This window comes from Lolium perenne, chromosome 1 (genome assembly GCF_019359855.2).
Source record: "Lolium perenne isolate Kyuss_39 chromosome 1, Kyuss_2.0, whole genome shotgun sequence".
Taxonomy (NCBI): Eukaryota; Viridiplantae; Streptophyta; class Magnoliopsida; order Poales; family Poaceae; genus Lolium; species Lolium perenne.
In genome coordinates this window covers 177,344,785-177,488,963 of record NC_067244.2, presented here as the reverse complement: position 1 = coordinate 177,488,963, position 144,179 = coordinate 177,344,785, and the positions used below count along the sequence as shown (strand labels likewise).

Below are 144,179 nucleotides of genomic sequence, written 5' to 3'. Positions count from 1 at the left end.
TACTGGGGGTTTCTCGACGAAGGCTATTTGTAGGCGGAAGGGCAACGCGGGGGGCCACACGAGGGCCCCACACGCCAGGGCCGCGCGGCCTAGGGCTTGGCCGCACCGCCCTGTTGTGGCGGCGCCTCGTGGCCCCACTTCCTTTCCCCCTCGGTCTTCTGGAAGCTTCGTGCAAAAATAGGACCCTGGGCTTTGATTTCGTCCAATTCCGAGAATATTTCCTTACTAGGATTTCTGAAACCAAAAACAGCAGAAAACAGCAACTGGCTCTTCGGCATCTTGTTAATAGGTTAGTGCCGGAAAATGCATAATAATGACATATAATGTGTATAAAACATGTGAGTATCATCATAAAAGTAGCATGGAACATAAGAAATTATAGATACGTTTGAGACGTATCAAGCATCCCCAAGCTTAGTTCCTACTCGTCCCGAGTAGGTAAACGATAACAAAGATAATTTCTTAAGTGACAATGCTACCAACATAATCTTGATCATACTATTGTAAGCACATGTAATGAATGCAGCGATTTGAAACAATGGTAAATGACATGAGTAAACAATTGAATCATAAAGCAAAGACTTTTCATGAATAGTACTTCAAGACAAGCATCAATAAGTCTTGCATAAGAGTTAACTCATAAAGCAATAATTCAAAGTAAAAAAGCATTGAAGCAACACAAAGGAAGATTAAGTTTCAGCAGTTGCTTTCAACTTGTAACATGTATATCTCATGGATATTGTCAACATAGAGTAATATAACAAGTGCAATATGCAAGTATGTAGGAATCAATGCACAGTTCACACAAGTGTTTGCTTCTTGAGGTAGAGAGAAATAGGTGAACTGACTCAACATAAAAGTAAAAGAATGGTCCTTCAAAGAGGAAAGCATCGATTGCTATATTTGTGCTAGAGCTTTTATTTTGAAAACAAGAAACAATTTTGTCAACGGTAGTAATAAAGCATATGAGTTATGTAAATTATATCTTACAAGTTGCAAGCCTCATGCATAGTATACTAATAGTGCCCGCACCTTGTCCTAATTAGCTTGGACTACCGGATCATTGCAATACACATGTTTTAACCAAGTGTCACAATGGGGTACCTCTATGCCGCCTGTACAAAGGTCTAAGGAGAAAGCTCGCATTGGATTTCTCGCTTTTGATTATTCTCAACTTAGACATCCATACCGGGACAACATAGACAACAGATTATGGACTCTTCTTTAATGCATAAGCATGTAGCAACAGTTAATGTTCTCATATGAGATTGAGGATATATGTCCAAAACTGAAACTTCCACCATGGATCATGGCTTTAGTTAGCGGCCCAATGTTCTTCTCTAACAATATGCATGCTTTAACCATAAAGTGGTAGGTCTCTCTTACTTCAGACAAGACGGACATGCATAGCAACCCACATGATGTTCAACAAAGATAATTGATGGCGTCCCCAGAAACATGGTTATCACACAACAAGCAACTTAATAAGAGATAAAGTGCATAAGTACATATTCAATACCACAATAGTTTTTAAGCTATTTGTCCCATGAGCTATATATTGTAAAGGTAAAGAATGGAAATTTTAAAGGTAGCACTCAAGCAATATACTTTGGAATGGCGGAGAAATACCATGTGGTAGGTAGGTATGGTGGACACAAATGGCATAGTGGTTGGCTCAAGGATTTTGGATGCATGAGAAGTATTCCCTCTTGATACAAGGTTTAGGCTAGCAAGATTATTTGAAACAAACACAAGGATGAAGCGGTACAGCAAAACTCACATAAAAGATATATTGTAAACATTATAAGTCTCTATACCGTCTTCCTTGTTGTTCAAACTCAATACTAGAAATTATCTAGACCTTAGAGAAACCAAACATGCAAATCAGATTTTAGCATGCTCTATGTATTTCTTCATTAATGGGTGCAAAGTATACGATGCAAGAGCTTAAACATGAGCACAACAATTGCCAAGTATCACATTATCCAAGATGTTATACCCATTACCACATATATCATTTTCCAATTCCAACCATATAACAATTTAACGAAGAAGAAACTTTCGCCATGAATACTATGAGTAAAGCTAAGGACATATTTGTCCATATGCAACAGCGGAGCGTGTCTCTCTCCCACACAATGAATGCTAGGATCCATTTTATTCAAACAAAACAAAAACGAAAACAAACATACGCTCCAAGCAAAGTACATAAGATGTGACGGAATAAAAATATAGTTTCAGGGGAGGAACCTGATAATGTTGTCGATGAAGAAGGGGATGCCTTGGGCATCCCCAAGCTTAGACGCTTGAGTCTTCTTGATATATGCAGGGGTGAACCACCGGGGCATCCCCAAGCTTAGAGCTTTCACTCTCCTTGATCATAGTGTATATCATCCTCCTCTCTTGATCCTTGAAAACTTCCTCCACACCAAACTCAAAGCAACTCATTAGAGGGTTAGTGCACAATTAAAATTCACATATTCAGAGGTGACACTATCATTCTTTATACTTCTGGACATTGCACAAAGCTACTGAAAGTCAATGGAACAAAGAAATCCATCAAGCATGGCAAAACAGGCAATGCAAAATAAAAGGCAGAATCTATCAAAACAGAACAGTTCGTAAAAAATAATTTCTAACAGGCACCAGACTTACTCAGATGAAAAAACTTAAAACTAATGAAAGTTGCGTACATATCTGAGGATCACTCACCTAAATTGGCATAATTTTCTGAGTTACCTACAGAGAATTAGACCCAAATTCGTGACACAAAGAAAACTATTTCTGCGCAGTAATCCAAATCTAGTATCATACTTTTATTAGAGACTTTACTTGGCACAACAATGCAATAAAACTAAGATAAGGAGATGTTGCTACAGTAGTAAACAACTTCCAAGACTCAAATATAAAACAAAATACTGTAGTAAAAACATGGGTTGTCTCCCATAAGCGCTTTTCTTTAACGCCTTTCAGCTAGGCGCAGAAAGTGTATATCAAGTATTATCAAGAGATGAAGCATCAACATCAACAGGTACCTTAGATGCTCCATTATCTATAGTGGTATTAAGAGCTTTGTCAATTTTAGGCCTATAATAGTTTTTTGGTTTAGGCACCTTAGAGACATACATGAACTTTTGCTCCTTACCCACATAAGCTTTCTCCCCATAATTAAAAGAAGAAAAAATTGAACCCAAAATTCCCATAGCTTCCTCAAGTTTATTTATCCTATGGGTTTGATTATCATGCGTAACACAAGTTTCTAAGATAGAAATTCTCTCCTTAATTCCTCCTAGAGATTCATCAAGTTTATTAGTGCTACTGAATAGTATTCCCAATTTAGTTTCAATACTTGGAAGATTTTGCTCTATGGTCTCCATCTTTTTCATAATGTCTTCAAAAGAGATTTCAGTTTTAACTTCATTAACAGGTGGTTTTCCAAATAGACTCTCAATAATGCAACTAGCTTCTAAAGCAGGAGTACCTAGGAAATTACCTCCCGCGAGACAATCAAGAACATACCTATTCCAACTAGAGATACCAACATAAAAATTCCTGAGTAGGATAATAGTGGAGTGTTTCTTAGTGCACCTATTATGAGCATCACTAATTCTATACCAAGCATCTTTTAAACATTCTCCCCCTTGCAGCATGTCTTGATCTCCCCGGCAACGGCGCCAGAAAAAGAGCTTGATGGCGTGTAACACACACGTTCGTTGGGAACCCCAAGAGGAAGGTATGTTGCACACAGTAGCAAGTTTTCCCTCAGAAAGAAACCAAGGTTTATCGAACCAGTAGGAGCCAAGAAGCACGTTGAAGGTTGATGGCGGCGAGATGTAGTGCGGCGCAACACCAGGGATTCCGGCGCCAACGTGGAACCTGCACAACACAACCAAAGTACTTTGCCCCAACGAAACAGTGAGGTTGTCAATCTCACCGGCTTGCTGTAACAAAGGATTAGATGTATAGTGTGGATGATGATTGTTTGCAGAAAATAGTAGAAACAAGATTGCAAGAGATTGTATTCGATGTAAAAGAATGGACCGGGGTCCACAGTTCACTAGAGGTGTCTCTCCCATAAGAAATAGCATATTGGGTAAACAAATTACAGTTGGGCAATTGACAAATAGAGAGGGCATGACAATGCACATACATGACATGATGAGTATTGTGAGATTTAATTGGGCATTACGACAAAGTACATAGACCACTATCCAGCATGCATCTATGCCTAAAAAGTCCACTTTCAGGTTATCATCTGAACCCCTTCCGGTATTAAGTTGTAAACAACAGACAATTGCATTAAGTATGGTGCGTAATGTAATCAATAACTACATCCTCGGACATAGCATCAATGTTTTATCCCTAGTGGCAACAGCACATCCACAACCTTAGAACTTTCTGTCACTGTCCCAGATTTAATGGAGGCATGAACCCACTATCGAGCATAAATACTCCCTCTTGGAGTTACAAACAATGACTTGGCCAGAGCCTCTACTAGCAACGAAGAGCATGCAAGATCATAAACAACACATAGATTGATAATCAACATAACATAGTATTCTCTATTCATCGGATCCCAACAAACACACATGTAGCATTACAGATAGATGATCTTGATCATGATAGGCAGCTCACAGGATCAGACAATGATAGCACAATGGGGAGAAGACAACCATCTAGCTACTGCTATGGACCCATAGTCTAGGGGTGAACTACTCACACATCAATCCGGAGGCGACCATGGCGGTGTAGAGTCCTCCGGGAGATGATTCCCCTCTCCGGCAGGGTGCCGGAGGTGATCTCCAGAATCCCCCGATATGGGATTGGCGGCGGCGGCGTCTCAGTATGTTTTCTCGTATCGTGGCTCTCGGTACTGGGGGTTTCTCGACGAAGGCTATTTGTAGGCGGAAGGGCAACACGGGGGGCCACACGAGGGCCCCACACGCCAGGGCCGCGCGGCCTAGGGCTTGGCCGCGCCGCCCTGTTGTGGCGGTGCCTCGTGGCCCCACTTCCTTTCCCCCTCGGTCTTCTGGAAGCTTCGTGCAAAAATAGGACCCTGGGCTTTGATTTCGTCCAATTTCAAGAATATTTCCTTACTAGGATTTCTGAAACCAAAAACAGCAGAAAACAGCAACTGGCTCTTCGGCATCTTGTTAATAGGTTAGTGCCGGAAAATGCATAATAATGACATATAATGTGTATAAAACATGTGAGTATCATCATAAAAGTAGCATGGAACATAAGAAATTATAGATACGTTTGAGACGTATCACTCCTGCACGGTGTAATGGTGACAGTGTGTGCATCCGTGTTAGTACTTGGCGTAGTTTATGATTATGATCTCTTGTGGATTATGAAGTTAACTATTACTATGATGGTATTAATGTGATCTATTCCTCCTCTCATAGTATGAAGGTGACAGTGTGCATGCTATGTTAGTACTTGGTATAATTACAATGATCTATCATGCACTCTAAGGTTAATTAAATATGAATATCGAATGTTGTGGAGCTTGTTAACTCCGGCATTGAGGTGCTCTTGTAGCCCTACACAAATAGCGGTGTTCATCATCCAACAAGAGAGTGTAGAGTATAGCATTTATCTATTCTGTTATGTGATCAATGTTGAGAGTGTCCACTAGTGAAAGTATTATCCCTAGGCCTTGTTCCCAAATACTGCAATCTCCGCTTGTTTACTGTTTTACTGCATGTTTACTTACTACACGCCAACAAGCACTTTGCTGGCGCCGTTGCTACTGCTCATATACATTCATAGCACCTGTATTTCACTATCTCTTCGCCGAACTAGTGCACCTATACACCTGACAAGTGTATTGGGTGTGTTGGGGACACAAGAGACTTCTTTCTTTGTGGTTGCACGGTTGCATGAGAGGGATATCTTTGACCTCTTCCTTCCTAAGTTCGATAAACCTTGGGTGATCCACTTAAGGGAAACTTGCTGCTGTTCTACAAACCTCTGCTCTTGGAGGCCCAACACTATCTACAGGAAAAGGAGGGGGCGTAGACATCAAGCTATTTTCTGGCGCCGTTGCCGGGGAACGAATCAAGACACTCCATCAAGCCCGTCAACCGCCATCAAACCTCCCACGTCAACTACGCGCCAGTTGTGGACAGCAAGCTATTTTCTGGCGCCGTTGCCGGGGAGGAAAGGTAAAAGGCACTCATTCTTCGGTTCCAGGTAACAGTACTTTTCTGGCGCCATTGTGTTTGTGCTCGAAGCTATTTCCTTTAGATCCTGCAATTGCATCTTTTTGTTTCTTGTTTACACTAGTAAGGCGTAATGGAAAACAACAAAAATATGAGAGATCTTTATGAACTTTATCTTGAATTAGGACATGATGTGTTTGAAGAGAGAATTAAAAAACCCATGGAACTTTATATGCATGCTAATGGGAATGTTATTAATATGAATGCTTTGAACACTATTGTTGCTAATGCTATGGAAAATTCTAAGCTTGGGGAAGCTGATTTTGATGAGCATGATCTTTTTAGTCCCCCGGGCATTGAGGAGAAAATTTACTTTGATGATACTCTACCTCCTATTTATGATGATTATAATGATATTGGTCTTTTGGTTCCACCTGTTATGGGGGATAAATTTAATTATGATTACAATATGCCTCCTACATTTGATAGCTACTTTGTTGAATTTGCTCCCACTATTACTAATAAAAATGACTATGCTTATGTTGGGAGTAGTAATTATTTTATGCATGAGACTCATGATAAGAATGCTTTATGTGATAGTTATATTGTCGAGTTTGCTCATGACACTACTGAAAGTTATTATGAGAGAGGAAAATACGGTTGTAGAAATTTTCATGTTACTAAAACACCTCTCTATATGCTGAAAATCTTGAAGCTGCACTTGTTTTATCTTTCTATGCTTGTTGCATTATGCCTACATAACTTGTTTATTTACAAGATTCCTATGCATAGGAAGCATGTTAGACTTAAATGTGTTTTGAATTTGCCTCTTGATGCTCTCTTTTGCTTCAACTACTATTTCTTGCGAGTGCATCATTAAAATTGCTGAGCCCATCTTAATGGCTATAAAGAAAGCACTTCTTGGGAGATAACCCATGTGTTATTTTGCTACAGTACTTTGTTTTATATTTGTGTCTTGGAAGTTGTTTACTACTGTAGCAACCTCTCCTTATCTTAGTTTTGTGATTTGTTGTGCCAAGTGAAGCCTCTAATCGAAGGTTGATACTAGATTTGGATTTCTGCGCAGAAACAGATTTCTATCTGTCACGAATCTGGGCTGTTTTCTCTGTAGGTAACTCAGAAAAATATGCCAATTTACGTGCGTGTTCCTCAGATATGTACGCAACTTTCATTAGTTTTGAGTTTTCTGATTTGAGCAACGGAAGTATTTATTAAAAATTCGTCTTTACGGACTGTTCTGTTTTGACAGATTCTGCCTTTTATTTCGCATTGCTTCTTTCGCTGTGTTGGGTGGATTTCTTTGTTCCATTACCTTCCAGTAGCTTTGAGCAATGTCCAGAAGTGTTAAGAATGATTGTGTCACCTCTGAACATGTGAGTTTTTGATTATGTACTAACCCCTCTAATGAAGTTTATGAGAAGTTTGGTGTGAAGGAAGTTTTCAAGGGTCAAGAGAGGAGGATGATATACTACGATCAAGAAGGGTGAAAAGTCTAAGCTTGGGGATGCCCCGGTGGTTCATCCCTGCATATTTCAAGAAGACTCAAGCATCTAAGCTTGGGGATGCCCAAGGCATCCCCTTCTTCATCGACAAATTATCAGGTTCCTTCTCTTGAAACTATATTTTTATTCGGTCACATCTTATGTGCTTTACTTGGAGTGTCTGTGTGCTTTTATTTTTGTTTGTGTTTGAATAAATTGGATTACATCATGCTTGTGTGGGAGAGAGACACGCTCCGCTGTTGCATATGAACACATGTGTTCTTAGCTTTACTTTTAGTGTTCATGGCGAAGGTTGATTGCTTCGTTCATCATTATATGGTTGGAATCGGAAAATGCTACATGTAGTAATTGGTAAAATGTCTTGGATAATGTGATATTTGGCAATTGTTGTGCTCATGTTTAAACTCTTGCATCATATACTTTGCACCTATTAATGAAGAAATACATAGAGCATGCTAAAATTTGGTTTGCATAATTAGTCTCTCTAAGGTCTAGATAATTTCTAGTATTGAGTTTGAACAACAAGGAAGACGGTGTAAAGTCTTATAATGTTTACAATATGTCTTTTATGTGAGTTTTGTTGTACCGGTTCATCCTTGTGTTTGTTTCAAATAACCTTGCTAGCCTAAACCTTGTATCGAGAGGGAATACTTCTCATGCATCCAAAATCCTTGAGCCAACCACTATGCCATTTGTGTCCACCATACCTACCTACTACATGGTATTTTCTGCCATTCCAAGTAAATACTTCATGTGCTACCTTTAAACCTTCAAAATGCTTCTCAATTTGTGTTAATGTTTTATAGCTCATGAGGAAGTATGTGGTGTTTATCTTTCAACCTTGTCATTTACTCTTGACAGACTTTCATAATGGACTAGTGGCACATCCGCTTATCCAATAATTTTGCAAAAAGAGCTGGCAATGGGGTTCCCAGCCCCGATTAATCAAACTTCATTAATAATTCTCTTCACATGTTTTGCTCTGATTCATCAGTAAGCAACTTAATTTTGCAAATAGACACTCCTTCATGGTATGTGAATGTTGGAAGGCACCCGAGGATTCGGTTAGCCATGGCTTGTGTAAGCAAAAGGTTGGGAGGAGTGTCACCCATAATAAAAACTAAAGTACATGTGTAAACAAAAGAGAAGAGGGATGATCTACCTTGCTGGTAGAGATAACGTCCTTCATGGGAGCCGCTCTTGAAAGTCTGGTTGATAAGGTAGTTAGAGTACCCATTACCATTCGTTGACAACAACAAACACCTCTCAAAATTTTACTTTTATGCTCTCTATATGATTTCAAAACTTGAAAAGCTCTAGCACATGATTTATCCCTGCTTCCCTCTGCGAAGGGCCATTCTTTTACTTTTATTGTTGAGTCAGTTCACCTATCTCTCTCCATCTCAAGAAGCAAACACTTGTGTGAACTGTGCATTGATTCCTACATACTTGCATATTGCACTTGTTATATTACTTTGCATTGACAACTATCCATGAAGATATACATGTTACAAGTTGAATGCAACCGCTGAAACTTAATCTTCCTTTGTGTTGCTTCAATACCTTTACTTTGAATTATTGCTTTATGAGTTAACTCTTATGCAAGACTTATTGATGCTTGTCTTGAAGTACTATTCATGAAAAGTCTTTGTTTTATGATTCATTTGTTTACTCATGTCATTACCATTGTTTTGATCGCTGCATTCATTACATATGCTTACAATATTATGATCAAGGTTATGATGGCATGTCACTTTAGAAATTATCTTTGTTATCGTTTACCTGCTCGGGACGAGCAGGAACTAAGCTTGGGGATGCTGATACGTCTCCGACGTATCGATAATTTCTTATGTTCCATGCTACTTTATTGATGATACCTACATGTTTTATACACTTTATATGTCATTATTATGCATTTTCCGGAACTAACCTATTGACGAGATGCCGAAGGGCCAGTTCCTGTTTTCTGTTGTTTTTGGTTTCAGAAATCCTAGTAAGGAAATATTCTCGGAATTGGACGAAATCAACGCCCAGAGTCTTATAATTGGACGAAGCTTCCAGAACACCCGAGAGCCGCCAGAGGGAAGCCCTGGGGGCCCCACACGCCACCCTGGCGTGGCCAGAGGGGGGGGCGCGCCGCCCTATGGTGTGGTGGCCCCAGGCCCCCTCCGAGGCTGCCCTTCCGCCTATTTAAAGCCTCCGTCGCGAAAACCCTACAACGATCGACGAAACCCGCAAAAACCTTCCAGAGCCGCCGCCATCGCGAAGCCAAGATCTGGGGGACAGGAGTCTCTGTTCCGGCACGCCGCCGGGACGGGGAAGTGCCCCGGAAGGCTCCTCCATCGACACCACCACCATCTTCATCAACTCTGCTGTCTCCCATGAGGAGGGAGTAGTTCTCCATCGAGGCTCGGGGCTGTACCGGTAGCTATGTGGTTCATCTCTCTCCTATGTACTTCAATACAATAATCTCATGAGCTGCCTTACATGATTGAGATTCATATGATGATGCTTGTAATCTAGATGTCATTATGCTAGTCAAGTGGATTTTACTTATGTGATCTCCGGAGACTCCTTGTCCCACGTGTGTAAAGGTGACAGTGTGTGCACCGTGTGGGTCTCTTAGGCTATATTTCACAGAATACTTATTCACTGTTATGAATGGCATAGTGAAGTGCTTATTAATATCTCTTTATGATTGCAATGTGTTTTGTATCACTATTTATCTATGTGCTACTCTAGTGATGTTATTAAAGTAGTTTATTCCTCCTGCACGGTGTAATGGTGACAGTGTGTGCATCCGTGTTAGTACTTGGCGTAGTTTATGATTATGATCTCTTGTAGATTATGAAGTTAACTATTACTATGATGGTATTAATGTGATCTATCCCTCCTCTCATAGTATGAAGGTGACAGTGTGCATGCTATGTTAGTACTTGGTATAATTACAATGATCTATCATGCACTCTAAGGTTAATTAAATATGAATATCGAATGTTGTGGAGCTTGTTAACTCCGGCATTGAGGTGCTCTTGTAGCCCTACACAAATAGCGGTGTTCATCATCCAACAAGAGAGTGTAGAGTATAGCATTTATCTATTCTGTTATGTGATCAATGTTGAGAGTGTCCACTAGTGAAAGTATTATCCCTAGGCCTTGTTCCCAAATACTGCAATCTCCGCTTGTTTACTGTTTTACTGCATGTTTACTTACTACACGCCAACAAGCACTTTGCTGGCGCCATTGCTACTGCTCATATACATTCATACAACCTGTATTTCACTATCTCTTCGCCGCACTAGTGCACCTATACACCTGACAAGTGTATTGGGTGTGTTGGGGACACAAGAGACTTCATGCTTTGTGGTTGCAGGGTTGCATGAGAGGGATATCTTTGACCTCTTCCTCCCTGAGTTCGATAAACCTTGGGTGATCCACTTAAGGGAAACTTGCTGCTGTTCTACAAACCTCTGCTCTTGGAGGCCCAACACTGTCTACAGGAAAAGGAGGGGGCGTAGACATCAGACGCCACCGCCGCCAATCCCATCTCGGGGGATTCAGGAGATCGCCTCCGGCACCCTGCCGGAGAGGGGAATCATCTCCCGGAGGACTCTACACCGCCATGGTCGCCTCCGGATTGATGTGTGAGTAGTTCACCCCTGGACTATGGGTCCATAGCAGTAGCTAGATGGTTGTCTTCTCCTCATTGTGCAATCATTGTCTGATCTTGTGAGCTGCCTATCATGATCAAGATCATCTATCTGTAAAGCTACATGTGCGTTTGTTGGGATCCGATGAATAGAGAATACTATGTTATGTTGATTATCAATCTATTGTCTATGTGTTGTTTATGATCTTGCATGCTCTCTGTTACTAGTAGATGCTTTTGCCAAGTTGATGCTTGTAACTCCAAGAGGGAGTATTTATGCTCGATAGTGGGTTCATGTCTCCGTGAATCTGGGGGAGTGACAAGAACCCCTAAGGTTATGGATGTGTTGTTGCCACTAGGGATAAAACATTGATGCTATGTTCGAGGATATAGTTATTGATTACATTACGCACCATACTTAATGCAATTGTCTGTTGCTTGCAACTTAATACCGGAAGGGGTTCGGATGATAACCTGAAAGTGGACTTTTTAGGCATAGATGCATGCTGGATAGCGGTCTATGTACTTTGTCGTAATGCCCAATTGAATCTCACAATACTCATCATGTCATGTATGTGCATTGTCATGCCCTCTTTATTTGTCAATTGCCCAACTGTAATTTGTTTACCCAATATGCTATATTTCTTATGGGAGAGACACCTCTAGTAAACTGTGGACCCCGGTCCATTCTTTTACATCGAATACAATCTCTTTGCAATACTCGTTTCTTGTTTTTACGCAAACAATCATCATCCACACTATACATCTAATCCTTTGTTACAGCAAGCCGGTGAGATTGACAACCTCACTGTTTCGTTGGGGCAAAGTACTTTGGTTGTGTTGTGCAGGTTCCACGTTGGCGCCGGAATCCCTGGTGTTGCGCCGCACTACACTCCGTCACCAACAACCTTCGACGTGCTTCTTGGCTCCTACTGGTTCGATAACCTTGGTTTCTTTCTGAGGGAAAACTTGCTGCTGTGCGCATCACACCTTCCTCTTGGGGTTCCCAACGAACGTGTGTTTACACGCCATCAGTGTGCATGCTATGTTAGTACTCGGTATAATTGCAATGGTCTATCATGCACTCTAAGGTTACTTAAATATGAACTCCGGATGTTGTGGAGCTTGTTAACTCCGACATTGAGGTGCTCTTGTAGCCCTACACAATGAATGGTGTTTGTCATCCAACAAAAGAGTGTAGAGAAAATAGTATTTATTTATTCAGTTATGTGATCAATGTTGAGAGTGTCCACTAGTGAAAGTATGATCCCTAGGCCTTGTTTCCAAATACTGCAATCATCGCTTATTTACTGTTCTGTTGCATCGTTACTCCCTGCAATATTACCACCATCAACTGCACGCAACCAAGCTATTTTCTGGCGCCTTTGCTACTACTCATATACATCCATATTACTTGTATTTCACTATCTCTTCGCCGAACTAGTGCACATATACATCTGACAAGTGTATTAGGTGTGTTGGGGACACAAGAGACTTCTTGTATCTTAATTGCAGGGTTGCTTGAGAGGGATATCTTTGACCTCTTCCTCCCTGAGTTCGAGAAACCTTGGGTGATTCACTTAAGGGAAACTTGCTGCTGTTCCACAAACCTCTGCTCTTGGAGGCCCAACACTGTCTACAGTAATAGAAGCGTGCGTAGACATCAAGCATCCGTGTCTAGACTTGGGGGGTACTCCCATCGGGAGCGGTGGACGCGCACCCGATAAAAACCATGGACTCGAAGGACTCAGAAGATCCAGGATCATGCCCGGGGACTTGATTATGAAGTAGAGTAACATTGCTTGCCATCGGCGGTTAACCAGAATCGATTTACCGAGTAAAACTAGGCATGTTACTCAAATCGCTTACGTATCATCAATTGGCATGACTTCACCCAAAGATATTGAAGACCCGATATACAAAAGATATCAGATGATTGCCACAACTTGCAAAAACATGTCGGCAGCCGGGAAAGTTCGGGTAGTACAACTTGAGTCTACACACGGTTGCAAGCACCCGTGCCTAGACTCGGGGGGCTACTCCCATCGGGAGCGATGTACGCGCACCCGATAAAAATGAGGTTTTATAGAGATCAAGGTCTTTCGAAGATTATGGACGTTCGAAAGAAGACAACTTTAGTCCCTACCCGAAGCTTTACTTCGGCCAGTCACTCGGTGATGTGGGCATTACCCTTCGGGTAACCCGTATTATGTTACCTCTTACGGCTCAACTAGGGACCCATGAAGATTATCCATTGACCAAGGTGGGCCGCTACGTCGGTTCCGAAGAAATATACTTGATGAACAAGGCAAGAAGACGAAGAACAAGAAAAGTTTAGACGTAGAACTCTTTGTAATCTAGTCGTACCCGGACAGAACTCTCGAGACCTGGCTCACAATATAAGGGTCAGAAGTGGGTCTGCCGAGGGACACACAATCAACTTAGCCAGAACCACCGCAAGTCTAGAGCTAGGTCTTACGAAATCTTAGTCTCTCGACGAGATCTTAGTCTTAGCCTTCGGCTACCCCATTGTAACCCGATAGTTTCAATAATCAAGATCAGACAAGCAGGATGTAAGGGTTTTACCTTATCGAGGGTCCCGAACCTGGGTAAATCTCTCTCCCCGTTTGTTTGGTATCCGATGTCTCGTGTCAGCCTGCATGATTCCTTCAACCCTAAGACCCAAAAGGTGGGCATTGCCGAGGAGTACCCTCGACACCTGAAGTCCAAATTCTCCAAAAACGACGTCTACAAGAAGAAAACATTGCACAAGCGTCGTCGTCGCCCGATCGTAGATCTTAGATTTTCACCCTGAAGAATGTCGATGCTCCCAACAAAATGCGTTCAACGAGGTCATTGTCAGGCATAACCAATTAAGGCGAGATCTTGGATTTTTCACCCTGAAAGGTAAGACTTTGAACTTCTCATGTGTTATTGCCCCCACTTGCATGTCTGTTACGAAGCCCAAATCACCAAGCAAGTTCCTCATCGATGGTGGCATGGGTAGCCGTTCTGGGAGGCTCAAGATCGACACAAGTGGAGAAGGAACTATTTGTGTTTTTCCCATAGTTCTAGGGTCCTTTTTGTATTTCAAAGGACTATGTTGTCATTTCCGCTTTATATAGGGCCCTCTTTGTAATTTGTATTTCTACCGGAAAAAAATAATGTAGCATCTAGGTCCTTCAGAACCCTTGTCTTGTTTAAAGGAACAATGACAGTGGGGAACAATGGTGCACACAATGACAATAGGGGCCATACCACTGCTCATATGAACAGTAATATCCTGAAAACATAGAAGTGGTTGATGCATAATTGCCATACACTGGCTAAGAATTAAGTGCAGCATGGCGTAGTCGCGTTTCGCCTGTCGAGTGTTGACGAGGGCACACCACCATTGACCAGATCGGGAAAAAATCAGACCACCGACGAGGAGATAGTGATCTTGCTGGCTGCTGACGGCACACGTCACAGGCTGTTTATCACTCTTCTTTGGTATTTCCTGTTAAGAAAACTGACTCGTGCAAGAGTGCATCTTCCGGAATTTAATTGCTGTTTCACCTACAGATGTTGATGGAGAGCACACACCGCCGATTATCAAAATCTATTAGGTCTTGTTTGTTTGGTACTAGAGTTTTAGTGAGGATTAGTGAGGATAATCCGTTCCAAATTTTAAATCTCCACTTATCCCCAATACATGTTTGGTGCTAGAGTATGAGAGAGTTTAATACCCATTTTTCCCCACTTTTTCCCAAATTTTTAGTGTAATTTTTTCAATCCCCAATACTCTACCCCTACCTAGTGGACTGGGGATGGGGTTTTGTGAGAATTAGGTAACAGCAGTGATTCACCCAATACTCTAGAGTATTATCCTCATTAATCCCCACTAAAACACTAGTACCAAATAAGACCTTAGTGTACCATCTGGGATATCCTCTGTTTGCTAACTCAATGGTCATGCTATACACCGCACATGGGAAATTCATTACTCGGTCACCACGTACCCAAACAGTCAAGTACACCTCTTGTAGGATAGCTGAGGATATTGAAATTTGGCAATGGCGGGGAACCTTCCACAGACCACAGCTGCCAAAACATGTGCTCATTTTCTTCGAACTCAAGTTCCTTTTGGCTGCATTTATTTTACCAATTTGTCAGATAACTCCAAGATGCGCCCTAAAAAAAATACACAGATCCACATCTCGGCTAGTTGGTTTTGTCAACACTGACGTGGTATTTCAAACAGGCCCCTACCGTAGTGAGATCTAACTAATAATAGAACGGTCAAACCGTCAAGATCTGGCACAATCTAATTCAGTTGGCAAGATCTAATCCGGAATCAATTTACTTTCAGTTTATTATTGATTCAAACTTTGATAGTACACAATGATAGTTCTTATTACCAGATTACATCATCATCGATCGATTCACCACTTTGCTAAGCGGCACGAGTGAAGTTGAAGCTGCTGCACGAAAGCCCTATCGCACCCAGGTACGTGGTGAATCCAAACTGCTTTTTCTCCTCGTCCAGCACCAGCAGGTGGTTCTCCAGCTGAAACCCGCCGATGACCGCCGCCGCCGCCTGGTGGCCGCCCGCCGCCTTCATCCGCACGAACCCGAGGCACGCCGTGTTGGCCTTCACCTGCACCATGGAGTTGGCGCCGAGCACCGAGAAGCTCTGCCCGCCCTCCAGGAGAAGCTCTATCTGCGGCACGGGGTAGCCCAGCCGCGAAAGCCCCACCGATAGCTTCGTCGAGTTGTAGCACCGCTCGAACGGCGCCACCGCGGCCACCCTCGAAACGAACGGGGAGAAATTGGGACTGCCCGCGGCCTGGTCGAACGCCTTGACGAACGCAGCGTACACGTCGGCGCGGAGCGCCGTGTAGGGGATCGTCGAGCTCAGCCCGACAACGAGCGGGCCGGACAGTGGCACTTTCTTCTGGTCCACGGTGATGCCGGTGGCGGAGACGAAGTACCCGGGGGATCCGTTGAACCCGCGAAGCGGAGCCGTGCCGGCCAGCATCGTCGTGAAGTCGCCGCGGTCCGACGGGATGAAGAACAAGGGTCCTCCGCCGAAGATGGCCACGCGCGCCCACGCTGTTGCCGCTCGTCGTCTTGCCGTCGCTCGGGAGGCAGAGCGCCACCTTCTTGGCGACTTTCTGCGTGCGCGCCACCTGCGCCGGGAACGACGACTGGCTCGAGGGCGCGAGCCCCGCGACGCCGACGGCACCGGCCGGCGCCTTGGACGCGCAGGAGGCGGTCGCCGAGAAGGACACCGGGAACAGAGGGTTGGCGCCGTCGGTGGCGCTTGCGGAGAGCCTCGTGACCGTCCCGGTCTTGGAGCTGCATGCCAGCGTGATTGCCGGGCCGGAGAGGTCGACCACGAGCGGGCGGCCGTCCTTGAGGGGCGCCGTGTACAGCAAGGTGTTCGCGTCTTTAGTGATGGCCGTGACCAGGGGCTTGCCGCCGCTGCCTGCGCTCGTGCATTTCGACAACGCAAAGAAGCAGATCGAGATGACGATGAAAAAGGGTTTGAGGTTCCGCATCTCGGCTACTTGGTTTGGGTAGCTACTGGTTTTGTGCTCTACTGGTTTGATGGCTAGTTTATTATATAGGCTGATGAAGAGTGGTGGAGTTTGCATGGATGAACGATATGTCCGTGATGTTGCTTCATACGCCTGCCTTCCTAGCTGTTCTCCACGTCCTCTCGCAAAAACAAAAGAAAAGTCATCGCCAGCAGATTAGACTTGCTTGATACATTTTCAAGTCAAACAAGTCTCCTCATTCTCGCTATGCTTTGTCCCCGGCCCCTACAATCAGTTTTGGTCCCGCTTTATAAATAAAACTAGAAGCGAGGCATTTCGTATTTTATATCCGAAAGAAATACGCACTCTAAAAGAAAGAAACTGACGATGAAACTGGATCAAAAATCTCGATGCTAACATTTTGGATGTTGTATAAATCTACCTAGTACCCTTAAAATATTCTCATACCTGGTAGTCACCGTGGGCTTCTAAACAAACATATATACTGCATGAACAACATGCACTGAGATGAACTTTTAAATTATCTAAAATTAAAAATAAGGACCAGACGGCATGTGGCTATAATCCTTTGTTGAAGACCACCAATTTGTACTCCAACTGCAGACACTCGCACAGACACTCACACGGAAAGTTATGACTTCAGTTTAGCACTGTTAAGAGAATGTAAGATGAATCAAATATATTGTACATAAAAAACAATTTGGCAGTTGCCTAACCTGGTAAAAACTATCGTGTAGTGACACTCGTCGTCTACAAATTGCGCAACTAAGATATCAATGCCCACACGCTTCATCTGTATAGTGACAAGTTGGATTTTACCATAAGAATAACAAAACACAGATGCACAATGTAATTTTCTTCACCCAAAAGATATACTATGTAATTAGATGAACTAGTTGAATGCTCGTGCGTTGCCACGGATGTATAAAACAACTTGTTTTAGAAAATGCATTCTTCTTTAACCTCTGGCATGGCGCTATACGACAATAAATATTTATGCATGAAGTGATAGAGATAATTACATTGTGAGTATGCAAATTCAGAAGGTTACTTGTTTTTTACTCAAAACCCTCTTGTTATCATCCTCGTCATCACACCTCTGCTAATGTATGATGTGCTGTTGTATTCTTCAACTTTCTTAATTCTAGTTTGACAACATATTTCAACCCAGCAATTGTCTTACCTTCGACATCCCTACTTAATTTATTTTAGGAACAAAACATGTCGTCAGGGACGCCACTACGAGAAAGAGAAACAACTCTTGACTATTATAGAGGATCAACATCATTTTTTTTTCATGTACCTACATTTTGCATTATAATTCTTGTGTTGCCGCTTCCCACGGCAATCGTCATGAGCCACAACCTTGAGTTTGTTGTTGTGCTTGTGCAGTCTACTCTCATTGACCACAGTATAGGGATATTGGTTTATTTTTAATGGTAAAGTATGAAGACAATCTAAGAGTTATAAAACTGCTACTCCGCAAGTTATGAAAGTGCTACTCCGCAGACATTCTGTGGCATAACACTTGTACTATACCCTCAATGCTTGTTAATAGGTACAAGACTTAATAACTTTGGCATGGTGCTAATTACTTGAAACTTAAGTGAATAAGTCCCTGACATTATGTCGCAAAGAAGGTCTAGTGATTTCCTGCTCCAAGACCAAGAACCAAGAAAATCAATCAATAATCACACAAAACCCTGATTTTTTATAAGCCAAATTTAGAAGTAATTTATGTTGTCACAGTTGGCAAACCGAGCACGAAAGAATAAATAGCAGAGTACTACAAACTTTAAAAAAATCGAAGAACATTGCACACATTGTGATCTTCCCAACTAACTTGGGCATGATTGGATTTGCATAACAATTTTGTCAAGTACCAGGTGTGCAAAAGTATTGCCACTGGCTGGATATTTTCCTCTTCAATATTTAGCACGGGCGTACGTACTCTTGTAAGCAGGCAATAACATGATTATTTCATCCAATTATAGAAAAATGGTGAGCAAAAGCAACACAAATTAAAATTAAATACTCAGTAATCAACCTTGGTAGTTCATAGCTACACATGAGCATGGGGGAGGGGGGAGGTTAATCACACTGATCTTCATCCAATCGCCATCTGCAATTTCCATATCTCTGACTCCTCCCCCCACTCGCTACTACTTCCCCGAGTTTTTTATTCCCGACACTTCAATGAAAAACATTGTGTCACCTGGATCCTTAGCCGTTTGGCATCTATCAGTTCCAAAATCTCCAGAATACTCACCATGTCCTCATGGTTCAAATTCACTTGGTAGCTGAATTCAGATGGGATTAGTTCTTACCTACAGGCCAAAGCAATAGGTTAATAAGAAGTTAGCTAAGAAACTGAACACCCTGAAAGCCTTTAGCGCTTTAGATTTTTAGAAGTTTCTTGGGTTATCTAAACTCAATAAGAAACCATAAAGTAACTACAAGGCCAAGCATCTGGTCATGACATATATGTGCGAAGAAAGCATCAAAGGCTTAGAACTTATCGATTGTAAATTGTAGTTCTTTCGATCTGTCTGAGAGAAGTACATAATGATCCACCCACCAACAACGACACACAACAGCGAGAAGGACCTGCCACGGCTCGCATGTATGTAGAATGACGCTCCCGGGAGGGTGTTGATGACGACGAGTTTGAAGGCACCACTGCTCCCACATCGTCGCGTCTCTCCCTATGGCGGCACTGGTGAGTTGAGGGTGCGCCCCGTGAGGTTCCACGCTGGTGTCATCAAGGTGATGATCTGTTGGCGACAATCACAAAAGCATATTTTTTATACAAGATGTTCAACTTATGTTTGCATTTATGTTAATCTCAATTTGTACTATTTAGAAAACAATGTTTTTCTCACAGGCTAGGATTCTGAAGTTTTTTTTATTGAAGCATAAGACATGAGAAGAAATTTGAATGCAAAATATGACCGTGTTCCATCTCTGATATCATTTGCAAACTTTCAGCTTGCTTGTGAAATTCTTGTGTGTTTCTAATCGAACCAAATAGAGGTTGTAATTGAGTTTTTGTAAAATCCGAATTGCCAAAAAAGAAACAAGGAAATATGACATGCGATGCTGGTTTCTCTTACGGTAGATATCGGCGACGGCGTCGAGGAAGATCAACCAACATCTTTTATGTTTTTACAGAAATAGTAACAAGCAAAAACTCTAAACGGCTACAGTGATAGAAAAATTCTATATTTTTTTATACCAATGAGTTGGTTCACTTGCATATAATTTGCAATCTTAGGCATGAGGATGGATCACAAATTCTGTTTTTAAGAACGAGCAGGATAAAGACTGACTAAACACATCATAGATGACCTCAAGAATATTCAGTAAGTTGTGCATCGATAAATTATGATTTTGACATTAGAAGATAAGACACTTACCTCCTTACTTATGCTTCCAAAATGCAATGCAACAATATGGCACTCTTCCTTGGTAACGTGTTTGTTCAACTTCTTGAAGGTGTTCGGCAACATTCTCTTAGAGCGGCGTCTCCTGCACATATCCGCACGAAAAAGACATAGAAACATCAAAACTTACAATTCACACCAAATTCCAAATTCACTGAGATTGGGTTGGCTCATAAGTTCGATTGATAGTTGCGGTCAACAATCCAATCGTCTGTACCGTTGATCTGCCAAGTTAATGGTGAACCCACTTGACACACCAATTTGCAGGTAGAAAGAAACTTACCTTCTATCTACCGGCGCGACTGAGGCGGTAGGTGGCGACCGCGGACTCGAGCTGCTAACGGTTCGCGAAATTTCTCGACGGCGTCGGTAGGCTGGGAGAGCTAAGCGTACATCCCCACGATCGATGTGATCTTCCACTCGACGCCAAAATGCTCGAACGGATCCGCTGAAAGCACCGTCTATGGCTCCTCTGGTGGGCCGAAGCCCATGGCCACCGCCGCTACGACGTGTCCTAGGTCGGCACGGTGAAGGCGTCGGCGTCCGGCGTCGTTGGAAGATGGATCCGGTACAAGGAGGGGTCGGTGCTGCTGGGGGCGCATCCCCGTGTGGGCTTGATGACGTCCGAATGGCGGCAGCGAATCAAGGAAGAGTAGAATTGTAGAAGAAAATAGAGCACCCCTGATTGCTTTCCTAAAAACAACCCGTGATTACGCCATCAGGACGATTTGTTGCTTTTTCCGATCGTGAATGAAGAAGATGAGAGAGGAAAGTGCAAATCCAAAAGAGCTAACCATTTTCAATGAAAGTAGACTGTAATAATATAGATTTTCGACCATGTTTATTAAAAAAATTCTCCGATCCATAACTTTCCAATTTGGAGCGAGATTAAAGTATGGATGGATGGAAAGTAGAAACTACTCCATGCAGATTGCTTGTGTGTCATAGAATAAAAGGGTAAGATATTAAAGTTCTTTTATAACGCTAGACATTGTGGGAAGCGTTAAGCGATTTTTGGCAAGTATTTTAATGCTTATGCGAATTAGATCAGACGTGATTGTTTCCTAATTAGATCAGACGAAGGGGAGACCATGAGATTAACTCGACGGACACGATGCTCCGAACCTCCTTCACCAAACGTGTTGTACGACCTACGACCAACTCCAATATAATAGTATAACTATTTGAATGCCCGTGCGTTGCTACGGCTCCTTTGTTTTTTCTCACCATATGTATAAATATAATATATATGAAAATTCAAGTGCATAGAAAGAGAGTCACGCAATATTCTAGAAACAACAAAATTCTATCAAAAGCTATACTTCAAAATCATATCAAAAGCTATATATTTGAACATCATATCCTATTTTGAATGAAACAGGGAAATAGAAAATGTAAAGCAATGCCAGGTAGAGAGAATGTAAGTAACTAAGAGATGACACAAATAATGGCAGCTAAGGATGAGTACAGAACTTGTACTAATTTTGTACTAAATTTCCGACACTTATATGGATCGGAGTCAGTATTATTATATAATTATCTACATGCTACATGCGATTATCTCCTTCATGGAGCCTACCATTGATCGCACAGTATCAAATGTAGTGCCATGACTTTTGATTGCCTCGACTTCCAAGATAGTACACGAAGTACAACAAGATAATATCATAGGAGGCAATCTTCTACAACGACAAGTAAACTTATGTGCAATATCTGAACATCATAAACAAATGTTTTTCCATAATCTCTTGTGATCCTTACACAAGTATGTCTGTACTAATTGGAGCCTTATTTATAAAGAGCATGACCTGTAATTCAACATGACATTCCGATGACTGCAGGCCTAAGCAAAGTCATTATTAACAAGAGCATTTGTGTCCAAATTGCATTTGACAGTCATATTCGTGAAGCATGAGATAGCTTTTAGCTCGATGACATCTATATCCATGAAGCATGGAAACTATGATACTCATAAGGGCAATCTATACCTAATAATAAAGGGAGAAGCGTTTTCGTGGTTTCGTCCGTCGGTTTCCATCGTCCGTTGCTGATTGGTTTCGTCCGTCAACCGCGTTAGAATCCGTTCATCATACGATCGATTGTGTGCCATCTTTTCGATAAAAACTCTACATTGTAGGGAGCAGGTTTTCCTACCGGACGAGATAAAAGGAAAGGAACAACTTTGGCCAAACGCAAAGACTCAGTTTGGCCGTGCATAATATCCGTTCAAACGTGAAGAAATCGTACAATCTTTCCTTGCCTTTTCCGAGTCTTAAAATACCATCAAATCTCGCGACAAGATACCCGATCGCCAATCGCGAAAACGCTTCTCTTTCTTTTACGTCCTGGCTTCCGTCGTCGCGAGAAGAGGCCGATCCAAAATCGTCCTATGAGAGATCAACTGCTCGAGCATCAACCACGGCGGCGACCTGCAACCCGACCGACAGAAATATTGTCAATGAGATGAGGTCGTGAAGTCATGTGAGAGAAGGGGCGCGCGCATGGTGGTGGCATCATCCACATCCATCCAGCACAAAAATCGCACCGATCTGTCATCCGTCCCCCAAAAGGAGGCACCGAGAAGGAAGAAGAGCTTCTGATCAGGCTCGCCCTGCCACCGAACAAATATAGGAAAGCAGCGAGTATACTTACGTACATAGAAGCAGATAGGGCTGTCCAGTGCGCGGCCATCGTTGTCGGTGGTGTCAAAGCGTGGCAAGTCCTGCTTATTTATTCAACGAGGATGAAGAAGGAAGATATCTGCTTACCAACATGAGCACCAGTAAAACCATTGGCGATGCTAGCTTTTGACCTCAACCAGGAGGTAATCTATGCCATTATACAGCTGCCCGACTGCCTATGGGGAGCACGTCCCGTCAATGCTGATGGAGATATAGGGTCACCTTTGCGTCTGCATGTCCCTACGGCTACCGTCTTTGGCCACCAGTGGGAGCAGTTGTGTCATCGCCGACCAGCGAAACTCATCAGCTACATGTGGAATAATGATTTGCACTTGGCACTTAGCGTCGTACTACTTTTAATATTTTGGTAAAGCGACATCTTCATGGTCTAAAAAGTTCAATAAAAATTAACCCGGTGCAACGCGCAGGCTTATTTTCCTATGCCCAAGTATATCAACAATAAACATTATATCTGAAAAGAGGAAAACCATTTAACAGAAACTAATATGTTTATCTTTCCTTTTATCAATATAACCTTACAATAATTGATAACTGTACGGGATAAATAACAAACTAAAAAAATCCTATGGAGATCTATTAAAAATAAAGTTATGTCTTTGATGTATAGGAAGTGAACAGAAAATTTAAGTTTTAGGACTATTTCTCATATTCCCCACACATTAATCTATTAATTGCTGCAATGAATATGCTAGTTCTAGAGATTGAATCCCAGTTCAAATAAGACAAAAGAATAGTATATGAACATTCAATCTATTCTTCCCGCAAGACATATGCAAGGGACACATATACTCAACTCCTGTAGAAATGAAGATTGTATCTTAATAAAGTATAAGAACCATCGTTTGTGATGCAAATAAGTGATATGATATATCTTCGTTACTCATGTGATCATTTCTAGCATAAGACAATGATATCATCCAAGCATATTGAACGCATTTCTCCAAAGATTAAATAAGAAATTAGAGTGATCACGATTTTAATAGTAGAATTTATGTATAAGATGGAACAATATTATTTTTTGGAAAAAGATGAGCATATTGTAACATAAATTTCATACAGAGCAGCAAATATATATTGTTGCTCCTCTCACGTATTACATTAAAAAGTCTAGCGCAAACAGATTTTCAGAAGTTGAAATATTTTATGTCCACTATGAACTGTCAGACTGAAATAAAGCCATGCGGTACCTGCTGGCCTGGAGTGCTTGAGCACGAGACCTTTCAGAGGGACTCCTCGAAGAGTAAATTTGTGGAATGCAAAGAAAAAATAATGCACTTGCTTTATAGAGCCTATTCACCAGTAAAGGAAAAAATGATATTGCATCAGTAATGCACCAAAAACATCAGCAATGAACTGCAGTATATGGCGTCACATTGATTTACTGCTGTGTAGGTGAAGTATAAGCACAAAAAGAACATCCATGAGCTGAATTTCCTCCACCTGCTTGTTTTGGGAGGGACCCGAGGCTTCCTCTGTAAATTTGGAGAGGAGGGCTCTGCGCAACCAGAATTTTAAGATTCTGCAACATCAATGTCATATTAGTACACATGCTTCATCAAATATCTGAAGATCTCATTTTCTCTTCGAAAGAAATTTCATGAGCAAGAAACCTACAAACTGAATAGATACATTCTTTAAATAAGGACGCAATTTTCAGGCAAGAGATTGATGTGTGACCCACCTAAATGTTTCCTCTGCCTGATCTGAAGGGACGATGCAGCCATGCCCATCTGACACCGTCAGCATGCATGAAACTGGCGGCAGACCGACAGTCGAGGCTCATTTGGATCGAACGAAGAACATCATAATCCAGTAGAAAAATGTCCAACCGGTTTTTTAGTATCTAGGATCGGATAAGTACAAGGATGTAAATAGAGAAATGCAGAAAAGTCAGATTTTGGGCAAAAGAAATCAACCATTTACCGGTAGGAGGACTCACATCCCACTGTATCCCTCCGATGTCTCCATGCTCGTGTCCTTGACCTCTCCATCCGATCCGGTGTGCAGCCGTCTTCTCAGCCCTCCAGCAGACGCAGAGATGCCATCCGTCTCATGGAACTGGCAAACCTTGGCCTAGCTCGTCACTGTGCGACCAAGGTAGTGCACCTATTGAGCCTCCCGTCTCCCTACTCGTTCCCCTGCTCTTTGTCTCCCTGCTCATGTCATTCACCTGATGGAGGGACCGATGGAGCGCCCGTATCCTCGTCGTGGCGATCTGTTGGATGGACTCCTCCGACTCCGCTTAACATGCATCGTGGGTGAAACTCGGAGGCGACCACCGTGGGCGGAGAGCGTGTATGTGGAGGTGTGTTATTGTGGGTTGAGAGTAAATGTCATTCGGATGACTTACTTTATTAGCCTTATTAGAGAAAGGAAATGGTATTATGCCTAATTGAATGAGAATCTCTTGCGTGATCTGTCATACGTATGGCTTGCCTTATTAGCCTAATTAGAGAAAGGAAATGCTATTATGCCTAATTGAATGAGAATCCCTTGAGTGGTCTGTCATACGTGTGGCTTGCCTTATTATGCCTAATTGAATGAGAGACCTTATGTTAGATCGAACGGTCTGGATGTTCCGAATCTCCTTCACCAAACGCGTTGTATGACGTACGACCAACTGAAATATAATAGTAAAGACTAGGTGAATACCCGTGCGTTGCTACGGACACATCAAATTTTTTAATCTCACATGTAAATAATATAATAGACAAAAAGAATAATACATGCATAAAAAGAAATAGCCACATAATACTATAATACTTTAAGACCAACGAGATTCTTTTTTCCTTAAAATGTAATTTGGTTGAAATCTGGTACCGTATGCATAGAAAGTAACAACTCAGCAATTATTTATTTTAGCGAACTGCCATTGCACAACGACGGAACAAAAGCAATGCACGTGCAGACAACAACTAAAAACTTGATTTATTCCGCAACGATACACAATCAAGCTTGTGACCATTTTCTGTTTCCTTTATCCTGATCACCCAAATGCTCAAAGCCCCTTAACTCAAAACCCTGTTTCTCTTTTATGTATCTCACCTCTAGATTGTGTCTTTGGCTCTGTAAAGAGAATTTTTAGTACATGGGTACTCTTAAACCCGATTAAACTTTCTGTAGTACTAAGTTACATAGTTATCTAACTATTAAGTTACATACATTTTGGGAGGGGAGTTTCTTTTAGACTGTTCATTTGAAACTGTGATTTTTTTTCCTAAGCTAGATACTTTCGAATCTGGGTATGAAAAATGGCACTTATACATACATACGTGCATCCTCTACTTGCAATTTGTTTTAGAATTTGATGAGCGCTAGAAATACAAATTTTGGGCCAACAGGTTATAGGGTTCATGAGTACCGAACTACGTATTTTCGTGCTGGCTCTTCCTGATGGTACATCGATCCGCTTGGTGTAGTTCGATCTTCCTAAGCATTATAAAGGATATAAAAATGTCATCCAAGTTCCAAGAAAATTAACTGTAAAAATACAATGAGATTTTGTGTATCTACTTGCCTCAGTTGAACTTAGAAAATAAAGACAATATTGTCTACCTATCATGTAACCTATTAGCAGTGAACACAAATTAAAATATCCATAGAAGGTAGCCAATATTATCTTTCTATCTGTATGCTACTACTTATATGGAATCTAAGATAGGAAGATTCTAATTAACGTGTTATTATTCCAATGCAATCTTTCAAACCTATTCATATGTTCAATAACCTGCAGTCCGTTGTTGTGAGTCCATCAATCCTGCTTGGGTCCGTACCCTATGATCATCTGGGTACACTTGAGATGGAAGAGTTTTTTTGTTTTTGCTTCTAGAGAATAACAACATTAGACTTTCAAAGAGAATTAAGAACTGGGTGAGGATGGCCTGAGCTGCGAGCTGGGCTAAAACTCGGTTGGGGGTGTACATACCTGAACAAAACATAACAATCTGAAACCTCGCCCTGTACATACCCCTAAAACCCACCTGAATGAGAACTGACACAACCTAAACTAAAAACAACGGGTACAAATTAAAAGTCAATCTGCATATTATCCGGATAATTGAAAACAAGATTTATATTTTGCTCTTTGTCCTGGAAGCCTTAAGAAGGTGATTTACATGGAGATATGTTCAGTTGCAGAACTTATAATACATTCAGGAACAAACACCAACCATTAGGGAGAACCAACTTGAGGTTGGGTGGTTAGGAGGGTGGTTGTACCCCCAGCCCACCAGAGTTCAAACCCCAGGTTTGACATCTGTGTGTCTCATAAAGGCGGAATATTCATTCAGTGGGAGGCGACGTTCCCGTCGACAGCGAGGCGCCTGTGGTGACTTTGTCAATTTCAAGATCCAATCCGCTAGCTCAGTCTTCCGGAGGTGCTCATAGGGGTAGGGTGTGCGTGTATGCGTTCATAGGGGTGAGTGTATGCGCGTGTATATGAGCGTCTGTGTTTGTACTGTGTTTCTCAAAAAAAAAAAAACACCAACCATTAGGAAACAGAGCACCTGCAGAAACTTGATAATATAGCGCAATACATTCAGGCTGCATCCGAGCTCCAACCTCCCCTAGCCAATATTTACCACATCACCAGCATATTCCTGCCCAGTCTGGATACGTCCCTGCCCAATTGCAAAATTCAATGTCATAACAACCCCATGGATGGACTTCAAACAATGACCTTCAGAGAAATAAATTTACAAGAAGACATGAAGAAAAGAAACTCAGATTACCTTGGTATTCCGACTCTTCATAGGCTCATAGTTCTTGGAGTCCTTGCAGACCTTGATGATGTCGCTGATCCCTGGATATCCTTGCTCACTGTGCATGGCATCCCTTTGTGCATGTTGCGGTCGTTCTCCTGCATGCCTGCGCTACCTTCGTCGCCCCCGCTACCAGACTAATCTTTCCACTGTCGTCCTTGCCGGCGCTAGCGTCGTCAAAGCAGTAACATGAAACTACATGGGTTCGAGTATTTAGTGAATTAGATCATCTTGGTTGACGACGATCACTCCTTGTTGGCAATTGCATCCATATATGATGCACTCATCGTTGACCTTCACAGATTTTGAGATTGCCGTACGCTGAAGTGCACGGTGTACTCGTTGTTGCATGTCCCTCTGTTGCCTACTCCTACCATGTCCGGAACTGCATCATAGCGTCAGAAAACAAGCGAAGGGATGCCATGCTAGTGTTGGTCGTATCCGGCTATATGCTAACATGCTGATTCACCTTGTGCGATGCCACTACTGTCTTTTTTCGTGCGCCGCATGCTAGTGTTGGTCGTGCCCCGCCATCGCTGCTCGTCAAGATTAATGGCGGCTGGACATCGGTGGGAGGTAAGTGAGGCAAAATGTGGATGGGCCGGTGGAGGTGGGACGGTGGCAAGGGCGGCGGACGGACTGCCGGTGGAGTCGAGATCGAGGTGGAGCTGATCGTAGGTAGAGAGAGTCCACGGGGGATGGGAAAAGATGATAGCATTGGAGAGAATGTGTAGCATGATTGTTTCCTAATTAAGTTTTACGGTGATTGATTGAGAGATTGTTTCATTATTAATTTGTAGCATGATTACAATTTAATAGTAAAAATACATTGTTTCCTAGTTAAGTTTTACGGTGATTGATTGAGAGATTGTTTCCTTATTAATTTGTATGTAGCATGATTGTTCGCGGACTGTTGATGTTAAGCGGAGGCCGCGAGATTAGATCGAACGGTCCGGATGCTCCAAATCTCCTTCACCAAACGCGTTGTATGACCTACACCAACTCCAATATAATAGGATAGATAACTGCTAGATTTTCATTACCTGATCTAGAGCACTGTGGATTTTCTGTCTCAGCAAGAACAAGTACCTTTCGACTTTGTCAACAGTATGGCCGCCCTGTAATATTACAAGCATGACTAACAATAAGTTTAGCTTCCATTGAAGATGTTATAATCGAGATGCACAATAAACGAAGAACGAAAAGTAAAACACTGCAGGGGACACGAGATTTTAACGTGGAAAACCCTTGCAACACACAAGGGAAAAACCACGGGCGCCAGCCAGCAAAACTTCACTATTTCGGTGGTGTTTACAAACGCCGTGGGTGTACAATGATGCGACCAAACCCTAGCGGCGGCTTACAGGGAATTATATAGACGGTGGCAACGATCCGTAACGCGGGGGCCTTCGCCCCCCGCAACCCCCAGGTGCACCTGCTGGGCCTCAGTGTAGGCTAACTTCATACTCGCTTCGCTCGGCCCAAGCCTACCGGCGACGGGCCTCGCTCCGCTCGTCAGAAGTTAGCCTCTTTTTGGAATTTGGATCACAATATAACAGAAGACACTCACTGATGGAAAGTTACTTTGCACATGTCCACTAATATAAAAAATGGAAGAAGGTTGTGAGGGGGCAAATATACAGCAGTTAAGGTCATGAATGATTGCAACACGTCAACTCTCTTAAAAAAAGATTATAACATAGAAATAACCAAAGCACAAATCTCATGTGCACACTACAAACGAACCAGAACAATGAAGAGTCCTGACCTACAAGTCGAAAGGAGATTCCACAATACTTAAATCTAGAAATGATATTAAGTTTAGTAAGACATGACCTGGTTTCAGAAATAACCCCATAACAAATTAATTACTATTACCCATGGAAACAAAATTTAAACATTGCCACTGTTAGAAACAAAGACGACAAAGTACAACAACCTTGCAAGGCTTCGCCGACAATCCAGAAAGGACTGCTTCTTGTTGCCGAAAAGCCATCTGAGCAACTCAGCCATACATCACGGAAATATAGAACAAGGCGCTGAGCACTCACGAATGTCACATCATGAGATGCGTCATGCGTGCAGGATCTCCTGCTTCTCCCATCGAAACCCCATCAGCTTTTCCATCTCCCATGTCTAATCCATATACAGCGAAAATACATGCATCTGTCTTGGAGGAATTCGTCAAACATCTGGGGAAATCAAAACAACTGTCTCAGATGGCGCTTAGTGATTGATTATCCGGGTGGAGTTGAAGTCCTGGGCATGGGGTATGCTGACCTTGGTCGCGTCCAGTACGACATCGACTCCCACGAAGCTACGGGAGGGCGCGCCAGTCCAGGGACATCGCATACATGATGGCGGCGGGTTGAGTGAGGGCGAGCGTTGTGACGTGGGAGGGTGTCGATGAGAGAAAGTAGGCATCGGTCTGGTTCAAGCCGCAAGAGCGTTGTACGGGGGTAGGGAGGCGGCGTCGTATGGCAGCAGGCAGTAGGCGAAGCGGAGCTTCTGGATTGTGACTGCCGACGCGAGCAGATATAACATCTTGAGCAGAGCGGAGCTCTGCATCGCGGGATGACGGCTGTGGCTGGCGGGATCGCGGAGCAGAGCAGAACTGATGTGGATGGCGGCGGCGTTGCAGGGCCCGTGCGATGCAAAGGGATGGCCGGATGGGTTTGTGCCCGTCGGGTGCGAGGGGATGAGATGTACTCCTATGGAAGGTAAGCATGAAGAGAGGCGCGCAACTTTGGGGTAGGGAGGGGAGAACCAAGGACCGTGGACCACGTGATGCAAGTGAATAGACGGTCTGAATTCAATTTTTTAACGGCATTTCGTGCCTTTATAAGTAGTAAAGATTTAGTATTATTTAAAAATGCTATTTAAAATATACCACGCTATTAGCATGATATAGCATCCATAACCGTTTGAAAGAGGCTAGCGTTATTTCATTTATCACCCTATTTTAAACCTTGACTAGTTTTTTTTTGAGGTATTTAAACCTTGACTAGTTTACATATATTGTCACTACATACTACTCTGTACACACAATGATGGGCCGTAATTTGGGTTGGGCTCTATGCGGTTACACTTATGGCCCTGACCCAAGGTCGACCCCGATGGCGAATCCTATACACTGCACTGGTCGGTGCCGATTGGACACCGCACACCCCTAATTGGGCCAGGCCCATTACTGTGTTGACTTTTGCATCAGTTGGTTTTTCCTTTTTCTGTTTGAATTTCTGCCTGGTTTTTGTTTTTTGACCCGTTTTTCTTCTTTTATTCTAATAAAAAATATTTATATTTCCGGAAAATTTTCAAATTTCGAAAATTGTTCAGATTAAAAAAAATAGATTTCAAATATTGTTCAGATTAAAAAATTGTTCAAATTTCAAAATTTGTGTAGATTCGATAATTGTTCAAATTTCGAAAATTGTTCATATTCGGAAATTGTTCAAATTTTGAAAGTTATTCAGATTCAAAAATTGTTCAAAAAATTAAGATTACAAATTCTGAAATTTGAAAAAATAGATTCAAAATTTGTTCAAATTTAAAAAATTGTTCACATTCAAAAATTGGTCAAATTTCAAAATTTGTTCACATTCGAAAAAATTTCAGATTCGAAAATTGTTCAAATTTTGAAATTGTTCAGATCCGAAAATTGTTCAAATTTCGAAAATTGTTCAAATTCAATTGTTCAGATTCAAAAATTCAGTAGCGAAACAGAACTTACGTTTTTTTGAGAGAACTTACGTAACGTTACGAGGGAGGAAACGAATCCGCGTTAATGGGCCCAAGCCCACATGGACAGGGTGTGCGGGGACATGTTTCGGCGCTGACCAGGTCGGCATATAGCATCACCAGACCCTGATGACTTCCATATGTGCATAATTCTAATCATTTTTATTTTTCCCAGTTTTCTCCTCTTCGCTGGAGCTGCTGCTGTCATCTTCTTCGTCATCTTCTTCGGCTTCCTCTTCGGCTTCCTCTTCATTCTCCGCTCCAATGGATGCTTTGGCCAATGCTTCCTCCTTTAGTTCTTTGAGTGCCTTGATTAGCTTACCCAGGCTGGCGTCCACATCTTTGGCTTTCGACTTGGGCATGAGGTTCTCGGCCACGTCGGCAGGCGACATGTCCACCTCCCCTAGAAGTTGTTGGATTTCATGGAAAAGCTCGTGGTTGGCGATATGCATGTAGTTCTTGGCGAGCACCTTGAAGGACTCAAAGCAACAGTAGGACATCTGGATGTGCGAGTCCATCCTGCCCCGTCGGATGAGCGCCGGGTCTAGCTTGTCCTTGTGGTTGGTCGTGAACACGATGATCCGCTCGCCGCCGCAGGCCGACCACAGCCTATCGATGAAGTTGAGCAACCCTGACAGCGTCACCTTGTTCTCCTCATCCTTGGCGACCGGCGGGGCCATCTTCTTCTTTTTCTTGCTGCTCTTGTCTTTCTTTTTCTTCTTAGTTTTGCGTTTGCCGGTGAGATCGATGGAGCAGTCGATTTCCTCGATGACGATGATGGACTTGCCGGTGGTCTCTATGAAGAGACTGCGTAGCTCGGTGTTGTTCTTGACCGCGGTGAGCTCGAGGTCGTAGACATCGTAGTCAAGATAGTTGGCTGGATACGTCTCAAACGTATCTATAATTTCTTATGTTCCATGCTACTTTTATGATAATACTCACATGTTTTATACACACTGTATGTCATATTTATGCATTTTCCGGCACTAACCTATTGACAAGATGCCGAAGAGCCAGTTGTTGTTTTTTGCTGTTTTTGGATTCAGAAATCCTACAAAGGAAATATTCTCGGAATTGGACGAAATCAACGCCCAGGATCTTATTTTTCCACGAAGCTTCCAGAAGACCGAAAGGATTACGAAGTGGGGCGACGAGGCGCCTGATGTCTACGCACACTTCTTTTCCTGTAGACAGTGTTGGGCCTCCAAAAGCAGAGGTTTGTAGAACAGCAGCAAGTTTCCCTTAAGTGAATCACCCAAGGTTTATCGAACTCAGGGAGGTAGAGGTCAAAGATATCCCTCTCAACCGACCCTGCAATTACGATACAAGAAGTCTCTTGTGTCCCCAACACACCTAATACACTTGTCAGATGTATAGGTGCACTAGTTCGGCGAAGAGATAGTGAAATACAAGTAATACGAATGAATATGAGTGGTAATAGCAATCTGAAATAAATATGGCAGCGATTAAACATGCAGTGGAACAGTAAATAAACGGAGATTCGATGTTCGGAAACAAGGCCTAGGGATCATACTTTCACTAGTGGACACTCTCAACATTGATCATATAACTGAATAAACAAATACTACTTTCTCTACACTCTCTTGTTGGATAACAAACACCATTCATTGTGTAGGGCTACAAGAGCTCCCTCAAGCCGGAGTTAACAAGCTCCACAACATCCGGAGTTCATATTTAAGTAACCTTTAGAGTGCATGATAGACCATTGTGTAGGATAACGTTGCATAGAAAATAAAAAATTTCCTACCGCGAACACGCAATCCAAGCCAAGATGCAATCTAGAAGACGGTAGCAACGAGGGGTATCGAGTCTCACCCTTGAAGAGATTCCAAAGCCTACAAGATGAGGCTCTTGTTGCTGCGGTAGACGTTCACTTGCCGCTTGCAAAAGCGCGTAGAAGATCTTGATCACGATCGCTCCGGCGCCACGAACGGGCAGCACCTCCGTACTCGGTCACACGTTCGGTTGTTGATGAAGACGACGTCCACCTCCCGTTCCAGCGGGCAGCGGAAGTAGTAGCTCCTCTTGAATCCGACAGCACGACGGCGTGGTGTCGGTGGCGGTGGAGAAACCCGGCGGAGCTTCGCTAAAGCTACGCGGGAGATATGGAGGAGAGGGGGGCGGCTAGGGTTTGGGAGGGGGTGGCCGGCCACTTCAAGGGGGGCGGCCAGCTTGTGGTCTTGGGGTGGCCGGCCCCCTCCCTTGGCCCCTCATTATATAGGTGGAACCCCAAGTGTTGGACTCCAAGTCTTCGAATAAGACCCGAACCCAAAACCTTCCATATGAAAAGGAAACCTACCCAAGGTGGGAATCCCACTTGGGGTGGGATTCCCCCTTTCCATGTGGGGGGGTGGCCGGCCCCCTAAGGGGGAGTCCACTTGGGACTCCTCCCCCACTAGGGTTGGCCGGCCATGGAGGTGGAGTCCCTCCGGGACTCCACCTTCCTTGGTGGTTTCTTCCGGACTTTTCTAGAACCTTCTAGAACCTTCCATAGAACCTTCCGCATCATTTTAATTCACATAAAATGACATCCTATATATGAATCTTATTCTCCGGACCATTCCGGAACTCCTCGTGATGTCCAGGATCTCATCCGGGACTCCGAACAAATATTCGAACTCCATTCCATATTCAAGTTCTACCATTTCAACATCCAACTTTAAGTGTGTCACCCTACGGTTCGTGAACTATGCGGACATGGTTGAGTACTCACTCCGACCAATAACCAATAGCGGGATCTGGAGATCCATAATGGCTCCCACATATTCAACGATGACTTTAGTGATCGAATGAACCATTCACATACGATACCAATTCCCTTTGTCACGCGATATTTTACTTGTCCGAGGTTTGATCTTCGGTATCACTCTATACCTTGTTCAACCTCGTCTCCTGACAAGTACTCTTTACTCGTACCGTGGTATGTGGTCTCTTATGAACTTATTCATATGCTTGCAAGACATTAGACGACATTCCACCGAGAGGGCCCAGAGTATATCTATCCGTCATCAGGATGGACAAATCCCACTGTTGATCCATATGCCTCAACTCATACTTTCCGGATACTTAATCCCACCTTTATAACCACCCATTTACGCAGTGGCATTTGGTGTAATCAAAGTACCTTTCTGGTATAAGTGATTTACATGATCTCATGGTCATAAGGACTAGGTAACTATGTATCGAAAGCTTATAGCAAATAACTTAATGACGAGATCTTATGCTACGCTTAATTGGGTGTGTCCATTACATCATTCATATAATGATATAACCTTGTTATTAATAACATCCAATGTTCATGATTATGAAACTAATCATCCATTAATCAACAAGCTAGTTTAAGAGGCATACTAGGGACTTCTTGTTTGTCTACATATCACACATGTACTAATGTTTCGGTTAATACAATTATAGCATGATATATAAACATTTATCATAAACATAAAGATATAAATAATAACCACTTTATTATTGCCTCTAGGGCATATCTCCTTCAGTCTCCCACTTGCACTAGTGTCAATAATCTAGATTACATTGTAATATACCTAACACCCATGGCATTCTGGTGTTGGTCATGCTTTGCCCTAGGGAGAGCTTTAGTCAACGGATCTGCTACATTCAGATCAGTGTGTACTTTGCAAATCTTTACTTCTCCATCTTCGATGTACTCGCGAATCGAGTGGTAACGCAGCTTGATATGCTTCAGCCTCTTGTGTGACCTTGGCTCTTGTGCATTGGCGATGGCACCCATGTTATCACAATAAATGATTAATGGGTCCAATGCACTAGGAACCACACCAAGCTCTACAATGAACCTCTTCATCCATACCGCTTCTGATGAAGCCTCTGAAGCCGCTATGTACTCTGATTCTGTTGAAGACTTCGCCACCGTGCACTGCTTCGAGCTTGCCCGACTTCTTTGCAGCACCATTCAATATAAACACGTACCCAGATTGTGACTTAGAGTCATCAGGATCAGTGTTCCAACTTGCATCGGTGTAACCACTTACAACGAGCTCTTGGTCACCTCCATAATAAAGAAACATATCCTTAGTTCTTTTCAAGTACTTCAAGATATTCTTGACCGCTGTCCAGTGTTCCATTTCTGGATCACTTTGATATCTGCTAGTCAAACTAACAGCATGTGCTATATCCGGTCTAGTACATAGCATGGCATACATGATAGATCCTACTGCCGAGGCATAGGGGATTTTACTCATCCTTTCTCTTTCTTCTGCCGTAGCCGGTCCTTGGGTCTTACTCAAGACTTTGCCTGGTAACATAGTTAAGAACCCTTTCTTACTTCCGTCCATTCTAAACTTCTTTAGAATCTTGTCCAGATATGTACTCTGTGATAGCCCTATTAGGCGTCTTGATCTATCTCTATAAATCTTGATGCCTAATATATACGATGCTTCACCAAGGTCTTTCATTGAAAAACTATTATTCAAATAACCTTTAACACTGCTTAATAGTTCTATATCATTCCCGATCAATAATATGTCATCTACATATAATATCAGGAATGCTACAGAGCTCCCACTTACTTTCTTGTAAATACAGGCCTCTCCATGACACTGTATAAACCCGAAGTCTTTGATCACCTTATCAAAGCGTCGGTTCCAACTTCTCGATGCTTGCTTCAGTCCATAGATTGAACGCTGAAGTTTGCATACTTTGTCAGCATTTTTAGGAGCGACAAAACCTTTGGGTTGTACCATATACAACTCTTCCTCAATATCTCCATTAAGGAACGCCGTTTTGACATCCATCTGCCAAATCTCATAATAGAAAAATGCAGCTATTGCTAACAAAATCCTCCCAGATTTTAGCTTCGCTATAGGTGAGAAAGTCTCATCATAGTCAACTCCTTGAATTTGTCAGAAACCCTTTGCGACAAGTCGAGCTTTATAGACAGTAATATTACCATCAGCATCTGTTTTTCTTTTGAAGATCCATTTATTTTCGACAGCCTTTCGGCTATCAGATAAGTCTACCAAAGTCCATACTTTGTTATCATACATGGATCCCATTTCGGATTTCATGGCTTCCTGCCATTTGTTGGAATCTGGGCTCATCATCGCTTCTTCATACGTCGCAGGGTCCTCATCATTGTTATCCACAATCATGACATTTAGACAAGGATCATACCAATCAGGAGTGGCACGTTCCCTTGTCGATCTGCGAGGTTCAGTAGTTTCCTCGTTCGAAGTTTCATGATCGGTATCATTAGCTTCCTCTGTTGCCGGTGTAGGCGGTACAGGTACAACTTCCGGTACTGCGCTACTCTGATCAACGAGTATAGATTCATCAATCTCATCGAGTTCTACTTTTCTTCCAGTCACTTCTTTAGTGAGAAATTCTTTCTCAAGAAAGGTTCCATTCTTAGCAACAAAGATTTTGCCTTCGGATCTGTGATAGAAAGTGTACCCTATAGTTTCCTTAGGGTATCCTATGAAGACGCATTTCTCCGCTTTGGGTTCTAGCTTGTCCGGTTGTAACTTCTTTACATAGGCTTCTGATACGTCTCCGACGTATCGATAATTTCTTATGTTCCATGCCACATTATTGATGATATCTACATGTTTTATGCACACTTTATGTCATATTCGTGCATTTTCTGGAAATAACCTATTAACAAGATGGCGAAGTGCCAGTTGCTGTTTTCTGCTGTTTTTGGTTTCAGAAATCCTAGTAAGGAAATATTCTCGGAATTGGACGAAATTAACGCCCAGGGTCCTATTTTGCCATGAAGCTTCCAGAAGACCGAAGAGTCAACGAAGTGGGGCCACGAGGTGGCCAGGAGGGCAGGCGGCGCGGCCCCACCCTTGGCCGCGCCGACCTGTCTCCTGGGCCCCTCGCGACACCCCCTGACCTACCCTTCCGCCTACAAATAGCCTTCGTCGCGAAACCCCCAGTACCGAGAGCCACGATACGGAAAACCTTCCAGAGACGCCGCCGCCACCAATCCCATCTCGCGGGATTCGGGAGATCGCCTCCGGCACCCTGCCGGAGAGGGGAATCATCTCCCGGAGGACTCTACGCCGCCATGGTCGCCTCCGGAGTGATGTGTGAGTAGTCTACCCCTGGACTATGGGTCCATAGCAGTAGCTAGATGGTTGTCTTCTCCTCGTTGTGCTTAATTGTCGGGTCTTGTGAGCTGCCGAACATGATCAAGATCATCTATCTGTAATTCTATATGTTGTGTTTGTTGGGATCCGATGAATAGAGAATACCATGTTATGTTGATTATCAATTTATATCTATGTGTTGTTTATGATCTTGCATGCTCTCCGTTATTAGTAGAGGCTCTGGCCAAGTTTTTACTCTTAACTCCAAGAGGGGGTATTTATGCTCGATAGTGGGTTCATGTCTCCGTGAATGCAGGAAGTGACAAATCTCTAAGATTATGGATGTGCTGTTGCCACTAGGGATAAAACATTGATGCTATGTCCGAGGATGTAGTTATTGATTACATTACGCGCAATACTTAATGCAATTGTCTGTTGTTAGCAACTTAATACTGGAAGGGGTTCGGATGATAACCTGAAGGTGGACTTTTTAGGCATAGATGCATGCTGGATAGCGGTCTATGTACTTTGTCGTAATGCCCAATTAAATCTCCTAAAATCAGCAACTGCTCTCATTATTAGCAGCATATATCCAACTATCAATACCCGTGATTTTTGAGAGCTTTTGTTTACACGAAATAGGATTGACTCAGCAAATTGTTCTCCTCGTCCATGGAATAATTTCCTTTGTATGGTTTGCTTAATGAGGTTGTACCTCTGCCTTGCATTTTCATCTACTCCCTCAGTCCATAAACATGGCGCTCTCATCTCCTTTTTTTTTTTTTTTTTTTTTTGAGAAGGAACATCATAATAATTCCATTAAGTAGTAGGCTCAGCAAGATCGCTGGCCACCAGCACCATAACCTCGTTTGGCAGTCCATCCGTCCACAATTGGAGCGGAGCCTCACTGCTTGCACCCAACGCAGCAAGTGCATGAGCTACCTTATTACAAGTTCTAGAGCAATGAACAAAACAAACTGAAGAAAAATTATGGTTAACATAGGACCGAATATCTCTGTAGATCACACCCTCCGGGGCCAAGTCAAAGTCTGATGATTTGGCCGCACGGACAAGGTTTTGTGCATCGCTTTCAATAATGACCCTGGTCATGCCCCAAGTTACCGCTGCAGACGCTCTCCTCTCCTTGATGAAGAACAAAGCAATGGCTATGGCGATCACTCTCCTCTCCTCAACAAGCAAGAGTCAAAAGTCTTAAGTCGTTCGCACGCAGTAGTACTTATAGACACGATGGGGGCCAATGTTTTCGTTCAAAATTTGAAACTCGACGCCACTTTTTTCATCTACGCTTGATTGCTTGCCGCTACTTTTTCCTTTCCATTCATTTGCCCCTTGTTTACAAGAAGCGCAAATGCATCGCATCTGGGGAATACTGGATACAATCAGGCTAGATCAGCGTTTTGAGCATTTCAGCTTGGAGACCCATCTGGGGGAAAAGAGTTAAGGTAATATATCAGCTAGTAAATTAGCAAGTGCGTCAATAAATTCAACATGACTTCTCATCTTTTTACTACACTTCAGATCACACATATCCAACAATGAACAACAAAAGTGCAACCAGCAGAGCTCATCTACCAGTCTAGCACACAATCCAGCACCATCACAAGTCTAACCAACAAAAGAAACGGTTACCACACTAGTACATGTCTTGAAGAATGACAGGACTGGATGTTACTGGACAATTACAACTACTGGCCTGGCGCACTTGTCGACTATACTACTCAACATTACCCTGCCTACACAAGGATGGACGCTTTCTGAGTCACGCCAGACCCAAAGCTACTGTCCGGAGGCGAGCCGGCCACCAAGGCCGGTCGGCGAGAGAGTTCGGTGGACCAGGCAGAGCCACACACGCGAGGCGAGTTCGGGCCGCATCACCCTCCTCTTCCTGCACACGACCAACCAGATCATTACATGCAGAATAGAAAACATTTTTTAAGGGATGGCAAAAATCTCCATAAGCTAATAGCATTTCATTCCTAATTCAAGTGCTCCAGAAACAATATCAAGAAGGATTTTAAGAGATGTACCTAGTTCTTGAGAGTCCAAGAATTGAAGATGCACGGTAAGTCCAAGATCAGGAGTGGCATAACGAGTATCAGGAGTGGCATAACAAGTAAATGGGAGCGGGTGGAACGAGGCCCCACCATGAAGATGGGCTAGTGCATGAGATCCTGACGGTGGAGAGCCACCGGTATATCTCACCATGTCACAAATTTGTCATCATTGCCGCTGCTCGCAGCAAAACCTGTTCCCATGAAGTGTGTTCTTTTGCCACCGCCGCCAGAATACTGGCACCAAAAACTATTTATGAGACTCCCATTTAATTTGGTCCAACAAGCCTCCAACATATGTAACAGAGCGCTGACGTGTCACCTGGAAATTTGAAAAGTGAACGATGATGAGCATGGCTGAAAATATGATCTGCATAGGTGCTGAAACAATCTATAGGATCTTATATCTTTGAAGGAATTTCTCTGGTATTAAGAAGAGAAGGCAACTAAAGGGCCTTTGTTGTTCTTTACCACGACGAAACCTTTTCAAAAGCTCGCTCAATTCAAATATGACATAATATCATATTCGTACATGACAAGAACAACTCATAATTTAATTTACAAGTATTGGCGGTACTAGTATTAATTAATACACGGACACATGTAATCAATACTTGTAGTCAATAGAAAAGAAGTTTTACCTGCGGTGAGCACACATGTCACGAGCTCTACTTGCGCCTCGGGGAAGGCAAGCTACCTGCTCCGGCCATCGTTGGGAATGCTCCTTCCTCTAGGACACCCGAGAGACGTGATATTTGATTCAGATTTGTAGGTTCTTTGTATTATCTTTGTCCGGAAAAATGATGCAACACCAGCGAATGTAACACAGTAACCTACCTTCTAGGACAAGGACTCCTTGATACCCTTCTTGGTCCCTAACAAAAAAGTGTTCAGAATTAATTAGTTAACATCCAGAACTGTTTGCCATGAACATGCTACAAAAGGCACACACGATGTTGCACTCACCTTTCTTGGAGAACTGGTGATGTAGAATAGGATGAATCTGACCTTCCACAACTAAATGGAGGTCCTCAGAGCCTGCTACCACAGAAGATTAGGAATATAAAAGTATGATTAAAAAATTGCACAAAAGAGATGAGCTCTCAGTTCATTACCTGCTAGGAGAAATCGATCGGGAGCGAGAGTGAAGAGGAGGTGAGGGCCAACCATGGCCTACGACCGCACTACAGAGGTCATGGTTGACCCCGTAGTCACCATCTATGCCACCATCGGGATCAGGATGCATGACAATTAATCACATAAAGTTCAAAGAGTAATTCTTTCAAAAACAAATATATACTTGCAGAACAAGAAGGAACCGTTGAGCCCAAGAATACAAGTGCCTTGAATCTGAAAAACTATAAATTTAGCACAAAGACATTGCCATGCAGTTGAAAAGAAGATCTTCCATGGACTAGCATGAATTAGATAACAATTGGACAGTGCATGTACAAGAACAAGCGTACGCCACCAACAACACTAGCTGAATCTGCAACCTGAACGTACCTATCAACTACTACCGGTAGTATTGAGTCTTCGAACCACTGTTGTATCTCGTAATCGACAAAGAAAGCATGGCCGGCCGGCCGGAACTCCAGCTCCACTCCTCCACTTCAAGTGCAAGGGCCACAACAACCTGCCGCATCTACATCCCATCACCTCGCACGCCAATAAACCAAGAAAGTTTCAGCTCCACAAAGGGCACAGGGAACTACTGCTTAGCACGCAAGCAACACATGCACAAATAAAATGTTCAACAACTGACGATTATTTAGACCACCAAAACTTGGTCAACATTAGGATTGGTTACATCATATCAAATAAAATTGATCAGCAAGTGACTATCTGATCTAGAAGCTAGGCAAGTGATCGTTTCGCAACTAAAAGTCACTAAATGACTTGTATATTGGGTCATACAAACCACACTAGGCATGGCATGATCTAGAAAAGCATGTACAATCTCAGAAACTAAGAAATCCCACACGGAGCAAGGATGCCCACGATAACATACGAGAGAGGAGGCACGTAGAACTCACCGGCAAGGAGGTGAGGCCAGCGCCACCATGGTTGCGGTATGGCCAGCACGAGCGCCGTGTCACCAACCAAAGGAAGAAAAGGAGGCCGAGAGGGCCAAGCATGGCCTACGACCGCACTACGAGAGGCCATGGTCGACCCTACACTCGCCATCGTCGCCACCATCGGGAGGCCACAAAGGAAACCAGGAAGTTTCCATATGCTAATCGAAGATGTATGACAATTAATCACATAAACTTTAGAGTAATTATTTCAAAAATATATATATTTAATGGCGTAACAATAAGGAACTGCTGAGCACAAGAACACATAACAACTTTAATCTGAGAAACTATAATTTAGCACAAAGAAAATTGCCAAGCAATTGAAATAGAAGAGCTTCACTAGGACCACCGGTTGAGCATTCAAGTTAGCTGGCACATGAAAAAAAATTAACTCGTTTGGTGAAGAACATGGAACATACACAAGCTCGAGCCCCGTGATAAAAAAATTATACGTAGGTCATGACACAAAACATGTTTGCATAGAAATAATCTAGAACTACAACAAGTAATTAGCATTGCAAGACAGTGCCAGATAAAAAAAAGTTTTCAAGTCCTAATTAGTGACACTCCAAAGTCAAATAGTACTATGAGTTGATACTTTTACATGTCTTCAAGCTTTGATGCTAATTGATCAAGCCAATAATCAAATCATTCAGGAAACAATGATTGACCATATGAACACATCCACAATGCACACATCACGCTTCGAAGCAAAAATGTAGCTTACGCATCAAACTATAATACTTGGGTGTCTCTACCTACCGCAATTGAAACAAGAGTGTGATTGCAAACGAAGTAAGAGTGCTACTCTGTAGATTATGCAAGGAACATGATCAATAGCAAAGCCAAATATTTTTGCACAAAATGCTCCTGTCACAAGTTGATCTGAACCAGCCACTGTTATTCCTGTCGATTTTGAAATCAAACAAGTAAACTACACAGGATGACTTGAATTTTCTAGCAGGGCATGCACACTACAGACTAAAAAATACTCCCTCCGTCCTAGTTTGTAAGTCACAATTTTTGAATATCTTGGCCCAAGGTATTAGCTGATTGGGTCTCATTTTCTCTCTCTCATTGGTGCATGCAACCCCTTTCTCTCCCTCATTGGTGCATGCATTCTCTTTCTCTCCCCTTATTGGTGCATGCAACCACTTTCTCTCCCACATTAAATAAAATTATGCCTAGGAGGTGGAGGTTATGGGACAAATAGTTTTGGGGAATATGCCTTAAAAACTAGGACGGAGGGAGTAGTCAAGTTGTTATAAACTGCATTTGTTGCTTGTTATTACTGGTGACCACAGTATGCATAAGAGAGACACTACCACTGATTCTTTGAATGGGAGTATGGAACCGAGAGACCATTGGTATAAATTATAAATATTTTTAAATTAAAACTCCAGTTACATTCAAATATAAGAAAGAGCATATCACGTTTTCTGTGAGGCCAGCAAATTGTCTACTTGTTTTATTTGTGCGAGCAATCAGATCATCCAATAGATTAACAAGCTCATCAACTGACTACATGAGAAGGCAGAACTCATGACCAGTTGCTACATCGGCCAAAAAAAGGACATGGGGATGAACCAGGAACTCACCTCAAGAGGTTATAGACGAGGCAGAGAATCACCACCACAGTGGTTGCGGCGCGGTGAACTCGCGGTCATAGCACGACGGCAAGAAGCAAGGTAGTCAAAGCCAAGGGATGGTCAGGCCTAAAACCATGCACAAGGTGTGCCAACACAGCAACAGCAGCTTCACCGGAGGTAGAAAGGCCATGTCACACCGGACCAGGCAGCTCCAGGTCAAGTTCTCTCCTCTTGCACGCAAAGTCAATGTAAAACTTACTCTATATTTCTGCAAATAGGACAATACATGTATCCACACCAATCACCAAACAAATAAAGACCATGCAAAATTGCAAATAATGACTTGTTTCATCTTATCCGAGAATAAAAATAATGATAGGGAAGAGAGGTATCCTTGGGTAGTACTAACCAATAACACCCATGAGAAGAGAGGTAACCAGAGATAATTATGAGATGGGAAATATAAACATCCATCAATACAGTACTTAATTATACACTCTACAGTACAATTATGAAATACAGGGCACAAAGCAGAGGAAGATCTGTTCTCGACGGATGAGATCACTGGATACAACATACAAATGCAGATGCCAGTACAAAAATAAATTGACAGTGACAAATCATATCTAGTTAGCTAGCTAAATTTTAATGATGGCAACATATGAAGTGATACATACATAATAATTCAAGTTGTAAATGGCAAAAGGAGAAGAAACATAATTCCTCCAGGTCATAAAATGCAAGGATTGAGTAAAATACATTATCTACATGTAACATCTGAGCTAGCTGCTTGCTTGCTTAACCTGTGTCATAATAAGATACTAAAAGGAGGTTCAGTTATTCATCCCAACCAGTGTCCACCGGCAAATGGTATTTGACATGAATACTTATTTGCATGTCCAGTTTATATACATCCGAATTAAGTGCCCAGAAAAACATAAAGACATACTGCAAATTCAGAGTACCCACAAAGACAGAAAATTAGATGTGATATTAGAGAAAAGATCACATCAGACCATGCAAGTATTGATCCTTCAATAGCTGCAACAGGACATATTCATCTCCAATAGGAATGTGAGACCAATGGAAGTGAATCCTTCCCCTCCTGCACCACTACTGCCAGCTCTTCCAAAGCTTCCAGCACTTGAAAGGACGGAGCTCTCCGCTAGGGACAATGTGCGCGCACAAATAGAAGAACTGTACCTCCAGAACCACCTCCAGGTCCAACAGAGGCATTAGTTACAGCATCAGTTGAACTGCCACCCTCCCACAAACCAACACTTGAATGCAGTTACAATAAATGTAAGACAAATTATTAAGATCTACTGCGCTTCCAAGACAAAATATGGGCCAATCATTGATGGGAAAATCTAAAGAGAGGCGCCGCATCGTTGAGCCTCCGGTGCGGCGGTTAAATTGCATCGCTCCCTATTAGGAACCGCATCGCTCTCACCTTTGGTCCTTATCCCCTCACGAGCTTTCTCAGCCACATAATTACTCTCTCTCAGGCCACGCGGAGGAGCACCTCACCCGAGAGGCGGAGCGCCACACGGGATGGGCGTCGGAGTGCTGCATCGCCGCTGCCGAGCACGCCGCGGAGATGTGCATCCCCGGCCATGCTGCGGAGGCCGCCGCCGAGAGGGGCACCACCGAGCGCTAGGAGAAGGCCGCCGGCGACGAGCACGAGGAGGCCGCCGGCGACAAGTAGATGGAGGCCCGCGACGTGCACGAGGATGCTCCCGACGACGAGCTGATGGAGGACGCCGCTGTTGATTTCAGAGGCTGGCGTGATTGCCTGAGTTTTTCCTCTCCTCCACCCTCTCGATTTGTTTTTCTGATGCGAGTAGCATATGTTGGTTACCTGCTGATTCTGTACCTTCTCCTACTCAAGTTTTCTTGTAAACACCCTTCTCAAATTGATTGCTGGTAGTTGATTAGTGACGTGGTGACGGTGTAATCCAATAGCTGCAGGGGCATCTTCTTTTGGTAGAAGATGGATTTCTCCGACTACGGCTACAGATTTCAAGTTCTGAATGTAGTCAATCATGCAACTAGCACCAATAGAAAACATGCAATTAGGCCTAATTAACCTGGAAATTGCTATTAGTAATCTGGCAATCAGTATCTGATGAAAAGTTTAACCTGGCAACTAGGCATAAGTAATCAGCAATTAGGGTCCAGTTAATCTAGTAATTAGTAACGAACTGAACATGGCAAACTAGGCTCAATTTTTTTCACAATTTGTAATCTGGCAGCTAGGCGTAATTAATCTGGCGGGCAGGCACAATTAATCTGGCATTTAGTACATATTTTTAACACTATAGTATGATGTGAATGGCTTTTATGAAGACACGCATGCGATAAATTTTACTACTAGTGTAATATGTTTGTGGTACTAATGTACTATGACATGACGAAGGTGCAGCGAATAGTGAAAAGAGTCATTTATGGAGCTGACACGGTGGGGCTGTTCCTGCATGAAAGAACCGCCGCACGGGAAGACTTTTATCCGGCGCAGCTATGTAGTAAAGTCCATCATTGATATATGTGTTACCTGTTATACCAACACCAGCTGTGGAAGACCCCGTGGTGTCATTGCCACTGCCAAGTTCACAAGGCAAATCGGCATTACCATATGTAGTTCCACCGTCAGCACTGCTTCCATTAACAAAACTGCTTCCCCCTTTACCACCATGTCCACCACCACCACTTAGGACGCTACTCAACAATCTTCCTCGTCCTATTCCACTTTTGCATCCTGAAATTAGAAATGGAATTTAAGTTTTAGAGTAAATGCCAAAATCGCGTGCACTTTGTACATAACAAAAGAACATCTCAACATGAAAGTCAACATTGTATTGGCACCAAAACAATGCCAAGATCAGCACTTTGTATTGGCACAAGTTTATATCCATTGCTCCCACCAACCATAGAATGATCTAGATCAAACAAAGATCAATACGACACAATACCGACACAAGTTGGTATTGATGGTACTAGCAACATAATAACAGCAAGTTCATACCATTAACACAAAATCTTCAATTACCAGAAATACTACAGCAGGGCCTCTAATAGCCAGGCCAAGATGTCAAGTTCTGAAATAATAAACTAGGTGACCAGAGCATAAGTAGAACCATGGCATCACAGACCACATGGGAGCCAGAGGTCGAAGGGGTATACCAGTAACTCACAGGAGATGTTGTAGCCGAGCACGAGCATCATGGTTACGCCGTGGTGAACTCGCCGAGGAGGTAGTCGAAGCCGCGGGCCAGCTAAGCCAACAACCTCGCGTGAGACGCAGGCGGCCACAACCAGCACAACAGCAGCACAGGCATGCATATACACATCAGGAGAAGCATCAATCTCGTCCCAAAATCAAAGTGTCAGAGCATGGGAAGAAGCTCTCACACATGCTCTTTTGGTTTGGGAGGGTCACTTATGTCACCACAACAGCTGTCAACAGACAAATAAGCAAGAATGAGTTAGTAGTCACATGGATCATGGATGAGCATATTCTTTGTACACACTGGATCAGTAGACAAAAAAGGAGCTATAACACACAGGGCAAATGCCGTTGCAGGTAACAGAAGCAATTCCGTGAGAACATGAATAACTAGACAGCATGTAACAAAGGCTAAGGGGCGATTTATGCAGCTGCCAAGCAATTGGACCCACATGAGTAATTATCTATCATAAGAAGTATAAGTACATGATCAACTGAAGTTACTAAATCTCGACACAGATGCTACCTAACATTCAAAACTCAACATGGACTATGCGTCATCTTCAGGACTCGTAACAGAAACAAAGTGGTGATTTATGTGATGCAATAGCAGCAACATGCACAGTAGCAAAGACACAGAAATTCACGTAGTGAAGCAACAAGCACCCAAGATGCAAAGGACAGATTGAGCGCTGCTGGACACAGCCATGCACCATGCGGATGCTGCTCCACTTCGAGGGCGCAGACCTCAACCTGCTGCGCCGGAACTACGTCCTAGACGACCAGAGGAGGGAGAAGCCCAGATCACTTCCGGCATGACCATCCTCTCCAAATTAAGCGCCACCTACAGGTGTGCTCCATGACGTCGCTGTCCTGGTACCCGCCGCTGTCGGAATACCCACTGTTGGTCCCACCTTTACCTACTCTAGCTGCAGCAGCTTGGCGGCAAGGCTACCACCAGTGCCAACGTGGTCTTTCTAGCACCATTGGCCAGGCGATTGAGCACGTTCTTTCTGTTGTGGCAAGGCCTCCGTCGGCACCAATGACTCCCGCTCGGTCACCACAAACCAATACAACAACCGCGTCTTGACCATAATTACGCAGCTGTTAGGAATCCAACAGTTTAGGCCCCGACCCAACCACACCCAACTGTTTGCTCTCTAAACCCAAACCAAACCAAGCCATTTACACTTTAGACCCGTAACAACCTGAATTAGTCGAGCCCACAATAAGAAACCAAACTGTTTAACTGTTTAACCCAAGAACTGTTTCCAGGTTTAGCTGCTAGTACCAGAGACTAGAGAAGAAAATAGAATCCACAACTACCATTAGCACTACTTAGAACATTCATACTTGATCCCCTAGTTTGCCAAACACACTAAATGGCAACACTATCAAACCAAACCAGGAGTTATGCATCCCCATACTAGCTTCAGGCCAATACCAACCTTGAAACATGAAAATAAACTGAGTTGCAATCAAATATGACAAACAGTTGCATTTCTTCTCCGAAAAACCTGTTCTACAGCTAGAAATCCCTGCAGCAAACATTGTCCTAACACTGCATCCCGTGGACGGCAGTGACTATCAACAGTATGAATGCAGTTTAATATCCACGATCTCAGGCTTTAGCATCTAGCGAACAATACTTGGCGAACATACAAATGCTTGTATTCGGGAACTCAAAAAAGAATCAAATCTTGCAAATCGGATCAAATGGCAACCAACATGAGATAAAGGGCACACACTTTAATGAATGAGCCATAAGAATGATTCACATTGTGTCAGGTTTTAAACAATTTTAGATCACCAATTTCCCAATAATTAATATATGAACTAAAATAATGAAATGAATATGTTGTTTGATCACATCTCATTCATCGAAACAGGCACAATGTTTGCAAAAGTGCTACCTTTCTTGAAGACAAAGAGCATCTGACTCAAGTTGAAACACACAAAGATGTTCAGTGAGAGACAAGGTGTGCTCATAGAAGAGACCATTGGCCTTTCTTTTGAACTTCAGGTGTTTCTTCTCTACTGGATGAAAAATACAATGTCTCAATTACAGTATCAGGCTGAAAACAAACCAGGCTGTAAATTTGTGGATATCAAAGTGCTACAAGTAGTACACACTACGATAGACTGAACAAGCATACCGCTTCATTATCTTCTCCACGGAAGGTGGCCTTCTGGTTATGCTGTATGCCCTTCTCAGCATGACCATCTAGGTCCTTCTCCTGAAGACCCTGATATAGTGCAAACTAAACAAAAGTTAGACAATAAGATGATATATATTTAGCAAATGATCTACATGATATATACTCAACAAATTATCATGTAAATTGAGAACATGGTAACCTCTAAATGATATATATATATATTCAGCAAATGATCATGTTAATTCAAAACTTGGTAATCTAATGGCACATGCATCAATAAGGCGGTAAACAGAGTTCATCTACAAAGATAGTGGCAAGCAGTTGCTGCTAGTACAGATGCATTACTACAACACGGGTAGTCAACACCATTGTGAAGCACGAAGTTTAGTGTCATTTAAAGCTGCTTAACCTCTCTATAACATTTAAACCTTAATTGGTCTGCTGACACCAAACAAAACAAAGACCAAGACTTGTTCTTTACAAAGTGTGACAAAGCATAGTTTGAGTTCAGTACAACACTACATATTGCGTATAAGGACAATTACCAACTTTATAAAGCATCGCATCTTCAATAATTCAAAAGCATTAGATTTGCCCAAACATCACGTCAAGGTAGTAAACAAAATCGAATATTTCAGTAAAGAGCCTCATTCGTACTCAACGCATACATACATCGAGCAGCCCAAGGTAAATAGGGAGTAACTGAGAGAGAAAGCAAGACCTTCTGTGGCACGCCGATGGGGGACGTGGTGCTGTAGGAGACGTCCCGATCAACGAAGGCATGGGCAGCAGGTCGTAGTGGATGCCGGTAGCACCAGCTCAAGCTCCACCAGGCAGGTACAAATATTCTCAGCTACATTGTTCTGCAACTTCGTTACCAGTTGGAGCTTGCAAGACGCACGAAGCATTCCTCTGCAACTTCACCTCAGCACCATTCTTCAGAACCTATTTTTGCAATAATATGTCAGGAACTTTGACAAACTACCATATGTGGATGTTGTTTCACACCATATATGTTTACATGCGTCTTCAACTTTATAACTAATAATAGTAGTTCCGAACTAAAATCGATTGGCTAGCTACATTCTAGAAGGAAAAACAAAGAAATATTATACTTTTCATTTGCATCGCAATTTTCAAGATATATGTAACCAGCTACTAAGAAAAATTTCAGTGGAATAACTACTTTCTGAAAAAAAGAAAAGTTATGAGACATTATTATTCTTTTCACTTGCAATTGCAGTCTTCTAGATGGAGAACAAGCCACTCAGGCAAGCACTATAATTATTGATGTTTCCCTGATTCACATATTTAGCGGAGTAACTACACAAAGTAAATACAAAACTGAAACAGAGGGATTAGTTAACCCCATAAGGAAGAAAAGGGGTCTTTTATATCTGAAAAATTAAACCTACAGCTAGAGAAACATGAGACGAGAATCCACAAAAGAGGAACTGAAACAGGTACAGGACCTTGACGACGACCGAGGTGACCGAGGTGATGCTGGACCAGTGGGTGTACTGCTCCGAGAACTTGCCCACCTATCTTTCTTACCCATCCACTCCTCCGGCTGCTTAAGAAAGAGTCAACAGCAAATAGTATCAGCGAACTTTGTAACATAATGAACTTAACTAGGTACTGAAGCTAGCTGCCACAAGTGAAAGAAATATGTACCAATCATCTAGAAAGACAAACGGTGTTATTTTTCTTCCCATTTAAAATACGAAGGCACCACATTCAGCAAATGATCACATGTATGTACAGATTAACAAAGATAATCATTGTATGCATCAAATCTTGAACAACTAAAGCTAGCTCCTGCCATGCTAAATCTAGAACACTATGGCTCATGGCACAACTATCCTCCTCTCTAAAACAAAAAGTTGATCATTTTAGTCTAGTTAACTAGTTAGGTGGAGAAAGGAGAGAGCTCACTAAGATCAAAAACTGCATGAGTAATATACTAATCGAAGCATAAACATAAAGACCACCTACTGGGTTTTATGAATAAATAAATCCTTATATCATAAGGGATGTTGAGCACTTATTTAATATCATATGGCAAGTGGACGCTGAACAAGGATTTAATATCGCAGTGGTGAAAACATGCTAAACACAGATTTATCATAGCAATGCTCGAACAGGCTACGAAGTAAACAATATGGTAAGTACATTATCTGGTAGGTGCTTTGCACAAATAACACTTGAAACCACAAAAAATACATGAAACGATGGATTTATACCTCCAAATGGCAGAAGTGCGTCGACGAACTCATACAACAACAACAACGACAGCCTTGTGTTGTCCTGCAGCTAGGCCGGGGCAGGGGTGCTCTCTCGGTCTGGGTGGCGCGAAGGCACTGAGCAGGAGGGTGCACGGTGTGGTGGCATCGCTGGTCGTCGTCACCGGCAAGAGAGCGCCACTTGGACATGGTCGACACCAGCCGTCTATCTATGCAACTCCTGCCACTCAACCTTCCGCCTCTTGACATCAGCTCGCCCGTGCACCTGCTGTAACCAGACGGACAGATGCTTAGAATATCTTTTCAGGGAGCATCTGAACTGAGAACTTCGAGAAAATATACTAACATGTGCTCAAATTTGATAGGTATGTTAAGAAACGTGCTAGAATGGATAGCATCTCAGGCTTCACCAATTTACTTATACAAAGTTTTAATTCATTTGGACCCAACAAACAATCCTTTAAACATGGCCTGAGGAAGAACGTCCAATAACTTACCAAATTTGTGCCCCATTGTTCTTTTATCTGTAGTAACTCTGCGGCTGCTTCTGTGTGTGTAGGAAAAACCTCAGTTAAGGATGTATATAAGAATCTGAATAGAGAACTTTCAGAAAATATACTTACCTTCAATTTGAAAGTTCCAGACTGTGTTGATTAGCAAAGCACCCATAGTTTCTTCTCTAGAATACAAGAGACCTGACAATAAAAACCATAAAAAAGTCAGAACGCGCAGAAGCTTAGCATATCTTTTCACTACGTAGAGAAGCGAGTTTAGTTACAAGAGACACAACAAGTGGCTAATTTACAAAGATAAACTTGCAAATATAAAATGTTTAGAAGATTCAAACTAAAAGAAATGCAATTTCCAGTTAAAATGACACAAATATGCAGATGCAGACAATAACACAACAAAGTGCAGCACAACCTGGACAAGGAGTACAAAGTTGAAATATAGTGGAGCATAGGTTTTAACACATCCTGCAGACATTCAGTTTGAACAAATACTCATGCAGAGCTCAAAAGGAAAAAAAAATTGTTTGCTTGTTCTCACACACAAGGAATGGACATATTCCAATATATCAAAAACTCTATTTTTGTGATCATAATATGTATATACAGGCACCGTAGCCCAAATATTTAGCGAAGCTAGAAACCACTAAAACCATTAACTCACCTAAATAGAAGTACAATCATTAACCCTAATCCAATTAAAGACATGATACTGAGCATCACCAAGCCCTTCTCCTTATCTGCACGAGCACAAGCATAAACAAGCTAAAATCTTGCATTTTTAGGTCTAAACACGGATAGGAGAACAGATCAGGAGCTTACCATGTCGTGTGAGCTTGACGGGGAGATCGAAGACATGGAGGAGATCCTCCATCTCTAGCGCCGGCTCCAGTACCTGCCGCTCCTGCTGCTGCTAGGGCGCTTTGCCATCGCCGTCATGGCCGCCATGCTCTGCATCCAGCCAGCAATGTCCTGAAGCAGGAGTGACTTCCAGGTAAGGAGAGACTTTGAAGCCCAGATGACGGAAACCACGAGATGAAGTTGATCGGAATCAGCGGCGACGGAGTTTCCTCTCTCCTCGCCTCGCCTCGCCTCGCCTCACCGAGCAAGAGTCAAAGTCTAAGTCACACGCGACGCACGCGTAGGCTTCACCTCTCCTAGTATATATAGACAGCAGGCCAAGAGATAGATGTTTTCGTTCAAAACTCTAAACTTGGCGCCAGTTTTTCAACTCCACCGGTTGCCGCCGCTGTTTTCATTCGAAATTAGGCTGTGGCGATTGATTCCCTGCGATTATTATGGGCCTAGTAATAACTGATTTGTTCCACTTGTTTTGGAAGGAGCAGACGGAGAGGATGGATGGTGGAGGAGTGCTATTGTGCCACGGATCACCCACGAGACTGTTTAGTTTTTCCAAATATAATAATGACATGGCTGCTTTCACAAAACGTTCCCTACTTTAAATAGTCTACCAAATCTAAATTAGGAGCGGGTCAATCCCCTAAAATCAGCAACTGCTCTCATTATTAGCAGCATATATCCAACTATCAATACCCGTGATTTTTGAGAGCTTTTGTTTACACGAAATAGGATTGACTCAGCAAATTGTTCTCCTCGTCCATGGAATAATTTCCTTTGTATGGTTTGCTTAATGAGGTTGTACCTCTGCCTTGCATTTTCATCTACTCCCTCAGTCCATAAACATGGCGCTCTCATCTCCTTTTTTTTTTTTTTTTTTTGAGAAGGAACATCATAATAATTCCATTAAGTAGTAGGCTCAGCAAGATCGCTGGCCACCAGCACCATAACCTCGTTTGGCAGTCCATCCGTCCACAATTGGAGCGGAGCCTCACTGCTTGCACCCAACGCAGCAAGTGCATGAGCTACCTTATTACAAGTTCTAGAGCAATGAACAAAACAAACTGAAGAAAAATTATGGTTAACATAGGACCGAATATCTCTGTAGATCACACCCTCCGGGGCCAAGTCAAAGTCTGATGATTTGGCCGCACGGACAAGGTTTTGTGCATCGCTTTCAATAATGACCCTGGTCATGCCCCAAGTTGCCGCCTGCAGGACGCTCTCCTCTCCTTGATGAAGAACAAAGCAATGGCTATGGCGATCACTCTCCTCTCCTCAACAAGCAAGAGTCAAAAGTCTTAAGTCGTTCGCACGCAGTAGTACTTATAGACACGATGGGGGCCAATGTTTTCGTTCAAAATTTGAAACTCGACGCCACTTTTTTCATCTACGCTTGATTGCTTGCCGCTACTTTTTCCTTTCCATTCATTTGCCCCTTGTTTACAAGAAGCGCAAACAGACTGCATCCGGGGAATACGGATACAATCAGGCTAGATCAGCGTTTTGAGCATTTCAGCTTGGAGACCCATCTGGGGGAAAAGAGTTAAGGTAATATATCAGCTAGTAAATTAGCAAGTGCGTCAATAAATTCAACATGACTTCTCATCTTTTTACTACACTTCAGATCACACATATCCAACAATGAACAACAAAAGTGCAACCAGCAGAGCTCATCTACCAGTCTAGCACACAATCCAGCACCATCACAAGTCTAACCAACAAAAGAAACGGTTACCACACTAGTACATGTCTTGAAGAATGACAGGACTGGATGTTACTGGACAATTACAACTACTGGCCTGGCGCACTTGTCGACTATACTACTCAACATTACCCTGCCTACACAAGGATGGACGCTTTCTGAGTCACGCCAGACCCAAAGCTACTGTCCGGAGGCGAGCCGGCCACCAAGGCCGGTCGGCGAGAGAGTTCGGTGGACCAGCAGAGCCACACACGCGAGGCGAGTTCGGGCCGCATCACCCTCCTCTTCCTGCACACGACCAACCAGATCATTACATGCGAGAATAGAAAACATTTTTTAAGGGATGGCAAAAATCTCCATAAGCTAATAGCATTTCATTCCTAATTCAAGTGCTCAGAAACAATATCAAGAAGGATTTTAAGAGATGTACCTAGTTCTTGAGAGTCCAAGAATTGAAGATGCACGGTAAGTCCAAGATCAGGAGTGGCATAACGAGTATCAGGAGTGGCATAACAAGTAAATGGGAGCGGGTGGAACGAGGCCCCACCATGAAGATGGGCTAGTGCATGAGATCCTGACGGTGGAGAGCCACCGGTATATCTCACCATGTCACAGCTGTCATCATTGCCGCTGCTCGCATGACAAAACACTGTTCCCATGAAGTGTGTTCTTTTGCCACCGCCGCCGAATACTGGCACCATAAACTCTTTATTAGACTCCCATTTAATTTGGTCCAACAAGCCTCCAACATATGTAACAGCTACCGACGTGTCACTGGAAATTTGAAAAGTGAACGATGATGAGCATGGCTGAAAATATGATCTGCATAGGTGCTGAAACAATCTATAGGATCTTATATCTTTGAAGGAATTTCTCTGGTATTAAGAAGAGAAGGCAACTAAAGGGCCTTTGTTGTTCTTTACCACGACGAAACCTTTTCAAAAGCTCGCTCAATTCAAATATGACATAATATCATATTCGTACATGACAGCAACAACTCATAATTTAATTTACAAGTACTGGCGGTACTAGTATTAATTAATACACAGACACATGTAATCAATACTTGTAGTCAATAGAAAAGAAGTTTTACCTGCCAGTGAGCACACATGTCACGAGCTCTACTTGCGCCTCGGGGAAGGCAAGCTACTGCTCCGGCTACTGTTGGGAATGCTCCTTCCTCTAGGACACCTGAGAGACGTGATATTTCAGTTCAGATTTGTAGGTTGCTGTATTATCTTTGTCTGGAAAAATGATGCAACACCAGCGAATGTAACACCAGAACCTACCTTCTAGGACAAGGACTCCTTGATACCCTTCTTGGTCCCTAACAAAAAAGTGTTCAGAATTAATTAGTTAACATCCAGGAACTGTTTGCCATGAACATGCTACAAAAGGCACACCTGATGTTGCACTCACCTTTCTTGGAGAACTGGTGATGTAGAATAGGATGAATCTGACCTTCCACAACTAAATGGAGGTCCTCAGAGCCTGCTACCACAGAAGATTAGGAATATAAAAGTATGATTAAAAAATTGCACAAAAGAGATGAGCTCTCAGTTCATTACCTGCTAGGAGAAATCGATCGGGAGCGAGAGTGAAGAGGAGGCTGAGGGCCAACCATGGCCTACGACTGCACTACAGGAGGTCATGGTTGACCCCGTAGTCACCATCTATGCCACCATCAGGATCAGGATGCATGACAATTAATCACATAAAGTTCAAAGAGTAATTCTTTCAAAAACAAATATATACTTGCAGAACAAGAAGGAACTGTTGAGCCCAAGAATACAGTGCCTTGAATCTGAAAAACTATAAATTTAGCACAAAGACATTGCCATGCAGTTGAAAAGAAGATCTTCCATGGACTAGCATGAATTAGATAACAATTGGACAGTGCATGTACAAGAACAAGCAGACGCCACCAACAACACTAGCTGAATCTGCAACCTGAACGTACCTATCAACTACTACTGGTAGTATTGAGTCTTCAGGCACTGTTGTATCTGTAATCGACAAAGAAAGCATGGCCGGCCGGCCGGAACTCCAGCTCCACTCCTCCACTTCAAGTGCAAGGGCCACAACAACCTGCCGCATCTACATCCCATCACCTGCACGCCAATAAACCAAGAAAGTTTCAGCTCCACAAAGGGCACAGGGAACTACTGCTTAGCACGCAAGCAACACATGCACAAATAAAATGTTCAACAACTGACGATTATTTAGACCACCAAAACTTGGTCAACATTAGGATTGGTTACATCATATCAAATAAAATTGATCAGCAAGTGACTATCTGATCTAGAAGCTAGGCAAGTGATCGTTCTGCAACTAAAAGTCACTAAATGACTTGTATATTGGGTCATACAAACCACACTAGGCATGGCATGATCTAGAAAAGCATGTACAATCTCAGAAACTAAGAAATCCCACACGGAGCAAGGATGCCCACGATAACATACGAGAGAGGAGGCACGTAGAACTCACCGGCAAGGAGGTGAGGCCAGCGCCACCATGGTTGCGGTATGGCCAGCACGAGCGCCGTGTCACCAACCAAAGGAAGAAAAGGAGGCCGAGAGGGCCAAGCATGGCCTACGACTGCACTACAGGAGGCCATGGTCGACCCTACACTCGCCATCGTCGCCACCATCAGGAGGCCACAAAGGAAACCAGGAAGTTTCCATATGCTAACTGAAGATGTATGACAATTAATCACATAAACTTTAGAGTAATTATTTCAAAAATATATATATTTACTGGCAGAACAATAAGGAACTGCTGAGCACAAGAACACATAACAACTTTAATCTGAGAAACTATAATTTAGCACAAAGAAAATTGCCAAGCAATTGAAATAGAAGAGCTTCACTAGGACCACCGGTTGAGCATTCAAGTTAGCTGGCACATGAAAAAAAATTAACTCGTTTGGTGAAGAACATGGAACATACACAAGCTCGAGCCCCGTGATAAAAAAATTATACGTAGGTCATGACACAAAACATGTTTGCATAGAAATAATCTAGAACTACAACAAGTAATTAGCATTGCAAGACAGTGCCAGATAAAAAAAAGTTTTCAAGTCCTAATTAGTGACACTCCAAAGTCAAATAGTACTATGAGTTGATACTTTTACATGTCTTCAAGCTTTGATGCTAATTGATCAAGCCAATAATCAAATCATTCAGGAAACAATGATTGACCATATGAACACATCCACAATGCACACATCACGCTTGAAGCAAAAATGTAGCTTACGCATCAAACTATAATACTTGGGTGTCTCTACCTACCGCAATTGAAACAAGAGTGTGATTGCAAACGAAGTAAGAGTGCTACTCCTGTAGATTATGCAAGGAACATGATCAATAGCAAAGCCAAATATTTTTGCACAAAATGCTCCTGTCACAAGTTGATCTGAACCAGCCACTGTTATTCCTGTCGATTTTGAAATCAAACAAGTAAACTACACAGGATGACTTGAATTTTCTAGCAGGGCATGCACACTACAGACTAAAAAATACTCCCTCCGTCCTAGTTTGTAAGTCACAATTTTTGAATATCTTGGCCCAAGGTATTAGCTGATTGGGTCTCATTTTCTCTCTCTCATTGGTGCATGCAACCCCTTTCTCTCCCTCATTGGTGCATGCATTCTCTTTCTCTCCTTATTGGTGCATGCAACCACTTTCTCTCCCACATTAAATAAAATTATGCCTAGGAGGTGGAGGTTATGGGACAAATAGTTTTGGGGAATATGCCTTAAAAACTAGGACGGAGGGAGTAGTCAAGTTGTTATAAACTGCATTTGTTGCTTGTTATTACTGGTGACCACAGTATGCATAAGAGAGACACTACCACTGATTCTTTGAATGGGAGTATGGAACCGAGAGACCATTGGTATAAATTATAAATATTTTTAAATTAAAACTCCAGTTACATTCAAATATAAGAAAGAGGATATCACGTTTTCTGTGAGGCCAGCAAATTGTCTACTTGTTTTATTTGTGCGAGCAATCAGATCATCCAATAGATTAACAAGCTCATCAACTGACTACATGAGAAGGCAGAACTCATGACCAGTTGCTACATCGGCCAAAAAAAGGACATGGGGATGAACCAGGAACTCACCTCAAGAGGTTATAGACGAGGCAGAGAATCACCACCACAGTGGTTGCGGCGCGGTGAACTCGCGGTCATAGCACGACGGCAAGAAGCAAGGTAGTCAAAGCCAAGGGATGGTCAGGCCTAAAACCATGCACAAGGTGTGCCAACACAGCAACAGCAGCTTCACCGGAGGTAGAAAGGCCATGTCACACCGGACTGTGCAGCTCCGAGGTCAAGTTCTCTCCCTACTGCCTGCAAAGTCAATGTAAAACTTACTCTATATTTCTGCAAATAGGACAATACATGTATCCACACCAATCACCAAACAAATAAAGACCATGCAAAATTGCAAATAATGACTTGTTTCATCTTATCCGAGAATAAAAATAATGATAGGGAAGAGAGGTATCCTTGGGTAGTACTAACCAATAACACCCATGAGAAGAGAGGTAACCAGAGATAATTATGAGATGGGAAATATAAACATCCATCAATACAGTACTTAATTATACACTCTACAAGACAATTATGAAATACAGGGCACAAAGCAGAGGAAGATCTGTTCTCGACGGATGAGATCACTGGATACAACATACAAATGCAGATGCCAGTACAAAAATAAATTGACAGTGACAAATCATATCTAGTTAGCTAGCTAAATTTTAATGATGGCAACATATGAAGTGATACATACATAATAATTCAAGTTGTAAATGGCAAAAGGAGAAGAAACATAATTCCTCCAGGTCATAAAATGCAAGGATTGAGTAAAATACATTATCTACATGTAACATCTGAGCTAGCTGCTTGCTTGCTTAACCTGTGTCATAATAAGATACTAAAAGGAGGTTCAGTTATTCATCCCAACCAGTGTCCACCGGCAAATGGTATTTGACATGAATACTTATTTGCATGTCCAGTTTATATACATCCGAATTAAGTGCCCAGAAAAACATAAAGACATACTGCAAATTCAGAGTACCCACAAAGACAGAAAATTAGATGTGATATTAGAGAAAAGATCACATCAGACCATGCAAGTATTGATCCTTCAATAGCTGCAACAGACATATTCATCTCCAATAGGAATGTGAGACCAATGGAAGTGAATCCTTCCCCTCCTGCACCACTACTGCCAGCTCTTCCAAAGCTTCCAGCACTTGAAAGGACGGAGCTCTCCGCTAGGGACAATGTGCGCGCACAAATAGAAGAACTGTACCTCCAGAACCACCTCCAGGTCCAACAGAGGCATTAGTTACAGCATCAGTTGAACTGCCACCCTCCCACAAACCACCACTTGAATGCAGTTACAATAAATGTAAGACAAATTATTAAGATCTACTGCGCTTCCAAGACAAAATATGGGCCAATCATTGATGGGAAAATCTAAAGAGAGGCGCCGCATCGTTGAGCCTCCGGTGCGGCGGAAAAAATGCATCGCTCCCTATTAGGAACCGCATCGCTCTCACCTTTGGTCCTTATCCCCTCACGAGCTTTCTCAGCCACATAATTACTCTCTCTCAGGCCACGCGGAGGAGCACCTCACCCGAGAGGCGGAGCGCCACACGGGATGGGCGTCGGAGTGCTGCATCGCCGCTGCCGAGCACGCCGCGGAGATGTGCATCCCCGGCCATGCTGCGGAGGCCGCCGCCGAGAGGGGCACCACCGAGCGCTAGGAGAAGGCCGCCGGCGACGAGCACGAGGAGGCCGCCGGCGACAAGTAGATGGAGGCCCGCGACGTGCACGAGGATGCTCCCGACGACGAGCTGATGGAGGACGCCGCTGTTGATTTCAGAGGCTGGCGTGATTGCCTGAGTTTTTCCTCTCCTCCACCCTCTCGATTTGTTTTTCTGATGCGAGTAGCATATGTTGGTTACCTGCTGATTCTGTACCTTCTCCTACTCAAGTTTTCTTGTAAACACCCTTCTCAAATTGATTGCTGGTAGTTGATTAGTGACGTGGTGACGGTGTAATCCAATAGCTGCAGGGGCATCTTCTTTTGGTAGAAGATGGATTTCTCCGACTACGGCTACAGATTTCAAGTTCTGAATGTAGTCAATCATGCAACTAGCACCAATAGAAAACATGCAATTAGGCCTAATTAACCTGGAAATTGCTATTAGTAATCTGGCAATCAGTATCTGATGAAAAGTTTAACCTGGCAACTAGGCATAAGTAATCAGCAATTAGGGTCCAGTTAATCTAGTAATTAGTAACGAACTGAACATGGCAAACTAGGCTCAATTTTTTTCACAATTTGTAATCTGGCAGCTAGGCGTAATTAATCTGGCGGGCAGGCACAATTAATCTGGCATTTAGTACATATTTTTAACACTATAGTATGATGTGAATGGCTTTTATGAAGACACGCATGCGATAAATTTTACTACTAGTGTAATATGTTTGTGGTACTAATGTACTATGACATGACGAAGGTGCAGCGAATAGTGAAAAGAGTCATTTATGGAGCTGACACAGTGGGGCTGTTCCTGCATGAAAGAACCGCCGCACGGGAAGACTTTTATCCGGCGCAGCTATGTAGTAAAGTCCATCATTGATATATGTGTTACCTGTTATACCAACACCAGCTGTGGAAGACCCCGTGGTGTCATTGCCACTGCCAAGTTCACAAGGCAAATCGGCATTACCATATGTAGTTCCACCACAAGATCGCTTCCATTAACAAAACTGCTTCCCCCTTTACCACCATGTCCACCACCACCACTTAGGACGCTACTCAACAATCTTCCTCGTCCTATTCCACTTTTGCATCCTGAAATTAGAAATGGAATTTAAGTTTTAGAGTAAATGCCAAAATCGCGTGCACTGTACATAACAAAAAAGAACATCTCAACATGAAAGTCAACATTGTATTGGCACCAAAACAATGCCAAGATCAGCACTTTGTATTGGCACAAGTTTATATCCATTGCTCCCACCAACCATAGAATGATCTAGATCAAACAAAGATCAATACGACACAATACCGACACAACAGTTGGTATTGATGGTACTAGCAACATAATAACAGCAAGTTCATACCATTAACACAAAATCTTCAATTACCAGAAATACTACAGCAGGGCCTCTAATAGCCAGGCCAAGATGTCAAGTTCTGAAATAATAAACTAGGTGACCAGAGCATAAGTAGAACCATGGCATCACAGACCACATGGGAGCCAGAGGTCGAAGGGGTATACCAGTAACTCACAGGAGATGTTGTAGCCGAGCACGAGCATCATGGTTACGCCGTGGTGAACTCGCCGAGGAGGTAGTCGAAGCCGCGGGCCAGCTAAGCCAACAACCTCGCGTGAGACGCAGGCGGCCACAACCAGCACAACAGCAGCACAGGCATGCATATACACATCAGGAGAAGCATCAATCTCGTCCCAAAATCAAAGTGTCAGAGCATGGGAAGAAGCTCTCACACATGCTCTTTTGGTTTGGGAGGGTCACTTATGTCACCACAACAGCTGTCAACAGACAAATAAGCAAGAATGAGTTAGTAGTCACATGGATCATGGATGAGCATATTCTTTGTACACACTGGATCAGTAGACAAAAAAGGAGCTATAACACACAGGGCAAATGCCGTTGCAGGTAACAGAAGCAATTCCGTGAGAACATGAATAACTAGACAGCATGTAACAAAGGCTAAGGGGCGATTTATGCAGCTGCCAAGCAATTGGACCCACATGAGTAATTATCTATCATAAGAAGTATAAGTACATGATCAACTGAAGTTACTAAATCTCGACACAGATGCTACCTAACATTCAAAACTCAACATGGACTATGCGTCATCTTCAGGACTCGTAACAGAAACAAAGTGGTGATTTATGTGATGCAATAGCAGCAACATGCACAGTAGCAAAGACACAGAAATTCACGTAGTGAAGCAACAAGCACCCAAGATGCAAAGGACAGATTGAGCGCTGCTGGACACAGCCATGCACCATGCGGATGCTGCTCCACTTCGAGGGCGCAGACCTCAACCTGCTGCGCCGGAACTACGTCCTAGACGACCAGAGGAGGGAGAAGCCCAGATCACTTCCGGCATGACCATCCTCTCCAAATTAAGCGCCACCTACAGGTGTGCTCCATGACGTCGCTGTCCTGGTACCCGCCGCTGTCGGAATACCCACTGTTGGTCCCACCTTTACCTACTCTAGCTGCAGCAGCTTGGCGGCAAGGCTACCACCAGTGCCAACGTGGTCTTTCTAGCACCATTGGCCAGGCGATTGAGCACGTTCTTTCTGTTGTGGCAAGGCCTCCGTCGGCACCAATGACTCCCGCTCGGTCACCACAAACCAATACAACAACCGCGTCTTGACCATAATTACGCAGCTGTTAGGAATCCAACAGTTTAGGCCCCGACCCAACCACACCCAACTGTTTGCTCTCTAAACCCAAACCAAACCAAGCCATTTACACTTTAGACCCGTAACAACCTGAATTAGTCGAGCCCACAATAAGAAACCAAACTGTTTAACTGTTTAACCCAAGAACTGTTTCCAGGTTTAGCTGCTAGTACCAGAGACTAGAGAAGAAAATAGAATCCACAACTACCATTAGCACTACTTAGAACATTCATACTTGATCCCCTAGTTTGCCAAACACACTAAATGGCAACACTATCAAACCAAACCAGGAGTTATGCATCCCCATACTAGCTTCAGGCCAATACCAACCTTGAAACATGAAAATAAACTGAGTTGCAATCAAATATGACAAACAGTTGCATTTCTTCTCCGAAAAACCTGTTCTACAGCTAGAAATCCCTGCAGCAAACATTGTCCTAACACTGCATCCCGTGGACGGCAGTGACTATCAACAGTATGAATGCAGTTTAATATCCACGATCTCGAGCTTTAGCATCTAGCGAACAATACTTGGCGAACATACAAATGCTTGTATTCGGGAACTCAAAAAAGAATCAAATCTTGCAAATCGGATCAAATGGCAACCAACATGAGATAAAGGGCACACACTTTAATGAATGAGCCATAAGAATGATTCACATTGTGTCAGGTTTTAAACAATTTTAGATCACCAATTTCCCAATAATTAATATATGAACTAAAATAATGAAATGAATATGTTGTTTGATCACATCTCATTCATCGAAACAGGCACAATGTTTGCAAAAGTGCTACCTTTCTTGAAGACAAAGAGCATCTGACTCAAGTTGAAACACACAAAGATGTTCAGTGAGAGACAAGGTGTGCTCATAGAAGAGACCATTGGCCTTTCTTTTGAACTTCAGGTGTTTCTTCTCTACTGGATGAAAAATACAATGTCTCAATTACGATGTCGGTGAAAACAAACCAGTCAGTAAATTTGTGGATATCAAAGTGCTACAAGTAGTACACACTACGATAGACCGAACAAGCATACCGCTTCATTATCTTCTCCACGGAAGGTGGCCTTAGGTTATCTTTGTATGCCCTTCTCGGCATGACCATCTAGGTCCTTCTCCTGAAGACCCTGATATAGTGCAAACTAAACAAAAGTTAGACAATAAGATGATATATATTTAGCAAATGATCTACATGATATATACTCAACAAATTATCATGTAAATTGAGAACATGGTAACCTCTAAATGATATATATATATATATTCAGCAAATGATCATGTTAATTCAAAACTTGGTAATCTAATGGCACATGCATCAATAAGGCGGTAAACAGAGTTCATCTACAAAGATAGTGGCAAGCAGTTGCTGCTAGTACAGATGCATTACTACAACACAGGTAGTCAACACCACTGACAGAAGCACGAAGTTTAGTGTCATTTAAAGCTGCTTAACCTCTCTATAACATTTAAACCTTAATTGGTCTGCTGACACCAAACAAAACAAAGACCAAGACTTGTTCTTTACAAAGTGTGACAAAGCATAGTTTGAGTTCAGTACAACACTACATATTGCGTATAAGGACAATTACCAACTTTATAAAGCATCGCATCTTCAATAATTCAAAAGCATTAGATTTGCCCAAACATCACGTCAAGGTAGTAAACAAAATCGAATATTTCAGTAAAGAGCCTCATTCGTACTCAACGCATACATACATCGAGCAGCCCAAGGTAAATAGGGAGTAACTGAGAGAGAAAGCAAGACCTTCTGTGGCACGCCGATGGGGGACGTGGTGCTGTAGGAGACGTCCCAGTCAACGAAGGCATGGGCAGCAGGTCGTAGTGGATGCCGGTAGCACCAGCTCAAGCTCCACCAGGCAGGTACAAATATTCTCAGCTACATTGTTCTGCAACTTCGTTACCAGTTGGAGCTTGCAAGACGCACGAAGCATTCCTCTGCAACTTCACCTCAGCACCATTCTTCAGAACCTATTTTTGCAATAATATGTCAGGAACTTTGACAAACTACCATATGTGGATGTTGTTTCACACCATATATGTTTACATGCGTCTTCAACTTTATAACTAATAATAGTAGTTCCGAACTAAAATCGATTGGCTAGCTACATTCTAGAAGGAAAAACAAAGAAATATTATACTTTTCATTTGCATCGCAATTTTCAAGATATATGTAACCAGCTACTAAGAAAAATTTCAGTGGAATAACTACTTTCTGAAAAAAAGAAAAGTTATGAGACATTATTATTCTTTTCACTTGCAATTGCAGTCTTCTAGATGGAGAACAAGCCACTCAGGCAAGCACTATAATTATTGATGTTTCCTCGATTCACATATTTAGCGGAGTAACTACACAAAGTAAATACAAAACTGAAACAGAGGGATTAGTTAACCCCATAAGGAAGAAAAGGGGTCTTTTATATCTGAAAAATTAAACCTACAGCTAGAGAAACATGAGACGAGAATCCACAAAAGAGGAACTGAAACAGGTACAGGACCTTGACGACGACCGAGGTGACCGAGGTGATGCTGGACCAGTGGGTGTACTGCTCCGAGAACTTGCCCACCTATCTTTCTTACCCATCCACTCCTCCGGCTGCTTAAGAAAGAGTCAACAGCAAATAGTATCAGCGAACTTTGTAACATAATGAACTTAACTAGGTACTGAAGCTAGCTGCCACAAGTGAAAGAAATATGTACCAATCATCTAGAAAGACAAACGGTGTTATTTTTCTTCCCATTTAAAATACGAAGGCACCACATTCAGCAAATGATCACATGTATGTACAGATTAACAAAGATAATCATTGTATGCATCAAGTCTTGAACAACTAAAGCTAGCTCCTGCCATGCTAAATCTAGAACACTATGGCTCATGGCACAACTATCCTCCTCTCTAAAACAAAAAGTTGATCATTTTAGTCTAGTTAACTAGTTAGGTGGAGAAAGGAGAGAGCTCACTAAGATCAAAAACTGCATGAGTAATATACTAATCGAAGCATAAACATAAAGACCACCTACTGGGTTTTATGAATAAATAAATCCTTATATCATAAGGGATGTTGAGCACTTATTTAATATCATATGGCAAGTGGACGCTGAACAAGGATTTAATATCGCAGTGGTGAAAACATGCTAAACACAGATTTATCATAGCAATGCTCGTAACAGGCTACGAAGTAAACAATATGGTAAGTACATTATCTGGTAGGTGCTTTGCACAAATAACACTTGAAACCACAAAAAATACATGAAACGATGGATTTATACCTCCAAATGGCAGAAGTGCGTCGACGAACTCATACAACAACAACAACGACAGCCTTGTGTTGTCCTGCAGCTAGGCCGGGGCAGGGGTGCTCTCTCGGTCTGGGTGGCGCGAAGGCCTGAGCAGGAGGGTGCACAGTGTGGTGGCATCGCTGGTCGTCGTCACCGGCAAGAGAGCGCCACTGGACATGGTCGACACCAGCCGTCTATCTATGCAACTCCTGCCACTCAACCTTCCGCCTCTTGACATCAGCTCGCCCGTGCACCTGCTGTAACCAGACGGACAGATGCTTAGAATATCTTTTCAGGAGCATCTGAACCGAGAACTTCCGTAAAATATACTAACATGTGCTCAAATTTGATAGGTATGTTAAGAAACGTGCTAGAATGGATAGCATCTCAGGCTTCACCAATTTACTTATACAAAGTTTTAATTCATTTGGACCCAACAAACAAACCTTTAAACATGGCCTGAGGAAGAACGTCCAATAACTTACCAAATTTGTGCCCCATTGTTCTTTTATCTCGTAGTAACTCTGCGGCTGCTTCGTGTGTGTAGGAAAAACCTCGATTAAGGATGTATATAAGAATCTGAATAGAGAACTTTCAGAAAATATACTTACCTTCAATTTGAAAGTTCCAGATCGTGTTGATTAGCAAAGCACCCATAGTTTCTTCTCTAGAATACAAGAGACCCGACAATAAAAACCATAAAAAAGTCGAACGCGCGAAGCTTAGCATATCTTTTCACTACGTAGAGAAGCGAGTTTAGTTACAAGAGACACAACAAGTGGCTAATTTACAAAGATAAACTTGCAAATATAAAATGTTTAGAAGATTCAAACTAAAAGAAATGCAATTTCCAGTTAAAATGACACAAATATGCAGATGCAGACAATAACACAACAAAGTGCAGCACAACCTGGACAAGGAGTACAAAGTTGAAATATAGTGGAGCATAGGTTTTAACACATCCTGCAGACATTCAGTTTGAACAAATACTCATGCAGAGCTCAAAAGGAAAAAAAAATTGTTTGCTTGTTCTGCCACACAAGGAATGGACATATTCCAATATATCAAAAACTCTATTTTTGTGATCATAATATGTATATACAGGCACTGTAGCCCAAATATTTAGCAGAAGCTAGAAACCACTAAAACCATTAACTCACCTAAATAGAAGTACAATCATTAACCCTAATCCAATTAAAGACATGATACTGAGCATCACCAAGCCCTTCTCCTTATCTGCACGAGCACAAGCATAAACAAGCTAAAATCTTGCATTTTTAGGTCTAAACACGGATAGGAGAACAGATCAGGAGCTTACCATGTCGTGTGAGCTTGACGGGGAGATCGAAGACATGGAGGAGATCCTCCATCTCTAGCGCCGGCTCCAGTACCTGCCGCTCCTGCTGCTGCTAGGGCGCTTTGCCATCGCCGTCATGGCCGCCATGCTCTGCATCCAGCCAGCAATGTCCTGAAGCAGGAGTGACTTCCAGGTAAGGAGAGACTTTGAAGCCCAGATGACGGAAACCACGAGATGAAGTTGATCGGAATCAGCGGCGACGGAGTTTCCTCTCTCCTCGCCTCGCCTCGCCTCGCCTCACCGAGCAAGAGTCAAAGTCTAAGTCACACGCGACGCACGCGTAGGCTTCACCTCTCCTAGTATATATAGACAGCAGGCCAAGAGATAGATGTTTTCGTTCAAAACTCTAAACTTGGCGCCAGTTTTTCAACTCCACCGGTTGCCGCCGCTGTTTTCATTCGAAATTAGGCTGTGGCGATTGATTCCCTGCGATTATTATGGGCCTAGTAATAACTGATTTGTTCCACTTGTTTTGGAAGGAGCAGACGGAGAGGATGGATGGTGGAGGAGTGCTATTGTGCCACGGATCACCCACGAGACTGTTTAGTTTTTCCAAATATAATAATGACATGGCTGCTTTCACAAAACGTTCCCTACTTTAAATAGTCTACCAAATCTAAATTAGGAGCGGGTCAATCCCCTAAAATCAGCAACTGCTCTCATTATTAGCAGCATATATCCAACTATCAATACCCGTGATTTTTGAGAGCTTTTGTTTACACGAAATAGGATTGACTCAGCAAATTGTTCTCCTCGTCCATGGAATAATTTCCTTTGTATGGTTTGCTTAATGAGGTTGTACCTCTGCCTTGCATTTTCATCTACTCCCTCAGTCCATAAACATGGCGCTCTCATCTCCTTTTTTTTTTTTTTTTTTTTGAGAAGGAACATCATAATAATTCCATTAAGTAGTAGGCTCAGCAAGATCGCTGGCCACCAGCACCATAACCTCGTTTGGCAGTCCATCCGTCCACAATTGGAGCGGAGCCTCACTGCTTGCACCCAACGCAGCAAGTGCATGAGCTACCTTATTACAAGTTCTAGAGCAATGAACAAAACAAACTGAAGAAAAATTATGGTTAACATAGGACCGAATATCTCTGTAGATCACACCCTCCGGGGCCAAGTCAAAGTCTGATGATTTGGCCGCACGGACAAGGTTTTGTGCATCGCTTTCAATAATGACCCTGGTCATGCCCCAAGTTGCCGCCTGCAGGACGCTCTCCTCTCCTTGATGAAGAACAAAGCAATGGCTATGGCGATCACTCTCCTCTCCTCAACAAGCAAGAGTCAAAAGTCTTAAGTCGTTCGCACGCAGTAGTACTTATAGACACGATGGGGGCCAATGTTTTCGTTCAAAATTTGAAACTCGACGCCACTTTTTTCATCTACGCTTGATTGCTTGCCGCTACTTTTTCCTTTCCATTCATTTGCCCCTTGTTTACAAGAAGCGCAAACAGACTGCATCTGGGGAATACTGGATACAATCAGGCTAGATCAGCGTTTTGAGCATTTCAGCTTGGAGACCCATCTGGGGGAAAAGAGTTAAGGTAATATATCAGCTAGTAAATTAGCAAGTGCGTCAATAAATTCAACATGACTTCTCATCTTTTTACTACACTTCAGATCACACATATCCAACAATGAACAACAAAAGTGCAACCAGCAGAGCTCATCTACCAGTCTAGCACACAATCCAGCACCATCACAAGTCTAACCAACAAAAGAAACGGTTACCACACTAGTACATGTCTTGAAGAATGACAGGACTGGATGTTACTGGACAATTACAACTACTGGCCTGGCGCACTTGTCGACTATACTACTCAACATTACCCTGCCTACACAAGGATGGACGCTTTCTGAGTCACGCCAGACCCAAAGCTACTGTCCGGAGGCGAGCCGGCCACCAAGGCCGGTCGGCGAGAGAGTTCGGTGGACCAGGCAGAGCCACACACGCGAGGCGAGTTCGGGCCGCATCACCCTCCTCTTCCTGCACACGACCAACCAGATCATTACATGCAGAATAGAAAACATTTTTTAAGGGATGGCAAAAATCTCCATAAGCTAATAGCATTTCATTCCTAATTCAAGTGCTCCAGAAACAATATCAAGAAGGATTTTAAGAGATGTACCTAGTTCTTGAGAGTCCAAGAATTGAAGATGCACGGTAAGTCCAAGATCAGGAGTGGCATAACGAGTATCAGGAGTGGCATAACAAGTAAATGGGAGCGGGTGGAACGAGGCCCCACCATGAAGATGGGCTAGTGCATGAGATCCTGACGGTGGAGAGCCACCGGTATATCTCACCATGTCACAGCTGTCATCATTGCCGCTGCTCGCAGCAAAACCTGTTCCCATGAAGTGTGTTCTTTTGCCACCGCCGCCAGAATACTGGCACCAAAAACTATTTATGAGACTCCCATTTAATTTGGTCCAACAAGCCTCCAACATATGTAACAGAGCGCTGACGTGTCACCTGGAAATTTGAAAAGTGAACGATGATGAGCATGGCTGAAAATATGATCTGCATAGGTGCTGAAACAATCTATAGGATCTTATATCTTTGAAGGAATTTCTCTGGTATTAAGAAGAGAAGGCAACTAAAGGGCCTTTGTTGTTCTTTACCACGACGAAACCTTTTCAAAAGCTCGCTCAATTCAAATATGACATAATATCATATTCGTACATGACAGCAACAACTCATAATTTAATTTACAAGTACTGGCGGTACTAGTATTAATTAATACACAGACACATGTAATCAATACTTGTAGTCAATAGAAAAGAAGTTTTACCTGCCAGTGAGCACACATGTCACGAGCTCTACTTGCGCCTCGGGGAAGGCAAGCTACTGCTCCGGCTACTGTTGGGAATGCTCCTTCCTCTAGGACACCTGAGAGACGTGATATTTCAGTTCAGATTTGTAGGTTGCTGTATTATCTTTGTCTGGAAAAATGATGCAACACCAGCGAATGTAACACCAGAACCTACCTTCTAGGACAAGGACTCCTTGATACCCTTCTTGGTCCCTAACAAAAAAGTGTTCAGAATTAATTAGTTAACATCCAGGAACTGTTTGCCATGAACATGCTACAAAAGGCACACCTGATGTTGCACTCACCTTTCTTGGAGAACTGGTGATGTAGAATAGGATGAATCTGACCTTCCACAACTAAATGGAGGTCCTCAGAGCCTGCTACCACAGAAGATTAGGAATATAAAAGTATGATTAAAAAATTGCACAAAAGAGATGAGCTCTCAGTTCATTACCTGCTAGGAGAAATCGATCGGGAGCGAGAGTGAAGAGGAGGCTGAGGGCCAACCATGGCCTACGACTGCACTACAGGAGGTCATGGTTGACCCCGTAGTCACCATCTATGCCACCATCAGGATCAGGATGCATGACAATTAATCACATAAAGTTCAAAGAGTAATTCTTTCAAAAACAAATATATACTTGCAGAACAAGAAGGAACTGTTGAGCCCAAGAATACAGTGCCTTGAATCTGAAAAACTATAAATTTAGCACAAAGACATTGCCATGCAGTTGAAAAGAAGATCTTCCATGGACTAGCATGAATTAGATAACAATTGGACAGTGCATGTACAAGAACAAGCAGACGCCACCAACAACACTAGCTGAATCTGCAACCTGAACGTACCTATCAACTACTACTGGTAGTATTGAGTCTTCAGGCACTGTTGTATCTCATGAATCGACAAAGAAAGCATGGCCGGCCGGCGGAACTCCAGCTCCACTCCTCCACTTCAAGTGCAAGGGCCACAACAACCTGCCGCATCTACATCCCATCACCTGCACGCCAATAAACCAAGAAAGTTTCAGCTCCACAAAGGGCACAGGGAACTACTGCTTAGCACGCAAGCAACACATGCACAAATAAAATGTTCAACAACTGACGATTATTTAGACCACCAAAACTTGGTCAACATTAGGATTGGTTACATCATATCAAATAAAATTGATCAGCAAGTGACTATCTGATCTAGAAGCTAGGCAAGTGATCGTTCTGCAACTAAAAGTCACTAAATGACTTGTATATTGGGTCATACAAACCACACTAGGCATGGCATGATCTAGAAAAGCATGTACAATCTCAGAAACTAAGAAATCCCACACGGAGCAAGGATGCCCACGATAACATACGAGAGAGGAGGCACGTAGAACTCACCGGCAAGGAGGTGAGGCCAGCGCCACCATGGTTGCGGTATGGCCAGCACGAGCGCCGTGTCACCAACCAAAGGAAGAAAAGGAGGCCGAGAGGGCCAAGCATGGCCTACGACTGCACTACAGGAGGCCATGGTCGACCCTACACTCGCCATCGTCGCCACCATCAGGAGGCCACAAAGGAAACCAGGAAGTTTCCATATGCTAACTGAAGATGTATGACAATTAATCACATAAACTTTAGAGTAATTATTTCAAAAATATATATATTTACTGGCAGAACAATAAGGAACTGCTGAGCACAAGAACACATAACAACTTTAATCTGAGAAACTATAATTTAGCACAAAGAAAATTGCCAAGCAATTGAAATAGAAGAGCTTCACTAGGACCACCGGTTGAGCATTCAAGTTAGCTGGCACATGAAAAAAAATTAACTCGTTTGGTGAAGAACATGGAACATACACAAGCTCGAGCCCCGTGATAAAAAAATTATACGTAGGTCATGACACAAAACATGTTTGCATAGAAATAATCTAGAACTACAACAAGTAATTAGCATTGCAAGACAGTGCCAGATAAAAAAAAGTTTTCAAGTCCTAATTAGTGACACTCCAAAGTCAAATAGTACTATGAGTTGATACTTTTACATGTCTTCAAGCTTTGATGCTAATTGATCAAGCCAATAATCAAATCATTCAGGAAACAATGATTGACCATATGAACACATCCACAATGCACACATCACGCTTCGAAGCAAAAATGTAGCTTACGCATCAAACTATAATACTTGGGTGTCTCTACCTACCGCAATTGAAACAAGAGTGTGATTGCAAACGAAGTAAGAGTGCTACTCCTGTAGATTATGCAAGGAACATGATCAATAGCAAAGCCAAATATTTTTGCACAAAATGCTCCTGTCACAAGTTGATCTGAACCAGCCACTGTTATTCCTGTCGATTTTGAAATCAAACAAGTAAACTACACAGGATGACTTGAATTTTCTAGCAGGGCATGCACACTACAGACTAAAAAATACTCCCTCCGTCCTAGTTTGTAAGTCACAATTTTTGAATATCTTGGCCCAAGGTATTAGCTGATTGGGTCTCATTTTCTCTCTCTCATTGGTGCATGCAACCCCTTTCTCTCCCTCATTGGTGCATGCATTCTCTTTCTCTCCCCTTATTGGTGCATGCAACCACTTTCTCTCCCACATTAAATAAAATTATGCCTAGGAGGTGGAGGTTATGGGACAAATAGTTTTGGGGAATATGCCTTAAAAACTAGGACGGAGGGAGTAGTCAAGTTGTTATAAACTGCATTTGTTGCTTGTTATTACTGGTGACCACAGTATGCATAAGAGAGACACTACCACTGATTCTTTGAATGGGAGTATGGAACCGAGAGACCATTGGTATAAATTATAAATATTTTTAAATTAAAACTCCAGTTACATTCAAATATAAGAAAGAGCATATCACGTTTTCTGTGAGGCCAGCAAATTGTCTACTTGTTTTATTTGTGCGAGCAATCAGATCATCCAATAGATTAACAAGCTCATCAACTGACTACATGAGAAGGCAGAACTCATGACCAGTTGCTACATCGGCCAAAAAAAGGACATGGGGATGAACCAGGAACTCACCTCAAGAGGTTATAGACGAGGCAGAGAATCACCACCACAGTGGTTGCGGCGCGGTGAACTCGCGGTCATAGCACGACGGCAAGAAGCAAGGTAGTCAAAGCCAAGGGATGGTCAGGCCTAAAACCATGCACAAGGTGTGCCAACACAGCAACAGCAGCTTCACCGGAGGTAGAAAGGCCATGTCACACCGGACCAGGCAGCTCCAGGTCAAGTTCTCTCCTACTGCCTGCAAAGTCAATGTAAAACTTACTCTATATTTCTGCAAATAGGACAATACATGTATCCACACCAATCACCAAACAAATAAAGACCATGCAAAATTGCAAATAATGACTTGTTTCATCTTATCCGAGAATAAAAATAATGATAGGGAAGAGAGGTATCCTTGGGTAGTACTAACCAATAACACCCATGAGAAGAGAGGTAACCAGAGATAATTATGAGATGGGAAATATAAACATCCATCAATACAGTACTTAATTATACACTCTACAGTACAATTATGAAATACAGGGCACAAAGCAGAGGAAGATCTGTTCTCGACGGATGAGATCACTGGATACAACATACAAATGCAGATGCCAGTACAAAAATAAATTGACAGTGACAAATCATATCTAGTTAGCTAGCTAAATTTTAATGATGGCAACATATGAAGTGATACATACATAATAATTCAAGTTGTAAATGGCAAAAGGAGAAGAAACATAATTCCTCCAGGTCATAAAATGCAAGGATTGAGTAAAATACATTATCTACATGTAACATCTGAGCTAGCTGCTTGCTTGCTTAACCTGTGTCATAATAAGATACTAAAAGGAGGTTCAGTTATTCATCCCAACCAGTGTCCACCGGCAAATGGTATTTGACATGAATACTTATTTGCATGTCCAGTTTATATACATCCGAATTAAGTGCCCAGAAAAACATAAAGACATACTGCAAATTCAGAGTACCCACAAAGACAGAAAATTAGATGTGATATTAGAGAAAAGATCACATCAGACCATGCAAGTATTGATCCTTCAATAGCTGCAACAGGACATATTCATCTCCAATAGGAATGTGAGACCAATGGAAGTGAATCCTTCCCCTCCTGCACCACTACTGCCAGCTCTTCCAAAGCTTCCAGCACTTGAAAGGACGGAGCTCTCCGCTAGGGACAATGTGCGCGCACAAATAGAAGAACTGTACCTCCAGAACCACCTCCAGGTCCAACAGAGGCATTAGTTACAGCATCAGTTGAACTGCCACCCTCCCACAAACCAACACTTGAATGCAGTTACAATAAATGTAAGACAAATTATTAAGATCTACTGCGCTTCCAAGACAAAATATGGGCCAATCATTGATGGGAAAATCTAAAGAGAGGCGCCGCATCGTTGAGCCTCCGGTGCGGCGGAAAAAATGCATCGCTCCCTATTAGGAACCGCATCGCTCTCACCTTTGGTCCTTATCCCCTCACGAGCTTTCTCAGCCACATAATTACTCTCTCTCAGGCCACGCGGAGGAGCACCTCACCCGAGAGGCGGAGCGCCACACGGGATGGGCGTCGGAGTGCTGCATCGCCGCTGCCGAGCACGCCGCGGAGATGTGCATCCCCGGCCATGCTGCGGAGGCCGCCGCCGAGAGGGGCACCACCGAGCGCTAGGAGAAGGCCGCCGGCGACGAGCACGAGGAGGCCGCCGGCGACAAGTAGATGGAGGCCCGCGACGTGCACGAGGATGCTCCCGACGACGAGCTGATGGAGGACGCCGCTGTTGATTTCAGAGGCTGGCGTGATTGCCTGAGTTTTTCCTCTCCTCCACCCTCTCGATTTGTTTTTCTGATGCGAGTAGCATATGTTGGTTACCTGCTGATTCTGTACCTTCTCCTACTCAAGTTTTCTTGTAAACACCCTTCTCAAATTGATTGCTGGTAGTTGATTAGTGACGTGGTGACGGTGTAATCCAATAGCTGCAGGGGCATCTTCTTTTGGTAGAAGATGGATTTCTCCGACTACGGCTACAGATTTCAAGTTCTGAATGTAGTCAATCATGCAACTAGCACCAATAGAAAACATGCAATTAGGCCTAATTAACCTGGAAATTGCTATTAGTAATCTGGCAATCAGTATCTGATGAAAAGTTTAACCTGGCAACTAGGCATAAGTAATCAGCAATTAGGGTCCAGTTAATCTAGTAATTAGTAACGAACTGAACATGGCAAACTAGGCTCAATTTTTTTCACAATTTGTAATCTGGCAGCTAGGCGTAATTAATCTGGCGGGCAGGCACAATTAATCTGGCATTTAGTACATATTTTTAACACTATAGTATGATGTGAATGGCTTTTATGAAGACACGCATGCGATAAATTTTACTACTAGTGTAATATGTTTGTGGTACTAATGTACTATGACATGACGAAGGTGCAGCGAATAGTGAAAAGAGTCATTTATGGAGCTGACACAGTGGGGCTGTTCCTGCATGAAAGAACCGCCGCACGGGAAGACTTTTATCCGGCGCAGCTATGTAGTAAAGTCCATCATTGATATATGTGTTACCTGTTATACCAACACCAGCTGTGGAAGACCCCGTGGTGTCATTGCCACTGCCAAGTTCACAAGGCAAATCGGCATTACCATATGTAGTTCCACCGTCAGCACTGCTTCCATTAACAAAACTGCTTCCCCCTTTACCACCATGTCCACCACCACCACTTAGGACGCTACTCAACAATCTTCCTCGTCCTATTCCACTTTTGCATCCTGAAATTAGAAATGGAATTTAAGTTTTAGAGTAAATGCCAAAATCGCGTGCACTGTACATAACAAAAAAGAACATCTCAACATGAAAGTCAACATTGTATTGGCACCAAAACAATGCCAAGATCAGCACTTTGTATTGGCACAAGTTTATATCCATTGCTCCCACCAACCATAGAATGATCTAGATCAAACAAAGATCAATACGACACAATACCGACACAACAGTTGGTATTGATGGTACTAGCAACATAATAACAGCAAGTTCATACCATTAACACAAAATCTTCAATTACCAGAAATACTACAGCAGGGCCTCTAATAGCCAGGCCAAGATGTCAAGTTCTGAAATAATAAACTAGGTGACCAGAGCATAAGTAGAACCATGGCATCACAGACCACATGGGAGCCAGAGGTCGAAGGGGTATACCAGTAACTCACAGGAGATGTTGTAGCCGAGCACGAGCATCATGGTTACGCCGTGGTGAACTCGCCGAGGAGGTAGTCGAAGCCGCGGGCCAGCTAAGCCAACAACCTCGCGTGAGACGCAGGCGGCCACAACCAGCACAACAGCAGCACAGGCATGCATATACACATCAGGAGAAGCATCAATCTCGTCCCAAAATCAAAGTGTCAGAGCATGGGAAGAAGCTCTCACACATGCTCTTTTGGTTTGGGAGGGTCACTTATGTCACCACAACAGCTGTCAACAGACAAATAAGCAAGAATGAGTTAGTAGTCACATGGATCATGGATGAGCATATTCTTTGTACACACTGGATCAGTAGACAAAAAAGGAGCTATAACACACAGGGCAAATGCCGTTGCAGGTAACAGAAGCAATTCCGTGAGAACATGAATAACTAGACAAAGATGTAACAAAGGCTAAGGGGCGATTTATGCAGCTGCCAAGCAATTGGACCCACATGAGTAATTATCTATCATAAGAAGTATAAGTACATGATCAACTGAAGTTACTAAATCTCGACACAGATGCTACCTAACATTCAAAACTCAACATGGACTATGCGTCATCTTCAGGACTCGTAAAAGAAACAAAGTGGTGATTTATGTGATGCAATAGCAGCAACATGCACAGTAGCAAAGACACAGAAATTCACGTAGTGAAGCAACAAGCACCCAAGATGCAAAGGACAGATTGAGCGCTGCTGGACACAGCCATGCACCATGCGGATGCTGCTCCACTTCGAGGGCGCAGACCTCAACCTGCTGCGCCGGAACTACGTCCTAGACGACCAGAGGAGGGAGAAGCCCAGATCACTTCCGGCATGACCATCCTCTCCAAATTAAGCGCCACCTACAGGTGTGCTCCATGACGTCGCTGTCCTGGTACCCGCCGCTGTCGGAATACCCACTGTTGGTCCCACCTTTACCTACTCTAGCTGCAGCAGCTTGGCGGCAAGGCTACCACCAGTGCCAACGTGGTCTTTCTAGCACCATTGGCCAGGCGATTGAGCACGTTCTTTCTGTTGTGGCAAGGCCTCCGTCGGCACCAATGACTCCCGCTCGGTCACCACAAACCAATACAACAACCGCGTCTTGACCATAATTACGCAGCTGTTAGGAATCCAACAGTTTAGGCCCCGACCCAACCACACCCAACTGTTTGCTCTCTAAACCCAAACCAAACCAAGCCATTTACACTTTAGACCCGTAACAACCTGAATTAGTCGAGCCCACAATAAGAAACCAAACTGTTTAACTGTTTAACCCAAGAACTGTTTCCAGGTTTAGCTGCTAGTACCAGAGACTAGAGAAGAAAATAGAATCCACAACTACCATTAGCACTACTTAGAACATTCATACTTGATCCCCTAGTTTGCCAAACACACTAAATGGCAACACTATCAAACCAAACCAGGAGTTATGCATCCCCATACTAGCTTCAGGCCAATACCAACCTTGAAACATGAAAATAAACTGAGTTGCAATCAAATATGACAAACAGTTGCATTTCTTCTCCGAAAAACCTGTTCTACAGCTAGAAATCCCTGCAGCAAACATTGTCCTAACACTGCATCCCGTGGACGGCAGTGACTATCAACAGTATGAATGCAGTTTAATATCCACGATCTCAGGCTTTAGCATCTAGCGAACAATACTTGGCGAACATACAAATGCTTGTATTCGGGAACTCAAAAAAGAATCAAATCTTGCAAATCGGATCAAATGGCAACCAACATGAGATAAAGGGCACACACTTTAATGAATGAGCCATAAGAATGATTCACATTGTGTCAGGTTTTAAACAATTTTAGATCACCAATTTCCCAATAATTAATATATGAACTAAAATAATGAAATGAATATGTTGTTTGATCACATCTCATTCATCGAAACAGGCACAATGTTTGCAAAAGTGCTACCTTTCTTGAAGACAAAGAGCATCTGACTCAAGTTGAAACACACAAAGATGTTCAGTGAGAGACAAGGTGTGCTCATAGAAGAGACCATTGGCCTTTCTTTTGAACTTCAGGTGTTTCTTCTCTACTGGATGAAAAATACAATGTCTCAATTACAGTATCAGGCTGAAAACAAACCAGGCTGTAAATTTGTGGATATCAAAGTGCTACAAGTAGTACACACTACGATAGACTGAACAAGCATACCGCTTCATTATCTTCTCCACGGAAGGTGGCCTTCTGGTTATGCTGTATGCCCTTCTCAGCATGACCATCTAGGTCCTTCTCCTGAAGACCCTGATATAGTGCAAACTAAACAAAAGTTAGACAATAAGATGATATATATTTAGCAAATGATCTACATGATATATACTCAACAAATTATCATGTAAATTGAGAACATGGTAACCTCTAAATGATATATATATATATATTCAGCAAATGATCATGTTAATTCAAAACTTGGTAATCTAATGGCACATGCATCAATAAGGCGGTAAACAGAGTTCATCTACAAAGATAGTGGCAAGCAGTTGCTGCTAGTACAGATGCATTACTACAACACAGGTAGTCAACACCACTGACAGAAGCACGAAGTTTAGTGTCATTTAAAGCTGCTTAACCTCTCTATAACATTTAAACCTTAATTGGTCTGCTGACACCAAACAAAACAAAGACCAAGACTTGTTCTTTACAAAGTGTGACAAAGCATAGTTTGAGTTCAGTACAACACTACATATTGCGTATAAGGACAATTACCAACTTTATAAAGCATCGCATCTTCAATAATTCAAAAGCATTAGATTTGCCCAAACATCACGTCAAGGTAGTAAACAAAATCGAATATTTCAGTAAAGAGCCTCATTCGTACTCAACGCATACATACATCGAGCAGCCCAAGGTAAATAGGGAGTAACTGAGAGAGAAAGCAAGACCTTCTGTGGCACGCCGATGGGGGACGTGGTGCTGTAGGAGACGTCCCAGTCAACGAAGGCATGGGCAGCAGGTCGTAGTGGATGCCGGTAGCACCAGCTCAAGCTCCACCAGGCAGGTACAAATATTCTCAGCTACATTGTTCTGCAACTTCGTTACCAGTTGGAGCTTGCAAGACGCACGAAGCATTCCTCTGCAACTTCACCTCAGCACCATTCTTCAGAACCTATTTTTGCAATAATATGTCAGGAACTTTGACAAACTACCATATGTGGATGTTGTTTCACACCATATATGTTTACATGCGTCTTCAACTTTATAACTAATAATAGTAGTTCCGAACTAAAATCGATTGGCTAGCTACATTCTAGAAGGAAAAACAAAGAAATATTATACTTTTCATTTGCATCGCAATTTTCAAGATATATGTAACCAGCTACTAAGAAAAATTTCAGTGGAATAACTACTTTCTGAAAAAAAGAAAAGTTATGAGACATTATTATTCTTTTCACTTGCAATTGCAGTCTTCTAGATGGAGAACAAGCCACTCAGGCAAGCACTATAATTATTGATGTTTCCCTGATTCACATATTTAGCGGAGTAACTACACAAAGTAAATACAAAACTGAAACAGAGGGATTAGTTAACCCCATAAGGAAGAAAAGGGGTCTTTTATATCTGAAAAATTAAACCTACAGCTAGAGAAACATGAGACGAGAATCCACAAAAGAGGAACTGAAACAGGTACAGGACCTTGACGACGACCGAGGTGACCGAGGTGATGCTGGACCAGTGGGTGTACTGCTCCGAGAACTTGCCCACCTATCTTTCTTACCCATCCACTCCTCCGGCTGCTTAAGAAAGAGTCAACAGCAAATAGTATCAGCGAACTTTGTAACATAATGAACTTAACTAGGTACTGAAGCTAGCTGCCACAAGTGAAAGAAATATGTACCAATCATCTAGAAAGACAAACGGTGTTATTTTTCTTCCCATTTAAAATACGAAGGCACCACATTCAGCAAATGATCACATGTATGTACAGATTAACAAAGATAATCATTGTATGCATCAAGTACTGAACAACTAAAGCTAGCTCCTGCCATGCTAAATCTAGAACACTATGGCTCATGGCACAACTATCCTCCTCTCTAAAACAAAAAGTTGATCATTTTAGTCTAGTTAACTAGTTAGGTGGAGAAAGGAGAGAGCTCACTAAGATCAAAAACTGCATGAGTAATATACTAATCGAAGCATAAACATAAAGACCACCTACTGGGTTTTATGAATAAATAAATCCTTATATCATAAGGGATGTTGAGCACTTATTTAATATCATATGGCAAGTGGACGCTGAACAAGGATTTAATATCGCAGTGGTGAAAACATGCTAAACACAGATTTATCATAGCAATGCTCGTAACAGGCTACGAAGTAAACAATATGGTAAGTACATTATCTGGTAGGTGCTTTGCACAAATAACACTTGAAACCACAAAAAATACATGAAACGATGGATTTATACCTCCAAATGGCAGAAGTGCGTCGACGAACTCATACAACAACAACAACGACAGCCTTGTGTTGTCCTGCAGCTAGGCCGGGGCAGGGGTGCTCTCTCGGTCTGGGTGGCGCGAAGGCCCGAGCAGGAGGGTGCACAAAGTGTGGTGGCATCGCTGGTCGTCGTCACCGGCAAGAGAGCGCCACTGGACATGGTCGACACCAGCCGTCTATCTATGCAACTCCTGCCACTCAACCTTCCGCCTCTTGACATCAGCTCGCCGTGCACCTGCTGTAACCAGACGGACAGATGCTTAGAATATCTTTTCAGGAGCATCTGAACCGAGAACTTCCAGAAAATATACTAACATGTGCTCAAATTTGATAGGTATGTTAAGAAACGTGCTAGAATGGATAGCATCTCAGGCTTCACCAATTTACTTATACAAAGTTTTAATTCATTTGGACCCAACAAACAAACCTTTAAACATGGCCCGAGGAAGAACGTCCAATAACTTACCAAATTTGTGCCCCATTGTTCTTTTATCTCGTAGTAACTCTGCGGCTGCTTCGTGTGTGTAGGAAAAACCTCGCTTAAGGATGTATATAAGAATCTGAATAGAGAACTTTCAGAAAATATACTTACCTTCAATTTGAAAGTTCCAGACTGTGTTGATTAGCAAAGCACCCATAGTTTCTTCTCTAGAATACAAGAGACCTGACAATAAAAACCATAAAAAAGTCAGAACGCGCAGAAGCTTAGCATATCTTTTCACTACGTAGAGAAGCGAGTTTAGTTACAAGAGACACAACAAGTGGCTAATTTACAAAGATAAACTTGCAAATATAAAATGTTTAGAAGATTCAAACTAAAAGAAATGCAATTTCCAGTTAAAATGACACAAATATGCAGATGCAGACAATAACACAACAAAGTGCAGCACAACCTGGACAAGGAGTACAAAGTTGAAATATAGTGGAGCATAGGTTTTAACACATCCCAGACATTCAGTTTGAACAAATACTCATGCAAGAGCTCAAAAGGAAAAAATTGTTTGCTTGTTCTGCCACACAAGGAATGGACATATTCCAATATATCAAAAACTCTATTTTTGTGATCATAATATGTATATACAGGCACTGTAGCCCAAATATTTAGCAGAAGCTAGAAACCACTAAAACCATTAACTCACCTAAATAGAAGTACAATCATTAACCCTAATCCAATTAAAGACATGATACTGAGCATCACCAAGCCCTTCTCCTTATCTGCACGAGCACAAGCATAAACAAGCTAAAATCTTGCATTTTTAGGTCTAAACACGGATAGGAGAACAGATCAGAGCTTACCATGTCGTGTGAGCTTGACGGGAGATCGAAGACATGGAGGAGATCCTCCATCTCTAGCGCCGGCTCCGACCTGCCGCTCCTGCTGCTGCTAGGCGCTTTGCCATCGCCGTCATGGCCGCCATGCTCGCATCCAGCCAGCAATGTCCTGAAGCAGGAGTGACTTCCAGGTAAGGAGAGACTTTGAAGCCCAGATGACGGAAACCACGAGATGAAGTTGATCGGAATCAGCGGCGACGGAGTTTCCTCTCTCCTCGCCTCGCCTCGCCTCGCCTCACCGAGCAAGAGTCAAAGTCTAAGTCACACGCGACGCACGCGTAGGCTTCACCTCTCCTAGTATATATAGACAGCAGGCCAAGAGATAGATGTTTTCGTTCAAAACTCTAAACTTGGCGCCAGTTTTTCAACTCCACCGGTTGCCGCCGCTGTTTTCATTCGAAATTAGGCTGTGGCGATTGATTCCCTGCGATTATTATGGGCCTAGTAATAACTGATTTGTTCCACTTGTTTTGGAAGGAGCAGACGGAGAGGATGGATGGTGGAGGAGTGCTATTGTGCCACGGATCACCCACGAGACTGTTTAGTTTTTCCAAATATAATAATGACATGGCTGCTTTCACAAAACGTTCCCTACTTTAAATAGTCTACCAAATCTAAATTAGGAGCGGGTCAATCCCCTAAAATCAGCAACTGCTCTCATTATTAGCAGCATATATCCAACTATCAATACCCGTGATTTTTGAGAGCTTTTGTTTACACGAAATAGGATTGACTCAGCAAATTGTTCTCCTCGTCCATGGAATAATTTCCTTTGTATGGTTTGCTTAATGAGGTTGTACCTCTGCCTTGCATTTTCATCTACTCCCTCAGTCCATAAACATGGCGCTCTCATCTCCTTTTTTTTTTTTTTTTTTTTTGAGAAGGAACATCATAATAATTCCATTAAGTAGTAGGCTCAGCAAGATCGCTGGCCACCAGCACCATAACCTCGTTTGGCAGTCCATCCGTCCACAATTGGAGCGGAGCCTCACTGCTTGCACCCAACGCAGCAAGTGCATGAGCTACCTTATTACAAGTTCTAGAGCAATGAACAAAACAAACTGAAGAAAAATTATGGTTAACATAGGACCGAATATCTCTGTAGATCACACCCTCCGGGGCCAAGTCAAAGTCTGATGATTTGGCCGCACGGACAAGGTTTTGTGCATCGCTTTCAATAATGACCCTGGTCATGCCCCAAGTTGCCGCCTGCAGGACGCTCTCCTCTCCTTGATGAAGAACAAAGCAATGGCTATGGCGATCACTCTCCTCTCCTCAACAAGCAAGAGTCAAAAGTCTTAAGTCGTTCGCACGCAGTAGTACTTATAGACACGATGGGGGCCAATGTTTTCGTTCAAAATTTGAAACTCGACGCCACTTTTTTCATCTACGCTTGATTGCTTGCCGCTACTTTTTCCTTTCCATTCATTTGCCCCTTGTTTACAAGAAGCGCAAACAGACTGCATCTGGGGAATACTGGATACAATCAGGCTAGATCAGCGTTTTGAGCATTTCAGCTTGGAGACCCATCTGGGGGAAAAGAGTTAAGGTAATATATCAGCTAGTAAATTAGCAAGTGCGTCAATAAATTCAACATGACTTCTCATCTTTTTACTACACTTCAGATCACACATATCCAACAATGAACAACAAAAGTGCAACCAGCAGAGCTCATCTACCAGTCTAGCACACAATCCAGCACCATCACAAGTCTAACCAACAAAAGAAACGGTTACCACACTAGTACATGTCTTGAAGAATGACAGGACTGGATGTTACTGGACAATTACAACTACTGGCCTGGCGCACTTGTCGACTATACTACTCAACATTACCCTGCCTACACAAGGATGGACGCTTTCTGAGTCACGCCAGACCCAAAGCTACTGTCCGGAGGCGAGCCGGCCACCAAGGCCGGTCGGCGAGAGAGTTCGGTGGACCAGGCAGAGCCACACACGCGAGGCGAGTTCGGGCCGCATCACCCTCCTCTTCCTGCACACGACCAACCAGATCATTACATGCAGAATAGAAAACATTTTTTAAGGGATGGCAAAAATCTCCATAAGCTAATAGCATTTCATTCCTAATTCAAGTGCTCCGTAAACAATATCAAGAAGGATTTTAAGAGATGTACCTAGTTCTTGAGAGTCCAAGAATTGAAGATGCACGGTAAGTCCAAGATCAGGAGTGGCATAACGAGTATCAGGAGTGGCATAACAAGTAAATGGGAGCGGGTGGAACGAGGCCCCACCATGAAGATGGGCTAGTGCATGAGATCCTGACGGTGGAGAGCCACCGGTATATCTCACCATGTCACAGCTGTCATCATTGCCGCTGCTCGCAGCAAAACCTGTTCCCATGAAGTGTGTTCTTTTGCCACCGCCGCCAGAATACTGGCACCAAAAACTATTTATGAGACTCCCATTTAATTTGGTCCAACAAGCCTCCAACATATGTAACAGAGCGCTGACGTGTCACCTGGAAATTTGAAAAGTGAACGATGATGAGCATGGCTGAAAATATGATCTGCATAGGTGCTGAAACAATCTATAGGATCTTATATCTTTGAAGGAATTTCTCTGGTATTAAGAAGAGAAGGCAACTAAAGGGCCTTTGTTGTTCTTTACCACGACGAAACCTTTTCAAAAGCTCGCTCAATTCAAATATGACATAATATCATATTCGTACATGACAGCAACAACTCATAATTTAATTTACAAGTACTTGGCGGTACTAGTATTAATTAATACACGTACACATGTAATCAATACTTGTAGTCAATAGAAAAGAAGTTTTACCTGCCAGTGAGCACACATGTCACGAGCTCTACTTGCGCCTCGGGGAAGGCAAGCTACTGCTCCGGCTACTGTTGGGAATGCTCCTTCCTCTAGGACACCTGAGAGACGTGATATTTCAGTTCAGATTTGTAGGTTCAGTATTATCTTTGTCTGGAAAAATGATGCAACACCAGCGAATGTAACACCAGAACCTACCTTCTAGGACAAGGACTCCTTGATACCCTTCTTGGTCCCTAACAAAAAAGTGTTCAGAATTAATTAGTTAACATCCAGGAACTGTTTGCCATGAACATGCTACAAAAGGCACACCTGATGTTGCACTCACCTTTCTTGGAGAACTGGTGATGTAGAATAGGATGAATCTGACCTTCCACAACTAAATGGAGGTCCTCAGAGCCTGCTACCACAGAAGATTAGGAATATAAAAGTATGATTAAAAAATTGCACAAAAGAGATGAGCTCTCAGTTCATTACCTGCTAGGAGAAATCGATCGGGAGCGAGAGTGAAGAGGAGGCTGAGGGCCAACCATGGCCTACGACTGCACTACAGGAGGTCATGGTTGACCCCGTAGTCACCATCTATGCCACCATCAGGATCAGGATGCATGACAATTAATCACATAAAGTTCAAAGAGTAATTCTTTCAAAAACAAATATATACTTGCAGAACAAGAAGGAACTGTTGAGCCCAAGAATACAGTGCCTTGAATCTGAAAAACTATAAATTTAGCACAAAGACATTGCCATGCGGTTGAAAAGAAGATCTTCCATGGACTAGCATGAATTAGATAACAATTGGACAAGTGCATGTACAAGAACAAGCAGACGCCACCAACAACACTAGCTGAATCTGCAACCTGAACGTACCTATCAACTACTACCGGTAGTATTGAGTCTTCGAGCACCGTTGTATCTGTAATCGACAAAGAAAGCATGGCCGGCCGGCCGAACTCCAGCTCCACTCCTCCACTTCAAGTGCAAGGGCCACAACAACCTGCCGCATCTACATCCCATCACCTGCACGCCAATAAACCAAGAAAGTTTCAGCTCCACAAAGGGCACAGGGAACTACTGCTTAGCACGCAAGCAACACATGCACAAATAAAATGTTCAACAACTGACGATTATTTAGACCACCAAAACTTGGTCAACATTAGGATTGGTTACATCATATCAAATAAAATTGATCAGCAAGTGACTATCTGATCTAGAAGCTAGGCAAGTGATCGTTTCGCAACTAAAAGTCACTAAATGACTTGTATATTGGGTCATACAAACCACACTAGGCATGGCATGATCTAGAAAAGCATGTACAATCTCAGAAACTAAGAAATCCCACACGGAGCAAGGATGCCCACGATAACATACGAGAGAGGAGGCACGTAGAACTCACCGGCAAGGAGGTGAGGCCAGCGCCACCATGGTTGCGGTATGGCCGGCCACGAGCGCCGTGTCACCAACCAAAGGAAGAAAAGGAGGCCGAGAGGGCCAAGCATGGCCTACGACCGCACTACAGGAGGCCATGGTCGACCCTACACTCGCCATCGTCGCCACCATCAGGAGGCCACAAAGGAAACCAGGAAGTTTCCATATGCTAATCGAAGATGTATGACAATTAATCACATAAACTTTAGAGTAATTATTTCAAAAATATATATATTTACCGGCAGAACAATAAGGAACTGCTGAGCACAAGAACACATAACAACTTTAATCTGAGAAACTATAATTTAGCACAAAGAAAATTGCCAAGCAATTGAAATAGAAGAGCTTCACTAGGACCACCGGTTGAGCATTCAAGTTAGCTGGCACATGAAAAAATTAACTCGTTTGGTGAAGAACATGGAACATACACAAGCTCGAGCCCCGTGATAAAAAAATTATACGTAGGTCATGACACAAAACATGTTTGCATAGAAATAATCTAGAACTACAACAAGTAATTAGCATTGCAAGACAAAGGCAGGATAAAAAAGTTTTCAAGTCCTAATTAGTGACACTCCAAAGTCAAATAGTACTATGAGTTGATACTTTTACATGTCTTCAAGCTTTGATGCTAATTGATCAAGCCAATAATCAAATCATTCAGGAAACAATGATTGACCATATGAACACATCCACAATGCACACATCACGCTTCGAAGCAAAAATGTAGCTTACGCATCAAACTATAATACTTGGGTGTCTCTACCTACCGCAATTGAAACAAGAGTGTGATTGCAAACGAAGTAAGAGTGCTACTCCTGTAGATTATGCAAGGAACATGATCAATAGCAAAGCCAAATATTTTTGCACAAAATGCTCCTGTCACAAGTTGATCTGAACCAGCCACTGTTATTCCTGTCGATTTTGAAATCAAACAAGTAAACTACACAGGATGACTTGAATTTTCTAGCAGGGCATGCACACTACAGACTAAAAAATACTCCCTCCGTCCTAGTTTGTAAGTCACAATTTTTGAATATCTTGGCCCAAGGTATTAGCTGATTGGGTCTCATTTTCTCTCTCTCATTGGTGCATGCAACCCCTTTCTCTCCCTCATTGGTGCATGCATTCTCTTTCTCTCCCCTTATTGGTGCATGCAACCACTTTCTCTCCCACATTAAATAAAATTATGCCTAGGAGGTGGAGGTTATGGGACAAATAGTTTTGGGGAATATGCCTTAAAAACTAGGACGGAGGGAGTAGTCAAGTTGTTATAAACTGCATTTGTTGCTTGTTATTACTGGTGACCACAGTATGCATAAGAGAGACACTACCACTGATTCTTTGAATGGGAGTATGGAACCGAGAGACCATTGGTATAAATTATAAATATTTTTAAATTAAAACTCCAGTTACATTCAAATATAAGAAAGAGCATATCACGTTTTCTGTGAGGCCAGCAAATTGTCTACTTGTTTTATTTGTGCGAGCAATCAGATCATCCAATAGATTAACAAGCTCATCAACTGACTACATGAGAAGGCAGAACTCATGACCAGTTGCTACATCGGCCAAAAAAAGGACATGGGGATGAACCAGGAACTCACCTCAAGAGGTTATAGACGAGGCAGAGAATCACCACCACAGTGGTTGCGGCGCGGTGAACTCGCGGTCATAGCACGACGGCAAGAAGCAAGGTAGTCAAAGCCAAGGGATGGTCAGGCCTAAAACCATGCACAAGGTGTGCCAACACAGCAACAGCAGCTTCACCGGAGGTAGAAAGGCCATGTCACACCGGACCAGGCAGCTCCAGGTCAAGTTCTCTCCTACTGCCTGCAAAGTCAATGTAAAACTTACTCTATATTTCTGCAAATAGGACAATACATGTATCCACACCAATCACCAAACAAATAAAGACCATGCAAAATTGCAAATAATGACTTGTTTCATCTTATCCGAGAATAAAAATAATGATAGGGAAGAGAGGTATCCTTGGGTAGTACTAACCAATAACACCCATGAGAAGAGAGGTAACCAGAGATAATTATGAGATGGGAAATATAAACATCCATCAATACAGTACTTAATTATACACTCTACAGTACAATTATGAAATACAGGGCACAAAGCAGAGGAAGATCTGTTCTCGACGGATGAGATCACTGGATACAACATACAAATGCAGATGCCAGTACAAAAATAAATTGACAGTGACAAATCATATCTAGTTAGCTAGCTAAATTTTAATGATGGCAACATATGAAGTGATACATACATAATAATTCAAGTTGTAAATGGCAAAAGGAGAAGAAACATAATTCCTCCAGGTCATAAAATGCAAGGATTGAGTAAAATACATTATCTACATGTAACATCTGAGCTAGCTGCTTGCTTGCTTAACCTGTGTCATAATAAGATACTAAAAGGAGGTTCAGTTATTCATCCCAACCAGTGTCCACCGGCAAATGGTATTTGACATGAATACTTATTTGCATGTCCAGTTTATATACATCCGAATTAAGTGCCCAGAAAAACATAAAGACATACTGCAAATTCAGAGTACCCACAAAGACAGAAAATTAGATGTGATATTAGAGAAAAGATCACATCAGACCATGCAAGTATTGATCCTTCAATAGCTGCAACAGGACATATTCATCTCCAATAGGAATGAGAGACCAATGGAAGTGAATCCTTCCACTCCAGCACCACTACAGCCAGCTCTTCCAAAGCTTCCAGCACTTGAAAGGACGGAGCTCTCCGCTAGGGACAATGTGCGCGCACAAATAGAAGAACTGTACCTCCAGAACCACCTCCAGGTCCAACAGAGGCATTAGTTACAGCATCAGTTGAACTGCCACCCTCCCACAAACCAACACTTGAATGCAGTTACAATAAATGTAAGACAAATTATTAAGATCTACTGCGCTTCCAAGACAAAATATGGGCCAATCATTGATGGGAAAATCTAAAGAGAGGCGCCGCATCGTTGAGCCTCCGGTGCGGCGGAAAAAATGCATCGCTCCCTATTAGGAACCGCATCGCTCTCACCTTTGGTCCTTATCCCCTCACGAGCTTTCTCAGCCACATAATTACTCTCTCTCAGGCCACGCGGAGGAGCACCTCACCCGAGAGGCGGAGCGCCACACGGGATGGGCGTCGGAGTGCTGCATCGCCGCTGCCGAGCACGCCGCGGAGATGTGCATCCCCGGCCATGCTGCGGAGGCCGCCGCCGAGAGGGGCACCACCGAGCGCTAGGAGAAGGCCGGCGACGAGCACGAGGAGGCCGCCGGCGACAAGTAGATGGAGGCCCGCGACGTGCACGAGGATGCTCCCGACGACGAGCTGATGGAGGACGCCGCTGTTGATTTCAGAGGCTGGCGTGATTGCCTGAGTTTTTCCTCTCCTCCACCCTCTCGATTTGTTTTTCTGATGCGAGTAGCATATGTTGGTTACCCGCTGATTCTGTACCTTCTCCTACTCAAGTTTTCTTGTAAACACCCTTCTCAAATTGATTGATGGTAGTTGATTAGTGACGTGGTGACGGTGTAATCCAATAGCTGCGGGGGCATCTTCTTTTGGTAGAAGATGGATTTCTCCGACTACGGCTACAGATTTCAAGTTCAATGTAGTCAATCATGCAACTAGCACCAATAGAAAACATGCAATTAGGCCTAATTAACCTGGAAATTGCTATTAGTAATCGGGCAATCAGGATCTGATGAAAAGTTTAACCTGGCAACTAGGCATAAGTAATCAGCAATTAGGGTCCAGTTAATCTAGTAATTAGTAACGAACTGAACATGGCAAACTAGGCTCAATTTTTTTCACAATTTGTAATCTGGCAGCTAGGCGTAATTAATCTGGCGGGCAGGCACAATTAATCTGGCATTTAGTACATATTTTTAACACTATAGTATGATGTGAATGGCTTTTATGAAGACACGCATGCGATAAATTTTACTACTAGTGTAATATGTTTGTGGTACTAATGTACTATGACATGACGAAGGTGCAGCGAATAGTGAAAAGAGTCATTTATGGAGCTGACACGGTGGGGCTGTTCCTGCATGAAAGAACCGCCGCACGGGAAGACTTTTATCCGGCGCAGCTATGTAGTAAAGTCCATCATTGATATATGTGTTACCTGTTATACCAACACCAGCTGTGGAAGACCCCGTGGTGTCATTGCCACTGCCAAGTTCACAAGGCAAATCGGCATTACCATATGTAGTTCCACCGTCAGCACTGCTTCCATTAACAAAACTGCTTCCCCCTTTACCACCATGTCCACCACCACCACTTAGGACGCTACTCAACAATCTTCCTCGTCCTATTCCACTTTTGCATCCTGAAATTAGAAATGGAATTTAAGTTTTAGAGTAAATGCCAAAATCGCGTGCACTGTACATAACAAAAGAACATCTCAACATGAAAGTCAACATTGTATTGGCACCAAAACAATGCCAAGATCAACACTTTGTATTGGCACAAGTTTATATCCATTGCTCCCACCAACCATAGAATGATCTAGATCAAACAAAGATCAATACGACACAATACCGACACAACAGTTGGTATTGATGGTACTAGCAACATAATAACAGCAAGTTCATACCATTAACACAAAATCTTCAATTACCAGAAATACTACAGCAGGGCCTCTAATAGCCAGGCCAAGATGTCAAGTTCTGAAATAATAAACTAGGTGACCAGAGCATAAGTAGAACCATGGCATCACAGACCACATGGGAGCCAGAGGTCGAAGGGGTATACCAGTAACTCACAGGAGATGTTGTAGCCGAGCACGAGCATCATGGTTACGCCGTGGTGAACTCGCCGAGGAGGTAGTCGAAGCCGCGGGCCAGCTAAGCCAACAACCTCGCGTGAGACGCAGCGGCCACAACCAGCACAACAAAGACACGGGCATGCATATACACATCAGGAGAAGCATCAATCTCGTCCCAAAATCAAAGTGTCGAGCATGGGAAGAAGCTCTCACACATGCTCTTTTGGTTTGGGAGGGTCACTTATGTCACCACAACAAAGTCAACAGACAAATAAGCAAGAATGAGTTAGTAGTCACATGGATCATGGATGAGCATATTCTTTGTACACACTGGATCGGTAGACAAAAAAGGAGCTATAACACACAGGGCAAATGCCGTTGCGGGTAATGTAAGCAATTCCGTGAGAACATGAATAACTAGACGGCATGTAACAAAGGCTAAGGGGCGATTTATGCAGCTGCCAAGCAATTGGACCCACATGAGTAATTATCTATCATAAGAAGTATAAGTACATGATCAACTGAAGTTACTAAATCTCGACACAGATGCTACCTAACATTCAAAACTCAACATGGACTATGCGTCATCTTCAGGACTCGTAACAGAAACAAAGTGGTGATTTATGTGATGCAATAGCAGCAACATGCACAGTAGCAAAGACACAGAAATTCACGTAGTGAAGCAACAAGCACCCAAGATGCAAAGGACAGATTGAGCGCCGCTGGACACGCCCATGCACCATGCGGATGTCGCTCCACTTCGAGGGCGCAGACCTCAACTCGCTGCGCCGGAACTACGTCCTAGACGACCGCAGGAGGGAGAAGCCCGTGATCACTTCCGGCATGACCATCCTCTCCAAATTAAGCGCCACCTACAGGTGTGCTCCATGACGTCATTGTCCTGGTACCCGCCGCTGTCGGAATACCCACCGTTGGTCCCACCTTTACCTACTCTAGCTGCAGCTTGGCGGCAAGGCTACCACCAGTGCCAACGTGGTCTTTCTAGCACCATTGGCCAGGCGATTGAGCACGTTCTTTCTGTTGTGGCAAGGCCTCCGTCGGCACCAATGACTCCCGCTCGGTCACCACAAACCAATACAACAACCGCGTCTTGACCATAATTACGCAGCTGTTAGGAATCCAACAGTTTAGGCCCCGACCCAACCACACCCAACTGTTTGCTCTCTAAACCCAAACCAAACCAAGCCATTTACACTTTAGACCCGTAACAACCTGAATTAGTCGAGCCCACAATAAGAAACCAAACTGTTTAACTGTTTAACCCAAGAACTGTTTCCAGGTTTAGCTGCTAGTACCAGAGACTAGAGAAGAAAATAGAATACACAACTACCATTATCACTACTTAGAACATTCATACTTGATCCCTAGTTTGCCAAACACACTAAATGGCAACACTATCAAACCAAACCAGGAGTTATGCATCCCCATACTAGCTTCAGGCCAATACCAACCTTGAAACATGAAAATAAACTGAGTTGCAATCAAATATGACAAACAGTTGCATTTCTTCTCCGAAAAACCTGTTCTACAGCTAGAAATCCCTGCAGCAAACATTGTCCTAACACTGCATCCCGTGGACGGCAGTGACTATCAACAGTATGAATGCAGTTTAATATCCACGATCTCAGGCTTTAGCATCTAGCGAACAATACTTGGCGAACATACAAATGCTTGTATTCGGGAACTCAAAAAGAATCAAATCTTGCAAATCGGATCAAATGGCAACCAACATGAGATAAAGGGCACACACTTTAATGAATGAGCCATAAGAATGATTCACATTGTGTCAGGTTTTAAACAATTTTAGATCACCAATTTCCCAATAATTAATATATGAACTAAAATAATGAAATGAATATGTTGTTTGATCACATCTCATTCATCGAAACAGGCACAATGTTTGCAAAAGTGCTACCTTTCTTGAAGACAAAGAGCATCTGACTCAAGTTGAAACACACAAAGATGTTCAGTGAGAGACAAGGTGTGCTCATAGAAGAGACCATTGGCCTTTCTTTTGAACTTCAGGTGTTTCTTCTCTACTGGATGAAAAATACAATGTCTCAATTACAGTATCAGGCTGAAAACAAACCAGGCTGTAAATTTGTGGATATCAAAGTGCTACAAGTAGTACACACTACGATAGACTGAACAAGCATACCGCTTCATTATCTTCTCCACGGAAGGTGGCCTTACAGTTATGCTGTATGCCCTTCTCAGCATGACCATCTAGGTCCTTCTCCTGAAGACCCTGATATAGTGCAAACTAAACAAAAGTTAGACAATAAGATGATATATATTTAGCAAATGATCTACATGATATATACTCAACAAATTATCATGTAAATTGAGAACATGGTAACCTCTAAATGATATATATATATATATTCAGCAAATGATCATGTTAATTCAAAACTTGGTAATCTAATGGCACATGCATCAATAAGGCGGTAAACAGAGTTCATCTACAAAGATAGTGGCAAGCAGTTGCTGCTAGTACAGATGCATTACTACAACACAGGTAGTCAACACCACTGACAGAAGCACGAAGTTTAGTGTCATTTAAAGCTGCTTAACCTCTCTATAACATTTAAACCTTAATTGGTCTGCTGACACCAAACAAAACAAAGACCAAGACTTGTTCTTTACAAAGTGTGACAAAGCATAGTTTGAGTTCAGTACAACACTACATATTGCGTATAAGGACAATTACCAACTTTATAAAGCATCGCATCTTCAATAATTCAAAAGCATTAGATTTGCCCAAACATCACGTCAAGGTAGTAAACAAAATCGAATATTTCAGTAAAGAGCCTCATTCGTACTCAACGCATACATACATCGAGCAGCCCAAGGTAAATAGGGAGTAACTGAGAGAGAAAGCAAGACCTTCTGTGGCACGCCGATGGGGGACGTGGTGCTGTAGGAGACGTCCCGATCAACGAAGGCATGGGCAGCGGGTCGTAGTGGATGCCGGTAGCACCAGCTCAAGCTCCACCAGGCAGGTACAAATATTCTCAGCTACATTGTTCTGCAACTTCGTTACCAGTTGGAGCTTGCAAGACGCACGAAGCATTCCTCTGCAACTTCACCTCAGCACCATTCTTCAGAACCTATTTTTGCAATAATATGTCAGGAACTTTGACAAACTACCATATGTGGATGTTGTTTCACACCATATATGTTTACATGCGTCTTCAACTTTATAACTAATAATAGTAGTTCCGAACTAAAATCGATTGGCTAGCTACATTCTAGAAGGAAAAACAAAGAAATATTATACTTTTCATTTGCATCGCAATTTTCAAGATATATGTAACCAGCTACTAAGAAAAATTTCAGTGGAATAACTACTTTCTGAAAAAAAGAAAAGTTATGAGACATTATTATTCTTTTCACTTGCAATTGCAGTCTTCTAGATGGAGAACAAGCCACTCAGGCAAGCACTATAATTATTGATGTTTCCCTGATTCACATATTTAGCGGAGTAACTACACAAAGTAAATACAAAACTGAAACAGAGGGATTAGTTAACCCCATAAGGAAGAAAAGGGGTCTTTTATATCTGAAAAATTAAACCTACAGCTAGAGAAACATGAGACGAGAATCCACAAAAGAGGAACTGAAACAGGTACAGGACCTTGACGACGACCGAGGTGACCGAGGTGATGCTGGACCAGTGGGTGTACTGCTCCGAGAACTTGCCCACCTATCTTTCTTACCCATCCACTCCTCCGGCTGCTTAAGAAAGAGTCAACAGCAAATAGTATCAGCGAACTTTGTAACATAATGAACTTAACTAGGTACTGAAGCTAGCTGCCACAAGTGAAAGAAATATGTACCAATCATCTAGAAAGACAAACGGTGTTATTTTTCTTCCCATTTAAAATACGAAGGCACCACATTCAGCAAATGATCACATGTATGTACAGATTAACAAAGATAATCATTGTATGCATCAAGTACTGAACAACTAAAGCTAGCTCCTGCCATGCTAAATCTAGAACACTATGGCTCATGGCACAACTATCCTCCTCTCTAAAACAAAAAGTTGATCATTTTAGTCTAGTTAACTAGTTAGGTGGAGAAAGGAGAGAGCTCACTAAGATCAAAAACTGCATGAGTAATATACTAATCAGAAGCATAAACATAAAGACCACCTACTGGGTTTTATGAATAAATAAATCCTTATATCATAAGGGATGTTGAGCACTTATTTAATATCATATGGCAAGTGGACGCTGAACAAGGATTTAATATCGCAGTGGTGAAAACATGCTAAACACAGATTTATCATAGCAATGCTCAGAACAGGCTACGAAGTAAACAATATGGTAAGTACATTATCTGGTAGGTGCTTTGCACAAATAACACTTGAAACCACAAAAAAAATACATGAAACGATGGATTTATACCTCCAAATGGCAGAAGTGCGTCGACGAACTCATACAACAACAACAACGACAGCCTTGTGTTGTCCTGCAGCTAGGCCGGGGCAGGGGTGCTCTCTCGGTCTGGGTGGCGCGAAGGCCTGAGCAGGAGGGTGCACAGTGTGGTGGCATCGCTGGTCGTCGTCACCGGCAAGAGAGCGCCACTGGACATGGTCGACACCAGCCGTCTATCTATGCAACTCCTGCCACTCAACCTTCCGCCTCTTGACATCAGCTCGCCCGTGCACCTGCTGTAACCAGACGGACAGATGCTTAGAATATCTTTTCAGGGAGCATCTGAACTGAGAACTTCCAGAAAATATACTAACATGTGCTCAAATTTGATAGGTATGTTAAGAAACGTGCTAGAATGGATAGCATCTCAGGCTTCACCAATTTACTTATACAAAGTTTTAATTCATTTGGACCCAACAAACAAACCTTTAAACATGGCCTGAGGAAGAACGTCCAATAACTTACCAAATTTGTGCCCCATTGTTCTTTTATCTGTAGTAACTCTGCGGCTGCTTCTGTGTGTGTAGGAAAAACCTCAGTTAAGGATGTATATAAGAATCTGAATAGAGAACTTTCAGAAAATATACTTACCTTCAATTTGAAAGTTCCAGACTGTGTTGATTAGCAAAGCACCCATAGTTTCTTCTCTAGAATACAAGAGACCTGACAATAAAAACCATAAAAAAGTCAGAACGCGCAGAAGCTTAGCATATCTTTTCACTACGTAGAGAAGCGAGTTTAGTTACAAGAGACACAACAAGTGGCTAATTTACAAAGATAAACTTGCAAATATAAAATGTTTAGAAGATTCAAACTAAAAGAAATGCAATTTCCAGTTAAAATGACACAAATATGCAGATGCAGACAATAACACAACAAAGTGCAGCACAACCTGGACAAGGAGTACAAAGTTGAAATATAGTGGAGCATAGGTTTTAACACATCCTGCAGACATTCAGTTTGAACAAATACTCATGCAGAGCTCAAAAGGAAAAAAAAATTGTTTGCTTGTTCTGCCACACAAGGAATGGACATATTCCAATATATCAAAAACTCTATTTTTGTGATCATAATATGTATATACAGGCACTGTAGCCCAAATATTTAGCAGAAGCTAGAAACCACTAAAACCATTAACTCACCTAAATAGAAGTACAATCATTAACCCTAATCCAATTAAAGACATGATACTGAGCATCACCAAGCCCTTCTCCTTATCTGCACGAGCACAAGCATAAACAAGCTAAAATCTTGCATTTTTAGGTCTAAACACGGATAGGAGAACAGATCAGGAGCTTACCATGTCGTGTGAGCTTGACGGGGAGATCGAAGACATGGAGGAGATCCTCCATCTCTAGCGCCGGCTCCAGTACCTGCCGCTCCTGCTGCTGCTAGGGCGCTTTGCCATCGCCGTCATGGCCGCCATGCTCTGCATCCAGCCAGCAATGTCCTGAAGCAGGAGTGACTTCCAGGTAAGGAGAGACTTTGAAGCCCAGATGGGGCTTCGTTCCACCGAAGCAGCCACGCATGCCATCATGCCATGTTGTAGTTAGTTGACGCACACCTGTAAAAAAACAGAAAAGCATAAATAGAATTTAGCTTCGGGAATTCTCAAGGATACACAAACAACTAGACATGCACTTAATTGACTAATTACTAGTAGAACAAGTACTGCATCAATGAGAAAGTAGTATGCACATAAGTAGAACAAGCATGGGATTGTTAAGCATATAGAAAGCTACCAGAATGAGCTCATTCTATCAGAAGTCAGTGAGCACGCTTTCACAAAGATTATGGATAGTTCAGTTTGTTGGGGATGAAGAGCTAGTTACTAATACACAAAATAAGATGGAATGGATAGAAACATGTGATGGAGCTACTTATTAGTCACGGTTTACAGTGCTGACCGGCTCCAACCAACACTAAGTGGAGCGACCAGGACGAGAAAAGAAAGAACATTTCCCGCAGATTTGTGCAGTAATCCAAGCAATCCTCGTGCCATACATTTTTTTGATGGGCCCATCGTGTGCCATACATGACATGACAACCTAGAGCGCCATGGCACACAACGGATTCACAAAGAGGAAGGCATGATTTCTCCACTGCTAGCATACTCAACTTGATAAAAAGAAACAAAAAACAGAAGGACAGCATGGAGGAGAGGGGGCTCACGGGGCTGCAGCAGGTTAGGGGAGGTGACCGGAAGGAGCATGACGGAGTGGTGGGCGGCAGCATTGAGCCGGAGATGTTGCCGGCGGCAGCAGGTCCACCGTGCCTCCATTCCTGCGCCGCCGCGAGATCCAGCGTCACTCCCGCCATCCGCTGTCACGGACGTCGCGGAAAGACACCGTCGCGCCGCCTCGGTCGTACCCGCAGGCGACCCACACGCGTGGAGCTCGCAGGCCAGCGGACTCTGCCGGCCACATGGACGTTCGAGAGGTCGAGGCGGGTCCTCTCGCGCCTCCGTCTACGTGGATTGATCCGGGGAGGAGGCGGGCCGCCGGGGCGCCTCCCTTGATGTGGGGTGCTCCGAGAAGGGAGATGGAGCGGCTGTGTTCGGTCTGCTCCGGCGCACTGGTGGCGGAGAGAGGGGCGGCGGATGGGAGGAGGGACACGCCGGAGGTGGGGGAGACGAGGCACCGGCGAGGGGAGGAGCGGCGGCGGCGAATCAGGAGGAGCGCTGGGAGGGTTCGATGGGGCTGGGACTTAACCAGATTTTCCGTCACGCATTTGGTTTCATTAGGTCTTAACTAAAATTTCGCGTTTAGTTAGTTAGATCTTAACCAACATTTAGCCATGTCAAAAAAAAAACCAACATTTAGCAGGCCATGCGCAGCGCGTTTAGTTAGTTAGGTCTTAACCAAAAATTTCGCCTCGCGCCATGCGTGTTTGAGACCAAATTTGGCGCCCCCGCCTCGCTCTTCTTGGAATATTCCTACATTATGTCGCCCTAAAATGCCCTTTTTTAGGTATATCCATTAAAATGACTATCATTGCATGTAGGCGTATTATAGGTTTACGAGAAGCCATGCCTATGTAAAATCGAGCCCCGGGGTTTTCGTCTTCACCGTGAGTAGCCCAGCGTCATGCGCCCAGGTATCCCCAGTGTACTTTGCTCGTGGGATTGATGAAGAATCGGAGCCCAATGTCGATGGTCAAACTAATTGAGCCATGGTTCGAGACGAGCGATGGCCATGGCCAAAGCGGAGCGTGGCCGCATCGACCTCACTTAGGAGGGAGCGGGACGAGCTCGTGTTGTCTAGTGGCACGGCGCCTGGGCGAAGCCCTGCAAGGTTGATGAACAGGGAGGGATGCGGTCGTCTCCCATATGGATCTAGCGGGACAGTAGAGGACGAGGAGGCGGCGGGCTAGAGCTCAACCTCGTGGGTCGCGGTGGCGTTGCGTGGTCAGGATGTGACTGCATTGGTTTGGGCGCGGTCATGGTCGGATGTGTGCGTGAGGGTGGGGCGAGAGAACAAATGTGATTTGGGAGCGGTCATGGCGGCGCCGGTGTGTGAGCAGGCGCCATGGCAAGCAGATAAGGACGAAAGTTTGGCAGGTGGGGCCAAGGGAATGATGTCCACATGATGGCCTCGCATCGAAGGTCGTGCACCCGGAGGAAGTGTGGGCTCGATCCCCCGTATATCAGCAGTGTTTTTCATTGGAAAAGGGATCTTGTACAACAATATGGCAAGTTTGTAGAAAAATGGTCTGGTGGCCTCGAAGTTGAGTTTGGCACTACATGTTCAGAATTTTCGTGCGATATAGCCCTATTTGTGAATCAAGTGCCAAATCAGAGTTGTGTATAGGATGTTCCTATTCGTGTCCACCCTCTCCGTGCCATCTTGCTATCGCCTAACCCTTCCTTCGTGCCACCAGTGGAAATGGCGTCGGTCGAGGCACTCCCTTACCACCGAGTATTTGTGGTGCCTTTTGATGGCAATCAACGCTACTTGGGTCTTGTGACGTGTGGCTTGAAGGCATCATAAACCTTTGCCTTTTTTGTGTCTCCCACCATTGGACTTTGCTCATAAAAATAAACTCTATTCATTAAAAATACAATATCAAAATTTTAATTAAATCACTACAACATGACCCCTCCTACAGCAACGCATATATCTGTATCTAAATGCCAATATAGGCGTTGCTAGCGACTCTACCAACGAATAATGATGCGTTGCGTTTTTGGGTGTTGCAAAGGTACAATGCAACGCATATAGGTTCGTTGGTAACAGGGGCGTTGCTAGGCAGCAACGTATAGAACTAAGGGTGAGCAACGATTACATATGTTGGTGCTTACACTACCCGATTGAATTCATGACACACATAATATTGGTTTACTGCTTTCAAGCGGTGGTCCACATATAACAAAACAAATATTTATCTTTGTTTTGCAATTATTTTGAATTGGGTCCAGCCTATGCCTTGAAGACATACGTGAAGTGCGAAAAATCAATATCACTTTTTATAGAGAAGAGAAAAATACTATATATTGGATTAAAATCGTAGCATTACAAGAGGAACAACATCCACGTGAATACAACATCACTCCTTATATAAATATTGTGTTTACAACATCACTTTCTTCCTACGAGATAACTAAAGATGTTGGTATCAGAAGAAGATTATCAAGCAGAAACATCATTTTCTTCCTTCCATTCAATTTTTCACCCATATCATCCTCCCTTTATCTTTTGAATCTACAGAAAAATAAAAACTTGTTAACACAACAATGGAAAAAACATCAGTGTCCAATGCAAGTAAATTTTAGAAACAACATATTAAGAAGGTGTGCGTGTTTATATTAGAAAGCACAACTGCTTTAGGCACTTTTGAGTTTTACTTCTCCTGAAAATCATGCTTGTTGCCAGAAGTAACATCAATTTAAATAATTACTAGAGTACTAAAGTTTGAACATAGATCCACGTTTGATGATGTAATCACAGATGTTTCTTTCCTTGATAAATTGAACATAGACATGATTTTAACAGTGGTAAGACCATGTCTGTAGGCATTTCATAGTGTACATACATGTAGAGTGAAGTGTACTGAAAAATGAAAGAAACATGCTTCTTGGAATTTCTCAGTTGGTGATACCTTTAAATTCACATCTACATGTTGCTTGGAATCTCTTCCAGCACGTCAGTAGCATGCCAACGCCCGAGTCTGCATGCTACACGTCAACTCATTACCACACAGATCGAAATACAAAGGTAAATACAAAAAGATAAGTAACCATGATAAGCATATGAAACATCCATCTGATACCATATCATAAACTTATATTTAACTAGATCAATACAATGAATGTAAAACAAAGCACGGGCGATTAGCTTGCATTTACCTCGGGGTAAAGAGGAGTTTTTAGTGGTCTCAAAACAAGCCAAGATAGAAATATAGTTCCACTCCCTTTGTTTGCCAGCCAAAACTTCCAAGTATTGAGTAGGAAACACAAATAACATGTCCATCGAGTGAACTTCACCTCTATAACTGAAGTTTTTTTCCCTGGTACAGTTCAAATACGGGAGGTTTACTATTCTGGCCGTGGATTTCTATAACTAGCACGCAAACTGACATTTGACTGGCACTTATCAGCATTGCAGGTGCTTCTAATTGTGTATTTCTAAGCAGATAGCAGTAAGAAAATAAGAACGAGGGGCAATGCACCTAGATAATAAAATATATAGAATGTGCACACAGATTCATAATTAGCGTTTATGGTAAAGTTTGGGAAGGACCGCTGATATGGTCCAGTTAGAAAAAAATGTTAATGGGCATACTGTCGATAAGCCTGAATCTACACCCAGATTTTCTGCTCTACTAACAACTTAAGTTCTAGCCCTGTAGTTACATAGAGAACAGGTACCTTACCTAGCCAAGGTACGGGTGCATGACAATTAGTTCACGCACAAATTTCTTCTAATATGCTGAAGTAAAATCCAGTTATTTCTCGTAAATTTGTAGGTGCGGAAAGCTGCAGGAGGAAATACGTCATTACCCAGAATATAAACATATGCCCAGTTGCAAATATCAATTCTAATCCTTTTGCAATCTTCCTGATCACTTACTTAAATACTTAGAACAGTGCGCATGGAAAATCAGACTCTGCATTTAGCACTCACGATGCATTAGGTGAGAAGTCCTGTATATACCTAGGACAAGCCTAACACTGCACAAATAATAGCACGGGAAGACAGTTAGGCACCTGTGATGATGGACATGAGATGGCTATCATCGACGCCGGCGGCAACGTCAACAACGGTGGATGCTGGGCCTAGGCCCGACTGCCCTCGTTGCCCACAGGCACCAGTCCCAAATCCCCATCGGAACCTTCATCCTCACCACCTACCAACCGAAGGGGATGCGGCGAGGTTGCAGAATTAGTCAAGAATAGGAAAAACGAGACATGGATCTGAAGGGGGAAACGAGGAATCGCGCCTGGATTAAAAAGAGACATGAATCTGAAAGAGAGAAACGAGGAATCGTACCTGGATTGCCCTTGGTCCGCCATGACCACCATGCTCCACCTCGCCGCTTCTCCTTGCACACACGCCGCCACATCATTCATTGTGTAGTCGCCGCCTCGTGTGGTTTCCGAGCAGTAACAACAACATGAGGCAAGGGAAAACAGGAGAGGAAGAGAGAAAATGTAGTTCAATGGCTTGATTTGTGGCGGCGTACTGACGTTAGGGTTAAGATGGACTTGCGAGTAATGGGGATCAGAAGTTGGGATGGAGATGCGGAGGTGGAGGTGGGGGTGGACTTAGGCGTGGGGACGTGGGAGAGGTTGACGGTAGATACACATATCACCACCGTTGCAAACTATGTGTTGTTTTAGGGCTGATCATGTTGTAGTGAATGAAAATTTAATCATTTAGGATTTATTATTTAAAGTATTTTCTCTTGTCCTAAATTCCAAGAAAAATCAATAATTAGTAAAACTTCTAAAATAAGCAATAGTAACTTATAAAATAAAGAAAATATCAAAATAATTTTCTTTTATCATAATTATCATTGTTAGTATTTAAACCTCTAAATTGTATTTACCTTATTTATAATTGTTTATTAAAAAATAGGAAAAATGATAAACCCATTATTACCTTGAACTTAAAAGTTGTTTCTTAATTTCAACTTTACATAACAAATGATTTCTCAACAATGTTTGGACAAATAGAAAACCCTAGTTCAGTTATGAGTAAAACCCTAACTCCATGATTTTATGTGAAACACTAAATTTCTTTCACTCCTAAAACCCTAGGGGATTATGAAATGTAATCATATAAACTTAAACCTTACTCATATATCTATACTAAGAAAACAAAAGCATGCTCATGTTCTATTAAGATCATACTAGCCCAAATATAAATCAAGTTATTATTCCATGTCTTCATCTTGAATAAGATCTTATATGGCCAACTAATACCACCTCATGATGAACCCTAATTGATACTTATCACTATTAATCATCATTCATTTTTATAATTCCACTTTGATAAACTAAAGTAGCAACCATATATAATGATGTACATTATGTGCTAATTCTCAAGTAAATCATCCAACTACTATATGATTAGAAACTCATTTCATTTAAAGATCTACCTCATACTTACTTAAGTGAAACCCTTGAGAAGGAATTGTAAACCCTAGTTTTTATTCTCAAAGTCATCAACCTTAACCATCCTTATTTAGTATCACATCATTGTGATCAACCATAATAACAATACTATATAGTAATTCACTTTATATGTTCATGCTTAACTAAACCCTACAAATACTAGATGCATGTAACTTCATTTTGCTTAGGATCCATATAATACTTAATTAGGACACTCAACTGAGAACCATAGTAAACCATAGAAGCAAATAGTTTCTACTTGAAATACTTATTGTTCCTTATATAACATGTTCTTCAATAGTTATTCTTTTGAAGTAAGTAAGAAGTAATCATTAACCATATCCTATAGTATTAAAACTAACCATTGTTCTTTATTTGTTAACACTATGCCAATTACTATTCCTTGTGTGCCAATATAATTGCTATACTCTATTACACCACTTGTATATGATGCCGAGTTAACAAAACCCTAATAAGAACATTGTTTGGGAATCACTCTAAAAGTGCAACACACCCTAAAGCAATCATCACAACTCACTAATTATAAATCATCGGGGTTAGGTCACGCTAAGTACGATTGCATATCATACTATGCATTATAGCATTATGCCAATTTTTTAAACATTGTCCTTACCGGACGACGGTGATGCTATTTCAGAATTTGGAGTTATCCCGTATGGAAGTCCTTTCCTGCATAATCTTGTAGTCGAGAAAGGCAAGTTCATCACTTGCTCATGTCACCTTGATTATGTTTATCAAATTATTTTCACTACAGAGCAAATATTAATTTTCCAATTATGAATATGACTATGTGGTGGGTAATGGAACCATGGTTTGAGTTGATGGTGGAGGTTCCATTGCAATTAGGTTACTCATCTAGGATTAACAACCAATGTCGTACAGTAATTCTTGCGCCGTAATACTCGTGTTAGTCATAAGATCTGAAATTGGACGGAGTAGTTAGTTGTATTTCTTACTTCTATACATCAATGGACGCACTTTACCGGAGCAGTTGCATCCAGGAAGGACCAACCGGAGTGGTGGGAACCCCTGAAGTCCTCATGTTATCGTGGTCTATGATGGGTTGTAGAAGACCGGTGAAGGTGCTGAGGTCAAAACTTACCTTAGGAGTCCGTGGGCTGGCGGGAGCATAGAATCGAGGTCGGACAAAGGAACCGACGAGGATCCAAGACCGTAACTACAATACGGGTGGGTGTGCGAAATCGCGGAGAAATACAATGATTGGCTAGGACCTTATATTGGGCCTCACACCAAGGAAGTGTGGACAGGAAAGTACGCCCGGTTGGCAACAAGGATAAGTTCTATCATGGGTAAAGCAACACCTCTGCAAAGTGTATCAAATTGTGGCTTGTCACTCCCTGCTCCAGGTTTAGAACTACGAACGCGACCAGAAAGGAACTTCATGAAGTTCTAGACACCCGTTGAAGGTTGACGGATATAGTTTTTCAGAATAAAAGCAACCTTTGAAGAAATGTTTACGGAAACGTGCATTGCCTATGACTTCCTGGTCTATGGCTGCAACTGTTGCATTAAACACCTCTTTTCCTATAACAAACTTGTTGAGTACGCTCGTACTCACCTTCTTTGACCCCCCTACTTAGACATGGAGGCATCGAACGAGGATCTACAATGAAACTCGAAGACAGATGAGTCAACTACTTGAAGAGATAGGACTCTGCCAGACGGAGTCAATCATTACATCCATCATGAAGAAACCTAGATTATAAGTAGAGGGGAACTAGTTTCCTAATCTTAGCACCTACTTAGCTAGAATCCAGTCATAGCCCCTCTATAGATAGAGTTAGTGATAAGTTAGACTACGAGTTGTTCTTTTGGAGTTTATTTGCAATTTTACCTCATTGTAAAGTAGGAGGTTGTGCTGATCTTCTGTATAGAGTCTGTGTGTAATTCTATAGACATGTCTTGGCCCTACAAATGTTTCTGTTGTACCACTCCGAGTGGTGTAATACTAGTGGAACAATGTTTCATTAGTGTTATGTCAATCACTTGCATACTACACCACGTAGTGGTATGATGGGTCACCACACAATGCGTTATTTTTTGACCATGGTGATGACACTTTGATTCCACATGGTCTCGGTCGTGTGTTATCTTTCTTGCTTCATCGATGACACTTTGGCGTCGCCCCATAGTCTCAACCATCGAATGCATTTCCCTCGTGCCGAAGACACTCCTCGATGTTCTCGGGCATCGTGCTAAAGATAGGCACATGATGAAGTCAAAATGTGGTGGTTTGCCTAACAATTCACACAAGATAGGAGAAACAATAAATGTATATAAAAAAGTTATGAGTGACATACATGGAGACCCAACAAGCACTTTATGACGAAGGGGTTTTCCAAATCTTATGGGTGTGGTACTCGACAAAGGGACACCACTATCAACTCCCGGTAGAGGCACCGAGCTTGGACACATGTCCACCATTGTAAGTGTAATTAAGGTGAAGTGCCATCTCTCGAAGACACAATATCAACATAACAATATTAGTAATGTCACCGTTTCAAAGCATGCATGATTGCATCTGCCCTTGCTCGACCGATCAAATCCTAATGTGGTAAAGCACACGGTATGAAGAGCGAATTGTGTCTCATGGTTAAGAACAAAAAATTTAGGCAAACACTAATTAACTTAGTAGTGGTAGGAGTATTTTTTTCCATCTGGGCTTCCACCCCTTTCCATTACAAAAACATAAATAACCAGCTCAACTAGTTCACGTTATACGAAGAAGGGGGAGACAAGGGAAGCGGGTTGGTGGAGTAGCATGAAACCCACTACGAATGCTCGATACCAAGTATCCACTATGGGACGAAAACCTGCTACCACTAGCCAACAACACAAAAAATTATAAAACAAACTCAGAGACCTAAAACCGTAGTACCTAGGATACAAAAGAAGAACACTCCCAACAATTTTTTTTCTTGAAGGAATGCAAACTTCGGGATCCGAAACTATTCTCCCATCTTGAGAAACAAAGGATATGATCCGCCACAAGTAGTAGATTGAGCTCTCAGCAGACCCATCACAACTTCCAACATCTTCGTAGCTCCAAGATTCAACTTCTCTTTACCTTGATCTTCCAAAAAATGTGAAGCAAAGAAAATAATCTCACACGGAGTTCTCATTCTATGTTTATCAAAGGTAGCTTTATTTCTGGTAGTCCAAATAGCAGATGTAGCAACCATGAAGTAATCATCCCCATGACGTAAATTAGCATGAAACCATGCCCATGACTGTCACAAATTGTTAGGGTATAGGTTGTTACCCAAAATCTGCTCCATCGCCCCCACACCACCCAAGCTGTATGACACTGAAAAAAAGGAGATGATTTACCGAGTGTACTTGATCACAAAAAGAACATAAAGGGGATCCAGACTATTTTCTTTGCCCCATATTATGTCTCGTTTATTGGTAAACTAAATAAATATGAGCACATAAAATATAGGCACCGTTTTGAGCTAGGATGCCAACAAAATGTAATTAATTTCAGTCAAGCGGGAGAACTCTGAGCGCTAAAACTCAAGTCTTTGAGGGGAGGCGGTGTCCACCGGCCCACCAGCCCATTTTGCAGCTCGGCAGCGCCCACCGGCCCATTTTGCAGTCCGTCAGATGCAGACTGAACAAAAATAAAACCGCGGAGACGCCGCGATCCCCTCGCCCTACCAAATCGAACGCCGCCGCCGCTCATCCCCACCGCCGTCCACCTCCCCTCCTGAGCCCCACGCGCAAGATCGACGGAAGCCGCCATGGACTCGCGAAGCAGTGAGGCTGAGCCCCCAGGAACCACTGCGTCGCGGCGGCCTTTTCGCCGGCGCGCGCGTGCACCGGTAGGACGGTGCGCGGCGCTCCGTCGAAGTCGCCGCCTGCGTCGCGTGCGTGGACGGCGGGTGCGTGCTTCACGCCGGCGAGGTGCTGCCGGCCATCCGGTCGCGGCGGCGCAGCTCCACCGTTCTGTTCCCTGTCTCCGCCGAGGACCAGACCGTGGCCCACGCGGCGCCTTGTTCCGTGTCGTCGCCCTGCAGGTACGGTATCCAAACCCTAAACCCAATACTTTTGCTCCCCTGATTCAGTTTGACTGAAAAATTGCTTCTTGGCAGAGCAGCAGGAGGAGGATGGAGGCGTCGTAGCAGTAGTACCGCCGGTCCAGCAGCTTCTCCGACCAGGACTCGACAGCGCACCTCGTCCCCGTCCGACTCCCTCAGACATCTGGTGCTGCTACTCTGTTGGGGCCGCAGTTTTCAGGTATGGGAAGCTCTTGCCGGCAGCTGTGAACGGTTTAGCACCATTGAGTTATAAAGCTAGCACTCGACTAGTTTCTGTTGTTGGCGATGTTCTGAAGCTACTACGTGGATTCATAGCTCCTGGGTTAGTTTGACAGTGTAGCCATCTAGTGTGGTTAGCAAATTAGGGGGATCAAGTATGAAGGCTATGCATTTTGGTAGTTGTGCATTCTATTTTCTTCACTCGTCCCTGGTACTAGCAGGTGCAAGTTAGAGCTAGGTTTTATGTAATCGGGTTTTCGAGAAAATAACGGCGATATGTTTCTTCCAACACGAAATACTCTGTCTTGATATAAATATAAGTTCCAGCTAGTTTGTTTTGTCCTGAATTTGCCATCGCACCAATTGGTTTTATAAAATCAGTACAGAAAATTACTGAGCAATGAAGCAAGGAAAGATTGAGAGCTGCCAATAATCAGTAAAGAACCTCCAAGCTAATCATTCTTATTCTAGCTTGTTACGGCGTGCACAAGTTTATAGTCTGTGAATAATCTACATGCTAACCCTCTTGTTTACTTGTTTCTGGGCGTTATCATGCAATTTCAGAACTATTTGTTTCTTTAGCTATTCATGTCAGGACACGCTATGTTTGTATACGATAACTTGAGCACTTTAGGATCTCAATTCCTAAATCTCTCCTTTTAATTTGAAGTATCTTGCTTTGTGTAGGCAGTGACACGGGAAAAGGCATTGGAGCTAGTGACTTGGCTTGTAATTTCGAGGACACGTGTGCGCAGATTTACTACAGCTGCAGCAGCAGGAGCGCGATGACGGCCGTGGAGGCAATTGCCAGCAGCAGAGCGAGCATGCAGGAGTGGCTGTAGTAGGTGAGGATGATGCTTCCTTATCAAACTGGAATGACAGAGTTTACTAATTGTGACTTATATGTTTTTTTCGTTATTGTCTGTATCTAGGTTACTCTCTTGCTTAGCCTCATGGATAGAAGATGATGTTGATGAGAGCACTCCTATGCATATCCCTTAATGTTTAGTGTCCTATATGCATTACTTGTAATTAATCAAACTACTGTCCAGCTAGTTGGTAAAATCTGTTGCTGTTTTTTAAGTCATGCCTGATTGTTATACATTATCAATTTAATCTTCTTTCTATAAATCCTCTAAGTGAAGATAACTGCTGCCAAGTGGATGAGCTTTAATTTTCTACGTCATGCTATAGCCATGAATATATACTGATTTATGCCTACGCACATATTTGTATGGATGAGGCCATGGATGTGGCCATACAGGACCTCCTCCATGACCTGAATCTGAAGACCATGTAGGGCGTGACCGTGGAGTGCAGGAGGTTGCTCCCAAGGACCACCACTGCGACCTTGCTGCTGTTGTTCAGGGCCATGTCAACACTGCAATGTTTTTTTTGCTTTGTTTGTCAGCATTGGGCCTCCATTATTTGGTTAAGCATGTCATCATATTGTTGATGTGGAGCTTACTCCTTTGTATTAATCATGTTGGTTGCTGTCCGTCCTCTGTTTACATTAGATTTCGAGGGCGTTGAGACCTGAAACCTTAGTTTCTGGTGCTCAAGTAGAGATGCATGCATTTGTAAAATGGGCATGTGTACAACAGATGCTATATTTCAGAGTTACACTATGGTCTAGTAGTTAATCTAGCTTGTTCTGTTTGCACATTCAGTCAAAAAATTAGCACACAAAGCAACATGTCTGTGTATGAACAATCATATTAAAACCTTAGTATTTAGTTGAATTTGGTATTGGTCGAGGCCCTAATATCCTTCTTTGGTCCTGCCCACAGCATTTAGTTAATTATTTTCCTGATACTAATTGCATCTTCTGGTAATGCTGAAGCTCTGCTACTGAAGCATCTAGTCAGGTGCAGCTAGTTCCTTGTACTGATGTGTTGTTGATTTAAGAGCTACCATGGTTTAGTCTTGCTAGCACTTCTAGATCTTTTTTTGCATATATAATAATGATCTTTTGGAGTACTGAATCCTAAATGCTCAATGTTGGTAGTACGAATTGGTAATCTTCTGTTTGTACCATGCTATTTGATACTGCATAGTCTGCATACCTGTTTGTTAAATATATTCCTGGTTTAATTTTCTACTGCCTACATTTGAACCATTGAATGCTAAGGGCTGTTTGCTCTATACATTGTTTATGTTGCTATATTATATTCAGTCATGATAGTGTTTGTGTGATTTTGATGTGCACATTTAGATGTTTGAGTGCTACTCCTACCATCTTATAGTTGAAATTCTCTTTCTTTTTTGCTAAACTAAGACTCCATGACAGCAGCCATTGAATTACTTGCAGTCTGCCTCTAGTAGTAATATTGTTTTGTTGCCAGGTTCAAATGTGCTTGTGCTTTTCTCACTGAAGCTAAAGCTAGTTTATGTGGTTTGTGTGATTTAGAGCAGATCTTGTTTAGGTAAACTAATTCTTATCTTTGTTCTTGTGCTATTTCTGGTTATAGAATAGATAAGAACAGAGTTTGCTGTACTAACCATGAATAAGTGCGCACTACTTGTAAGATGGATTCCCCAGAGACAACTGAGACATGTCTCGAGCATCAATCGCACAATGGTAAGCATACTGTAGCTTTTGAAAGCCTTTTTCTTTCTTCTAGAGCATGTCAATTTCTTTGGTTAAACACCTACTAGGATAATATAACTGTTGTTAATTGTCTTATATTATGTATCTCTTTCAGTATTTCATATCACTGGACTGTTGCATTCGAGAGCATCTTCGTAGCTGTTGAGAATGTTGTATGGTGCGGTGGCAGCAATGCTTGGCCTTGGCTACAACCTCTCCGGTGAGCTCCTGGTTCAATCTTCGATCCCCAGCTCTTGTGTGCTCTGTTATACGACGGACATCTAGTTGTGGTTATTATGTGCTTTGGCGTATCAGCCGATGATCTAAATATTTCTGGGAACATGAAGTCTCCTTTGGTTCACGTTTTTTTTTTTTTATAATAGCAAGTGCGCTTTTATCTTGACAAAATCACCATCTTACCTCTGATACGTCCTTGCATTCTTTTTGTTTTTATTATACATGTTGAATTAGCTCCATTGAATCCTTAATCGATCTAAGCATAGTGGCAGATGGCACTTGTCTAGCTGCTATTTTTTATACCGCTGTTGTGTCGTGTTCATTTGATTTCTGTCGCTGTTGATGAATTACAGTCAGTTTCTAGCCTGCAACAAGATGAAATCTAGTACATTGATACCAATGCTGCTGAGTTTTGCGATTTTATATTCTGTGGCTGGTGTTTGAGTCTGAAAATAATTCATGCTGACTAATTCTTTTAGTAGCCTGTGGTAGTTGTTTCAATTGGTCAGACGTGTATTGCTGGGAGTAGATTAGTGTATATTGTTTCTTTGCTACAGTCATGACATTTTATGAAAATTTGCTTAGCCAAAGGTGAAATGTTTGCTGTATTATACTGATGTTGAGATTTGTCACCTACTTGTCCAGGGAAGTGTAAGCGTGAGATGGTAACGCTGTTGGTTTATAGAGTTGGGGACGGCTGCTTTGCCCCTTGCTGCCTCTGGCTTCTTTGTCACAGCTTCGGTGGCAGTGCCTGCTGCTGTGTTTATGTGTAGTATTCAGTTGCATTTTGACAAGTTGTAATAGTTTCTTTTGTAAATATTCTATGGTAAATACTACTTATCATAGGCCGATGTGAAGCAGATCGGACCGATCTGACACCCTCGATTCCTCCCTGCATCCAATGGCCCCTGCAGCAGCCCGCTGTCTTCTTAAAAAGGCAGCCCGGAAATTACACACGGTGACTCCCATAATATTGCTGCCCTTCTTCCTCAAAACCGTCACTGCTCCTTATTCCTATCCTTCCCAGTTCACCTATACCGCTGTGCTCCACCCACCATTCCCTGTCCTGCAGGTTCTTTGATGTTCTGAAGTGCTATGATAGTTTTAATTTTATATCTTGTTTGAAGCAAGATCATGGACGCGGGCATTGAAATCCATGAGGTTGTTGATCACACTTTACAACAGTGACAAGCCGGCGACTCCATGCTTCATCGAGCATGTCTGACGTCATTACTTGTTGGCTTACTGTTGATCTTGGGCATAAACACGCTGACATTTGCAGCACCATGAATTTTGGTGGAGTCCAAGACTTCAAGACGATGATGACTAAGGGGCGCTCGAAGGACAATGGCATCCATCCAGGATGTGCTTGTGTCTTCGCCCAAATAGTTGATTATTTGTAGTTGCAACATATATTGGATCCGAAGCTCTTATTTATACAGAGACGCTTAGTACTTGATCCGTTACCATTTGACACGAATCTCTACTCGGAAGCAAATTCATCTTTCAACAGTAGCGAACTTTAGGAAACATATCCCGAATTCATTTGAAGCTAGCACTAGTAATACTCTGATTGAAGCCATTGTATAATCCATGATCTATGGACAACACTGTGAAGCTTTTGAAAAACAATACCACGTTATATATGATAGAAGCAACCTTAAAACTGAAGCAAATTTCAGTGACGAAGAAATCAATTATCCGGTTGGCAGAAGCATGATTTTGTTATTTTAAAAACAATACGTTGAAGCTTGTCAGATCGCAGCCTATTTTGGTTCCATTAGAAGCATATTTTAGTAGCATTGGAAACATAATTTTTTATCCATCGAAAGTAGCAAATCACATGTCATGGAGACTTATTTTACTTAAATAATTAGTTTCCTTAGAAGCTAAATGATTTTCCTGAAAATCAGGAATGAGTAATTATCGATCGGGAGCAGTTTGGAAATGCGCATTATAATGCTAATTGATTTGGAAACATTTTTTTTTTATCCATCGGAAGCAAATATAAATAGCACTGGGAATACCATTTGTTCTGTAAGGAAGCAAATCACATGCCTTATTTTGTTTAAATAATTAGTTTCCGTAGTTGATTTTAAAAAATAGTACTCCGTATCTTTTATTCATCCGAAGCAAATATAAATAGCACTGGAAATGCCATTTGTTCTGTAAGGAAGCAAATCACATGTTATGGAGACCTATTTTGCTTAAATAAATAGTTTCCTTATAAACTAAATTTTTTCTTGAAAATCGGGAATGAGTAGTTATCGGGAAGAGTCCTGAAAATCCATGTTATAAATGGTAATGGATTCCTATATTCTCGTTTTAAACTCTTTCTTTTTTTACATGGACTCGTTTTAAACTCCTAGGAATATGCTACCAACAATAATTAATTAGCGTGTAGTACGGGATCTGTTTTTGAACGGAAGCAAACAAATCGGCGCTCCATTGACGGAAACAGACGCACGGGCTAGTTTAGATCGAATGGTTGCTTCTAATCCTGCAGACGTACAGTGGTCCGATACTCCGATGGGAAGCACATATCGGCTTCCGATTCCTAGTGGTGCCCATATTCTATTTACTCCAGAGTAGTTAAACTTTGTAGATGGATGGGAAATTGATCTCTTGAATTATTTGGCATGCGGTCCAGAACCGAGGAGATACTGGTGGACCAAGTTGGCTGGGGAGAAGCAGTTTTAGCACCACGACTCTTTTTCCGGCAATGGCAACGACAACGGAGAAACATAAGAGGAGCACCGGTGGCGGTGGTTGTGTTATATAGTTTCAGGTCTTGTATAATATCGAGTCTAGTTTTCAGAAGTTGTATTTGTTTCTTTTGTAATAATCATATCTATCGAATTAAACTTGTAGCGAAGTCAGTAGATTTTGTAATAATCATATCTAGTCTAGCATTTCGCTCGTGGTTTCTTGAGGCATCGTCTTGGTCCGTGGCTTCTTGGTCTTTGCCTGATTCCGCATTGCCTTTTGGTGGGTGACGCGGACACGATGCCGATGCATGTGGTTCGGTGTCAGCTCCATGGGTCCTCCTCCATTCTGGGTTCACGACCGCTTCTCTTGAGGTATATGTGCCTACACTAAAAATCTGTGTTTTCTTGGACTCATCGTGCCTCGTCGGTTTTTTTCTTTTGTTTGATGGATCTTATTTGGAAACAATTAATTGGAAGATATTCAATTGTTACAAGTGCAATGAAGTGCGTATGCGTATGTTCATCAGTTCATGCCTTGAATTATGCTTGGTTGTAGAACCGCATTTGCATGCATCCATACGTCTGTACGCAAGCATGTACTCTTTCTTGAGTGGAAGAGGAGCCAAAATAATTTTCACACGCTGAGCCTGCCATCCATGGAAATTGATTTTGGAGCTAAATTTTTCGTTTCGGGCCGAGCAGGAACTTTGGCCCGAAATAATAAGGAGACAAATTTTGGGCATAGGCCACCCATCGACACAAGTCACACCACCCACGCCTCTCGTTCTATCCCCCACCGCACCAGCTCCATTTGCGCCTACTCCGTCGCCGGCAGACCCTGGCCGAGTGGCCGGCTCCGGCGATCCCTCGCGCCGCTGACCAGATCCTCCTCCTTTCTCTATTCTACTCCATGGAACCGCTAAATCACTGCCCCACCACAAACCTTTAGGCGCCCAAGATCCCCGCTTGTCCCTCCGGCGCCGGCCACCGGCATGTACCCTCCGCCGCTGCCTCGTATCCCACACTACCGCCTCCTCCTCCCCTCCGCCGTCCCTTGATGCCTCCGTCCTCAGTTCCTCCTGCCCTCCACTCCCGCATCAGATCGACGCCGCAGCCCCAGTCTCGCCGATTCGAGGTGTGCCGCCGGCCAGAAGCCACGACGTCGCGGCGGCTTGTTCGCCGGTGCGCGCGTGCTCCGTTAAAACGGTGCGCAGCGCTCCGTCGAATTCGCTGCCTGCGTCGCGCGTGTGGCTTACGGCGGTTGCTGCACGCCGGCGTGGACGCGGCGGCTCTGCCCGCCTTGCCCGTCGCCCTTCTCCAGCGGCTGCAGGTACGATACGCCGAAACCCCAGCACCCAACCATCTTCTCCCCAATCTGAAAAAACGATTTTTTTTTTCTTGAGCAGCTAGAGGAGTGGATGGACAAATCGGCGGAGCATTCTCGGACCAGTCCGTCAAGGTATCAAGCTAGTTGCAGATTCGATTTCAGAGATAATAAATAAACCTATAAACGAAACTCCAGGACACTTGGTTTTGGTGCACAGCAATGGAAATTTTGGTCTGACGTGAAACAACAAATGTTCAGTATTATACTCTCATTCAGTAATATAAACTTGTCCTATGTTGATGCACAGTTTCAGCTAAGACATAACATATTTTTCTGTACATACTTTACTTGACAGAATGGCCTCCATTCTTGGTAATTGTTGGTCGGAGTGTTGCACATGACAAATTGGGTACTGCATCCCTTGAAGTTGGTTTATGTTTTATGCTGCTGCTGCTGTTGGTGTACTTGGTTAGATGAAACGAATCAGATGGCCTTGTTTCCTGGAAAAAAGGAAACCTTTGTGGGGGTATACATGTTGAGCGAGCATTTTGTTCCGCTGAAATGCAATTTTCTTGAGGCCCGAAACAACAATAGTTTTGCATGCCAAGTCGTAGGAGATGAATTGGAGGCCGTCGGTTCGTCCATCAAGTGCAATTAATTACGTGCATCTCGGCTGGTGCGTTTCCTGCGCTAGCTGCGAAAGGGAAGGGAGAGAGGTGGAACGAAAAGGATACGTATCCAGCCAGACGGAGCCTTCAGCGGCAAAAAACACATGCTGCTCAAAGTAACCGCGCGCGACAGCGACAGCGACAGCGACGTTTCCCGGTACGGTACACGTACACCAAGACAAGAGGAGGAAGGCAGGTTGATGCAGCAAGTCAACGTCAAATAGAAACAGCCCAAGGTGAGAGCGACAGCCACGTTTCCTTGCTCGCGCGCGCGTCCCACCCGTTCCGCGGCACACGAAAAGGAAGCAACACCGACCCCATTCTCTACACTGACGGGTGGAGTATATACGTGGGCTCCATGCCTCGCACAGTCGCGCATCACATGTACCGGCCTGATCGAACGCCTGGTACACGTCGGCGCGGAGAGCCGTGTAGGGGATGGTCGAGCTCAGCCCGACGACGAGCGGGCCGGACAGTGGCACTTTCTTCCGGTCCACGGTGATGCCGGTGGCGGAGAGGAAGTACCCGGGGGATCCGTTGAACCCGCGAAGCGGAGCCGTGCCGGCCAGCATCGTCGTGAAGTCGCCGCGGTCCGACGGGATGAAGAACAAGGGTCCTCCGCCGAAGATGGCCACGCGCGCCCACGCTGTTGCCGGTCGTCGTCTTGCCGTCGCTCGGGAGGCAGAGCGCGACCTTCTTGGCGACCTTCTGCGTGCGCGCCACCTGCGCGGGGAGCGACGACTGGCTGGAGGGCGCGAGCCCCGCGACGCCGACGGCACCGGCCGGCGCCTTGGACGCGCAGGAGGCGGTCGCCGAGAAGGACACCGGGAACAGAGGGTTGGCGCCGTCGGTGGCGCTTGCGGAGAGCCTCGTGACCGTCCCGGTCTTGGAGCTGCATGCCAGCGTGATTGCCGGGCCGGAGAGGTCCACCACGAGCGGCCGGCCGTCCTTGAGGGGCGCCGTGTACAGCAAGGTGTTCGCGTCTTTAGTGATGGCCGTGACCAGGGGCTTGCCGCCGCTGCCTGCGCTCGTGCATTTCGACAACGCAAACAAGCAGATCGAGATGACGACGAAAAAGGGTTTGGGGTTCCGCATCTCGGCTACTAGCTGGTTTGGCTAGCTAGCTTAGGTGGTGTATAACTGGTTTTGTGCTCTACTGGTTTGATGGCTTGTTTATTATATAGGCTGATGAACGATATGTCCGTGATGTTGCTTCATACGCCTGCCTTCCTACCTGTTCTCCACGTCCTCTCGCAAAAACAAAAGAAAAGTCATCGCCAGCAGATTAGACTTGCTTGATACATTTTCAAGTCAAACAAGTCTCCTCATTCTCGCTATGCTTTGTCCCCGGCCCCTACAATCAGTTTTGGTCCCGCTTTATAAATAAAACTAGAAGCGAGGCATTTCGTATTTTATATCCGAAAGAAATACGCACTCTAAAAGAAAGAAACTGACGATGAAACTGAATCAAAAATCTCGATGCTAACATTTTGGATGTTGTATAAATCTACCTAGTACCCTTAAAATATTTTCATACCTGGTAGTCACCGTGGGCTTCTAAACAAACATATATACTGCATGAACAACATGCACTGAGATGAACAAACATATATGCCTATGTCTCAGGTGACTGAGATTTTCTTAAGTCTCAGTCACCTCAGAAAAGTGAAACTGCAGTTCAAAAAAAATGCAACTGGAACGAGTTGCACTTTTCTGGCAGAAATGTGCAATTGCACTTTTCAGCCAGAAATGTGTAACTCATGTACATTTTTTTGGGTGACTGAGACTTAAGAAATTCTCAGTCACCTGAGACTTAGCAAAAACGTTTAAATTTTGTGTGGAAGACCAATGTGGCTATAATCCTTTGTTGAAGACCACCAATTTGTACTCCAACTGCAGACACTCACACGCAAAGTTATGACTTCAGTTTAGCACTGTTAAGAGAATGTAAGATGAATCAAATATATTGTACTTAAAAAACAATTTGGCAGTTGCCTTAACCTGGTAAAAACTATCGTATAGTGACAATCGTCGTCTACAAATTGCGCAACTAAGATATCAATGCCCACACGCTTCATCTGTATAGTGACAAGTTGGATTTTACCATAAGAATAACAAAACACAGATGCACAATGTAATTTTCTTCACCCAAAAGATGTACTATGTAATTAGATGAATAACTGCTAGATTTTCATTACCTGATCTAGAGCACTGTGGATTTTCTGTCTCAGCAAGAACAAGGACCTTTCGACCTTGTCAACAGTATGGCCGCCCTGTAATATTACAAGCATGACTAACAATAAGTTTAGCTTCCATTGAAGACACTCACTGACGGCAAGTTACTTTGCACATGTCCACTAATATAAAAATGGAAGAAGGTTGTGAGGGGGCAAATATACAGCGGTTAAGGTCATGAATGATTGCAACACGTCAACTCTCTTAAAAAAAGATTATAACATAGAAATAACCAAAGCACAAATCTCATGTGCACACTACAAACGAACCAGAACAATGAAGAGTCCTGACCTACAAATCGAAAGGAGATTCCACAATACTTAAATCTAGAAATGATATTAAGTTTAGTAAGACATGACCTGGTTTCAGAAATAACCCCGTAACAAATTAATTACTATTACCCATGGAAACAAAATTTATACATCGCCCCTGTTAGAAACAAAGACGACAAAGTACACCAACCTTGCAAGGCTTCGCCGACAATCCAGAAAGGCCTGCTTCTTGTTGCCGAGCCATCTGAGCAACTCATCGATACATCACGGAAATATAGAACAAGGGGCTGAGCACTCACGAATGTCACATCATGAGATGCGTCATACGTGCAGGATCTCCTGCTTCTCCCATCGAAACCCCATCAACTTTTCCATCTCCCATGTCTAATCCATATACAGCCAAAATACACGCATCTGTCTTGGAGGAATTCGTCAAACATCTGGGGAAATCAAAACAACTATCTTAGATGGCGCTTAGTGATTGATTATCCGGGTGGAGTTGAAGTCCTGGGCATGGGGTATGCTGGCCTTGGTCGCATCCAGTACGACATCGACTCCCACGAAGCTACGGGAGGGCGCGCCAGTCCAGGGACATCGCATACATGATGGCGGCGGGTTGAGTGAGGGCGAGCGCTGTGACGTGGGAGGATGTCGATGAGAGGAAGTAGGCATCGGTCTGGTTCAAGCCGCAAGGGTGTTGTACGGGGGTAGGGAGGCGGCGTCGTATGGCAGCAAGCAGTAGGCGAAGCGGAGCTTCTGGATTGTGGCTGCCGACGCGAGCTGATACAACATCTTGAGAAGAGCGGAGCTCTGCATCACGGGATGGTGGCGGTGGCTGGCGGGGTCGCGGAGTGATGCGTGTAGTTGACACGTCCGTTGGGAACCCCAAGAGGAAGGTGTGATGCGCACAGCGGCAAGTTTCCCTCAGTAAGAAACCAAGGTTTAATCGAACCAGTAGGAGTCAAGAAGCACGTTGAAGGTTGATGGCGGCGGGATGTAATGCGGCGCAACACCAGAGATTCCGGCGCCAACGTGGAACCTGCACAACACAACCAAAGTACTTTGCCCCAACGAAACAGTGAGGTTGTCAATCTCACCGGCTTGCTGTAATAAAGGATTAACCGTATTGTGTGGAAGATGATTGTTTGCAGAAAACAGTAAAACAGTATTGCAGTAGATTGTATTTCAGTATAGAGAATTGGACCGGGGTCCACAGTTCACTAGAGGTGTCTCTCCCATAAGATAAACAGCATGCTGGGTGAACAAATTACAGTTGGGCAATTGACAAATAAAGAGGGCATGACCATGCACATACATATTATGATGAGTATAGTGAGATTTAATTGGGCTTTACGACAAAGTACATAGACCGCTATCCAGCATGCATCTATGCCTAAAAAGTCCACCTTCAGGTTATCATCCGAACCCCCTCCAGTATTAAGTTGCTAACAACAGACAATTGCATTAAGTATTGTGCGTAATGTAATCAGTAACTACATCCTTGAACATAGCACCAATGTTTTATCCCTAGTGGCAACAGCACATCCATAATCTTAGAGATTTCTGTCACTTCCCCAGATTCACGGAGACATGAACCCACTATCGAGCATAAATACTCCCTCTTGGAGTTACAAGCATCTACTTGGCCAGAGCATCTACTAGTAACGGAGAGCATGCAAGATCATAAACAACACATAGATATAAATTGATAATCAACATAACAAGTATTCTCTATTCATCGGATCCCAACAAACACAACATATAGAATTACAGATAGATGATCTTGATCATGTTCGGCAGCTCACAAGACCCGACAATTAAGCACAATGGGGAGAAGACAACCATCTAGCTACTGCTATGGACCCATAGTACAGATAGATGTTGCTTCATAACCCGACCTTCCTAGCTGTTCTCCAATTTCTCGCAAAAAGAAAACAAAAGAAAATGCCATCGCCAGCAGATTTAGACTTGCTTGATACATTTTCAAGTCAAAGAAGCCTCCTCCTCGTTATATGCTTTGTTCCCATTTGCTTGATACATTTATTCCTTTATCAAGCGGAAGCTGATCAAGTGGGTGACAAGAGTTTCACCAGGAGAAAAATCGCCTGCCCCGTTACCCCACGTTACTCCCTCGATGCAGAATTATTGGAATAATAATACCGATTTTGAGAAAAAACTTTGATCATATTATGTGCTCCCTCCATATGTTGTGTTGAGGGTGGGTCTGGTTGATTGTCTCTAGTCCACTCCATCGGTTTTTCGTTCTAAGTCTGAAAGTCGGGTTATTGATATTGTACCCCGGAGGCTTTGGAGTGATTGTGACAGTGTTGATGATGGCAGCCTACCATCACCATTACCAAGGTTATCCTCCCACTTCGACACAGAAGTGGAGACGTCTTGTGTTGATTCAGCAGTACATACTACTGCTGGCAATCCTACTGTGGTTACTGCCGTGATAGGAAGTTTCGCTGCAGAGACAGGGAATTCAGTCAGCTTCGATGCCACGCCCAAAAATCCTGTGGTGGTCTCTGCCATGCCAGGAAAATCGGTCTGTTTTGCTACCGCGGCAGGGAAATCAGGCAGTTGCTCTGCAGAGACTGTGAACACTTCAACTGTTGATGCACAGGAGGTGGAGCATGGTTTACAGAATATAAAGTTGGCTCACGGGCTAGAGCAAGAGTCTCTAAAGGTGCCTTCTCCAACGGTACAAACTACAAAAACAGTGACTTGTGGATCTCCGAGGGTTCTGGAGGTTCCCAGCCAATCCCAAATTACTGCACCACAGGGAGGATTAAAAGGTAAAATAATGTTTGACATACAGGAGCCAGTGTCTTCTGTTGATAATTCAGATTTGCTCAATACTTGTCTATCTCAAACAGGGGTGAAACAAAACGCTTTGGAACACACTTACGCACCTAATAACATGAAGGGTTCTCCAAAAGGTGGTATAAGTAACAGCATCAATTCTGAGCCTTTAAATCAAGGTACTCTTAAGATTATGAATAGGGAGCCAGAGATTCCTTGTTTTTCTAAATCTGTAATGTCAATTCCAGATATTACTTATGATTCTACTTCTGTGACTACAATGCTGAATGAGCCTTTATCAACTAATCATGTTTCCCATCCAGAGGTAAAATACAGTGGTAATGGTACGGGAGTTTTTCTTGGCGGACGTTTTTCTATGGAAGATGTGATGACTTATGGCGGTATTTCTTCCCCCGCGACAGAGTTTCGCTCAAGTGAACGGATCCGTCAGCAATACAATGCGGATGCAACTCAACTAGATCGTGCGCAGCAATTGGCACAGGCCAAAGATGCTGGTTTCCTCCAAGGTACTTCCTCTATTTCGAAATATTCGATATCATCCATGCCGGACGAAATTTTTGTGCAGAGGGTTCAAAAAATGGGGGTATCTTTAGGGGTAGACGAGAACCAAGTGGCTGCTTCAATACATAATATGAAAAAGATAGACCATAACAGAACCTTGATTGTTCTTTCTAAAAATTTGGAGGATAAGAATAAAGAGGTAACAGATAATCAAACAGAGATTATTAATCACGCATCGGACCTATCATCAGATCTCTGTAACGAGGACAAGCAAAATGATGAAATGCCTCCGCTGATCCAGGAAAGGAAAATAACTAGAGTTTACAAACGAAAAGAGAAAATTGCAACTAAAGTGGTGCGTAGAAGTGTGAGATTAAATAAAAAAATCTGATTAGGGCTACAATGAAAGGAATTTTTTGGAATAGTGACGGTTTTAAGGATCCAGCTAAACACAACTTTGTGCGTGAAAATTTTAAAGAACATAAGCTTGACTTCTTTGCTGTACTAGAGACTGGCAGAGATAACTTTTCCACTCCTTTCTTGAATAATTTGTCAGGAGGACATGATATTCAATGGTACTGTGTTCCTCCAATGGGTCGATCTGGAGGAATTCTTGTTGGTATAAATAATACTTCGTTGACTGTTCAGAATGTTGTTACTGGTGACAGATGTGTCAAATTCTATGTGACATCTAGGTCTGATAGTTTTAGGTGGGTGTTAGTAGCGGTCTATGGAGCTGCTCAAGATGAGCAAAAGCCAGAATTCCTAGCTAAACTTGTGCGAATCTGCGAAGATGAGCCTCTTCCAATGTTAGTGGGCGGAGATTTTAATATTATAAGGCGTAAAGAAGAGAAGAACAATGATAATTTTAATGCACGTTGGCCTTTTATTTTCAACGCTATTATAGAGAGTCTCAACCTCAGAGAAATAGTTCTCTCCGGTAGACAATACACTTGGGCTAATAGACGGGACAAACCTACATATGAAAAGCTTGATAGAATTTTGGCGACTGTGGAGTGGGAGCAAAAATTTCTGCTTGTGTCTGTAAGGGCTTTGACTAGATCCGGCTCAGACCACACTCCTCTTCTCCTTGATTCAGGGGAGCAATCTTTTTTGGGTAATAAGTTTCACTTTTCTTTCGAACTTGCATGGTTAAAACAAGAAGGTTTCATGGAAATGGTAGCTAAAGAGTGGAATTCGGTTACTACAGGAGCAAATGCAATCGAAATATGGCAAAATAAAATACGTCATGTCAGACAATACCTCCGGGGTTGGGCAAAAAATCTAAGCGGTAATTATAGACTTGAAAAGGAACAATTGCTAAGTGTTATAGATATTCTGGATCGTAAGGCTGAGTTATGCCCTCTAGATGAGGAGGAGAGAAAGTCCTTGCGGAATGCAATGGACAAGGTTACTAAGTTGAGAAGAGATGAGGAGTCTAAATGGGCGCAAAGAGCTAAGATTAAATTTATTCAAGAAGGTGGTGACAATACTAAATTCTTCCACCTTATAGCTAATGGAAAACATAGAAGGAAAAAGATATTCCAACTTGAACAAGATGAAGGGACGATTATAGGTCAAGAGAACCTAAAGAATTATATTTCAGATTATTACAAACAACTTTTTGGCCCACCGACTAGCTCATCTTGTGTTATGGAAGAGTCTGTAGTACATGATATAAAACAAATTTCAGCCGACGAAAATGCCATTTTAATTGCGGAATTTGCTGAAAAGGAAGTTTTCGAGGCGATATCACAAATGGAGAAAAACAAGGCGCCGGGTCCCGATGGGTTTCCAGCAGAATTTTATCAAACGTTTTGGCGTGTTATTAAGGAAGATCTCATGAATATGTTTCGAGAATTTCACCGAGGTGATCTTCCTCTTTTTCACCTCAATTTTGGGACAATCATTTTGTTACCAAAAAAGGAGAACGCAGTTCAAATTCAGCAGTATCGTCCAATTTGCCTTTTAAATGTTAGTTTCAAAATCTTCACTAAAGTTGGGACTAACAGAGTGACTGATATTGCTGACAAAGTTGTTCAGCCAACCCAAACCGCTTTTATGCCTGGGAGACACATACTTGAGGGTGTAGTGATCCTTCATGAAACCATTCACGAACTTCATCGAAAAAAACTTGATGGTGTTCTTTTTAAAATCGACTTCGAGAAAGCCTATGATGTCTACTTCCCCCTCCTTTTCCTGTAGACAGTGTTGGGCCTCCAAGAGCAGAGGTTTGTAGAACAGCAGCAAGTTTTCCCTTAAGTGGATCACCCAAGTTTTATCGAACTCAGGGAGGAAGAGGTCAAAGATATCCCTCTCATGCAACCCTGCAACCACAAAGCAAGAAGTCTCTTGTGTCCCCAACACACCTAATAGGTGCACTAGTTCGGCGAAGAGATAGTGAAATACAGGTGGTATGAATATATAGTAGCAGTAGCAACGGTGCCAGAAAATAGCTTGCTGGCGTGTAGTTGATGGTGGTGGTATTGCAGCAGTAGTAACGCAGTAAAACAGTAAACAAGCAGCGATAGCAGTATTTAGGAACAAGGCCTAGGGATTAGACTTTCACTAGTGGACACTCTCAACATTGATCACATAACAGAACAGATAAATGCATACTCTACACTTTTGTTGGATGATGAACACATTGCGTAGGATTACACGAACCCTCAATGCCGGAGTTAACAAGCTCCACAATTAATGTTCATATTTTAGTAACCTTATAGTGTAAGATAGATCAACATAACCAAATAGATCACATCAATACCATCATAGTAATAGTTAACTTCGCAATCCACAAGAGATCATGATCATAGCCTACGACAAGAACTACATGGTGCACACACTAGTCACCTTTACACCATGCAGGAGGAATAAAATACTTTAATAACATCACTAGAGTAGCACATAGATAAATTGTGATACAAACTCATATGAATCTCAATCATGTAAAGCAGCTCATGAGATTATTGTATTGAGGTACATGGGAGAGATGAACCACATAGCTACCGGTACAGCCCCGAGCCTCGATGGAGAACTACTCCCTCCTCATGGGAGCAGCAGCGGTGATGAAGATGGCGGTGGAGATGGAAGCGGTGTCGATGGAGAAGCCTTCCGGGGGCACTTCCCCGCTCCGACGGCGTGCCGGAACAGAGACTCCTGTCCCCCAGATCTTGGCCTCGCGATGGCGGCGGCTCTGGAAGGTTTCTGTGGGTTTCGTCGAACGTATCAGGGTTTTCGATCCAGGGGCATTATATAGGCGAAGAGGCGGCGCAGGAGGGCTTCTGGGGGGCCCACACCATAGGGGGGCGCGGCCCCCCCTGGCCGCGCCGGGGTGTGGTTTGGTGGCCCTGTCCCCCTTCTCTGGCGGTTCTCGTGTGTTCTGGATGCTTCCGGTGAAAATAGGAACTTGGGCGTTGATTTCGTCCGATTCCGAGAATATTTCGTTACTAGGATTTCTGAAACCAAAAACAGCAGAAAACAGGAACTGGCACTTCGGCATCTTGTTAATAGGTTAGTTCCAGAAAATGCACGAATATGACATAAAGTGTGCATAAAACATGTAGATAACATCAATAATGTGGCATGGAACATAAGAAATTATCGATACGTCGGAGACGTATCAGCATCCCCAAGCTTAGTTCTGCTCGTCCCGAGCAGGTAAAACGATAACACAGATAATTTCTGGAGTGACATGCCATCATAACCTTGATCATACTATTTGTAAAGCATATGTAGTGAATGCAGCGATCAAAACAATGGTAATGACATGAGTAAACAACTGAATCATATAGCAAAGACTTTTCATGAATAGCACTTCAAGACAAGCATCAATAAGTCTTGCATAAGAGTTAACTCATAAAGCAATAATTCATAGTAAAGGTATTGAAGCAACACAAAGGAAGATTAAGTTTCAGCGGTTGCTTTCAACTTGTAACATGTATATCTCATGGATATTGTCAACATAGAGTAATATAATAAGTGCAATATGCAAGTATGTAGGAATCAATGCACAGTTCACACAAGTGTTTGCTTCTTGAGGTGGAGAGAAATAGGTGAACTGACTCAACAATGAAAGTAAAAGAATGGTCCTCCATAGAGGAAAATCATCGATTGCTATATTTGTGCTAGAGCTTCTATTTTGAAAACATAAAGAGAGCATAAAAATAAAGTTTTGAGAGGTGTATGTTGTTGTCAACGAATGGTAGCGGGTACTCTAACCCCCTTGCCAGACAAACCTCCAAAGAGCGGCTCCCATTTTATTTTATTTTTGGGTGGCACTCCTTCCAACCTTTCTTTCACAAACCATGGCTAACCGAATCCTCGGGTGCCTGCCAACAATCTCATACCATGAAGGAGTGCCTTTTTATTTTAGTTTTATTATGATGACACTCCTCCCAACCTTTGCTTACACAAGCCATGGCTAACCGAATCCTTCGGGTGCCGTCCAACAATCACATACCATGGAGGAGTGTCTATTTTTGTTAATTAATTTGGGACTGGGAATCCCATTGCCAGCTCTTTTTGCAAAATTATTGGATAAGCGGACGAAGCCACTAGTCCATTGGTGAAAGTTGCCCAACAAGATTGAAAGATAAACACCACATACTTCCTCATGAGCTATAAAACATTGACACAAATCAGAGGTGATAAATTTTGAATTGTTTAAAGGTAGCACTCAAGAAATTTACTTTGGAATGGCGGAGAAATACCATGTAGTAGGTAGGTATGGTGGACACAAATGGCATAGTGGTTGGCTCAAGTATTTGGATGCATGAGAAGTATTCCCTCTCGATACAAGGTTTAGGCTAGCAAGGTTATTTGAAACAAACACAAGGATGAACCGGTGCAGCAAAACTCACATAAAAGACATATTGTAAACATTATAAGACTCTACACCGTCTTCCTTGTTGTTCAAACTCAATACTAGAAATTATCTAGACCTTAGAGAAACCAAATATGCAAACCAAATTTTAGCATGCTCTATGTATTTCTTCATTAATGGGTGCAAAGCATATGATGCAAGAGCTTAAACATGAGCACAACAATTGCCAAGTATCACATTATCCAAGACATTATAGCAATTTACTACATGTATCATTTTCCAATTCCAACCATATAACAATTTAACGAAGAAGAAACTTCGCCATGAATATTATGAGATAAGAACACATGTGTTCATACGAACCAGCGGAGCGTGTCTCTCTCCCACACAATCATTTATTCAAACAAAAACAAAAACAAGAAACATACAGACGCTCCAAGTAAAGTACATAAGATGTGACCGAATAAAAATATAGTTTCAAGAGAAGGAACCTGATAATTTGTCGATGAAGAAGGGGATGCCTTGGGCATCCCCAAGCTTAGACGCTTGAGTCTTCTTGATATATGCAGAGGTGAACCACCGGGGCATCCCCAAGCTTAGAGCTTTCACTCTTCTTGATCATAGTATATCATCCTCCTCTCTTGACCCTTGAAAACTTCCTTCACACCAAACTTCTCATAAACTTCATTAGAGGGGTTAGTACATAATGAAAAACTCACATGTTCAGAGGTGACACAATCATTCTTAACACTTCTGGACATTGCTCAAAGCTACTGGAAGGTAATGGAACAAAGAAATCCACCCGACACAGCGAAAGAAGCAATGCGAAATAAAAGGCAGAATCTGTCAAAACAGAACAGTCCGTAAAGACGAATTTTTAATAAATACTTCCGTTGCTCAGATCAGAAAACTCAAAACTAATGAAAGTTGCGTACATATCTGAGGAACACGCACGTAAATTGGCATATTTTTCTGATTTTTCTACAGAGAAAACAGCCCAGATTCGTGACAGATAGAAATCTGTTTCTGCGCAGAAATCCAAATCTAGTATCAACCTTCGATTAGAGGCTTCACTTGGCACAACAAAACACAAAACTAAGATAAGGAGAGGTTGCTACAGTAGTAAACAACTTCCAAGACACAAATATAAAACAAAGTACTGTAGCAAAATAACACATGGGTTATCTCCCAAGAAGTTCTTTCTTTATAGCCGTTAAGATGGGCTCAACAGTTTTAATGATGCACTCATAAGAAATAGTAATTGAAGCGAAAGAGAGCATCCAGAGGCAAATTCAAAACACATTTAAGTCTAACATGCTTCCTATGCATAGGAATCTTGTAAATAAACAAGTTCATGAAGAGCAAAGTAACAAGCATAGGAAGATAAAACAAGTATAGCTTGAAAAATTTCAGCACATAGAGAGGCATTTTAGTAACATGAAAATTTCTACAACCATATTTTCCTCTCTCATAATAACTTTCAGTAGCAACATGAGCAAACTCAACAATATAACTATCACATAAAGCATTCTTATCATGAGTCTCATGCATAAAATTATTACTCTCCACATAAGCATAATCAATTTTATTAGTTGTAGTGGGAGCAAATTCAACAAAGTAGCTATCATTATTATTCTCATCATCAAATATAGGAGGCATATTGTAATCATAATCAAATTTATCCTTCATAACAGGTGGTACCAAAAGACTACTATCATTATAATCATCATAAATAGGAGGCAAAGTATCATCAAAGTAAATTTCCTCCTCAATGCTTGGGGGACTAAAAAGATCATGAAAACCAGCTTCCCCAAGCTTAGAACTTTCTATATCATTATCAACAATGGTGTTCAAAGCATTCATACTAATATTACTACCAGCATGAAAATAAGATTCCATAGGTTTTTTAATTTTCGCATCAAACAATCCATGTTTTAAATCAGGAAATAGCATAAGAAGCTCATTTTTGTCCATTATGCCAAACTAGTGTAAACAAGAAACAAAAAGTTGCAATTGCAGGATCTAAAGGAAATAGCTTCGAGTACTTACAATGCGCCGGAAAATAGCTTGGTAGCCGAGGTCCGGAGTGTGAGTACCTTTTACCTTTCCTCCCCGGCAACGGCGCCAGAAAATAGCTTGATGTCTACTTCCCCCTCCTTTTCCTGTAGACAGTGTTGGGCCTCCAAGAGCAGAGGTTTGTAGAACAGCAGCAAGTTTTCCCTTAAGTGGATCACCCAAGGTTTATCGAACTCAGGGAGGAAGAGGTCAAAGATATCCCTCTCATGCAACCCTGCAACCACAAAGCAAGAAGTCTCTTGTGTCCCCAACACACCTAATAGGTGCACTAGTTCGGCGAAGAGATAGTGAAATACAGGTGGTATGAATATATAGTAGCAGTAGCAACGGTGCCAGAAAATAGCTTGCTGGCGTGTAGTTGATGGTGGTGGTATTGCAGCAGTAGTAACGCAGTAAAACAGTAAACAAGCAGCGATAGCAGTATTTAGGAACGAGGCCTAGGGATTAGACTTTCACTAGTGGACACTCTCAACATTGATCACATAACAGAACAGATAAATGCATACTCTACACTTTTGTTGGATGATGAACACATTGCATAGGATTACACGAACCCTCAATGCCGGAGTTAACAAGCTCCACAATTAATGTTCATATTTTAGTAACCTTATAGTGTAAGATGGATCAACATAACCAAATAGATCACATCAATACCATCATAGTAATAGTTAACTTCACAATCCACAAGAGATCATGATCATAGCCTACGACAAGAACTACATGGTGCACACACTAGTCACCTTTACACCATGCAGGAGGAATAGAATACTTTAATAACATCACTAGAGTAGCACATAGATAAATTGTGATACAAACTCATATGAATCTCAATCATGTAAAGCAGCTCATGAGATTATTGTATTGAGGTACATGGGAGAGATGAACCACATAGCTACCGGTACAGCCCCGAGCCTCGATGGAGAACTACTCCCTCCTCATGGGAGCAGCAGCGGTGATGAAGATGGCGGTGGAGATGGCAGCGGTGTCGATGGAGAAGCCTTCCGGGGGCACTTCCCCGCTCCGGCGGCATGCCGGAACAGAGACTCCTGTCCCCCAGATCTTGGCCTCGCGATGGCGGCGGCTCTGGAAGGTTTCTGTGGGTTTCGTCGAACGTATCAGGGTTTTCGATCCAGGGGCATTATATAGGCGAAGAGGCGGCGCAGGAGGGCTTCTGGGGGGCCCACACCATAGGGGGGCGCGGCCCCCCCCCTGGCCGCGCCGGGGTGTGGTTTGGTGGCCCTGTCCCCCTTCTCTGGCTGTTCTCGTGTGTTCTGGATGCTTCCGGTGAAAATAGGAACTTGGGCGTTGATTTCGTCCGATTCCGAGAATATTTCGTTACTAGGATTTCTGAAACCAAAAACAGCAGAAAACAGGAACTGGCACTTCGGCATCTTGTTAATAGGTTAGTTCCAGAAAATGCACGAATATGACATAAAGTGTGCATAAAACATGTAGATAACATCAATAATGTGGCATGGAACATAAGAAATTATCGATACGTCGGAGACGTATCAGCCTACGATAAGGTTAATTGGTCTTTTTTGCAACAAGCAATGCGAATGAAGGGGTTCGACCCCAAATGGTGTGAATGGGTTCAGAGATATATAGAAAAAGGGAGTGTTGGAATTCGTGTAAATGAAGACATAGGTCATTATTTTCAAATAAAAAAAGGTTTGCGACAGGGAGATCCTTTATCTCCTATTTTGTTTAATATTGTTGCTGATATGCTCGCAATTCTTATCCAACGTGCGAAACAAGATGGGCAGGTTAGTGGTTTAATCCCTCATTTGGTGGACGGGGGACTCTCAATTTTACAGTATGCGGATGATACTATTCTTTTCATGGAGCATGATTTAGAAAAGGCACTTAACATGAAGATGGTTCTTTGTATTTTTGAACAGCTTTCTGGACTTAAAATCAATTTTCACAAGAGTGAGTTATTTTGTTTTGGGAAAGCGAAAGATGATGAGAGTGAGTATACAAATCTTTTCGGATGTGATATAGGCTCACTTCCGTTTAAGTATCTGGGGATTCCAATTCATTTTCGAAAGCTGAAAAATAGTGAGTGGAAACCTTTAGAAGACCGTTTTGAAAAGAAATTAAGTTGTTGGGCTGGGAAAATGTTATCCTATGGTGATCGCCTTAATCTTATAAACTCGGTTCTCACAAGTTTGCTAATGTTTATGCTATCTTTCCTAGAGATTCCTATAGGAGTAAGAAAGAGGCTAGATTTCTTCAGATCTCGTTTTTTCTGGCAAAGCGATGGACACAAAAGAAAATATAGACTAACAAAATGGGATGTTATTTGTAGACCAAAAGATCAGGGAGGATTAGGAGTGGAAGTGCTACATCTAAAAAATATAAGTCTACTAAGCAAGTGGTTGTACAAACTTATGAACGAAGAAGGAGTGTGGCAAGAGATAATCCAAAACAAATATTTGAAAACTAAGACACTTTCTCAGGTTACAGCAAAGCCAACGGATTCACCTTTTTGGAAGGGTTTAATGAATGTCAAAGATGAGTTTTTCAAAAGAGGGTCTCTTGTAGTAGGAAATGGACAAAATACTAGATTTTGGGAAGACACATGGCTAGGTGATCGGCCTCTTAAGAATCAATACCCGACTCTTTACAACATTGTTAACCATACAAATGTTACGGTAGCACATGTTATGGGCTCAACACCTCTGAACATAGGATTCAGGAGAGCTTTATCTGGGAACAAATGGGATAGATGGGTCCATTTAGTTACTCGCCTCATGATGTTTCAATTGACGGATGTGGAGGATGCTTTTAGATGGTCGCTGACTACTTCTGGTGTGTTCAGTGTTAAATCTATGTACACAGACTTGCTTAATGGACACACATGTTATCTTAAGAAATATATTTGGAAGATCAAGGTTCCACTTAAAATCAGAATTTTTATGTGGTTCCTACATAAGGAAGTTATATTGACCAAAGACAATCTTAGCAAACGGAATTGGCATGGATGCACTAAATGTAGTTTTTGTGATCAAGATGAAACAATACAACATTTGTTCTTTTCATGTCCCTTTGCCAAAATCATTTGGAGGATTATTTATATGACGTTTAATTTACCTCCTCCTTCTAGTGTCTCAAATTTGTTTGGAAATTGGTTAAATGGGGTGCCAAAAAAAGATAAAGGCCACATTAGAGTCGGTGTGTGCGCTTTATTGTGGGCTATATGGACAGTCCGTAATGATTTTATATTTAACAAAAGAAGTTTACCATCTTTTATGCAGGTTATTCCTTTGGTCACTCATTGGATCCATATGTGGTCCTTCCTGCAGCCGGTGGAGGAACGTCCGGACATGGATTTTGGGTGCAACCGTTTGGCGACGGTCGCACGGGATTTCTACAGCCAGTGCGGTTGGCGGTCTGAGAAAAGGCTCACATCATGATGCTACATCGCTTTTTTCTTCTAGCTTTTTTTAGGTGGCTTATCCATGTTGAGACTCTAAGTGATCCATGAGCTGTAATAATTGTGTACTGTTACTACTGTTTTGGTGTGACTTACTTTAATAAAAAGCCGTATGCATCAATTGATGCAGAGGCAGGGGCACCCCATTTCGAAAAGTGAGAGTATCAATCTCCGGATAAGTGCAATGACTAATGAAGCCACTTGACATCCACGTAGAAAAGAACTTCCCTGTGGAGCATACCCTACTTATCCAGCTTCAGCTTCTTTGCCTTGGTCTGCTGGGACTCCTGATATTTATTTGCTTTGAAAATGGAAGTAGAATCATGGTATATGCATCAAAATAATGCACACATCCTTGTTTATTTATATTATTTTATGGGGCCTTACAAATAGAATATGAAGATGAACTTAAAGCCACCTCACTAGCGACAACCGTCGCAATACTTACAAATTTGATGAAGGAGGTGGCCATGTCGAGGCCAGGTGTCCTAACCTCACACATACGCACACTATCTAAAAATCAGAGGCTAAACCAATCCGCCTAACAACAAGCCGGGAGCACAAACCGATCTAGCTGACCCTCTGCATGCACCGCTGCACATGCTTCAAAAGTCACCGCCAACCCATCTTCAGGATAGAGATGAAGGCATTGACTTTGTCAGGCCTACCATCGACGCCACCACGGAACCGGATGGTGCCACTGACTTGCATGAGTCCATCATATCGCGTCTAACACCGAGTCCCCGCCGCACCATGCCATTGAGACTCAGCGTTGTCGATGAGGTAGATGCACACCGCTCCACGCAAAGTTTGTTAAAGGAGGATATGACGGAAGAGCAAAGGCTTGCCCTTGAGTTCGGGAAGTTGGCAAAAGAGAAATTAAGAGGATGCCGACCGCCCTATCATGTTCATGAACCCTAACTCCATGGATGCAATGGCTAGAGCATATTGGGAGCTCACTCGTGCCAAGAACATGGCCCAACCGATGGCCACTCGTAGCAAGTTTATGTACAACTTGCATTTTCTTTATTGCAGACTTCAACGCACGAGTTATTATCCCAGCTCATTATTCATTTTGATTTTCGGACTTAATGTCTTTTGGTTAGTGTCTTGGTAGAGATATGCCTTTCAGGTGGGTGCACTAGTACATAGTCAGAATACATCTTCCATACATCTTATTGAGTCACAGTACATCACTCAGAATGATTGGCCTTAATTTAAATTGGGCTCTAGCGGTTGCACTTATGGCCCCGATCCAAGGTCGACCCCATCAACTTTGATACTCCCTCCATATCGGATTAATGGGCAAATATGCATTTCGAGAAACAAGTTTGACTACTAATTTGGCCAACAAAATATAAAATATATAACACAAAAATTATATTATTGGATACATTTTTTAATACGAATCCAACGGTATAATTTTTTTGGCATATATCTCATATTTTATTGACCAAATTTATAGTTAAAGTTGTTTCTCGAAATGCGTAATTGCCCATTAATCCGGTATGAAGGTAGTATTTGTATATAATTTTGATCATTTTACCCCAAAAATTTGTAATTGTAATCATTTTTATTCTTTCCATTTTTCTCCTCTTCGCTGGGGCTGCCTGTCATCTTCTTCGTCATTATCTTCGGCTTCCTCTTCAGGCTCCGCTCCAACGGGTGCTTTGGCCAATGCTTTTTTCTTTGCTTCTTTGAGTGCCTTAATCAGCTTACCTAGGCTGGCGGCCACATCATTGGCTATTGACTTGGGCATGAGGTTCTCGACCACCTCGGCAGGCGACATGTCCACCTCCCATAGAAGTTGGGCTGAGATGGATTTGAACCAGCGTAGCCATATCGTCAACGAATTTATAGTCCATCCCCATTAACCGCTCGACAGTGGCAGAGCTAGGAAATAATAGGATCCAGGGCTGAGCATAAACTAAATAAAGAAAATCGAAAATTGCAACCTGATATTTTATAATATATAGCAAGTATAAGTATTGATCCGAGGAACCATAAATTCATGAGAGTTTAGAATAACACAATACATAAATATATATAATAAATAATAGCTCAGTTGACAATACCAGTCATAAATATAAATCAAGATTTGTAAATGTGCATTTAGACACCCCAAGTAGAGCCTGCAATATTAAAAAGGAGAGTAAGAATTACTAATTCAAAGTTATAAAGACTTGTTCACATTACAAAGCATGGCACATACCATTAAAATACTAATGGCGCCAAGGCGGCAAAACCCCTTTACGACTCTTGAAGGCACGAAACCGTCGAGTAATAACAACATCATCAAGTGATTTGAATATCGCCCGTTTAGTGTAGCATATCATCAAGTGATTGAACCAATCATCATTCATCTTGTTTCCTAATTTAGACTTGATAATTTTCATTGCCGAAAATTTTCTCTCAACAGACTTCGTAGACACATGCAATAACAAAGCCAACATGATGAGCTTGTAAACCAATGAAAATGCCAAGTGTTTATCTGTTTCAACCATTTTTATAGCCAAGATTTCAACATCTTTGCAAGAAGAAAAGGCAACATGATTTCTCAACTGAAGAACATAAGTCTCAAGTTGATCCCTCAATATAGTGAGATCACCATTAGAGAAATTCACACAATAAATTTCAGCAAGACGAAAAAGCTTTTCTACATTGAACTTGGAGAAAGAATTCGTAGCATCAAGACATGAGAAGCAAGCAAGTACCTTCTGATTTGAGTCACTGAAGCGATGATTCATCTCAACACATATTTTTTCAATCACAACATAGAAGATTTCAGCCCGATAATAATGAAGATTCGTAATGGTCTTTCCCTCGAGCCTATAGCGACCTCGAACTGGTATTTCGTCAACCATATTTGGCACCGAAATACCTTTGGAAATGCAGAATTGTTGGACCTAGATTGTCCCAACCAGTATCTCTCATTGTGGCCAACCGGAATTTTGCATCATGAACTAATTCCATGGCATTCACAATATTCATATCCTCTTTCTGCAAAAGTTGTGAAAGATCATTTGTAATACCTGAATTCTTTCCGGCGGCCGCGTGCCAAATCAATGTTCTGGGCGGACGCAACACCACGCGATAGCTCCATGCGTCCAGCTGTCACATAAATGGTAGGCTAGCTCATATTATGTGTTGTTTTTTAAAAAGCTGTAACTTTTAAATCGTGCGGCGAAATTACAATCCGTTTTCACTTCTAGAATCCCCACAACGAGAGCTTCGAAATTAGACCACATTTTCATATGTTTTGACGAATTTTTTTAAATAGCAACTTTGATGTGCGACCGAGCAACTTTGTTGTGTAGTAAAACAACTTTCGTGTGCCGCAAAGCAACTTTTGTGTGCAACGAACATGTACATTTTGTGGTACATGAAAGCACAACTTTGATGCTCGACAACAATTTTGGTGTCCATTGGAGCAATTTCAATGTGTGACGAGTGGTGCCCGATGACATAACTTTGGTGCCGACATAGCAATTTTGGTGCGCGGGGACACAACTTTGGTGCCGACACAGGAACTATCATGCGCGAACGAGCAACTTTGGCGCCCGAACGAGCAATTTTAGTGTCCTGAGCAACTTTGGTACTCGACAGAGCAAATTTGGTTTGTGACGGTCCAATTTTGGCATCCATCGAAGCAACTTTGGTGCCCACCGAAATAAATTTTGATGGATGGCTGAGCAACTTTGGTGTCCAGCGATGCAACTTTCGTTGTGAATGTAGATTTACGTTGTGCAGCAAAGTTGCTTCGCCCCACACTAAAGTTGCATCGTCTCGCATTATAATTGCTTTGTCGCACGTAGAAGTTGCTTTAGAAAAAACTTTATCAAAATACATAGAAATGAGATCTAGTTTTGAAGAGCTCACCGCAAGTAATTCAAAAATGAAAGCGGATCCTAATTTCGATATCTGGTGCAAAAGTTACATGATTTTAAATATTTGAAAAGGAAAATTAATGTGCATGCAGTCATTGTTGAAGCGGTGTTGATTTTCCTTTTCTGTCAGGCTAATTACTTCCTAAATTGGTGGACGCTTGGGCAGGGAACTTGAGGCTAATTCCTTTTTTGGGTTGACCGCTCAGATGGACTACCGAGCATGCGGCCGCCCGCTAGACCGACCCTTTGTAATACCAAGCAACTTTATCATCGGCTTCAAAACAAGAGAAAACACAAAACAGTGCATCTTTTCAGTGCAACTCCCTGCATGACTCGGATTGCACCCATGTGCATCGACTGTGCTCATTTTTTTTTTATCATAGAGGCCCAATTTTCATCCAAATGAAGCAAAGTTTTATGGTGTGATCCCCATCTAGTATGTCCAGGTCTAGCAAGGCTAATTTGTTGATTCAAGCCTCTTCATGTAGATATTTCACCTCTCTCAAATATATCCAATAGTTCCATCTTTTGCAAAATGAACTTGATGTAGTCACAATCAAGGATATATACTCAAAAATAAATCATGAACGTACGAGGAAGACGAAGTAGCAACAGCGACAACAACTAGTTGCAAACGATGGGCAAAGAAATGAGCATAGAAAGCTGAAATTTTAACATAAAATTGTAATTCTAATCATTTTTATTCTTTCCATTTTTCTCCTCTTCACTGGAGGAGCTGCTGTCATATTCTTCGTCATCCTCTTCGGCTTCCTTTTCATTCTCCGCTCCAATGGATGCTTTGGCCAATGCTTCCTCCTTTACTTCTTTGAGTGCCTTGATTAGCTTACCCAGGTAGGCGTCCGCATCTTTGTTTTTCGACTTGGGCATGAGGTTCTCGGCCACGTCGGCAGGCGACATGTCCACCTCCCCTAGAAGTTGTTGGATTTCATGGAAAAGCTCATGGTCGGCGATATGCAGGTAGTTCTTGGCGAGCACCTTGAAGGACTCAAAGCAACAGTAGGACATCTCGATGTGCGAGTCCATCCTGCCCCGTCGGATGAGCGCCGGGTCGAGCTTGTCCTTGTGGTTGGTCGTGAACACGATGATCCGCTCGCCGCCGCAGGCCGACCACAGCCCATCGATGAAGTTGAGCAACCCGGACAGCGTCACCTTGTTCTCCTCATCCTTGGCGACTACTGGCGGGGCCATCTTCTTCTTTTTCTTGCTGCTCTTGTCTTTCTTTTTCTTCTTAGTTTTGCGTTTGCCGGTGAGATCGATGGAGCAGTCGATGTCCTCGATGACAATGATGGACTTGCCGGTGGTCTCTATGAAGAGCCTGCGTAGCTCGGTGTTGTTCTTGACCGCGGTGAGCTCGAGGTCGTAGACATCGTAGTCGAGATAGTTGGCCATGGCGGCGATCATGGTGGACTTGCCGGTGCCGGGTGGGCCGAAGAGCAGGTAGCCGCGTTTCCAGGCCTTGCCGACGGAGGCGTAGTAGTCCTTGCCGTCGCGGAACATCTCGAGGTCGTCGATAATGTCCTGTTTCTTGGCGGGGTGCATGCCGAGCGTGGCGAAGGTGGAGGGGTGCTCGAGCTTGACGTGGCTCCAGACGCGGCCGTTCCAGCCGGACCAGTCGCTGCTGGGGTTGTTGGTGAAGAGGCGGCGCTGGCGGTTCCTGACGGTGGCGGCGCGGCCCTCGGCGAGGACGTGCGGCAGGTAGACAGCATCGATGAGGCCGCGGTGGCGGTGGTGGAATGTGAGGCAGTACGTGCGGCGCTCCGCCTCGTACGCGGACCAGCTGATGACGTTGGTGCGGGGCAGCGTCTTGGTCTTGCGCCACCAGAGCTTGGCGCCGCGGAACTCGTCGATGACCTCCTCGTGGTCGTCGACGGCGACGCTCATGCGATCGCTACCGGCGGCGAGGTCGGCGCGGAGGCGGCGGGCGCTGGACGCGCAGGTGGCGCTGAGGTAGGCCTCGGCGGCGAGATAGGCCTCGCTGCGGCCGAAGGAGTCGGGGACGTGCTCGTCGATGGTGATGGTGACGTAGGGGGAGATGGCGGCGTGTAGACGGCGGGAGAGGGTGGTGAGGTACTCCTCCAACTGGGCGGGGACGTACTGCTGCACCATGGACCAGAGGAAGATGAGGCTGGCCACCGCCGACCACAGCCCGGCCCAGCCGTAGCCGTGGGTGTCGCCGGCGATCGTCTCCATATATATGCGCGGTGCTCTGTATCGGGTTGTTCTGCTGATCTGCACTTCACTGAACACAGGTCAGGCATGTCTTTTATAGCAACAAAAATGACGCACGTTGGCCAAATTAAACACTCTTTTTCTATCAGCTGATGAATTACTCGCGTTTTCTAACCAACGTTGTTGCGCGGAACCATCGATCGTGAAGGAATCCGAAGAAATTGCTGAATTGGCAGGTCCTCATATTAGGAATTAAGCAATAAAGCATACAAGAACTTGCCGGCCAAGCTTCCATGTCGATCCACGAATGACATATGCTTCACATAAATAAAGTTCGAGAACCAAAAGGGCAACACGCTTCGACCTGCTCACGCGTCATTGCGTGGACTGGACGACGCCAGGCGGGGCAACGTTGATGTGTGATCTTCACTGTTCGTTGAGAAAGTGTCAGTTGAAACAACACACCCAATGGCCGGGTTCGTGCAAACCAATGTGCCATACTCCCTCCGACTTTTATTGTCATGCGTTTTAGGTCTAGTGAAAATTAATTTTCTGAACTCTGACCTACTATATAGAAATAAATTTCTAACAATCTTTCAGAGTACAATGGCGCTGCCAGGCCGCAAGTATGAGATTCGTTTGCCTCCCTCAAGTACAAGTTTCATGTTTGGGAGATGGTATGCCGCTCTAAGAAGCTTGGGGGCTTAGGGGCGATGAATTTGGGCAAGTTCGAAACAAAACTTCACCTATGTTAGCCTTGGCTTGAGTGGAATCCGGTAGCCCATGCTCCATGAACACGATGAACATCTCCCGCAGAACCGTTACTACTGTTTGCGGTACCGCTGGCGATACCGGCCGTGTGACCAAATCCCCCTGCACTGGTAGAAAAAAGGCATATAATCCCGGTTGGCAACTGCCATTAATCCCGGTTGCGCAACCGGGATTAAATATGCGGGACTAAAGGCCCCCCTCCTTTAGTCGCGGTTGCTTACGAACCGCGACTAAAGGCCCATCCACGTGGGCGCCAGCCGTCCGTCAGGGCAGAGGACCTTTAGTCGCGGTTCTCCTGGGCAACCGCGACTAAAGGCCTCCGCAGGTTAGGGTTTTAGCCCCCCCTAAATCTGGTTCCTTTTTAATTTGTATTATTTTATTTCTTTTATATTTTATTCTGTGTTTTATTTTAATTTTGAAGAAGTTTCACATATTCTACGCTACTAGTTTGAAATTGGAACCAAGAAGAATTCAAGAGGAATATACAATATATATTCAATCTCAGATGACCATATACAATTTCGAACAAGTTTCCATACATAATTTACAGCATCAGAAGTTCTACATCCTCGTAATAGTGTTCTCCTTTAGGATGGAGGACTTCCCTCATCAAAAATCCGGCTAGTTCCTCTTGAATTGATCGGAAGCGAGCTTCTGGACTAAGCGTCTTCCAGAAGTTATTCCTCTTGACGTTGTTATCCGATGGCTTCCGCTCAGAGGTGTATCTCCGGATGAACTCACAAACATAGTATCCACATAGATTGGTCCCCGGTGGCTGAACATCCCCAGACAGTACCTTTCTAAATTCTAGCTCTTTTTTTGAATTCACCGATCGTTTCATCTGTGAACCGTCTCCAAACCCTACAGGGCAACGAAAATTAAATGAACAAGGGAGTTATTAGTTACTTGATATTACGAAATGAACGAAAGAGGCCGATCGATAAAGAGCGCAAATGATTGAAAATAATTAATTTTGCATCATATTTCTCATGTTGACCCAAAGCTTTGGATCCATATTCAGAGAGTCCATGACGAGAACTCTGGAGGTGTGAAATTCAATTATGAGCAGAATCCAGTGGAACCTGCGGACACGATACATGCACAATCATGCATAACTCATCGATTAGACATACCATGCATGGAGTAAACAAAAGAGAATGTGTTCAAGACAGAAACACTCACCCAAAATGGTAAGGAAATAGAATTTCACTTTTGAGCTGCTGCTTTGTAAGAAAATCAAACAGGTCTTGCTCCACGTCGCGGGGGTGTTTTTCTAACACATATCCATTAACGATTTGCGGGTCAATGAACCCAACATCATGGATATTCCTTTTTTGGCATTCCTCAATCTTCATTCTGCATAATAGCGTACACAACAATATAGTCAGGACAATATATATAGTGCAGGCAATGAATGAGATGGGGTAGAAATAAATCACTTACAGAACGTAGCAACTGATGATAGATTTGTCGAGCTCGCGCAGATTGAACAGCTGGAACAATTCACTCAGATGAACTGTTACATAGTAATGCTTGAAGTGATGCTCATGTCTAACTTCCGCATAAATATATTCTTTGCCGGCGTTATTTTTTATGTAACCCTTGTACCAACGTAGCAGATTTTGCATTTGTGCTGGTAGATCCTCTTCCTGCGCAGGCTTGACGAGAGGCCCATTCGGCACATATGTAATTGCTACCTCACTCATTGGCGCCTCCTCAAGGCCTAACACTGAACGAAGAGTCATACCGATCTCGGCCGCTTTTTCTCTAGCACCCGTTACAGCTGCTATGATAGCGGGGTCCATTAGCTCAGCATCTCGACCGGTGGCTTTCAATATGAGCAGGGGGATCGATTGTTTATTTTGTTCCCCGAGCTGGGCAACTTGTTTTCCGTTTTTTTACTTTCTTTTTTCTCCTCCTCCAAGGCTTTCTTCTCCTTCTCCGCCAAGTCTTTCTTCTCCTTCAACATGAGTGCTTGCCTACGAAGTTCACGTCCATAGTCGTCAGGCATATTCTTCTCGGCTTGGGACGGTGTGCTCAAAAATGACTTAGCCCACTTCTTTTCCTTCTCAGAAAATACTGGCTTGGGCGCAGGCTCTCTTTTCGCCTTCATTTCCGCCTTCCATTTCTCATACTGAGCAGCCGCGGCCGCGTCAGTTTCCTCGACACTGCGTTCCCAAGGCCTTGGGAGGAGAGGCTTCAGTGATGGCTCCGGTACCTTTGTGGTCTTAGTTACATAAGGGTCCGGGTTAATAGTCCTGGACTGCTTCTGCTTCTTCGCGGAGGTGGATTGGGGGGTGATACGTCTCCGACGTATCGATAATTTCTTATGTTCCATGCCACATTATTGATGTTATCTACATGTTTTATGCACACTTTATGTCATATTCATGCATTTTCCGGAACTAACCTATTAACAAGATGCCACAGTGCCAGTTCCTGTTTTCTGCTGTTTTTGGTTCCAGAAAGGCTGTTCGGGCAATATTCTCGGAATTGGACGAAATCAACGCCAAACCTCCTATTTTTCCCGGAAGCGTCCAGAACACCGAAGAAGAGTCGGAGAGGGGCCAGGGGGCCACCACACCACATGGCGGCGCGGGCCAGGCCTAGGCCGCGCCGGCCTAGGGTGTGGCGCCCCCAGGTGCCCCCCTGCGCCGCCTCTTCGCCTATAAAAGCCCTTTCGACCTAAAAACGCAGTACCAATTGACGAAACTCCAGAAAGACTCCAGGGGCGCCGCCACCGTCGCGAAACTCCAATTCGGGGGACAGAACTCTCTGTTCCGGCACCCTGCCGGACGGGGAAGTGCCCCCGGAAGGCTTCTCCATCGACACCGCTGCCATCTCCACCGCCATCTTCATCACCGCTGCTACTCCCATGAGGAGGGAGTAGTTCTCCATCGAGGCTCGGGGCTGTACCGGTAGCTATGTGGTTAATCTCTCTCCATGTACTTCAATACAATGATCTCATGAGCTGCTTTACATGATTGAGATTCATATGAGTTTTGTATCACAATTCATCTATGTGCTACTCTAGTGATGTTATTAAAGTAGTTCTATTCCTCCTGCACGTGTGTAAAGGTGACTAGTGTGTGCACCGTGTGGTTCTTGTCGTAGGCTATGATCATGATCTCTTGTAGATTGTGGAGTTAATTATCATTATGATGGTATTGATGTGATCTATCTGGTTATGTTGATCTATCTTACACTATAAGGTTACTTAAATATGAACAAATTGTGGAGCTTGTTAACTCCGGCATTGAGGGTTCGTGTAATCCTACGCAATGCGTTCATCATCCAACCAGAGTGTAGAGTATGCATTTATCTATTCTGTTATGTGATCAATGTTGAGAGTGTCCACTAGTGAAAGTATAATCCCTAGGCCTTGTTCCTAAATACTGCTGAGTTACTACTGCTTGTTTACTGTTTCTTTGCGTTACATCGCTGCAATACTACCACCATCAACTACACACCATCAAGCTATTTCCTGGCACCGTTGCTACTGCTCATATATATTCATACCACCTGTATTTCACTATCTCTTCGCCGAACTAGTGCACCTATTAGGTGTGTTGGGGACACAAGAGACTTCTTGCTTTGTGGTTGCAGGGTTGCATGAGAGGGATATCTTTGACCTCTTCCTCCCTGAGTTCGATAAACCTTGGGTGATCCACTTAAGGGAAAACTTGCTGCTGTTCTACAAACCTCTGCTCTTGGAGGCCCAACACTGTCTACAGGAAAAGGAGGGGGAAGTAGACATCAAGCACTTTTCTGGCGCCGTTGCCGGGGAGGAAAGGTAAAAGGCACTCATACTCCGGTTCCAGGTAAAGTACTTTTCTGGTGCCATTGTGTTTGTGCTCGAAGCTATTTCCTTTAGATCCTGCAATTGCAACTTTTTGTTTCTTGTTTACACTAGTTAGGCATAATGGAAAACATCTGTGAGCTCTTTGTACTATTTCCTGAGTCAAGACATGAATGGTTTAATGCGAAAATTAAAAAACCCATCGAACATGTTAGCATGAATACTTTGAACACCATTGTTGCTAATGATATGGAAAATTCTAAGCTTGGGGAAGCTGGTTTTGATGAGCATGATCTTTTTAGTCCACCAAGCATTGAGGAGAAAATTTTCTTTGATGATACTTTGCCTCCTATTTATGATGATTATAATGATAGTAGTCTTTTGGTACCACCTACTATGGAGAGTAAATTTTGTTGTGATTATACTATGCCTCCAACACTTGATGAGAATAATAATGATAGCTACTTTGTTGAATTTGCTCCCACTATTACTAATAAAATTGATTATGCTTATGTGGAGAGTAATAATTTTATGCATGAGACTCATGATAAGAATGCTTTATGTGATAGTTATATTGTTGAGTTTTCTCATGTTGCTACTGAAAGTTATTATGAGAGAGGAAAATATGGTTGTAGAAATTTTCATGTTACTAAAACACCTCTCTATGTGCTGAAATTTTTGAAGCTACACTTGTTTTATCTTCCTATGCTTGTTACTTTGCTCTTCATGAACTTGTTTATTTACAAGATTCCTTTGCATAGGAAGCATGTTAGACTTAAATGTGTTTTGAATTTGCCTCTTGATGCTCTCTTTTGCTTCAAATACTATTTCTTGCGAGTGCATCATTAAAACTGCTGAGCCCATCTTAACGGCTATAAAGAAAGAACTTCTTGGGAGATAACCCATGTGTTATTTTGCTACAGTACTTTGTTTTATATTTGTGTCTTGGAAGTTGTTTACTACTGTAGCAACCTCTCCTTATCTTAGTTTTGTGTTTTGTTGTGCCAAGTGAAGCCTCTAATCGAAGGTTGATACTAGATTTGGATTTCTGCGCAGAAACAGATTTCTATCTGTCACGAATCTGGGATTTTCTCTCTGTAGAAAAATCAGAAAAATATGCCAATTTACGTGCGTGTTCCTCAGATATGTACGCAACTTTCATTAGTTTTGAGTTTTCTGATCTGAGCAACGGAAGTATTTATTAGAAATTCGTCTTTACGGACTGTTCTGTTTTGACAGATTCTGCCTTTTATTTCGCATTGCTTCTTTCGCTGTGTTGGGTGGATTTCTTTGTTCATTTACCTTCCAGTAGCTTTGAGCAATGTCCAGAAGTGTTAAGAATGATTGTGTCACCTCTGAACATGTGAGTTTTTGATTATGTACTAACCCCTCTAATGAAGATTATGAGAAGTTTGGTGTGAAGGAAGTTTTCAAGGGTCAAGAGAGGAGGATGATATACTATGATCAAGAAGAGTGAAAGCTCTAAGCTTGGGGATGCCCCGGTGGTTCACCCCTGCATATAACAAGAAGACTCAAGCGTCTAAGCTTGGGGATGCCCAAGGCATCCCCTTCTTCATCGACAAATTATCAGGTTCCTTCTCTTGAAACTATATTTTTATTCGGTCACATCTTATGTACTTTACTTGGAGCGTCTGTTTGTTTTTGTTTTTGTTTGTGTTTGAATAAATTGGATTACATCATGCTTGTGTGGGAGAGAGACACGCTCCGCTGTAGCATATGGACAAGTATGTCCTTGGTTTCTACTCATAGTATTCATGGCGAAGTTTCTCCTTCGTTAAATTGTTATATGGTTGGAATTGGAAAATGATACATGTAGTAATTGCTATAAATGTTTTGGGTAATGTGATACTTGGCAATTGTTGTGCTCATGTTTAAGCTCTTGCATCATATACTTTGCACCCATTAATGAAGAAACACCTAGAGCTTGCTAATTTGGTTTGCATATTTGGTCTCTCTAAAGTCTAGATAATATCTAGTATTGAGTTTTGAACAACAAGGAAGACGGTGTAGAGTCTTATAATGTTTACAATATGTCTTTTATGTGAGTTTTGCTGCACCGTTCATCCTTGTGTTTGTTTCAAACAACCTTGCTAGCCTAAACCTTGTATCGAGAGGGAATACTTCTCATGCATCCAAAATCCTTGAGCCAACCACTATGCCATTTGTGTCCACCATACCTACCTACTACATGGTATTTCTCCGCCATTCCAAAGTAAATTGCTTGAGTGCTACCTTTAAAATTCCATCATTCACCTTTGCAATATATAGCTCATGGGACAAATAGCTTAAAAACTATTGTGGTATTGAATATGTACTTATGCACTTTATCTCTTATTAAGTTGCTTGTTGTGCGATAACCATGTTCACTGGGGACGCCATCAACTATTCATTGTTGAATTTCATGTGAGTTGCTATGCATGTCC

At 42.9% G+C, this 144,179-nt stretch overlaps 3 protein-coding genes, 12 long non-coding RNA genes and 2 pseudogenes across 19 annotated transcripts; 2 read left to right on the top strand and 15 right to left on the bottom strand.

Moving 5' to 3' along the window:
- Nucleotides 1-15,672: 15,672 nt before the first annotated feature.
- Nucleotides 15,673-16,910, bottom strand: LOC127313979 (chitinase CLP-like; annotated as a pseudogene).
- A 14,767-nt stretch (nt 16,911-31,677) lies between these two features.
- LOC127335309 (AAA-ATPase At3g28540-like) lies at nt 31,678-39,061 on the bottom strand. Its single transcript, XM_071823625.1, has 2 exons — nt 39,058-39,061; nt 31,678-32,402 (listed from the first exon to the last, which is right to left on the bottom strand). Exons 1-2 carry the CDS (start codon nt 39,059-39,061, stop codon nt 31,678-31,680), a joined length of 729 nt encoding a protein of 242 aa, XP_071679726.1.
- Nucleotides 39,062-45,845: 6,784 nt separating this feature from the next.
- LOC127314062 (uncharacterized) lies at nt 45,846-48,825 on the bottom strand. Its single transcript, XR_007859333.2, has 4 exons — nt 48,739-48,825; nt 48,496-48,619; nt 46,540-46,812; nt 45,846-46,114 (listed from the first exon to the last, which is right to left on the bottom strand). It is a non-coding gene; the product is annotated as an uncharacterized lncRNA (long non-coding RNA).
- A 687-nt stretch (nt 48,826-49,512) lies between these two features.
- On the bottom strand, nt 49,513-51,098 carry LOC139833583 (uncharacterized). Its single transcript, XR_011749337.1, has 3 exons — nt 50,985-51,098; nt 50,214-50,311; nt 49,513-49,686 (listed from the first exon to the last, which is right to left on the bottom strand). It is a non-coding gene; the product is annotated as an uncharacterized lncRNA (long non-coding RNA).
- A 74-nt stretch (nt 51,099-51,172) lies between these two features.
- Nucleotides 51,173-52,483, bottom strand: LOC127314058 (uncharacterized). Its single transcript, XR_007859322.2, has 5 exons — nt 52,316-52,483; nt 52,158-52,233; nt 51,608-51,679; nt 51,482-51,531; nt 51,173-51,252 (listed from the first exon to the last, which is right to left on the bottom strand). It is a non-coding gene; the product is annotated as an uncharacterized lncRNA (long non-coding RNA).
- A 2,656-nt stretch (nt 52,484-55,139) lies between these two features.
- LOC127314026 (uncharacterized) lies at nt 55,140-58,368 on the bottom strand. Its single transcript, XR_011749336.1, has 7 exons — nt 58,182-58,368; nt 56,544-56,747; nt 56,017-56,167; nt 55,625-55,729; nt 55,476-55,547; nt 55,346-55,383; nt 55,140-55,247 (listed from the first exon to the last, which is right to left on the bottom strand). It is a non-coding gene; the product is annotated as an uncharacterized lncRNA (long non-coding RNA).
- A 2,462-nt stretch (nt 58,369-60,830) lies between these two features.
- Nucleotides 60,831-63,438, bottom strand: LOC139833524 (uncharacterized). Its single transcript, XR_011749335.1, has 3 exons — nt 63,314-63,438; nt 61,358-61,630; nt 60,831-60,930 (listed from the first exon to the last, which is right to left on the bottom strand). It is a non-coding gene; the product is annotated as an uncharacterized lncRNA (long non-coding RNA).
- Nucleotides 63,439-64,252: 814 nt separating this feature from the next.
- Nucleotides 64,253-66,066, bottom strand: LOC139833501 (uncharacterized). The gene is made up of 3 exons (XR_011749332.1): nt 65,806-66,066; nt 65,034-65,131; nt 64,253-64,506 (listed from the first exon to the last, which is right to left on the bottom strand). It is a non-coding gene; the product is annotated as an uncharacterized lncRNA (long non-coding RNA).
- Nucleotides 66,067-68,436: 2,370 nt separating this feature from the next.
- On the bottom strand, nt 68,437-70,884 carry LOC139833482 (uncharacterized). Of its 2 annotated transcripts, XR_011749331.1 has the most exons (7): nt 70,837-70,884; nt 70,445-70,549; nt 70,296-70,367; nt 70,166-70,203; nt 69,970-70,067; nt 69,307-69,650; nt 68,437-69,164 (listed from the first exon to the last, which is right to left on the bottom strand). It is a non-coding gene; the product is annotated as an uncharacterized lncRNA (long non-coding RNA). The 2 variants fall into 2 exon arrangements; XR_011749318.1 differs by lacking the exon at nt 70,837-70,884 and having other exon boundaries at nt 68,505-69,164; nt 70,445-70,812.
- A 30-nt stretch (nt 70,885-70,914) lies between these two features.
- LOC127314020 (uncharacterized) lies at nt 70,915-98,183 on the bottom strand. Its single transcript, XM_071820037.1, has 15 exons — nt 97,641-98,183; nt 96,769-97,032; nt 96,611-96,686; nt 96,060-96,131; nt 95,934-95,983; nt 80,633-80,899; nt 79,861-79,958; nt 79,110-79,333; nt 78,382-78,471; nt 78,139-78,262; nt 76,182-76,454; nt 75,551-75,754; nt 73,006-73,231; nt 71,365-71,568; nt 70,915-70,988 (listed from the first exon to the last, which is right to left on the bottom strand). The coding sequence occupies exons 4-8, from the start codon at nt 96,103-96,105 to the stop codon at nt 79,327-79,329; spliced, it is 468 nt and encodes a 155-aa protein (XP_071676138.1). The 5' UTR covers nt 96,106-96,131; nt 96,611-96,686; nt 96,769-97,032; nt 97,641-98,183; the 3' UTR covers nt 70,915-70,988; nt 71,365-71,568; nt 73,006-73,231; nt 75,551-75,754; nt 76,182-76,454; nt 78,139-78,262; nt 78,382-78,471; nt 79,110-79,326.
- LOC127314053 (uncharacterized) lies at nt 83,325-85,490 on the bottom strand. Its single transcript, XR_007859316.2, has 6 exons — nt 85,266-85,490; nt 85,117-85,188; nt 84,987-85,024; nt 84,792-84,889; nt 84,128-84,471; nt 83,325-83,985 (listed from the first exon to the last, which is right to left on the bottom strand). It is a non-coding gene; the product is annotated as an uncharacterized lncRNA (long non-coding RNA).
- On the bottom strand, nt 86,782-91,094 carry LOC139833466 (uncharacterized). The gene is made up of 3 exons (XR_011749286.1): nt 90,993-91,094; nt 90,364-90,567; nt 86,782-88,049 (listed from the first exon to the last, which is right to left on the bottom strand). It is a non-coding gene; the product is annotated as an uncharacterized lncRNA (long non-coding RNA).
- Nucleotides 98,184-99,948: 1,765 nt separating the features above from the next.
- Nucleotides 99,949-102,270, bottom strand: LOC127314046 (uncharacterized). 3 transcript variants are annotated; one of them, XR_007859312.2, is made up of 7 exons: nt 101,957-102,270; nt 101,674-101,813; nt 101,537-101,573; nt 101,340-101,442; nt 100,813-100,973; nt 100,566-100,641; nt 99,949-100,168 (listed from the first exon to the last, which is right to left on the bottom strand). It is a non-coding gene; the product is annotated as an uncharacterized lncRNA (long non-coding RNA). The 3 variants fall into 3 exon arrangements; XR_007859314.2 differs by having other exon boundaries at nt 100,566-100,634; XR_007859315.2 differs by lacking the exon at nt 101,537-101,573.
- Nucleotides 102,271-106,799: 4,529 nt separating this feature from the next.
- LOC127314070 (uncharacterized) lies at nt 106,800-111,229 on the top strand. 2 transcript variants are annotated; one of them, XR_011745097.1, is made up of 6 exons: nt 106,800-107,144; nt 107,220-107,364; nt 108,072-108,229; nt 109,856-109,965; nt 110,090-110,194; nt 110,857-111,229. It is a non-coding gene; the product is annotated as an uncharacterized lncRNA (long non-coding RNA). The 2 variants fall into 2 exon arrangements; XR_011745096.1 differs by having other exon boundaries at nt 108,317-109,965.
- A 2,409-nt stretch (nt 111,230-113,638) lies between these two features.
- On the top strand, nt 113,639-114,544 carry LOC127314011 (uncharacterized). Its single transcript, XR_011745092.1, has 2 exons — nt 113,639-114,249; nt 114,326-114,544. It is a non-coding gene; the product is annotated as an uncharacterized lncRNA (long non-coding RNA).
- A 345-nt stretch (nt 114,545-114,889) lies between these two features.
- LOC127313989 (chitinase CLP-like) lies at nt 114,890-116,044 on the bottom strand (annotated as a pseudogene).
- Nucleotides 116,045-135,501: 19,457 nt separating this feature from the next.
- LOC127313969 (AAA-ATPase At3g28510-like) lies at nt 135,502-137,240 on the bottom strand. The gene has a single exon (XM_051344444.1). It carries the CDS (start codon nt 137,184-137,186, stop codon nt 135,666-135,668), a length of 1,521 nt encoding a protein of 506 aa, XP_051200404.1. The 5' UTR covers nt 137,187-137,240; the 3' UTR covers nt 135,502-135,665.
- Nucleotides 137,241-144,179: the final 6,939 nt, after the last annotated feature.

What these genes read in the sequence shown, in the direction of transcription:
- LOC127314020 (XM_071820037.1), bottom strand. Translation starts at nt 96,105, where the DNA reads ATGGGTGCTTTGCTAATCAACACAGTCTGGAACTTTCAAATTGAAG. An exon ending in CTGGAACTTTCAAATTGAAG is followed by an intron (nt 95,984 to 96,059) that starts GTAAGTATATTT and finishes CTACACACACAG; the next exon opens with AAGCAGCCGCAGAGTTACTA. An exon ending in AACAATGGGGCACAAATTTG is followed by an intron (nt 80,900 to 95,933) that starts GTAAGTTATTGG and finishes GTCTGGTTACAG; the next exon opens with CAGGTGCACGGCGAGCTGAT.
- LOC127313969 (XM_051344444.1), bottom strand. Translation starts at nt 137,186, where the DNA reads ATGGAGACGATCGCCGGCGACACCCACGGCTACGGCTGGGCCGGGCTG.